General features: G+C 44.4%; 3 protein-coding genes and 1 long non-coding RNA gene across 6 annotated transcripts in view; 2 read left to right on the plus strand and 2 right to left on the minus strand.

Annotated features, from left to right (window-relative positions):
- Nucleotides 1-38,152: 38,152 nt before the first annotated feature.
- On the minus strand, nucleotides 38,153-49,318 carry LOC141143689 (uncharacterized). The gene is made up of 10 exons (XM_073629351.1): nucleotides 48,821-49,318; nucleotides 46,368-46,526; nucleotides 44,885-44,947; nucleotides 44,612-44,680; nucleotides 43,830-44,018; nucleotides 42,232-42,344; nucleotides 41,097-41,138; nucleotides 40,870-40,968; nucleotides 38,804-38,912; nucleotides 38,153-38,644 (listed from the first exon to the last, which is right to left on the minus strand). Exons 1-10 carry the CDS (start codon nucleotides 49,316-49,318, stop codon nucleotides 38,606-38,608), a joined length of 1,380 nt encoding a protein of 459 aa, XP_073485452.1. The 3' UTR covers nucleotides 38,153-38,605.
- Nucleotides 49,319-50,117: 799 nt separating this feature from the next.
- LOC141131635 (uncharacterized) lies at nucleotides 50,118-91,625 on the plus strand. Of its 3 annotated transcripts, XR_012242796.1 has the most exons (7): nucleotides 50,118-50,339; nucleotides 59,107-59,183; nucleotides 60,182-60,351; nucleotides 60,988-61,161; nucleotides 68,905-69,034; nucleotides 70,419-70,845; nucleotides 91,248-91,625. It is a non-coding gene; the product is annotated as an uncharacterized lncRNA (long non-coding RNA). The 3 variants fall into 3 exon arrangements; XR_012242797.1 differs by lacking the exon at nucleotides 91,248-91,625 and having other exon boundaries at nucleotides 60,958-61,161; nucleotides 70,419-75,896; XR_012242795.1 differs by lacking the exon at nucleotides 91,248-91,625 and having other exon boundaries at nucleotides 50,121-50,339; nucleotides 70,419-75,896.
- A 14,470-nt stretch (nucleotides 91,626-106,095) lies between these two features.
- On the minus strand, nucleotides 106,096-118,684 carry LOC141143850 (uncharacterized). The gene is made up of 10 exons (XM_073629360.1): nucleotides 118,187-118,684; nucleotides 115,726-115,884; nucleotides 114,243-114,305; nucleotides 113,969-114,037; nucleotides 113,187-113,375; nucleotides 111,576-111,688; nucleotides 110,448-110,489; nucleotides 110,222-110,320; nucleotides 107,741-108,017; nucleotides 106,096-107,581 (listed from the first exon to the last, which is right to left on the minus strand). The coding sequence occupies exons 1-10, from the start codon at nucleotides 118,682-118,684 to the stop codon at nucleotides 107,543-107,545; spliced, it is 1,548 nt and encodes a 515-aa protein (XP_073485461.1). The 3' UTR covers nucleotides 106,096-107,542.
- Nucleotides 118,685-127,750: 9,066 nt separating this feature from the next.
- The window catches only part of LOC141144008 (ATP synthase subunit alpha, mitochondrial-like), a 75,056-nt gene continuing 58,627 nt past the window's right edge, over nucleotides 127,751-144,179 (plus strand). The window contains exons 1-2 of the mRNA XM_073629388.1: nucleotides 127,751-127,809; nucleotides 127,935-128,011. Of these exons, the coding sequence (XP_073485489.1) occupies nucleotides 127,751-127,809; nucleotides 127,935-128,011 (136 nt within the window). The remainder of the gene's footprint in view (nucleotides 127,810-127,934; nucleotides 128,012-144,179) is intronic.

The following is a 144,179-nucleotide window of genomic DNA, read 5'->3' on the forward strand; positions in this document are numbered from 1 at the left end:
AGCATGTAGATTAACCACTTGCCTGCAGGCCACTTATACCCCCTTTCTGGCCAGGCCAATTTTGAGCTTTCCGTGCTCTCACACTTTGAACTACTCACTCATGCAACACTGTACCGATATGAAATTTTTGTCCTTTTTTTTCACACAGATAGTGCTTTCGTTTGGTGGTATTTAATCACCACTGGGTTTATTTTTTGCGCTATGAATAAAAAAAAGACCAAAAATTTTGTAAAAGAATAAATACTAAAAAAACAAATGTCCAGGCACATAGAAAAAATTCCAAGCAAACAACCAAAAGAATGAATGAAGCTGTGGCCGCTGCTGTCCAAAACTCATAGACCAATGAGATGAAAATATACAATCAGGGGAAAAGACAGCGCTGAACAACAGACATGTACAAAATCCTCAGGTATGAAGCAAAAACTCTTTATTTTATTAAAAGTGAAGGTGATCACCAAGGTTTCTGCAAGTCTCTACATGACCATCTATAGAGTGCTGTAAACCTTGGTGATTACCTTCACTTTTTATAAAATTAAGCGTTTTTGCTTCATACCTGAGGATTTTGTATGTCTGTTCAGCGCTGTCTTTTCCCCTGATTGTCTAAAAAAACAAATGCATTTTCTGTTATAAAGTTCTGTTTTAAAATTTTGCAAATTAGTAATTTTTCTTCATAAATTTTGGACAAAAGTTATACTGCTACACATCTGTAGCACCCTAAAGTTTAGGCAGGTTTGCTCCTAAATTTACCAGGTAGTTGTCTTGGCCAATTGTTAGGGTGAAATAAATTGATCCCTAAGTCTAGAATTGCTGCACTTCTCTCTTCTGTCACTGGGTGGCCGGGTACCTGGTGACATTATATAAGACAAGAAGATGCAAGGACAGATTAGGAGTATATGGGGTGTCTCAGCCAATGGGCAGGGGTTTTCTTAGGCCCCTTAGCCTGCTGGGAGAACCTATATATTTGGGTGGAGTCAGGTGATTGGGGTCCTGTGCCACCTGGACGGCTGTCTCAGTGGACGTGTGTTTGCCTGGGCTGCTAGGCTGGACTTTGGGCCTATCCCGGGAGCATCTGGCTGCTAGGCTGTCTGAGGGCCTATCCAGAAGCAAGAGAGCAGAGTAGGGTTGGGACTGCGGCTTGCAGTCCAACCAGAAGTGACGGTTCTGCCAGCCGGAGATTCTGTTGTGGTCGGAGGTAGAGGGGAAGCTGTCGCCACGAAGGGACGATCCACCTTATTACCAGAGACCACAGTGAGTAGCTGAAGCAAGTACCGGAGCAGAATTCTCACTAACCGAGGACGGTGAAGAATTGGGAAACTTCAGCAGGGACCCAGCCAGTGGGGTGAAGCTTGAGGAGTATCTGGCGTGCCAAGCCAGGGACCCAGCAGGGAAGTGGGGGTAACGCTTGAGGAAGATACTAAGTAAAAATATTGGAAGAGCTCATGGGATTCAGTGGCAGTGAATCAGCAAGTCTAGTTAGAGAGACCGGGAGCTCAGTGGGCTAAGAATCTACAAGAAGTGATTATAGGAGGAGTAAAGGAGTTCATTACAACTTGTGCCAGGAACTGTTATAAGACTGTTGCCATAGGAGACAGCGCTCCTACACATGCACATGTGGTGTCTTGCTGGATGCCTTTCCCTGCATGGCTGTCTAACTGTAAAAGTCTGAGTCCGCCAATTAACATTGCAACTACCTAAGGGTGTCCTGGCTCTAACCCTCTCTCCCACAGTTCTGTTTAACAGAAAATAAATCTCTTTGCATTTAAGAAGTGTCTGGCACCCATTAATCTATCTTGCACTACACCCATCGTGCCTTGTAACCCATTCTACAAAGTAGAATGTCAGCTGTCCCTGTCTCTGGAGGTTCTCATTAGACTAAAGGAGACCTGGGACCTCGCTGCACACCCCCCAAATGACCCCCTTTTTTGAAAGTAGACATTCCAAGGTATTTATTAAGAGGCATTGTGAGTTTTTTGAAGTTGTGATTTTTTTCCCACAATTCTTTGCAAAATGAAGAATGAAGATTTTGTGTAAAAAAAAATTTAAAAAATGTCATATTAACGGGTTATTTCTCTCACATGGCATATGCATACCACAAGTTACACCACAAAACACATTCTGCTACTCCTGAGTATGGCAATACCACATGTGAGACTTTTTCACAGCATGGCCACATAGAGGGGCCCAACTTACAGGGAGCACCATCAGGTGTTCTAGGAGCATAAATTACACATCTAATTTCCTGACAACCATCACACTTTTGAAGGCTCTGGAGCACCAGGACAATGGAAACACCCACAAAATGAACCCATTTTGGAAAGCAAACACCCCAACGTATATTCTATGAGGCATAGTGAGTCTATTGAACATTTAATTTTTTTTTCCACACATTTTTGGAAAATATGGAATGAAAATAACGCATTTTTTTAATGCATTTTGTACACATTTTTACGGCACTGACAGGGCGCTGATGAGGATCCCCTGGTAAGGTGGCACTGATGAGCACTCACTGATGTGCAGTATTGGGCACTCTATTGGCAATGATGTGTAGTATTGGGCACTGTAGTGGCAATGATGAGCACTATAGGGCACACAGGATCGAGCCAACTCAAGCTGCTGCAATGTTTCTCTAATCTCCACACCGATATAGCATGAGAGGAGAGAGAAACACTGCAGCAGCATGAGCTGAATCGGGCATGATCTCGGTTTGTTGACAAAGTGATCGCTCCGTCATTGGACGGAGTGATCACGTGGTAAAGGGCTGCTGCGATTGGCCATTTACCCCAATCCACGGACCCAGCAATCATGGACACTTCCAGATATGCGCCCGACAGTGGTGCATTTAGGTTTTGTGCTGCCCTAGGCCTGACTAAACTTGCGCACCCCCTAATTTAAATATAATCCACCCCTTCCTGTTTAAGACCCACCCTGTCATCTGTAAACGACACCCCTTCCTCTTTAGTTTCCACCTTTTTCTCTTTGAGCCCCACCTCTTCCTCTCTGTACATTAAAAGTGTGTACCAAGTGCAGCCTCATCAATGCAGCTTCACCAGTGCCCATCAGCGCCCATCAATGCAGCTTCACCAGTGCTCATCAATGCAGCTCCACCAGAGCCCATTAGCGCAGCCTCATCAGTACCCAATAAGGGTCTCCAATTGCATTCTAATCATACCAAATGATGCATGCCCCCGGTCGTACTGGGAGGCCGTCATATGAAATCCACACAGAAGGAGAGCCACACCGTCAAGCCATCATTTGACGGTGGGCCTGCGGCAAGTGGATAAATACCACCAAAAGAGAGCTCCATTTGTGTGAAAAAAATGATAAAAATTTCAAGGGTACAGTGCTGCATGACCATGCAATTGTCATTCAAAGTGCGACAGTGCTGGCCCGGGCAGCAAAGGGGTGAAAGTGCCCGCTATTGAAGAGGTTAAAGGCCAAGTTCACCTTTTCATGAAAAGATGAACAGACACCAAATATCCTGGAACACCCCCCCCCCCCCGACCCTGCTGCACATAGTGGCTTTAATGCTAAAAGCTATCGGTGTAATGGATTGTACATAAAATACACAACCCCAGAGTGAGTATTCATCATATTTCTCACAATGGCAAGTGCTCATTGGTCAGCACAACCACACGACCATGCTGACCAATGAGAAGCGCATATGAGGCTTCTTCCTGGAAAGTGTTCCAGAAGAAAGAAGCACTTCTTATTGTCTCATTATGACGGATTCGGACTGCGGGGCTGTTTATTGCAGTCTTAACAGGGCAGTATGGGATATCGCAGCCGCTATATGCAGCGGTGTCTAGAGGAATGTCTGGAATATTTGTAGTTCACCTTTTTAATTTTTTTCTAAAAAAGGCTACCTTAAGTTTTATCTCACTTTAACATTTTAACCAACACTGTATTTTCCTGTGCAAAAAAATCTTGTCTGTAGCAATTATCAGGTTTCTGTTAATTTTCCTAATGCAGATTAGAAAAAATAAACCCAAATCTGGATTTGTTTTCGCTTCCAAAAGCCCCAATTTGCTTGTCTCCAGATTTTTTTTTTTCATTTTTTAAATGGCCTATTTAAATTATGGGTAGCCACCCTACAGTCACATCTTCTGACATTATCTGTGTATCTGTTCTACAAATATGCAGGTTGTAATAATTCAGTGCCAAATTCAGCCTTGTTGGTGGTTTTTCTCCTTGGTGCGTAGCTGCCCTCTAGAGGTGAGTTTGTGGTACTGCGTCTGTCTAAACATTAACCTCCAGACAAATTTCAGTGGTACACAGGGGCGGATCCAGAGTCTAGTCTCGGGAGGGGCACCGCCAGAAAATAAGGTGTACCTGTACGCCATTTTGTGAAATAGCCAGCAAAGGCACGCGTGCTGATTGGCCAGAGGGGGAACCAATCCAGCGGGTCCACGTCCGCCGGCCACCTGCAATCGCTCCACACAGAGATAGAACAGCGGTCTGCTGATGTAAACAAGGCAGATCGCCGTTCTGTCAGAGATGAACAGAGTGATCTTGTGTTCCTGCTAACCAGGAACACAGTTCACTCTGTTCATCTAGTCAGTCCACCCCCACACAGTTAGCAAGCACCCCCTAGGGACACAGTTAACCCTTTGATCACCCCTGATGTTAACCCTTCCCAGCCAGTGTCATTAGTACAGTGACAGTGCATATTTTTAGCACTGGTCCCCAAAAAGTGTCAAAAGTGTCCAATCTGTCCGCCACAATGTTGTAGTCCCGCTAAAAAAAACACTGATCACCGCAATGGAGATGAGCAGGATCTGTTAGCAGGTGCAGCCGGCAGCATCAGATGACAGTGACACACAGTCACTGCTTCTTCCTGTGTTCACGCCGTGCTGTGGAGAAGATGGAGGGAGGAGGTGGGTGGAGCCAACACTCTCATGCAGGGGCGGAGAATGAAGAAGGCTCCGCTATGAATGCTGGGGTTCTCCTCCTCCTCAGCAGCGGCTCCAGCTTCCGATGTGATTGACGTCACTGGTTGCTACACGCCAAGCGGCACAGGCTTTAGCAACTAGTGCAGGGAAGACTAGCCAGCGGCGCAGCTCCACCCACCTCCTCCCTCCAGCGCGGCATAATGGACATAACACAGAGTCTCTCTCCGCGCCGCTGATCAGCTGCTTATAGTGGTGTGAGAGAGACTCGCTCAGGACTGCAGTCACTGATATTTTCGGGGGGAGCAATTCCCCCGTTGCCCCCCCTGGATTCGCCCCTGGCTTGCACAGTATGCAATTGAGCTACTGGCCTGTCCTGCATCCAACGTTCTCTCAGAACGCACATTCAGTGCTGCTGGAGGCTTTGTAACCGATCATAGGGTGCACCTGTCCACCAAATCGGTCGATCGGCTGACCTTCATAAAAATTAATCAGTCTTGGATCACCAGCTACCAAGCACCTGATGCTGATGTAACCGAATAATTTTTTTTTAATGTGAGATCCCTTCAAGACTGCCTATGCTGATGCTAAGTGACTATCCTGTTATGCTGTGTGACTATCCTCTTCCTCCTCAATGTTCATGCTGATAGCTTGTAAGAGCATTTTTGGTTCTGGGCACCGCCACCAGTGCAGTGGCTAAGGCCCCATTTTTCTGCCCCTGTTGGTGTGTAATTACAATTTTTGATGCAATTCTTTGCAGCAGGGCTCATTCCTGCGCTTCAGCTAGAGTATCTGAGAGGGGTTGCAGTGTTGTGGCACCAGTGCCTAAGGCCCAATTTTTCTGCCCCTGTTCAACAGGGACATGTAATTACAATTGTTGATGCAATACTTTGCAGCAGGGCTCATTCCTGCGCTCCAACTAGAGTATCTGTGAGGGGTTGCAGTGTTGTGGAACCAGCACCAGTGCCTTAGGCCCAATTTTTCAGCCCCTGTTAAACAGGGGCATGTAATTACAATTCTTGATCTAATATTTCATAGCGGGGCCCATTCCTGCACCCAAGAGTAAATGTGAGGCCTTACAGTGTTGTGGCAACACCACCACACCGTCCACCACCAAAGGCCCAATTTTTCTGACCCTGTTCAACAGGGGCATGTAATTACTATTCTTGATCTAATATTTCACAGCAGGGCCCGTTCCTGCACCCACCAAGAGTAACTGTAAGGGCTTACAGTGTTGTGGCAACACCAACACCTAAGGCCCAAATATCTGCAGAGTATATAGGGCAGTCCCCTACTTTCAAACATCGAACTTACAAATGACTCCTACTTGCAAACGGAAGGAGACAACAGGAAGTGAGAGGAAATCTACCCCTAGGAAGGAAAATTCTCTCCTGTAAGAGCTCCTTGTTTCACTAAAAACCCCAAATTTTAAAAATCCAATTGTCATTGGGACAGAAAGTGAGGTGAAATCTTCTGAACAGGTGCACAGACAGCAAAACAGGGGTGATAATCCTTCCCTATGTTTTCCAAAAAGTTTAAAAATAGATTTTTTGGCTGGAGCTACACGTAAAAAATGTACCAGTTTAAAATTACAAACAGATTCTACTTAAGAACAAACCTACAGTCCCTGTCTTGTTTGCACTGCCTGTATACTGCTGTTCAGAGTATATAGGGCCTGGGGGCCCCACGCCTTTCCTTTTTTTATTTGGGTGCGGGATTCCCCTTAACATCCATACAAGACCCAAAGGGGCTGGTAATGGGCTGGGGGGGTTCTCTATGATTTTCATCCATATTGCCGGGACCAGACATGACATTAAAGCCGCGAGCAGTTTTAAATGACATTTTTTCCTTTAGAAATGTCATTTTGGGGGGCGCATGCGCGAAGCTCGACATGACGGACGCTTCTCACAAGAGCTCCGCACTCGCCGCTGCATTTCCGGGACCCGCATAGCCGGCTGAACCGTCTTTCCGCCGAATCCTTTTAAGGATCACCTCCTAGGACACCCTAGCATCACCCGGAATGGTGCTAGCGGCAAAAACCTCTGACCAGATCACCAATAGGCTGACACATGAAATACGCGAACTTGGTCAGCGCACAGCAGATTTAGAAACGAGGGTTGATGACATGGAGCTAACCCTGCACGAACAGGCCCAAGAGCAATCAGCCCTCCGTGAGGAAAACGCCATGCTGCTTTCCCGTTTAGAGGATGCCGAAAATCGCTCCCGCAGGTCCAATCTGCGACTCCGCGGTATACCGGAAAGGATTGACAATCTGCAGTCGTTCACCACCGCATTATTCCAGGAACTGTCCACCTCTATACCCACGGAATGCCTGGATTTTGACAGGATCCACAGGGCGCTCACTCGCCGTCAAGCAGATGGGCCACCGCGGGATATTATTGTCAAATTGCATTTCTTTCGTACGAAAGAACAGCTACTTTCAGCAGCCCGCAATAAAGATGCCCTCCATTTCCAGAGCCACACATACCAATTGTTCTCTGATCTAGCACCCCTCACTATTGCTAAACGCCGCGCCATGAAACCGCAACTGCAAATTTTGTTGCAACACCAGCTCAAATATACATGGCGGTTTCCCTTTGCCCTGCAATTCTCATACCAAGGTCATCAGCATTCCTGCACATCGCCAGAATCTCTACAGCGACTCTTGGAAACTCTCCATCTAACCCCCCTGTCTCATCAATCTGAGACTTTGTTACCACGCACGCCAGCCCGCTCAGCCGCCAACCCATACACCGTGACCCCGAAGCGCAATCAACCAGGCCCATCCTCTATCCGGAAGGGAACCCCTACTTGCATACCAGGAGACAGCTGTTGTAGTTGCTGTTTCTCCTTTTCTTTTTTGTTGAAACAATACCATTGTAGTATTGTCAATAAAAATGTCTTTGTATATTTATATGTCATGTGCTCTTCCCATTGTATTGGACACTATTTTCTTACAGGCTATCCTCCAATTTGGTTTAATTATTTTATTTCAAATTGATTTAAATAATTTTTGTTATATTTATATTTTTGGCTCACACGGACGCCAGGGGCACCTGGAGAAGGGGGCGAATAATCAATCGCCCTGTCTCTGGGGGCCCTATAGGTGTCAGTCCCTGATATGGCTATATTGTGGACAATATGAATACATCTACATATCATATGATGTGCCATCTCTATAACGAATGACATTATTATTTATTTATTTTTCTTTTCCCTCTTATAGGCCGGCGCCGGTGGCCCCTTCTCGGAAATCGATTTTTTCATTTTGTTTGGTTTTTGTGTTTTTTTCCTTTTAAGATGGCGATTTCAGCTTCTGCCGTCTTAAGGACGTGCCCTGCTTGATTTAATCTTTGGCGCATGCGCATTGTAGACTCTGATGCAGCGAGCGTCATTCTACGATTGCCTCCGCCCCTTTGCTTGTCCACACGCCCTTCAGGGGTTCCTTACCATATGTCCGCATCCCGGCAGTGACGTCAGATGCCGCCGGGATGGAAGCACTATAAGAATGCTGCATGATGCCGCCATCCCTCTGTCATAGGCTGTCTGTCCTAGGGAGAGATCATATCTCTCCCACCATATGCCTGTTTGAATTTACATTGTTGGTAAGTGTCTCATTTATGGCTCTATATGACTCCCTGATGGGCTACTTACATTAATTCATCTGACTGGGGACTCTTGTTGTGTTCTGTCCTTCAGCTATATCTTTATATATACACATCCATCGAATTTCAGTCTTGCCATCTATGATTGCTGATTATGGATTTTGTTTGGCATGTTGATTCAACATTATTTTCTTCCTTTTTATTTTTGCAATGAGCATTTTTCACCCCTAGCAAAAAGCTTCTTGATTCTATTGAAGGTGATCACTATACAAACAAGGTGTGTAGACTTCATAAATATGTGTCACCGGCGCAAAAAAAATCAATGTGTTTGTCAGAATTGCTGCATTCAAAGAAACCTTTTCCTTAAAGGATAAAGAATAAGTGAATTGAATGGGTGTGAATGCGCTATTCCTATCTTTACACCACTTGTGATAATATGTGATCAAAAATATTAATAGATGAATAACTGTATCATGTAATAATACAATTAACCATCTCCTGCGTGCAAATAGAATACATAAAAAACACAATTCAAATAAATATATATAAACCAATATCCTTCTCTTGTGTTTGAGTTACACAGAAAACCTGTAAAAAACGGTTGAAGACCATGTGCCCCTCCTGTGCATATACACAATATTAGAGTCCCATAAATTCCATAAACCATAAAACCAAAAAACTTAAAAAATCCAAAAAAAGGAAGAGAAATCCTCTTGCAAATGCTGTGACTGTATTGTGCTCTTGTATCTCTTCTTAATTATAAGTGACTTTGTGACCCACCACCACCTTGCAGATTGGCCACTCACCAGATACTGTAAATTGATGTGCCTTTGGTTCATTCATGGGATAACCACTCCACCTTAAAAGCCGCTCCACCTTAAATGCGCTCCACCTTATTACCACTTTTCATCAGCTATGCTATGGTTTTTCCTCATGTAGGATACATAAATAGGCGATCATAGCGTAATATGTTTAAAACATTTATTGAGTAAAAAATAAATCCAGATATCACACTCACATTTCACGCTTCCTGATGACGCATATGATGATGCGAAACGCGTAGAGGCTGCTGGGTAATCTCTCGGAATAAGTGATTGCAAATGTCCGGGCAGCGGGCGGAAACACACACGAGAACAAGAGGTGAGGTGCAAGCCAAACGTGGAGGCCATACACGGACCCGCTTAAAACACTTGTCCTTATCTGCTGGATTTGCTCAGTGCCGGCCTAAAGGCACTTTTAATTGTGAGTGTGATATCTGGATTTATTTTTTACTCAATAAATGTTTTAAACATATTACGCTATGATCGCCTATTTATGTATCCTACATGAGGAAAAACCATAGCATAGCTGATGAAAAGTGGTAATAAGGTGGAGCGCATTTAAGGTGGAGCGGCTTTTAAGGTGGAGTGGTTATCCCATGAATGAACCAAAGGCACATCAATTTACAGTATCTGGTGAGTGGCCAATTTGCAAGGTGGTGGTGGGTCACAAAGTCACTTATAATTAAGAAGAGATACAAGAGCACAATACAGTCACAGCATTTGCAAGAGGATTTCTCTTCCTTTTTTTGGATTTTTTAAGTTTTTTGGTTTTATGGTTTATGGAATTTATGGGACTCTAATATTGTGTATATGCACAGGAGGGGCACATGGTCTTCAACCGTTTTTTACAGGTTTTCTGTGTAACTCAAACACAAGAGAAGGATATTGGTTTATATATATTTATTTGAATTGTGTTTTTTATGTATTCTATTTGCACGCAGGAGATGGTTAATTGTGTAGACTTCATGTCCCCCTCTGTGTATTAATTATCTATGCCGTTCCTCATACATATTTTTTTGTCCTTTCTATTAAGGATATACCATATTCTATGTCCTTCTGTGGCCAATTTGGACGGATGCTTTTATTTGAGAGACCTACGTGATTTCTATGTATTACTCATATTATTCATCAGCAATATTTTTATTCAATACAATTCACATTTAACCTTTGACAGCCTGGTAAGATTATAAAACTTGATCAATTGATGTGACGCTTGATTGATTTTTCTAATTTTCCTGACTTATTTTGTTTGTTATAAGTCCATGTATGATATAGTATCCATGTAAACTCATTTTCATGTTGTGTAAAACTTTTTTATTTATGATATCTCATCCATGTTCTCTTATTTTCTTTAGTACTCCTTAATATATACCAAAATTCCTGAAGAAGCTCCCAATGAGCGAAACATGTAGAGTGGTATTCCGTTCAGTGGTATTTCTCTGATTGCTTGCCTATTTTGAGATGTGGATATTGATATACATATATATTTTTTAAACTATGTTGTGTAAATTATATCAATTGTAATAAAATCTTTTTTATGGATAAATCATACATGTTTATTTACCCTAGCTATTACTAATATACAAGCACCTTAAAAGTCCGGGGGGTTTCTCAACCCCTTTTTCCCCCTTTTTCTTTTTGCATACTATTATTTGTTACCTTGCCCCATACTACACTTCCAAATCTCCTCCAAATCTTGGATAAGTTTGCTCTGGTCTCAGGCTTGGAGGTTAATCAAACCAAATTCAAGGCCCTCAATGTGTCTCTCCCGCAGGCTGAGCTCAACCTCCTTCAAGAGAACTTCTCATTCATATGGTCCACGTCTTCGATACCCTATCTTGGGATTAAATTGACTAATACCCCAACTAACCTCTTCCATGCAAATTATCTTCCAATGTTAACCCATTTGACTTCTCTACTTAACTCCTGGCAACCCCTGTGTGTCTCCTGGCTCGGGCGGGTTGCGGTTGTAAACATGTCTTTATTGCCTAAGCTCTTATATCTCTATAGAGTCCTCCCGGTCGCGGTCCCTCCCTATTTCCATCGTGTCATACAGAATCGAGTCTTTAATATATCTGGAATTCCACGAGACCCAGGGTCTCAAGACCTATTCTACTTCGTAGGAAACTCAGCTGAGGCCTTGGTATACCCAATTTTCTTCATTATTATCATGCAGCCCAACTGGCCCAAGTCACACTCTATCATGCAAAAGCCGAAACGTCGATATGGGTCAGTTTAGAAGCAATAGATCTTCATCCTCTTATAGTGACCAACTTATTATGGCTACCCCCCTCAGCGCGTGGCTCTATAACCAACCCCATAACACAACATTCCCTCAATCTCTGGGACAAACTACGAAACCCTTTTAAATTGATGTCACCGCACTCACCGCTGCTTTCCTTCCTAGATCACCCTCACTTCTATCCGGCCTACTCCGAACCTACCTCATTTCAGGCCTGGTCTCAGGCTGGTCTGAGTCGCATGTATGATCTGTTTAATGGCGACACCATTAAAGCATTTCCAGTCCTACAAGAGCAAGCTCAACTTCCTCATAAGAAATGTTTTCGATATCTTCAAATTGCTCACTTTGCTTAAACAATTATAGGATCTTGCACAGGGCTGGACAATTTAACTATGTTCAAGGCTATATGCGACACAAACTCATACACTCCAGGTACCATCTCTCGCCTCTATACTCAACTCACGTCCCCCCAGTATCTCTCCCTTCATATGCTCTACAGGGGTCCAAAGATCTAGCAATTGACCACAATGCGGAGGACTGGACGAACATATGGACCAACACAAAAAACTCGTCCCAAAATGTTGTCGCATCACAAGCAAATTATAAAGTCCTGATGCAATGGTACCTGGTCCCGGCCAGAATTGCCAGCCGAGTTACCCTCCGAATTGCTTCCGCGGTTGCAGTGAAAGGGGCACACACGCACATATTTGGTGGACTTGTCCGATTGTACAACGCTTCTGGGCGACAATATTTCAGATGGCCACTACATTGCTTCGAGATAAACTAGACCCAGACCCATCGATAGCCTTACTAAATTACATCCCACAGGATTTTACCAGAGCACAACTATGCCTTCTCCTTCAACCCACCACGGCGGCCAAGCAGACAATCGCTAAGGCTTGGAAAACACTGACCCTAAATATAGCTGAAGTGAAAAATAGGGTCACCCAGGCCATGATACATAGTAAGATTGAAGCCACAATCTTAGATAGGATTCCCCAGCATCTCAAAATTTGGCGCCCATGGATAGACTATTTCCTATCCCCTGACTTTGACAAGCACCTCTTAGAACCTTAACTACACCCTGACCCTCGGTTATAATGTTGCTGTGTGACTTGGGCCCGTGCGGACTACCCAACCAACATACCCCCAACTAACCTCTTCTTCTTTCTCCCCTGCTCTCTTTCTTCTAGACTCCCCACCCTTCTCACTAACCCTCCTCCCTTAATTAATGTTTACCTCCGGTAACATATCCTGTACAATATGTTCGGTTGACACTGTGATCGCCTCCATACAGAGTAATACCTGTAACCACTCCTCTTATGTCGAAGGGCACTTCCCTTTCCTTATGATAGCAACTACAACTCTACTGGATTAAGTGGTCTAGCTTAGCTCAATATAACTTGTACCCTCCTCCCCTATATGTTTTCACTATATTGCTTAGTTGAAATGTACTCTGTCAATTGTATTTACACTAACCTAAACTGCATTGTCTGTAACTATTGATTGTTACCAATAAAACTTTTTGAAAAGAGAAATGTCATTTTGAGCAGGGACTGTTGTAAACACGAGCCACTTTACGGGCATACTATAGACACCCCCCAGGCACGATATTTAAAGGAATATTTCACTTTTATTTTTTCACTTTAAGCATCATTAAAATCACTGCTACCGAAAAAACTCCATTTTTAAAACTTTTTTTTGCATTGATACATGTACCCTGGGGCAGGACCCGGGTCCCCAAACCCTATTAAGGACAATAACTTGCATATTAGCCTTTAAAATTCGCACTTTTGATTTCTCACGTTCGAGTCCCATAGGCTTTAACGGGGTTCGAAAGTTCGTGCAAACTTTCGGTCTGTTCGAATGTTCTGATGCGAACTGAACTGGGGGGTGTTCAGCTCATCCCTAGTCATAGGTAGAATCCTTGACTTTCTGCAGATGGGGTTAGAAATAAAGCTGGCCTTGAGTACTTTTCAAAGGACAGGTCTTGACCTTATCGGTATTATTTCAACGACCACTTGCTTCGCATTCTTTGGTTCGTAGCTTTATTCAGGGGGTAACGTGGCTTAATCCTCCGGTTAGGTCACCCCTGAACCCTTAGGACTTGAATTTGGTTCTGTCTGCATTACAAAAACAGCCTTTTTTGAGCCGATACAACATATTCCCTTGGTCCTTTTTGATAAGGAAACTAGTTTTTCTGGTAACCATATCTTCTGCAAGAAGGGTATCAGAGTTGGCTTTCTTTCTTGTAAAGAGCCATATTATTATTCACAAGGATAAGGTAGTATTGCGTCCTCATCCTAACTTTCTACCAAAGGTAGTGTCAGGTTTTTATCTAAACCAGGATATTGTTCTACCTTCATTTTTTCCAGAACCCTGTTCTATGGAAGAAAAATCACTACATTCTCTTGATGTGGTGAGAGCAGTCAAAGTCTACTTAAAGGGACTGCTCAGATTCGGAAAACGGATGTTTTGTTTGTGTTGCCTGAAGGTCCTAAAAGAGGACAGGCAGTATCGAAATCTACTATTTCTAAATGGATTCGACAAGTAATCGTTCAAGTTTATGGTTTAAAAAGGGTAGATTCCACCAGGGCTGTTAGTGCTTCGTGGGCAGTGCATCACCAAGCCTCCATGGCTCAAATCTGCAAGGCCGCAACTTGGTCTTCAATCCATACATTTACCAGATTCTATCAGGTGGATGTAAAAAGGCATGAGGATATCGCCTTTGGGTGTGGTGTGCTGCAGGCAGCAGTATAACTCCTCTAATCTCATGGTGCTCTACTTTTGTCTCCCTCCCCTCAGTTGGCAGTGCTCTGGGACATCCCACATAGTAATTACTATGGCTCTGTGTCCCGTGATGTACGATTAAGAAAATAGATTTTTATAACAGCTTACCTGTAAAATCCTTTTCTTTGAAGTACATCACTGGACACAGAGGTCCCTCCCCTCTTTCTGGTATACACGTGTATTGCTTTGCTACAAAACTGAGGTACTCCCTGTATGGGAGGGGTTATATAGGGAGGCAACTTCCTGTTTAGTGTGTGCCAGTGTCCATCACCTGAAGGTGGCCTATAACCCACATAGTAATTACTATGGCTCTGTGTCCCGTGATGTACTTCAAAGAAAAGGATTTTACAGGTAAGTTGTTATAAAAATCCTATTATTCCATAAAAGAATAAAAACCCCCCTTAACCCTTTTTTTTTTTTTTTTACACAGTGTCATCATATAACTGGTGTGGCGGTATACCGCGGAGTCGCAGATTGGACCTGCGGGAGCGATTTTCCGCATCCTCTATACGGAAAGCAGCATGGCGTTTTCCTCACGGAGGGCTGATTGCTCTTGGGCCTGTTCGCCTGTGGTTAGCTCCATGTCATCAACCCTCGTTTCTAAATCTGCTGTGCACTGACCAAGTTCGCGTATTTCATGTGTCAGCCTATTGGTGATCTGGTCAGAGGTTGTTTTAAGGGCTTTTTGGAGCATTGTCTCCATTAGTTTAAGAAAGTCAGTTTGTGACATACCTGACTGAGGCAGGTTCAGGGAGCCTGCAGACTGTGTCCTCATCTCCACTGTCTGCAGGGTCCGACCTGGCCGGCGAAGCTGCGTGCTGTTTAGCCAGAGCCTGGGCCTTTGCCGCCATTTTTGAAGAGACGCGGGCAAGTGCTTCTTTGATGGGTTTCGGCTTGTTTTTGCCGTGGTGACCCGTTAGCACCATTCCGGGTGATGCTAGGGTGTCCTAGGAGGTGATCCTTAAAAGGATTCGGCGGAAAGACGGTTCAGCCGGCTATGAGGGTCCCGGAAATGCAGCGGGGAGTGCGGAGCTCTTGTGAGAAGCGTCCGCCATGTCGAGCTTCGCGCATGCGCCCCCCAAAATGACATTTCTAAAGGAAAAAAAGTCATTTAAAACTGCTCGCGGCTTTAATGTCATGTCTGGTCCCGGCAATATGGATGAAAATCATAGAGAACCCCCCCCCAGCCCATTACCAGCCCCTTTGGGTCTTGTATGGATGTTAAGGGGAATCCCGCACCCAAATAAAAAAAGGAAAGGCGTGGGGCCCCCAGGCCCTATATACTCTGAACAGCAGTATACAGGCAGTGCAAACAAGACAGGGACTGTAGGTTTGTTCTTAAGTAGAATCTGTTTGTAATTTTAAACTGGTACATTTTTTACGTGTAGCTCCAGCCAAAAAATCTATTTTTAAACTTTTTGGAAAACATAGGGAAGGATTATCACCCCTGTTTTGCTGTCTGTGCACCTGTTCAGAAGATTTCACCTCACTTTCTGTCCCAATGACAATTGGATTTTTAAAATTTGGGATTTTTAGTGAAACAAGGAGCTCTTACAGGAGAGAATTTCCCTTCCTAGCGGTAGATTTCCTCTCACTTCCTGTTGTCTCCTTCCATTTGCAAGTAGGAGTCATTTGTAAGTTCGATGTTTGAAAGTAGGGGCCTGCCCTATATACTCTGCAGATATTTGGTCCTTAGGTGTTGGTGTTGCCACAACACTGTAAGCCCTTACAGTTACTCTTGGTGGGCGCAGGAACGGGCCCTGCTGTGAAATATTAGATCAAGAAAAGTGATTACATGCCCCTGTTGAACAGGGTCAGAAAAATTGGGCCTTTGGTGGTGGACGGTGTGGTGGTGTTGCCACAACACTGTAAGGCCTCACATTTACTCTTGGGTGCAGGAATGGGCCCTGCTATGAAATATTAGATCAAGAATTGTAATTACATGCCCCTGTTTAACAGGGGCTGAAAAATTGGGCATAAGGCACTGGTGCTGGTTCCACAACACTGCAACCCCTCACAGATACTCTAGTTGGAGCGCAGGAATGAGCCCTGCTGCAAAGTATTGCATCAACAATTGTAATTACATGTCCCTGTTGAACAGGGGCAGAAAAATTGGGCCTTAGGCACTGGTGCCACAACACTGCAACCCCTCTCAGATACTCTAGTTGAAGCGCAGGAATGAGCCCTGCTGCAAAGAATTGCATCAAAAATTGTAATTACACACCAACAGGGGCAGAAAAATGGGGCCTTAGCCACTGCACTGGTGGCGGTGCCCAGAACCAAAAATGCTCTTACAAGCTATCAGCATGAACATTGAGGAGGAAGAGGATAGTCACTCAGCATAACAGGATAGTCACTTAGCATCAGCATAGGCAGTCTTGAAGGGATCTCACATTAAAAAAAAAATTATTCGGTTACATCAGCATCAGGTGCTTGGTATCTGGTGATCCAAGACTGATTAATTTTTATGAAGGTCAGCCGATCGACCGATTTGGTGGACAGGTGCACCCTATGATCGGTTACAAAGCCTCCAGCAGCACTGAATGTGCGTTCTGAGAGAACGTTGGATGCAGGACAGGCCAGTAGCTCAATTGCATACTGTGCAAGCCAGGGGCGAATCCAGGGGGGGGCAACGGGGGAATTGCCCCCCCCTCGAAAATATCAGTGACTGCAGTCCCGAGCGAGTCTCTCTCACACCACTATAAGCAGCTGATCAGCAGCGCGGAGAGAGACTCTGTGTTATGTCCATTATGCCGCGCTGGAGGGAGGAGGTGGGTGGAGCTGCGCCGCTGGCTAGTCTTCCCTGCACTGGTTGCTAAAGCCTGTGCCGCTTGGCGTGTAGCAACCAGTGACGACAGTCACATCGGAAGCTGGAGCCGCTGCTGAGGAGGAGGAGAACCCCAGCATTCATAACGGAGCCTTCTTCATTCTCCGTCCCTGCATGAGAGTGTTGGCTCCACCCACCTCCTCCCTCCATCTTCTCCACAGCACGGCGTGAACACAGGAAGAAGCAGTGACTGTGTGTCACTGTCATCTGATGCTGCCGGCTGCACCTGCTAACGGATCCTGCTCATCTCCATTGCGGTGATCAGTGTTTTTTTTAGCGGGACTACAACATTGTGGCGGACAGATCGGACACTTTTGACACTTTTTGGGGAACAGTGCTAAAAATATGCACTGTCACTGTACTAATGACACTGGCTGGGAAGGGTTAACATCAGGGGTGATCAAAGGGTTAACTGTGTCCCTAGGGGGTGCTTGCTAACTGTGTGGGGGGTGGACTGACTAGATGAACAGAGTGAACTGTGTTCCTGGTTAGCAGGAACACAAGATCACTCTGTTCATCTCTGACAGAACGGTGATCTGCCTTGTTTTCATCAGCAGACCGCTGTTCTATCTCTGTGTGGAGCGATTGCAGGTGGCCGGCGGACATCACGTCCGCCGGACCCGCTGGATTGGTTCCCCCTCTGGCCAATCAGCACGCGTGCCTTTGCTGGCTATTTCACAAAATGGCGTACAGGTACACCTTATTTTCTGGCGGTGCCCCTCCCGAGACTAGACTCTGGATCCGCCCCTGTGTACCACTGAAATTTGTCTGGAGGTTAATGTTTAGACAGACGCAGTACCACAGACTCACCTCTAGAGGGCAGCTACGCACCAAGGAGAAAAACCACCAACAAGGCTGAATTTGGCACTGAATTATTACAACCTGCATATTTGTAGAACAGATACACAGATAATGTCAGAAGATGTGACTGTAGGGTGGCTACCCATAATTTAAATAGGCCATTTAAAAAATGAAAAAAAAAATCTGGAGACAAGCAAATTGGGGCTTTTGGAAGCGAAAACAAATCCAGATTTGGGTTTATTTTTTCTAATCTGCATTAGGAAAATTAACAGAAACCTGATAATTGCTACAGACAAGATTTTTTTTGCACAGGAAAATACAGTGTTGGTTAAAATGTTAAAGTTAGATAAAACTTGAGGTAGCCTTTTTTAGAAAAAAATTAAAAAGGTGAACTACAAATATTCCAGACATTCCTCTAGACCCCGCTGCATATAGCGGCTGCGATATCCCATACTGCCCTGTTAAGACTGCAGTAAACAGCCCCGCAGTCCGAATCCATCATAATGAGACAATAAGAAGTGCTTCTTTCTTCTGGAACACTTTCCAGGAAGAAGCCTCATATGTGCTTCTCATTGGTCAGCATGGTCGTGTGGTTGTGCTGACCAATGAGCACTTGCCATTGTGAGCAATATGATGAATACTCACTCTGGGGTTGTGTATTTTATGTACAATCCATTACACCGATAGCTTTTAGCATTAAAGCCACTATGTGCAGCAGGGTCGGGGGGGGGGGGGGTGTTCCAGGATATTTGGTGTCTGTTCATCTTTTCATGAAAAGGTGAACTTGGCCTTTAACCTCTTCAATAGCGGGCACTTTCACCCCTTTGCTGCCCGGGCCAGCACTGTTGCACTTTGAATGACAATTGCGTGGTCATGCAGCACTGTACCCATGAAATTTTTATCATTTTTTTCACACAAATGGAGCTCTCTTGGTGGTATTTATCCACTTGCCTCGGCCCACCGTCAAATGATGGCTTGACGGTGCGGCTCTCGTTCTGTGTGGATGTCATATGACGGCCTCCCAGTACGACCAGGGGCATGCATCATTTGGTATGATTAGAATACAATTGGAGACCCTTATTGGGTACTGATGAGGCTGCGCTAATGGGCTCTGGTGGAGCTGCATTGATGAGCACTGGTGAAGCTGCATTGATGGGCGCTGATGGGCACTGGTGAAGCTGCATTGATGAGGCTGCACTTGGTACACACTTTTAATGTACAGAGAGGAAGAGGTGGGGCTCAAAGAGGAAAAGGTGGAACCTAAAGAGGAAGGGGTGTCGTTTACAGATGACAGGGTGGGTCTTAAACAGGAAGGGGTGGATTATATTTAAATTAGGGGGTGCGCAAGTTTAGTCAGGCCTAGGGCAGCACAAAACCTAAATGCACCACTGTCGGGCGCATATCTGGAAGTGTCCATGATTGCTGGGTCCGTGGATTGGGGTAAATGGCCAATCACAGCAGCCCTTTACCACGTGATCACTCCGTCCAATGACGGAGCGATCACTTTGTCAACAAACCGAGATCATGCCCGATTCAGCTCACGCTGCTGCAGTGTTTCTCTCTCCTCTCATGCTATATCGGTGTGGAGATTAGAGAGAAACACTGCAGCAGCTTGAGTTGGCTCGATCCTGTGTGCCCTATAGTGCTCATCAGTGCCACTACAGTGCCCAATACTACACATCATTGCCAATAGAGTGCCCAATACTGCACATCAGTGAGTGCTCATCAGTGCCTCACCGCTTTCTGGACGGTCGGACTTTAGTGTGACTAGTGTGTGTAGGCAAGACAGCTTGAATGGAATTCTGTCGGAGTAACCTTCGGAGTTTATTCAGACGGCAAAACCGGTCATGTGTACGCGGCACTGGAGAGCCACAGTCCTGTCTGGATAATGTGTGCAGTTTTCAGGCAGACTGAAACCTGGACAGAAGATTCAAAACCCGGACTGTGGGGGTGAATCCCAGACAGGTGGCAGCCCTAGTGCTGGTGGAGTGAGAAAGATTAAGACCCCATACACGCTATTAGATTTTCTTCAGATTTACCAAAACCATATAGTATGAGGTTAAACCTTAAGAGTTTCAATTTGTATGCAGTCAGACAGGCCCTTGCGGTACATGGTTTTGGTAAATCTGAAAACAAAAAATCTGCAGAAAATCTAATGGTTTGTATGGGGTCTAAGACTTTATGCAGAGTCGCATACCATTTTCCTATCATCCCCAGCATTCAGCTAAAGGAGTCACAGTTATAATCAGGGGGGACTGGAAGTCTTGGCCTTACACCGCTCCTGGATTAGATGCTGCAATTGGTACCCAGCTAGAGAAGGTGTGCGTTTCAGAGTTCATCTGCCTCCAACCCCTCAAGCACCCGCTGCATGGCTTGGAGTGGTGAAAATCCCTAGAACACAATTTTCACGTCACTTTAGCAATCGGCAGCAACATACAGTTTGTCTACTTCACCAAATCTGAATCCATTATTTCATGCAGGTTCGCTGTTGACGCACATCAAAGCAGGCTTATATCATAAAGCAAAGAAGCACGCCAAAGCAGCTGTTACCTACAGCAACCAATTGGAAATCACCTTGCACTTTTCTTCCACAAATGTTTAAATCTGATTGGCTGGTGTGTTTTTCTTTATGCTCATTTCTCTTTTCGATGTCTTACCCAGTAAGCCTGCAGGTTCGTTATGAAAGTGGAAAACCTATGTTTTACAATTTGTATTTGTGTGTGTTTGCGGGTAAAGGAACCAATTTAAAAAAATGCCTTAATTATTTTCTTTGTTAAACAGAGTTCTGTATATTGGACTGTAGTTGGCTGCTTCATGGCTTTTGTACATTATAATTTTCCTTGTACAAATGTTCAGGTGACAAATAAAGTTATATGTTGTACGGTGTATTTTTTTCCTCTTAACTGAAAGGGTCACGCATGCTGAGAGGTAAGTTCAGCCGGGAACAATAAAATGCAGAATTTGGGCACTAGTCAGTTCTTTGTAGGACACAGCAGCTGTTTAAAGTGTATGCCCAGGTATTACCCAAATTTACTCCCAAACCTCCCTCTCTCTAGAGCTTGTCCCAACATTCCTTCTTTTTATTCTTTTATTTTGTTCCTCTAGGAAGACACAACTTATTTAAATGGAGAGCGATTAGCTGAAGTCCCGTAGCCCATCAGGCAGGGCTGACAACACTGTCTGAGTATCGTAGCAAAAATGGCTCGGGGGTTGTCACCCAAACAGGAAGTGAGGAGCATGCTGGATTTCTGGCTAATCAACAAGTGCTTCTCTGTACTTTGTGCGTTTTATTGTAGAGCTGTACCTCATTAAAGAAAAAAATCTATATATACTGTTTTTTTTTTTTTTAACCACCCGAACCCAGTTTTGCAACTTTTACATGTGTTAGTAACACATTACATATTATTGCAACTTCTTAGGCTCGGTTCCGCATGTGAATCACACAGGAACTGCACTGAATTTTACAGGAATGGGGTGCAGTGCGCTCTGAGCCCATTAGTTTTGAATGGGCTCAGATCGCACTGCATCACACAAAAGATGTGCATGCAGCAATCTTGCAACCGCATCGCATGGTTGTTTTGTACAATGCAATCCAGTGCCGGAAAATGCACTGCATTTTGCAACGTCGCTAAATTTGCACTGACACCCGCTACGTTTTGAACGCCGGAAACGTGCATGGATTGTGGCTTAGTGTGAACTTAGTCTTATGCCCTGTACACACGGTCGGATTTTCCGACGGAAAATGTGTGATAGGACCTTTTCCATCGGATTTTCCGACACAAAGTTTGAGAGCAGGCTATAAAATTTTCCGACAACAAAATCCGTTGTCGGAATTTCCGATCGTGTGTAGACAAATCCGACGCACAAAGTGCCACGCATGCTCAGAATAAATAAAGAGATGAAAGCTATTGGCTACTGCCCCGTTTATAGTCCCGACGTACGTGTTTTACGACACCACGTTCAGAACGATCGGATTTTCCAACAACTTTGTGTGACCGTGTGTATGCAAGACAAGTTTAAGCCAACATCCGTCGGAAAAAATCCATGGATTTTGTTGTCGGAATGTCCGATCAGTTTCCGACCGTGTGTACGGGGCATTAGGCTGCTTTCATTTTGAGGCACTTTACAGGTGCTATAACCCTTAAAAATAGCACCTGTAAAGAGCCTCTCCTGTCTCTCCAGTGTGAAAGCCCGAGGTGACGGCTCTTTAACATGTGATCATTTGTGTCCAATGATAGGCGTTACCATGTAAACAAATGCCATCGTATCGGCATATCCTTTCCTCAGCACTGTCAGTGCTGATAACCAGGTTTCCTGTAATCGGGGACATTTACATTGATAATCAGGGAACTGGTCATCAGTGCAGCCTCATCAGTACATCCTCATCAGCGCATATCAGTAAAGGAGAAAAATTACTTATTTGCAAAATTTTATAACCGAAACAAAGTTTTTTTTTCCAAATTTTTGGTCTTTTTTTCATTTGCTTAGCAAAAAATAAAAAACCCAGTGGTGATTAAATACCACCAAAAGAAAGCTCTATTTGTCTAAAAAAAAAATTATAAAAATTTCATACAGGTACAGTGCTGTTTGACCATCCAAAGTGCGACTGCACCGAAAGCTGAAAATTGGCTTGGGTAGGAAGGGGATGGCAAGTGCTTAAAAAAGCTTTTTTTTTTTTTTATCTTACCCAAAACACACTGACCTTAATCTTTGTACCTACCCATGACCTTTGACCTTGACTTAGATTAAACCCTGGTCCACGTGTTTTATTTTTTCCCCACTTGTCTTCCAGGAAAGCCCTTGAGAGATGGAGCTCCTCCCATTGCCACAGGAAACACACATCGCGCATACAGTTCAAAAGGCTGTCCCTTAGGACTATGGCCAGTCATTTGTGTTTCCTCTGACGGAGGAGCATGTTGCTGAGGAACCAGGTTTTATTATTTTTTTAGGGAAGACTCTCAGGGGCTGCCTGAAGGGAAGAAGAGACCTTCCAGGGGGACTGGGTCCTATCCAACAAATGGCTCTCTTAGTAGATCCCTACCCACTTTTTTGCCCGGGTACCGTCCAGCTGACCCAGGAGCAGACCCGTTTCCCACCACCTTCCAGTGCCTGATGAGGGTCAGTGGCATGTTGACGGCAGTTTCCCTGGTGACTGAAGGCCTGGCCAGGTGAAGCGGTGGTCTGTTCTCTCTCTGGCCATGCTGGACACCTCTGGGCTAGAGACGCCGTACGCATAATTTCCGGCGGAACTGACGTCATCATCACGCACCGAGACTTTCCGGGCCAGGCTAGGCCTACAAACTCCTGGCCAGCGTCAGCCCTAATCAGACTAACAGCGGGAACTGGAGCAGAGGGGGACCATGGAAGCTAACTTGCAGGACACTCCGGGCGATGCAGGCACCAGAAAAGCACAGATAGGCTGCTGGGCAGACCCTTTTATGTGCTTTTCTTTGGTGGTGGTCGGCAGGGCTGGTCTAGGGAACCCCTAGGTGGTGGATTCCTCACAGTCCTAGAGGAGACGGTCTACTGCTGATGTGCGGCACCCGAGTGTTGATTTGGGGGGCTAGATAGTTAATGCCCCTACTCATTCTGTGTTTCAGGCAAAATAAACCTCCAGGGAGGACAAATCGGACCTGAAGAAATGCCCTAATTGTGACATCAACCGCTTCAGCCCCGGACCATTTGGCTGGGCAAAGACCAGAGCCCTTTTTGCGATTCGGCACTGCATCGCTTTAACTGACAATTGCGCGGTCGTGCGATGTTGCTCCCCAACAAAATTGACGTCCTTTTTTTCCCACAAATAGAGCTTTCTTTTGGTGGTATTTGATCACCTCTGCTGTTTTTATTTTTTGCGCCATAAACTAAAAAAGAGCGACAATTTTGAAAAAAAAACACATTAATTTTTACTTTTTTCTATAATAAATATCCCCAAAAAATTTATTTAAAAAATTTTTTTTCCTCAGTTTCGGCTGATACATATTCTTCTACATATTTTTAATAAGTGTATATTGACTGGTTTGCGCAAAAGTTATAGCATCTACAAAATAGGTGATAGTTTTATGGCATTTTTATTAATATTTTTTTTTTTTACTAGCAATGGCGGCGATCAGCGATTTTTATCGTGACTGCGACATTATGGCGGATACAACAGAACAAAATATTACAGCGCACACATGCAAAAAAGATATTTACCTCCAGCAAGGCTAATTTAAAACACCTTGACTTTTTCAAAAAACATTATCAAAAAATATGGGGATTTGGTCACACCATATTGCTATATGGTGCTAAGCCCACTTACAGCGACAAAGTACCCCATGATTAGTGGGTCCTACGTAGTCCGAAGTGCCAGACGGCGCACATTCAAACAAACCCGTCCTTCTGGATAAGAGAATTACGTCGTCCAGGGGCACTGGTCGACGTAATTCTGAAGTCCTAAGTGGCAGGCGTTCTTATTGATGCAACATTGTAAGTGCGATACTTTGTTTTTAATCTTTCAAATAAACCCAAAGGTTTTTTACACTATTGGAGCTTTTATATTTCTTACATGCCACAGGTATCCATTCATGGGCTTGAGTACCAATGAGGACATTTGGAGGGTAGCAAGCAAGCTTGGTGTGCCTTGGAGTTAAGCTGTGCCTATACTACATGCTTTCCCAGATCCTCTGTAACGGGGGATTGCGGATATCTGGTAAGAAGTGATTCTTTCTATAGAGGTGGTGGATTCAACACAGCTTTTCGTTCATCAGTGATTGAAGATACATTTCATTTGTGGATGGACTTTGTCCCTAAGTTTTGCACAGGTGGATGTCGTATTTTTATAGCTTGTTACACTAAGACTTTTTGCCTTGTTTGGACATTGATTAGTAATTTTTATTTATATTTTTCATTTTTCATTTTAAATGTATTATTTTTTATTAATGGTTTACAAAGTTTTCATTTTTGGTACTTTGAGATTATTGCCTTAATAACCACATTCACACATCTGTTCACTCAGTCTATTATTTATATAGAACTGTGAATGGTTTCAATTTTGATGTGTTTCATTATTATTATACAGGATTTATATAGCGCCAACAGTTTACGCAGCGCTTTACAATATAAAAGGGAGACAATACAGTTATAATCCAATAAAATACAGGAGGATTAAAAGGGCTCTGCTTAGAAGAGCTTACAATCTAATAGGGTGGGGCAGGTGGTACGAAATGTTGTAACTGTGGGAAATGAGCTGATGGAAGTGGTAAAAGATTAGTTAGAGAAGTGATAGGCTTTCCTGAAGAGATGAGTTTTCAGGGATCGCCTGAAGGTAGCAAGAGTAGGGGATAGCTGGACAAGTGGAGGTAGCGAGTTCCAGAGGATGGGAGAGGCTCTGGAGAAATCCTGGAGACGAGCATGAGAGGAGGAGACAAGAGAGCTTGAGAGTAGGAGGTCTTGAAAAGAGCGGAGAGGACGATTTGGGTGATATTTGGAGACAAGATTGGGGACGTAGCTCGGGGCAGAGTTGTGAATGGCTTTGTATGTTGTGGTTAGTATTTTGAATTTAATTCACTGGGTGATTGGGAGCCAGTGTAGGGATTGGAGGAGAGGGTTGGCAGACACTGAGCGGTTGGTAAGGTGGATAGGTCTGGCAGCAGCATTCATGATAGACTGAAGAGGGGATAGCCTATGGAGAGGCAGGCCAATGAGAAGGGAGTTGCAATAGTCAAGGCGAGAGATAACAAGGGAGTGAATAAGGAGCTTGGTGGTTTCATTTGTTAAAAAGGGGCGAATTTTAGAGATGTTACGGAGATGACTTCTACAAACTTTTGTCAACGATTGGATTTGAGGCTGAAATGACAAGTCAGAGTCTAGGATTACACCTAGTACCCTGGCGTGAGGGGAAGGACTGATGGTTGCATTGTTGATTTTGAAGCAAAAGTCATGGAGGGGGCACGGGCGGGGGAAATAATAATAGCTCAGTTTTAGAGAGATTTAGTTTAAGGAAGTGGTGCGACATCCATGCTGATATGTCAGTTAGTAAGTTAGTAATGCGAGAGGAGACAGAAGGAGTGAGGTGAGGAGTAGACAGATAGGTTTGGGTGTCATCAGCGTATAAGTGGTATTGGAAGCCGTGGGCAGTTATCAAGTGACCAAGGGAGGAGGTGTAGATAGAGAAGAGAAGGGGTCCAAGAACAGAGCCTTAGGGGACCCCCACAGAAAGAGGCAATGGAGAGGAGGAGACACAGTTGTAGGTGATGCTGAAGGAGCGCTGTGATAAATAGGCAGAGAACCAGGATAGAGCAGAATCTCGGAGGCCAAGGGAATGTAGTTTATTGAGCAGGAGCGGGTGGTCAACAGTATCAAAGGCCGCAGAGAGGTCAAGTAGTAGGAGTATGGAGAACTGGCTATTGGTTTTAGCAGTTAGTAAATTAGTAATAAGTGAGTTTTAGTAAGGCAGTTTCTGTGGAGTGCTGCGAGCGAAAGCCAGACTGTAAGGGGTCAAGAAGGTTATTTTCACTGAGGTAGGAGCTAAGACGGTTGTAGACTAAGCGTTCTAGAAGTTTAGAGGTGAATGGGAGCAATGAGATGGGTCTTAAATTGTTCAGGTTGGTAGGGTCCAGTGAGGGCTTTTTAAGTATGGGAGTGATCTGCTCATGTTTTAGAGGGGAGGGGAAGGTGCCACTAGAGAGGGAGAGATTGAAGATGTGAGTGAGGGAGCATAGGATAGAAGAATAGGGTGACCGTAGTAGTTGTGAGGGAACAGGATCCAAGGGACAATTGGTTAGGTGGGCATCTGAGAAAAGTTTTGTAACCTCTTCAGTAGTAGCCAATTCAAAAGAGGAGAGTGTTGAATGTGCTGTTAGGCAAGGTATGTTGGGTGGGGAAGATGTACGCACAGTGGAGGTGTCCTCACGAGTTGCATCAATCTTGTCTTTGAAGTGATTGGCAATCTCTTGGGCAGTGAGTGAGTTAGTGGGTAGAGGGGGCGAAGCAGAGAGTTAAAGGTTGAGAAGAGCCGACGGGGACTGGATGACAAGGAATTAATAAGAGAGACAATGTAGGCTTGTTTGGCAGCATGGAGGCATGAATTGTATTTTAGAAGGGCAGATTTATATAGGGTGAAGTCTTGCAGGCATTTGTTTTTACACCACACTCGTTCAAGAGCACGCATTTGGTTTTACGCCACAGTCGTTCAAGAGCACGGCAATGTCTCTTGATATTTCTAGTGTTGTCAGTGTGCCAGGGTTGTAACGGTCGGGGCCTGATTCTGCGTGTGGTTAGAGGAGCAAGTGCATCTAGTGATAATGAGGGTGAACTGTTGTAAACAGAGGTGGCCAGGTCAGGACAGGGGAGAGATTATGTCATATACAGTAGGTGGTCAGTAGCAGAATAGAGAAGAGATTCATGGTTTATATCTGTTTAAACTCACAGATTTAGCGTGGTTCTATTTTCTTTTCATATCTTTTCACTGTTTTAATGTCACACAGGAGAATTGCTGCTTCCATTATATAACAGATTTCATTATTTATAGGTACACATTTTATATCTTAGCGCAGTTTCTTCTCTTTTTTCTACTTGTGATATGAAAACCATCCGGGAAATTCAGACTAATTATGAATCTCCGGTTCTTGAACTTATTCCATCTGACCTGGACATTCACTGTACTGTTCATTTAAGCACAAGAGACTCCATTTTGTTCTCACTGTTGAAATGTGTTCTGTAACCTTCACCTAACACACAGACACATGTCCTACTAAACGCTCTTTACTCCCCCCTCCCTTCTCAATGTTTTATTTTTGCAATTGTTCTATTCGCTAGCTTTTAATAATATATTTCTGTTTGTTCGTTTTTAATAACATCTCACACCACCCCTCTTATCTATGTATAAAATAACATGTAATAATACATTTTGACACGGAATGGACATTTTAAACACAGTGATTGAGTCCTGTGAATCTGTTCCTGCAGCTGCAGTATTAACTTTGTTTTAGAGTCCCAATCAGAAATCAGTCACATCACATCTGATACAAGATCTGATTTCACATGGAGTCCATTTATTCAATAAGAAACCTTCTACAGAAAGAAGACTTCATGGCAACGTTGAATCTAAAAGATGCCTATTTACATATCCCTATAAGGGAAGAATGTCAAAAATTTCTCCGCCTAGCAATTCAGATTGAAGACAAGATTTAGCATTTCCAGCCCAAACAATTGTCTTTTTGGGTTACACCATCCAATCCAGAGAACAGAAGATAGTACTTCCAGAAGAAAAGATACCCCGCTTGAATCAGAAAATGTCTTCCCTCCAATCCAGCCACAATTGAACAGTAAGGGAAGTGATGTCAGCCCTGGGCTTAATGACGGCCTCAATACCTGCCGTATAATGGGCCCGCTTCCACCAAAGGAGCCTACAGGGCTTTCTTCTGGGAGATTTGAGAGACAAAGACCTAGAAGAGGAAATAATTCCCTCCAGGGTGAAACGGTCCCTATGGTGGTGGAAGAACAGGGAGAACCTTCAGAAAGGGTTACACTGAATGCTTGCATACTGACCACAGATGCCAGCAGTTGGGGATGGGGAGCTCATCTCAATAACTTTTGGGCGCAGGGCAGGTGGACCCCGGAAGAGCGAAGATTCTCCTCCAATTGGAGAGAACTGACAGCTATCTCCAAGGAATTCCTAGCCTTTCAGGAACAGATCCGGGGTCATCACCTCCAGATCCACTCTGACAATACAACAGTCATAGCATTTATAAACAAACAAGGGGGTACCAAGAGTCTCCGATTGAAGTTAGTGGCCAAAACTATTTTTCAGTGGACAGAACAGATTCTCAAGTCTATTTCTGCGGTTCATTTGAAGGGAGAGCAGAACGATATGTTTTTTCAGTCGACAAGTCTCAAATCAGGAATGGTCTCTGCACCCAGAGATATTCAACAACATAGTGTCTCATACTGGGGAAACCCAGAAGTGGATTTATTTGCAACCAAAAAGAATGCAAAAATCCCAAGATTCTTTTCACTAAACCCGGGGGATTAGCCCCTGGTGGTGGATGCTCTACAGAACCCCTGGGCTTTCAATCTCTGTTACGCGTTTCCACTCCTCCACCTCATCCCAAGGGTTCTAGCCAAATTTCTCTTGGAAGAGACACAGTTAGTCTTGGTGGGTCTCTTACCCAGGAGAGTGTGTTTTTTAACACTTCTCAAATTAGCAGACCAGCCCCCTTTGAGGTTACCCCTCAGGAAGAACCTTCTCTCGCAAGGACCTCTGGTACATCCGCAAACTTGCCACACTAAAACTAACAACGTGACTACTGAAGCAAAGATCCTAAAGAACAAGAGCCGCAAACCGGCCACTAGAGCTATCTATGGCAAGATCTGGAAAAAGTTTAATGGATGGCTAAGTAGTAGGACACATGCAAGCAGGAACTCAGCAAACATCTTGGAGTTCATTTAAAGTGATTGTAAACCCTCGTATTTTTTTTTTATATAACAAACATGTCATACTTACCTCCACTGTGCAGTTCGTTTTGCACAGAGTGGCCTCGATCCACCTGTTCTATGGTCCCCTGGTGGCAGCTATCAGTTCCTCCCCACATTGGTAAACCCCCTACGAGAAGCGTTCTCCCTGGGGGTTACCATACGGGCGTGCTCCCGAGTCCAGCATTTTGCGACCATAGACACAGAATGCCGACTCGGGCCCCGCTCCTGGCGCCTGCGTCATTGGATTTGATTGACAGCAGCGGGAGCCAATGACTGCTCTGCTGTCAATCTATCCAATCAAGAGCCGAGACAACAAGCAGAGAGGAAGAGCGCGTCTCCACCGAGGGAACGAACAGGCTCAGGTGAGTAAAGTGGTGGGGGGGCTGGACAGTGTCAGAAGTTTTTTCACCTTAATGCATAGGATGCATTAAGGTGAAATACACAAGGGTTTACAACCCCTTTAAGGTGGGATCGATCAAGGGTTGTCGCTTAGTACAATCAAGGTACAGATCACTGCTTTAAGTGTGTACTTAGAAAGATCCTTACAGGAGGTTCTGCAAAGCCATCTCAAAATACAGACCAGTCCAAGGCCACAGACTCCATCATAGGACCTATTGGTAGTTCTCAGAGCCTTTCTTAGGGCATCTTTTAAGCCAATCTCAGAAGCCTCTTTAAGATTACTCACTCTTAAGACTGTGCTATTAATCGCAATCACTTCAGCTAATAGAGTGCGTGAAATGCAAGCGCTCTCCACTAAAAATCCTTTCCTCCAAATCCTTGACGATGGGGTCATCTTAAAAACGGATCCTGGGTTTGTGCCTAAGGTAGCGTCCAAGTTCCATAAATCTCAGGACATCATTCTACCTACCTTTTCTCAAAACGCTTCAAATGAAAAAGAAAAATAATTTCATATGTTGGATGTTAAAAGATGCCTTTTAGTTTATCTAGAAGCTATCAAGCTTTTTAGAATAGCAGATTCGCATTTTGTTTTAGTTTCTGGTAAACGGAGGACTTTTTTTCTGGCGGAATGCGCTGGAACGCCGTTCCGCCACCTATGCCAGACACAGACGTGGAAGCAGGCATGAATGGGAGACGGCATAAGCCAGCGATCGTACATGGTTCCGGCTGCAGCATGCCTGAGACAGTGGAGGGCGGAGTGATATCATCCACACTCCGCCTCTCCCTGCAGACTGAATGCTACTTTCGGCGGCAGTCTCTCTTGGATATATGTGAAGGGAGAGAGAGCAATCGCATGACACATGTAGCCTGACTGCAGAGAAGCTGTGCAGCCTTTCCTGGTAAAGTATTCATGCAGGATGGGGCTTTGTTAATGGTGCTTGGATGTGGGTCTGTGGGTGTCTCTGAGCTGGAAAGGGTTGTCTCTATGCTGGATATGATATGGACCTGTCTCTTTACTGTATATGTAGCTGTCTATTTGCTGGACATGGGGCTGTCTCTTTCCTGGTTATGGGGCTATTTGCTGGATATGTAGCTGTCTCTTTGCTGGATATGTAGCTGTCTCTTTGCTGGATATGTAGCTGTCTCTTTGCTGGATATGGGGCTGTCTATTTGCTGGTTATGGGGCTGTCTATTTGCTGGTTATGGGGCTATTTGCTGGTTATAGGGCTATTTGCTGGTTATGGGGCTGTCTCTGCTGGATATGAGACTGGCTCTACTGGATATGGAGTTGTCTCTCTGCTGGATATGGAGCTGTCTCTTTGCTGGATATGGAGCTGTCTCTTTGCTGGATATGGAGTTGTCGATTTGCTGGTTATGTTGCTGTCTCTGCTGGATATGGAGCTGTCTATTTGCTGGTTATGGGGCTGTCTCTGCTGGATATGGAGTTGTCTCTTTGCTGGATATGGAGCTATTTGCTGGTTATGTGGCTGTCTCTTTGCTGGACATGGGGCTGTCTATTTGCTGGTTATGTTGCTGTCTCTGCTGGATATGGAGCTGTCTATTTGCTGGTTAGGGGCCTGTCTCTTTGCTGGTTATGGGCCTGTCTCTTTGCTGGTTATGGGCCTGTCTCTTTGCTGAATATGTAGCTGTCTCTTTGCTGGATATGGGGCTGTCTCTTTGCTGGATATGGGGCTGTCTATTTGCTGGTTAAGGGGCTGTCTATTTGCTGGTTATGGGCCTGTCTATTTGTTGGTTATGGGCCTGTCTGTTTGCTGGATATGGACCTGTCTCTTTGCTGGATATCGGCCTGTCTCTTTTCTGGTTATGGGCCTTTCTCTTTTTTGGTTATGGGGCCTGTCTTTTTGCAGGATATAGGCCTGTCTCTTTGCTGGTTTTGGGCCTGTCTCTTTGCTGGTTTTGGGCCTGTCTCTTTGCTGGATATAAGCCTGTCTCTTTGCTGGATATGGGCCTGTCTCTTTGCTGGATATGGGCCTGTCTCTTTGCTGGATATGGGCCTGTCTCTTTGCTGGATATGGGCCTGTCTCTTTGCTGGATATGGGCCTGTCTCTTTGCTGGTTATGGGCCTGTCTCTTTGCTGGTTATGGGCCTGTCTCTTTTCTGGATATCGGCCTGTCTTTTTTCTGGTTATGGGCCTTTCTCTTTTTTGGTTATGGGGCCTGTCTTTTTGCAGGATATAGGCCTGTCTCTTTGCTGGTTTTGGGCCTGTCTCTTTGCTGGATATGGGCCTGTCTCTTCGCTGGATATGGGCCTGTCTCTTTGCTGGTTATGGGACTGTCTCTTGAGTGATATGAGGGTGTCTCTCTGCTGGATATGGACCAGTTGAAATAATCTGCAAGTGCCTCTGCATTTACTTTGGTAAGAGCTGGATATTTCTAATGTCTTGTGCATTTTACTACATTGCTTTTTACTAACAAATTTTATAGCCCCCCCAAAGTTTACCTGTTCTCTAAAGGGGCGGAGACAGGTGTGGCCTAGGGGACGGGGGGGTGAGTTTCTCCACCTTTTCTCCAAGGAAAAAAAAGCCCTGGGTAAACATAAGGGTCGGCAGGCCTCTAAAGTTACTTTAGCTAGGTGGATCAGATTGCCTATCACTGAGGGGTACAGAGTTCTAGATAGAGAAACTCCTAAAGGTATTAAAGCACACTCCACAAGGGTTCTTCCATCTTCCTGGGCAGAAAAGGCTGGTGCCACCTCGGAGTAGATTTGCAAGGCGGCTACGTGGTCATGCTTTTCCACCTTTACAAAACACTACCGGCTAGACCTGTTGACCTTGGGGATCCTCTCAAGGGCTGTCCTGGAAGATGACTGGGGAAAACTGGAGTTAGACTTACCTGTAACTCTATTTCCAGTAGTCTTCCAGGACAGCACGATCCCACCCTTTAAGTTAATTGTGAATTAACTTATGTTTTTCATTTCCGTCCTTCGGTTCTTGGTTATGACTGGACATAATCCAGAGGGACCACCTTTTGAATTGTATGGGCAATGTGTTTCCTGTGGTGATGGGAGGAGCTCCATCTCTCAAGGGCTGTCCTGGAAGACTACTGGAAATAGTTACCAGTAAGTCTAACTCCTGTTTTTACACACTTTTTTGTTGTTGTTTACATCTCCTCTAGCAAGGAGAAAAATATACTTTGTATCTTTTCTCCATTCAAGAGGAGAAAGGGTACAGAGAGGAGCTTTCAGCAGGTGTAATAGTCCCCAGTACAGTGTCATTAGTGCAGCCAGCCAGTGTCCCTAATAGCTAGCTACCCCAGAACAGTGTCACTATATCAGTCCATCCAGCCACAGTCTCCTCCACTTTTTTGCCATGGCGAGTGCGCCTGTGGTGAGTCTCCCTTAAATGTCTTTAGGTTCTATAGTTATGCCTTTGCCTGTGGTCCCAAGGTGGAGGAAAAAACTGAACAGGCATGGAAGTCACAAAAGTGTTCCTGATCCCTAGCCACGCCAGTGCCAGTGTCAGCAGACCAGTGTAAGCCAGCAGCAGTGTTACTGATTGCCACCAGACCAGTGCAGCCAGCAGCAATGTTCCTGACCGCCAGCCACGCCAGTGTCACCAGAGCCAGTGCAGCTAGAAACATTATCCCTGATCGCTGCCACATCAGTACAGTGTCACCAGTCTTTTTGGGGATGTCTCTACCAGCTTTGCACATCTAGAGAGTGATACTTTTGCCCATTCTTCTGTGCAAAATAGCTAAAACTCTGTCAGATTGGATGGATTACAAGTGGTGAGTCGGCTATATTTGAGCATTGGGTTGTGCCACATCCAGTGTTATAGAGAACAAAAAAAATCCCCTTGTGGTGGACTTTTAAGGCACAGAGGTTATTGAGGAAAATCTAGTTTGAAAAATATGCGTGTCGGTGGGCGTGGCCCCATTACGGCGCACTACGTCATTTCGGGACCATTTGGGTTCAGAGACCCCAAATTGTGGCTGCAGCTAGGGGGCATCTAGGAACCCTTAACTACCAAGTTTGAAGTTCGGGGGACCTATGGCTGCAAATGGGCACAGTGAGGCATGCAAATGAGCATTGTTGACCCTCTTTTCCACTTACAGTAGCTGTGCATTTCTCACCCTCGTCTTATACTCGGGTCACTAAGTTTTTCCCATTTTTTTTGTGGTAAATTAGGGCCTCGACTTATACTCGGAACGACTTATACTCGAGTATATACGGTATCTATCTATCTATATATATATATATATATATAGAGAGAGAGAGAGAGAGAGAGAGATATCATTTTTTTTTTTCTTCTTTATGTTGTGGTAACTGTGTCCTCTACAATAACTAACATCCTCTGCACACTAGTGTGATTCTTACTCACTCAATTGATTCAACCCCTCTCTTATTACCATAGAAATTAAAAATAAATATTAATTAAAATCAAACTTTAAAATTCATGTATTTATTATTTCTATTTCATGATTGCAGGGTCTGTTTTCCTCTTCTTGGCCCCAGTGGGTTTCCTGGTGTTTTCCCCTCCCCGGGTCTGTGTTGTGTGTGGGGCAGTTTGGTCAGCTCTTTAGGCCAGGCACCCCTCTTTTTGAGGCACGTCATTTGTGTTGGATCTCCGGCTCAAGCAAACTGGGAAAATCTTTTTCTGTACTCATATGTTTTTAATCCGCATGGTCTGAAAAGGGTTGTTATCCCGATATATGTAAGTGAACTTCCCACCATTTCTGCCTGTTGTCTCTACATTCTATGTAAAAAATGTTTCTATTTTATTTATTTATATGATTCTTCTCAAATATCTCACTCTAGAACACTTTATTTTCTTGCCTACCCCTGAGGAAGGAGAGACACATATGTGCTCCGAAACGCGTCGGGTGCAAAAATTTCTTGTTTATTACCTGTATTATATTGTGATGACTGCACTGTCAGTTTGTCTTATTATATTTTTTCTATATGTTTTTTATACAGTACCTACTATATTGAATAAACATTTTTCAAACTAGATTTTCCTCAATAACCTCTGTGCCTTAAAAGTCCACCACAAGGGGATTTTGTTTGTTCTCAGATTGGATGGAGAGCGTCTGTAATCAGCAATTTTCAAGTCTTGCCACAGATTCTCAATTGGATTTAGGTCTGGACTTTGACTGGGCCATTCTAACACATAAATATGCTTTAATCTAATTCCATTGTAGCTCTGGCTGTATGTTTAGGGTCGTTGTCCTGCTGGAAGGTGAACCTCCTCCCCTGTCTCAAGTCTTTTGCAGACTCTAATGCCCTGTACACACAACAGGTTTTGTCGTCGGAATAACCTCTGAAGGTTTTTCTGACGGAATTCCGACGGAATTCCGCTCAAGCTGTCTTGCATACACACGGTCACACCAAATTCCGACTGTCAAGAACGCGGTGACGTACAACATGTACGACGGGACAACACGTATGACCTCTCTTACTTGCTTCAGAGCATGCAGCATTTTTGGTATGTCGGAACAGCATACAGGCGAGCGGTTTTCCTGATAGGAATTTGTTCCGTCGGAAAACTATAGAACATGTTCTCTATCTAAGTCTGTCTGAATTTTTGACGTAAAAAGTCCGATGGGGCATACGCATGGTCGGAAAATACGATGAAAAGCTCCCATCGGACTTTTTCTGTTGGAAATTCCAACCGTGTGTACGGGACATTACAGGTTTTCTTCTAAGATTGCCCTATATTTAGTTCCATCCATCTTCCCATCAACTCTGACCAGCTTTCCTGTTCCTGCTGAAAAAAATCATCCCCACAACAGAATGATCCTACCACCATGTTTCACAGTAGGGATGGTGTGTTCAGGGGGATGTGCAGTGTTAGTTTTCCGCCACACATAGCATTTTGCTTTTAGGCCAAAAAGTTCAATTTTGGTCTCATCTGACCAGACACCTTCTTCCACATGTTTGCTGTGTCCTCCACATGGCTTCTCGCAAACTGCAAACAGGACTTCTCATGGCTTTCTTTAAACAATGGCTTTCTTCTTGCCACTCTTCCATAAAGACCAGATTTGTGGAGTGCACGACTAATAGTTGTCCTGTGGACAGATTCTCCCACCTGAGCTGTGGATCTCTGCAGCTCCTCCAGAGTACCATGGACCTCTTTGCTGCTTCTCTAATTAATGCTCTCCTTGCCCGGCCTGTCAGTTTAGGTGGACGGCCATGTCTTGGTAGGTTTGCTGCTGTGCCATACTCTTTCTATTTTCGGCTTATGGATTGAACAGTGCTCCATGAGATGTTCATAGCTTGGGATATTTTTTTATAACCTAACCTTGCTTTAAACTTCGTCACAATTTTATCCCTGACCTGTCTGGTGTGTTCATTGGCCTTCATGATGCTGTTTGTCCACTAAGGTTATCTAACAAACCTCTGAGGGTGTCACAGAACAGCTGTATTTATACTGAGATGAACTTACACACAGGTGGACTCTATTTACTGGGAATATGCGCATTGCTAATGTGAAACGGTCACTGTATTAACACAGGGGCTGAAAAACAATAGACTATTGATTTCTAATGACTTTTTCGTGACTGAACATCACACATAAATATAGTGTAATAATCATATAGGAATCGTAACCAAACTTAAAGCGGAGTTCCGCCCAAAAATGGAACTTCCGCTTATCGGACTCCTCCCCCAAGGCTTCACTTCCCGATTCCCTTACCGAAGATGGCGGCGCCTCCACCCGAGGCCGAGGGACAGATCGGCTTTGGGTGAGGACATCGCGGGCGCCCTGGACAGGTAAGGGTCCATATTTTAAAAGTCAGCAGCTGCACTATTTGTAGCTGCTGACTTTTAAAAAATTTTTGGCGGAACTCCGCTTTAATGTGTCCATAATTGTGAAGAACAAGTACATAGTCCACAAAGTGAAAAATGAGTGTTGAAGTGGATCCAAATAAAGGGATGAAATCCTTATGGCATCGATACAAATGAAAAAATGGGTGAGTATAGAAGGTAACCGCCAGCAGCTTTGAGAAAGCTTACTGGAACTATCGGACTCAAAAGAGCGTACGCCCTATGAGTCTTCAAGGCTTGTGGTGTAAACACACCAATAGTTTGGAACATCCACGTCTCTAACTTCTAGCCAGAATGGGAGATTATCCCTCCGTCCCTCAGATGGCTTGAAGTAACGGTACTCAGATGTGGCAGATATTGTCAAACTAAAGTGGCTCAAATCTTCCCCATACACTCATACGGTACAGCCAGAAAGGAAACAAATACTCCACATAGTGTAAAACCGTAGGTGTAAAAGGGGGGGGGATTTATTAAAAATCAAATAGACTCACATTTGGAAGCATAGAAAGTGCTTGTAGAAGCAACAGTATGGATAACGCAATGGCTTCAGGAAGGCTTGTCCTTACACGTTTCGTCTAAAGAGACATCATCTGGGGTGATCAATGCTGATGCCATTACGTTATCCATACTGTTACTGCTACTCCTACAAGCGCTTTTTATCCATTCAATGTGAGTGTATTTCATTTTTAATCGCAAGTAGCATGAATGCTTCACGTTGCAGTAACAAACACAGTGCATTCACAGCACACAATAATGTGAATGGGGTCCAACAGTTTTTTTTCATTAGAAAAGGCCTGTCCCCTGTAGGCATGTTTTAGAGAAGAAAAATAAAATACGATATACCTGTGCTCCAATCCAAACAGCTTATACATATACAGGATATAACCCATCAGGTGCTAAAGGAATGTGACCACATGTTAACACTAAAAATTCTGAATGAACCCTCTGCCCACTGCTATACACTTTTTCTGTTAAACTTTGTATACAAGGAGGGATATTTAGTTCACATACATTGCACACTGCAATACATGTTTAAGCCGACCAACTTCGTCAAAGTAATCCCTCTCTGGCCAGTTTTTTTTTGGTTGAACTAGATGGACTTCTGTCTTAATTCAACCTGACTATGAGATTGCACTATGAGATGGGCGATCAGATACTCCCTGGATCAACATTCAGTAGTGCTGATCCAGAAGAAGGCAAAAACCCTATTAAAGCATGGTCCAATTGGCTCCAACAGGGAAAAAATTCCTTCTTGACCCCCTTAGACTACATTTGCACTGGGTATTTTTCCATGTCTGTTCACGCAGTGCACTTTGTGTGCGTCCAGCAACGATCACCACAGATAATCGCTGGCTGCATGAACATCCAGAGGAAGGCAATGTAGGATGCTGTGCTCTCTCAGTAATGTAATGTGCTGTGCTGTGTCTCCCCAGTAATGTAATGTGCTGTGCTGTACCCCCCAATAATGTAAGGTGCAGTGCATTACCCCCCCAGTAATGTACTGCACCGTGCTGTGCCCCCCCTGTCATGTAAGGTGTCCCCCCCAGTATTGTAATGTGCCCCCCAATAATATAAGGTGCAGTGCATTACCCCCCCAGTAATGTACTGCACTGTGCTGTGTGTGCCCCTCCCCCTTCAATGTGATGTACTGTGGTGTACTGTGCTGCGTCCCTCTATGTCCTCTTCCCACGGCGTCCCTCTGTCTTCTTCCCTCAGGGTCCGTCTGTCCTCTTCCCACGGCGTCCCTCTGTCTTCTTCCCTCAGGGTCCGTCTGTCCTCTTCCCACGGCGTCCCTCTGTCTTCTTCCCTCAGGGTCCGTCTGTCCTCTTCCCACGGCGTCCCTCTGTCTTCTTCCCTCAGGGTCCATCTGTCCTCTTCCCACGGCGTCCCTCTGTCTTCTTCCCTCAGGGTCCATCTGTCCTCTTCCCACGGCACCCCTCTGTGCCTCTTCCTACATTGTCCGTCTGTCCTCTTCCCACTATACGACTGTGAGGAAATCACTGCTTGCCTTTGTGTCTAGTTTTTAACACTTCAGGCTGAAAGAGAGATATAAATAAACAAATTAAATATGAGGAAATACAATAGTTAAAAGAACAAATTATTTTGGAATTATGAATAGGTTAAGACTAAATAGGTGACTGTTGAGTCCATCATCAGTCTTTAGTATAACCCTTTCAATCTTTTAGAGTACTTACCAACAAAGTTTTCCTTATAGGAGGAATCGGGGTGCCTGTCCTTATAGGAGGAATCAGGGTGCCCTTTATAACAGCTCCAAAACGCTTCTGCGGGTTGGTGGGAAAAATCCTGTTAGGAAAAGGAGATATGAGTTTAGCTGAGATCAGTTTTCATACGGTACTTTCTTATAGCTGACAGTTTTATAAAACATCACACCCAATACCAATCCATTCCAGTGATAAATATTTAAGTATGTTCAGTGTGACCATACATGACCGGCTCTCGAATCGATTCGGATATCACCTGTCACAATGGGGAAGGGCCAGGCAATGTAGCACTCATTGTGTTATCATTTCCCTGTGTGTTGGACACCAATTGTTCCCCTTTATATGGAGAAATGTAAAGAAATGTCCCACCTCTGTCCATTGGTTGGGTCACAATATACATTTGGCAGGTACTAGCATTTTGCTGGACAGATCTCACCACCTGTCATTTCGGTGTCTTTCTATGGATACCCTTGTGTACCCCCTCATTGCTTCATATGGCTAATATGAGTCGTTTGTGGAATAGAAATGTTGCTTATTACCTGCTCTTAACTCCTCTCATCCAGAGAGTGTTAAGCAGGCTATAGATAAAAAACGAACAATTGCTCAAATAAGAATAAAAATTTCTGTTTGATTTAACATGCATTGGTCCCATCATTGTCTCGGGATTTGTGTAGCAAAATTGCAACATGTTCTGGATTGTTTTCAACAAAGTCTTTTGTTGAGATCGATATCCTCATAGACGTCACACACTTGACAGGCTTCTGCGCATTACATTTTAATTTTTTTTCTCTAACGAGTTTCCTATTATCAATAAGAAAATCGTTTGTTCTGAAAACAATTTCCAACATGTTCGTTCAGTTTTTTTTTTTATGACGGCATAAAAATGACACGAAAATCAAACGATTGGTCTGTTGACCTCAATTTCTGTTTATTTTTCTACTCATCTAAGGCCTACTTTATACTCTGTGGAAATACAGACAGCAATTAAAACCCAATAGGGGTCCTTCTAACCCTTCCACACTTAATCCCACAAGGAAAAGGTTGGGGCTATACGTAGACCTTACCTACCAATATAGTGGGTAATAGGATTATGGAGGGAAACCCTCACAAACTTGGGTTAGATTCAAACCCATAATCCTAATGTGGCAGGCAAGGCTGCTAATCACAATAGTCACACTGGTTGGCACATGTGCTTAGCATTCTTAGTGTATATAAATTGTACCTTCAACCAAAAATAACACTAATGCCGCGTATGCATGACCGGTTTTGCCGTCGGGAGAATTTGCCCAACCATGACAAATTTTGATGATAATTTGATAAATACATTGATTTCCTTTGATCGCCAACTCCTTCTCGTGGCCATAATGCGGTCGTTTTCTTGAAATACCTCAATCAGGAAAATACCACATTATGGCCACAAGATGGTGATGATGATCATAGGAAGTCACTCTATAAAGCAAAATTCAATCAGACTTTGTCACATCTGGGTGAATATCACAAGCAATTTTTTTAATATATAGACCCCAAAGCATTATTCTCCTCCAGCCAATTATGCAACTGAATTTTGTTCAGGGAGCAAGTGCCTTTTTTATGCTGCTCGCCCCCACTCCCTCATTCCATGCCTAGGCGAGGGTACAGTACTCTCGGCCCACCTGCAGCCTCCTGGGATACACATCATATATCCCAGGAAGCTACAGGACCATTCTCCATGCATTCTATGATCTCACACATGTGCAGTATTTAGCCTGCTTTGAGGGATCAGAAAGTGACAGCCGGCTCCCAAATGCAAGATGGTGGCGTGGAAGATCACGGAAGACAGCACTGGGCTCCATGGACTGGTGAGAATGTGTTTCTTTTAAAATCAACAGTTACATTACTCATAGCTGCTGATTTTTAGTGTTCCCAAAGCCAAGTAAAATTCCCCTCTAAGTGGAATAAGTGATCAATCTAATCAATAAGCATTTCTCAGTTGTGTGTAGAAACCGAACTAATGCAGTAGAGGTTTCTTCCCTTTAACCCTTCTTTTTCCTAATACTCACGTTTCGTTATATCTTGCTGGCTTCCCTGCAGTGATCGGTGGCTTTCTTGGTTGTGAAGGAGGACTTGGCAGAGCTGGGAGACATGGTAACACGTTTTTTCTGTTAAAGAAAAACAAAAGTCAGTACAATTGAACAATACGATATAAAAAAAATGTAATAGTAATGTATTTATACTCCTGGCACCGATGTGTCAAGATAAATACATATAGAAAATAACATATACTTACATTGTAGTTGTGTCCACGTTTCGGCTACACGTAAGGCATTTACTAGAAGAGAAAAAAGATTTAGAGGTTAGACATGCTTTTGCTATGATGATACTAATAAGAAACTTAATCCTTTCCTGACTCCTTCCTGGAGGCTCTTTAACCGCTTGCCGACCAGTCGCCGCAGTTGTACTGTGGCAACATGGCTCGGCTGCGCGAATCGCCATTATGTTACGTCGGTAACATAGACGGCCACTAGGGGGCGCGCCCCCCGCTCGACCCCCCCCCCCCCCCCGAGCCGATGCGAGTGCCCATCGGTCTTGATCACCGCTGGACTCCTGTGATCGCTCGGGGCACACGGAGAACCGGGAGCTGTGTGTGTAAACACAGTTTCCAGTTCTCTGAGCAGAGAACTGACAGATCGTCTGTTCATACAGAGTATGAACAGCAATCTGTTAGTTTCCCTGCACAGTCCCCATCCCCCTTCAGTTAGAACACAAACTAGGACACACATTAACCCCTTCACTGCCCCCTAGTTTTAACCCCTTCACTGCCAGTGACATTTTTACAGTAATCAGTGCATTTTTAATCGCACTGATCGCTGTATTAATGCCAATGGTCCCAAAAATGTGTCAAAATTGTCCGACGTGTCCACCATAATGTCGCAGTCACGATATAAATCGCAGATCGCCGCCATTACTAGTAAAAAGAAATTATTAACAAAAATGCCATAAAACTATCCCCTATTTTGTAGACGCTATAACTTTTGCGCAAACCAATCAATATACGCTTATTGTGCTTTTTTTAATATTTCAGTCACAGGGAGAAAGAACTGCTAGACTTTTTATGTAATGTGGTGACTCCAGTAGGAAGGTCTCCCAGCTGGCTGTACCATCCCCCACCCCCGTACAATGGAGTCTCACTCCTACTGCTGTACAAGAAGGAATCTCAGTGCTCCTACTGCATTCTCTAAATGAACAATCCAAGAGGCAGAGTGAGGCCTTCTAATCATGAGCATAGCATTCAGAGGTGGGAATCTGGCTCCCATCTGCTTGGTCTTATGCACAGACATTAGATTTATAGAAACACTCCCACTACTTTTGGTTTACACCAAACCAGAAGTGAGAAAAGCCATCAAGGAAATGGCATCACTTACCTTGTGGAAATAGCAGCTTCATCAACCTCTTTTGGTGGTGGCACCATCAAGTCCTCGATGGTTTTCCTCAACCTCTTCTCCATTGCATAGATGTATTCCTCCATCTTGTCCAGCTGTAGAGTAAATAAGAAAGTGAGAAAGGTTAGAACACAAATACAGGCATATGACTGGTCTTAATAACAAGGGCAGGGCCAAGCTTGACTCTTACAGGAAAAGTCAAGGTTAGCATATACCTTCCACTGTCTATATTTAAGGGTCTACTTATTGTTTCTTGATAATCAATTTACCTGACTTTAGCCTTGCTTTTTCATTTACGCAAGGTATGTATTTCTTAGACTCATTTGCCTAATAGATTTATTTCATATGATAGTCAGCTCCATCTAGTTGACATAATTTGGGGTTTTTCTGAAATACCTAAAATTATTATTCTACATTATGGCTACTAGATGGAGCTGAAATTCATAGGAAATAAACCAATTACCGTATATACTCGAGTATAAGCCGAGTTTTTCAGCACTTTTTTTATGCTGAAAATGCCCCCCTCGGCTTATACTTGAGTCAAGCACTTTTCTGCATCAGAGAATGACGTTTTCCGAACCGAATTTGGGGCCCCTTATTTCAGGGCCACTTGGTGCTAGGAACCCCAAATTTGGTGTGCAAACCCAACGGAACTAGCACTACAACATATCCTAGCACCAAGTGGCCCCGAGATACGGGGCCCCAAAGTCAGTTCAGAAAATGTCAAGCACTTTTCTGCAGCAGAGAATGACATTTTCTGAACGGACTTTGGGGCCCCATATGTCGGGGCCACTTGGTGCTAGGAACCCCAGCTGTAGTGCTAGTTCCACTGGGTTTGCACACCAAATTTGGGGTTCCTAACACCAAGTGGCCCCAAAGTCGGTCAACTGTGTCAATCTGCAGCAATGTCATTTCAGGACCCTTTGGGTCCAGATAACCCACATTTTGGCTGCAGCTAGGGGGCATCTAGGAACCCTTAACTACCAAGTTTGAAGTTCGGGGACCTATGGCTGCAAATGGGCACAGTGAGGCTGCAAATGGGCACAGTGAGGCTGCAAATGGGCATTGTTGACCCTCTTTTCCATTTACAGTAGCTGCGCATTTCTCACCCTAGGCTTATACTCGAGTCAATAAGTTTTCCCAGTTTTTTGTGGTAAAATTAGGTGCCTCGGCTTATATTCGGGCGGCTTATACTCGAGTATATATGGTGGCCAAAATACCCTTTTTTTTTTAAGTAGACCCCTAAGGCTGGATTCACAAATAAGCGAATCCGATGCACTTCAACCAGCATCCGATTCGCATAACGTGAACCAGACCGGCATTCATTGGAGGCAGTTCACATATATGCGGGCCGGTTTGCAGTGCAAATTAAAAAAAGGGTCCTGTGCGTTTTTCAGTCCGGTTCAGGTGCAATTTAAGTTTCAAATCCATGAATGGAAACCGGCCCCCGTATATTTGTGAACCGAGGCTGTAGGTGTAGCAGCCCTAGAGACCTAGGGAGCTGGCCGGTGTTGTAAATAGGCAAGAAATATGTACTGCCCAACTATACTAGCAAATACAAATGCAAACAAGAAACTTACCTTCTTTTCCATGTTTTCCTTGGTCTTTTCTATTTCCTCCTTGTTCTTCTCCAACATGGCGGTCCATTTTTCATCGTGGCCCTTTAAACCTTCTTCAATCTGCTGTTTCATCGTCTGGCAGATTTGCACAGTGAAATTATCAAAGGTTCTTCGATCCAATTTCCCTGCAAGGTCTTGTCTCTCTTTAGTCTATATAGAATAAGAAAAAGAAAAGTTAAGACTGATATGAAGGTGGGGGAGACAAACGGAAACTATGCTAAATCTGCATCCATAGGTGTTTGTGTCAGGCAGATGAATGAATGGTCCAAGGTATTTAGGGTCAGCTAGACATCTAAAACCTTCACAGACCTATCTGGCAAGAAAGAATACTTGATTCTTCTCCTCTGCAGTTTCACTGTCACTTACAGGTCCCTCCCCTCACTCTGTAACTGGACAGAGAAAGGAGAAGCAGCACAATGATCAGCTCATCCCCCTGTCACTCTGCTTTCTCCTCCTATCAGAATGCTCTTTGTGCTGCATCTCCCAGGCAAAACTTTACTGCACAGGGACTGAAAATGGCTTATACCAAGTCAAATTTAGGTATTTACACCACTTGTATTAAAAAAAAAAAAATTACAATGATGTATTATTGATTATAGAACTGTGTTAATGTTTGCCTTTTATATCTGCCTGGATTTCAACTTTAATTAGCATATTCCATGCAGAGATGAAACCGCTCTATAAATATGAATTGTGGTGCAATGATAGAAAAATTTATTAAATATAAGATCAGAATAACTTACATTTCGATCGGTGTGCACTTCCAGAGCCATCATTTTGTCTTCCACGTTTTCCAGCCTCTTGAGAACAGCCTGTCAGGTAGAGAAAGGTGATATTAGTAAGGACAGCATAGGAGAGCACACGGGTGAAAGGGGGATGGCGTATGTGGATGAGTGCGGGAAAAGCGGGTTGCATACGCCAGCAGGATTAGGATAGAAGTACTATAGCAAATTGAGACACAAAGGGTGAGGAAGACATGACAATAAAGAATAAGGGGACACAATATCTTTACTTACATCTCTGAATTGTTGGTTTCTCTCCTCCGCTGACTGCATGCTCTCATCATAGAACTGCTTTTCCTAAAAGATGAAAAAAGAATGTTAGAACACAAAGTTGAAGCCATGATTACCCTCCAATTACTAAGGAACTACAAGCCCACACATCATGTAATGACAAGTGTATCATATTCTGACTGGTCTAGGGCAGGGGTAGGCAACCTCGGCCCTCCAGCTGTGGTGAAACTACAAGTCCCATGAGACATTGCAAGACCCCGACAATCACAGGCATGACTCCTAGAAGCAGAGGCATGATGGGATTTGTAGTTTCACCACAGCTGGAGGGCCGAGGTTGCCTACTCCTGGTCTAGGGTTATCAGTGGTGTACCCCAAGGTTCAGTGCTGGGACCCTTACTTTTTAATATATTTATAAATGATATTGGGTCTGGGATTAAAAGTACCATTTCTGTCTTTGCAGATAACACTAAGCTATGCAGTGGAATAACGTCCTTACAGGATGTCTCCAATTTACAAGCCAACCTCAATGCACTCTTTAAAGCGGAGGTCCGCCTATTTTTTTTTTTTTTTAAAGTCAGCAGCTACAAATACTGCAGCTGCTGACTTTTAAAATAAGGACACTTACCTGTCCAGGGCACCTGCGATGTCGGCACCCGAAGCCGATCTATCTCTCGGCTGTTGGGTGCTGCCGCCGCCATCTTTGGTAAGCGAATCAGGAAGTGAAGCCCTGCGGCTTCACTTCCTGGTTCACTACTGTGCATGCGCGACTCACATTGCGCTATCCCACTGGTCCCTGCTGTCTTCTGGGATCTGTGTGTCTCCCAGAAGACAGAAGGGGGATGGAGAAGGCGCCGGAGATGGCATAGATACCCGTGGGTGGCTCCGGTATCTATGCCTGGAAGTGGGAGCGAAATACCTGTATTAGACAGGAATCTGCTCCCCCCTGAAAGGTGCCAAATGTGACACCGGAGTGGCGGAGGAACCGGAAAAGCGGAAGTTCCATTTTTGGGTGGAACTCCGCTTTAATTGGGCAACTAAGTGGCAAATGAGGTTTAATGTTGATAAATGTAAAGTTATGCACTTGGGGGCTAAGACTATGCATCCATCATACATACTAGGGGGAGTACAACTGGAGGGGATCCATAGTGGAGAAGGATCTGGGGGTTCTGGTAGATCATAAGCTCAACAATAACATGCAATTCCAAGCTGTGGGTTCCAAAGTGAGCAAAGTCCTTTCTTGTATTGAGAGGTATGGACTCCAGAGAGAGAGATATCATTTTGCCCCCCTGTACAAATCATTAGTAAGACCTCATCTGGAATACGCAGTTCAGTTGTGGGAACTACGATATTAAATCAGTCGCAATATGCAAATGAATTGCGCTTTGCGATAATGGATGGAACGGGATTGATAAATGTCCCCTACTGTGTGCAAACTAGCTGTGGGCAATATCTATCTGTCTGCTGGATGTATAATGATCAACCTTACCTTCATCTTTTCCGATTTCAGGCACCTCACTTCTGATTTCAGATCTTGCACCTCCTTTTCTGCAGCTTGGATCCTCTGGAAAGCCTCTATATATTCCGGGGTGTACACGCGTCGTGCAGCGCGTGGTGGACTGGGCGGTTTGATTTCCTGTTTTATTTCCTGAAGGGAGAAGAAAAAAAAAAACAATATATGAGCAAAATCTCTCAAACTGTATTACTTTTTCATTTAAAGTCTGTAATTGGCTGTTTGAGTCTAAATGAAAGAAAAATACTACAAAGATCTGATTTTTGGATCTGGAGAAAAGAAAATGTAAACCTTCACCTTCAGATCTTCTGCTGTATGATTCAACATATCCAAATAAATCTACAAGAGCTGTTTTACTTTGTCAAAACTAAAAGTCCAAGGGGAAAGAGACCCCCTGCCACAGCCCCGCCCCACCCCCGAAAGTTTGACCCCCCCCTCCTCCCTCTGCCTCCGGACCAACTAGAATGCACAGTGCGCTTCATGAATGCAGGGTAGGGATTTCGGCTTCACAGCCAGGTTCCCTTACCAGAAATGGCGGCGGCTGCACCTGACAGCCGATCCGAAGATCGGATGGGGTGCCGATATCGCGGCTCCCTTGAAAGGTAAGTGTCCATATATTAAAGGTTAGCAGCTGCAGTATTTGTTGCTGCTGACTTTTCATTTTTTTCATGGGGGCAACCGGACCACCTCTTCAAGTTCACCTTTGTAAAAAAAATAAAATAAATGCACATCTTTTTGTAGGTTAAAAAAATGTGCATTTAATTTTTTTTTTCTATGAGCCTGCACTTTTTCCACTAGGCACATTAGGCATGTGCCTACAGGTGCCCTTCCTAGAGGCGCGCACATCAGTAGGAGTTGGTTTTTTTTTTAAATTCTGTTATCCCTTTCGCTGCAAGGTTTGTATGTCAAAATGATCTGACACCGAGGGTTTTACACACAATTCAGTGGCTGCAGCCACCAGGATTGTGTATAAAACTGACAGGCAGACTCCTGCTTATTAGGTGGAAGCATTCAGGTGGCTGCGCTGCTGCCCGATTGCTTCCATGCACCCCCCAGACGGTCCCAGGGGTCTCCAGAAAAATAATATAGGGAATAGGGATACTAGTTCTAGAGACCTGGGGATCCCCAAGAGATTCCCATTATTTGAAAGGATTTCCTCTCACTTCCTGATTGGTTATGGGAAAGGAAGTGAAGGTAAATCTCGCCAATGGGACACAGATGGCAAAAAAAAACCTTGCAGGGGCTATAAACCTCCCTTATGCCCCTTTCATGCGGGCGGATCTGTTTTGGCGGACTCCGCTTTGCTCAGCGGTGGATCGATCCGTTGATCCCCGCTGAGCAGGCAGATGACAGGTCCGTCTCCGCTCACTGTGCAGAGACAGACCTGTCAGAGTCCCGCACTCCTCTATGGGGAGATCGGATGAAAACGGACCGCATGTCTGTTTCCTTCCGATCTGCTGGATGGATGGCGAAGGTATCGTCATATGTCTGTTTTGAGCGGATCTTGTCGGATTGGAAGGCAGGCTACTGACATCCGCCTCCCCATAGAAGTCAATGGGTGGCCCCCTCGGATCCGCCTGAAAAAAAACGGACGGGCCGATCGTGTGAAAGGGGCCTTACTCTATCCAAAAGGAAAAAGAAAAAGTTTTGCCTACAATTCTACTTTAAATCTTTTATGCCCCATACACACGATCAGAAATTCCAGCATCTTTGGGGTGGTGTATACAGCTCTCCCAAAACGCCCTGCCCATTGAAATGAATGGGCAGCATTGCCAAAAGCGCCTGCAAAGCTAGATAGAGGTTAAAAGCGTGCCGCTAAAACGACGGTAAAGTAGTTTTAGCGGCGCTTTACCGCTAACGCACCCCTGCCCCAGTGTGGAAGTAGCCCTAGGGCTCGTCTAATTACAACTGCCACCTTTCAGCCATCCAACAAATGATTACATTTTTTAGGGCTTAGCTAAAAATAACGGCTACTTTCCTAAAGATTTTTTTTTTTCCCTTTGCCATATTATTAAAAAAAAAAATAAAATCTGACATTCGTAAGCCTCTACTTTGTAAAATGGAGTCACCCAAAATCTGCCACTTCCGCCCCTCACCGGACAGCCTGGCTGCTTCAGAAAGTGAAGCCCTTAGACATTGCCCATTGCGTGCCAATTAGGAATGGGTGTGTGTGGCAGGGGTGGGACAGAAGGGACAGCTGCCCTGGGCTCAGTAGTTTACTGTAGGGATGGGGGGGCGTCTTCCTTCTGTTACAAGGCTGACATGAGTAGTGATCGCTGCCAGTGATTTTGACAAGCGAGTGACTGCTGGGTATAGGGTCATGAATGGGGGGGGGTAGATTGGCATCTTTGCCCTGGGTGCTGGATGACCTTGTCCCTGGTGTGTGGTAGGACTATGTGCAGAATTAGTTATGCTATCTATGATCTTACCTTCATGATCTGCTCTTTTATTTGTTTCTGCAGCTTTTTAATGTCCACCTGCAACTTTTTTTGTGCATCCAACTCTCGTTGGACGGATGCATTGCACATCTGCATCTTCTGCACCTCCTGCAACAAATCCTTATTCAGCTGCCTCTGAGCCTGAACCTCGGTCTGCAGTTGTGCAATGGTGGCCTGCATGTTCTGCCCCGCCAGCTGCATCTCCTTTTGCTCCTCCAATTGTTGTCGCAGCTCTGCAATTTCAGTCTTCATCTTCTCTGCATCCAGTTCCGTTGAATCGTCCTTTTTAGTCTGTCCTAGTTCAGAAGTAAGGCTTTTGACCTGGTTCTCCAGGTCTGTAAACCTGGACTCCATCGTTACCTTCTCCCCGTCCTGCGTTTGGAGGCTGTCCTCCGTTATTAGTTCATTCAGAATTTTGAACATTTCCAGCTGTTGTTGCTGGTATGTCCTTGTGATAAGTTCATTAACTCTCTCTCTCTTTGTCGTCATTTTTCCAAATGTACTATCTCTCCAATATTCAAAATTCACAGTAATATTCAGTAATAATAAGTGGTCACCTCAAGAACTCTCTCTAAGTGATGTGCACTCTTCGCTTACTAGCTGTGAACTGAGCTCTAGCCTGTCCTGCTGTCCTATAAATCCCAACTGCCACTGTTGCTATGACAACACTAATTGACAGTTGCATCTGCCATCTGATTGGCTGATGGAATATAGAGAGTACAGTTGCATCTGCCATCTCATTGGCTGATGGAATATAGAGAGAGTGTTCAGTTACAGCTGCCATCTGATCAGCGGATGGGATAGAGTGTATCTAAACACACTGGACACATTTTCAGAATTTTTATGTCACAGAAACCGCAATGCTGGTTTTTTAATGTGTTTTTTTTTTTTTTTTTTTTGCATAATTTAGAAATATGGGGGGAATTGCAGCAATGTGAATGCGGATCACTTTAAATCTTTAGATTTAGTGATCACTATGGGGGGGTGTGTTAGGTCCATTTTGTGTGATTTGTAATCAACATTGACTGGGACTAAAATATTTTAATTCACCCGCATGATTATACAGAATATTTTTATTGAATATAAAATTGTAATATTTTTATTACACATTTTTTCCTTTTATACAGCTTAAGATTAGGAGGGGGGAGGGGAGCCAGGCGTTTGTCTCTGTCCTGGTCAGTAAAGTTGGGTGTAAAGAAGACAGCGGTGGGCGGAGATCTTCCGCTGACGGTCCCGCCCCCCCTGCCTGTCAGATTGTCTGTTGTTCTGTTAATAAAGCTGGATGGGAGGAGGCGGGGCGATGGACGGCGTTCTCCGGTGGGCGGGACTGACCTTCTCTTCACAAGTTCGTTTCCGGGCCGCCATCTTCTCAGTCAGTGGGGACAGCCGGACGCTCAGTTAGTCGTGTTCTTCATCACCGCCTCCTCCTCTTCCTCCACCGCCGCGAATCATGCTGACAGTCCGGGTAGCCGCCACCCTCGCCCGCTCTCTGCCCCGGCACGCCGCTGTGGTAAGTGTGAGGGGCGGGAAGTCTCTCCGGTCTCCTCCGCCTGCAGCGGCCTTCTCCTTCCGTGTCCTCCCGCCGAGTCCTCACCTCAGGAGGAGACCGGGGACGGTGCGAGGAGAGCCGGGGAGGAGGGGACCGTCCTGTGAAGGTCAATAGCGGCCTCGTGTCACCGACACACCGCGTGTTACCGGGAGGGGGGAGGGGAGGAATCCCTCTATATACATATATAATGTGTGTTCTCTATAGAAGATTATAGAGATGAGGGGCCTGACACCCTCCAGGTCACCCCCCCCCGCCCCGCCCCTGTACACCCCAATACTACAGGAGACCCCCCCCTCCGTACACCCCAATACTACAGGAGACCCCCCCTCCGTACACCCCAATACTACAGGAGACCCCCCCTCCGTACACCCCAATACTACAGGAGACCCCCCCTCCGTACACCCCAATACTACAGGAGACCCCCCCTCCGTACACCCCAATACTACAGGAGACCCCCCCTCCGTACACCCCAATACTACAGGACACCCCCCCTCCGTACACCCCAATACTACAGGACACCCCCCCTCCGTACACCCCAATACTACAGGACACCCCCCCTCTGTACACCCCAATACTACAGGACACCCCCCCTCTGTACACCCCAATACTACAGGACACCCCCCCTCTGTACACCCCAATACTACAGGACACCCCCCCTCTGTACACCCCAATACTACAGGACACCCCCCCTCTGTACACCCCAATACTACAGGACACCCCCCCTCTGTACACCCCAATACTACAGGACACCCCCCCTCCGTACACCCCAATACTACAGGACACCCCCCCTCCGTACACCCCAATACTACAGGACACCCCCCCTCCGTACACCCCAATACTACAGGACACCCCCCCTCCGTACACCCCAATACTACAGGACACCCCCCCTCCGTACACCCCAATACTACAGGACACCCCCCCTCCGTACACCCCAATACTACAGGACACCCCCCCTCCGTACACCCCAATACTACAGGACACCCCCCCTCCGTACACCCCAATACTACAGGACACCCCCCCTCCGTACACCCCAATACTACAGGACACCCCCCCTCCGTACACCCCAATACTACAGGACACCCCCCCTCCGTACACCCCAATACTACAGGACACCCCCCCTCCGTACACCCCAATACTACAGGACACCCCCCCTCCGTACACCCCAATACTACAGGACACCCCCCCTCCGTACACCCCAATACTACAGGACACCCCCCCTCCGTACACCCCAATACTACAGGACACCCCCCCTCCGTACACCCCAATACTACAGGACACCCCCCCTCCGTACACCCCAATACTACAGGACACCCCCCCTCCGTACACCCCAATACTACAGGACACCCCCCCTCCGTACACCCCAATACTACAGGACACCCCCCCTCCGTACACCCCAATACTACAGGACACCCCCCCTCCGTACACCCCAATACTACAGGACACCCCCCCTCCGTACACCCCAATACTACAGGACACCCCCCCTCCGTACACCCCAATACTACAGGACACCCCCCCTCCGTACACCCCAATACTACAGGACACCCCCCCTCCGTACACCCCAATACTACAGGACACCCCCCCTCCGTACACCCCAATACTACAGGACACCCCCCCTCCGTACACCCCAATACTACAGGACACCCCCCCTCCGTACACCCCAATACTACAGGACACCCCCCCTCCGTACACCCCAATACTACAGGACACCCCCCCTCCGTACACCCCAATACTACAGGACACCCCCCCTCCGTACACCCCAATACTACAGGACACCCCCCCTCCGTACACCCCAATACTACAGGACACCCCCCCTCCGTACACCCCAATACTACAGGACACCCCCCCTCCGTACACCCCAATACTACAGGACACCCCCCCTCCGTACACCCCAATACTACAGGACACCCCCCCTCCGTACACCCCAATACTACAGGACACCCCCCCTCCGTACACCCCAATACTACAGGACACCCCCCCTCCGTACACCCCAATACTACAGGACACCCCCCCTCCGTACACCCCAATACTACAGGACACCCCCCCTCCGTACACCCCAATACTACAGGACACCCCCCCTCCGTACACCCCAATACTACAGGACACCCCCCCTCCGTACACCCCAATACTACAGGACACCCCCCCTCCGTACACCCCAATACTACAGGACACCCCCCCTCCGTACACCCCAATACTACAGGACACCCCCCCTCCGTACACCCCAATACTACAGGACACCCCCCCTCCGTACACCCCAATACTACAGGACACCCCCCCTCCGTACACCCCAATACTACAGGACACCCCCCCTCCGTACACCCCAATACTACAGGACACCCCCCCTCCGTACACCCCAATACTACAGGACACCCCCCCTCCGTACACCCCAATACTACAGGACACCCCCCCTCCGTACACCCCAATACTACAGGACACCCCCCCTCCGTACACCCCAATACTACAGGACACCCCCCCTCCGTACACCCCAATACTACAGGACACCCCCCCTCCGTACACCCCAATACTACAGGACACCCCCCCTCCGTACACCCCAATACTACAGGACACCCCCCCTCCGTACACCCCAATACTACAGGACACCCCCCCTCCGTACACCCCAATACTACAGGACACCCCCCCTCCGTACACCCCAATACTACAGGACACCCCCCCTCCGTACACCCCAATACTACAGGACACCCCCCCTCCGTACACCCCAATACTACAGGACACCCCCCCTCCGTACACCCCAATACTACAGGACACCCCCCCTCCGTACACCCCAATACTACAGGACACCCCCCCTCCGTACACCCCAATACTACAGGACACCCCCCCCTCCGTACACCCCAATACTACAGGACACCCCCCCCTCCGTACACCCCAATACTACAGGACACCCCCCCTCCGTACACCCCAATACTACAGGACACCCCCCCCTCCGTACACCCCAATACTACAGGACACCCCCCCTCCGTACACCCCAATACTACAGGACACCCCCCCCTCCGTACACCCCAATACTACAGGACACCCCCCCTCCGTACACCCCAATACTACAGGACACCCCCCCTCCGTACACCCCAATACTACAGGACACCCCCCCTCCGTACACCCCAATACTACAGGACACCCCCCCTCCGTACACCCCAATACTACAGGACACCCCCCCTCCGTACACCCCAATACTACAGGACACCCCCCCTCCGTACACCCCAATACTACAGGAGACCCCCCCCCTCCGTACACCCCAATACTACAGGAGACCACCCCCCCTCCGTACACCCCAATACTACAGGAGACCACCCCCCCTCCGTACACCCCAATACTACAGGAGACCACCCCCCCTCCGTACACCCCAATACTACAGGAGACCACCCCCCCTCCGTACACCCCAATACTACAGGACACCCCCCCTCCGTACACCCCAATACTACAGGAGACCCCCCCTCCGTACACCCCAATACTACAGGACAGACCCCCCCCTCCGTACACCCCAATACTACAGGACAGACCCCCCCCTCCGTACACCCCAATACTACAGGACAGACCCCCCCCTCCGTACACCCCAATACTACAGGACAGACCCCCCCTCCGTACACCCCAATACTACAGGACAGACCCCCCCCTCCGTACACCCCAATACTACAGGACAGACCCCCCCCCTCCGTACACCCCAATACTACAGGACAGACCCCCCTCCGTACACCCCAATACTACAGGACAGACCCCCCCCCCTCCGTACACCCCACAATCATCTACTAATCATTGACTATATATATATATATATATATATATATATATATATATATATATACACACACACATACATATATTTTTTTTTTATATTCATTGCAGCATTTTTCTTTAATTTTTTATTTAGTTTATTTTAGTATGTGTTTTACATTGATTTGTGCTGCCCCCCAATATTCTACACAGAGATCACCACTTATAATAAATCTCCAGTCCTTCTACACCCGGTATAATTCTTGCTTTTATTTGGCCCCCATCCCTCCCCCATTACAGGGATGTTTTCTATTCCCGATGGACACAGTTTGACACCTTCCACCCCCCCCCCCCCCCAAAAAAAGTTTGAACAGTAGACTGGCCCTTCATTTAGAACAGGGGGGTCAATCTGGGGACCCTCCAGCAATTGTGAAACTACAAGTCCCAGTACAAGGGGAGTAACTGATTGTAACTGTCAGCTTTGCAATGCCTCATGGGACTTGTAGTTTTTGCAGCAGCTGGAGGGGCTGCCAGTTTGAGACCCCTGATCTAGAAAGTGTGTAGAGCTCTTCTCTATACTGACAATATCTGTGCAACCCGAACACTTTACAGATGGTTGGAGTATTTTCCTTCTTTGTAGGTTGTAGGCCTTTCTCTCTCCTTTTTTTTTTTTTTTTTTTTTTTTTTTTTTTTCCTCTCTGGAATATAACACATGGATGTCTGCAGTGAACTTTTTTGCATGCTGATCAGGGGACGTCCTCTACGTTCTGTCATTGCTTCTCTGATTACCCCGGGACACGGCGGGTCATTCAGTTTCCTGTCATGTGTTGAGGGAACAGAGTCCTTGGAGCGATCGATGTGCCCTTGTGTGCTCTGCAGATATACATCATGATGATGTATTCTATATAATATGTATATTCTATTATTAGTACATTATGGTCACATGACACTTTGCTGGTTTATTTTTGGTTTACAATTTTTATTTTTTTATGGAATATGTAGTATGGGCTCAGGCACAGTTTGCAATTTTCATATCCTTTGCTGTGCCACTTATGCAGATACAGGGCATGTCTCTAATGCAATAAAAGCGTTGCTTTGCTGTTTTACAGCGAGACTTCAGTTCCACTTTAATTGGCATCACTTAGAGGAGCTTCAGGCTAAGAAATTAAGTCGGCAGCTACAAATTCTGTAGCTGCTGACTTACTATTAGAACACTTGCCCTGTCCAGGGATCCCACTGTGTCCTCACCCAAGCTAATTCTTGAATCAGTTTTTGGTTGCTGGCGCCGCCATCTTGGGTAAGGGAGACCACTACTGCGCATGCACCAACCGTGCTGAGCTTTCTCAATGGGGTTGGCTGCAGCGAGGGCAGAACTTCCCGGTTGAGTTTTCTGCGGCAAACTCAGCAGGAAGTGGCGCTGGGTACCTGTCAACCAGGTACCCGCTCCTCCATATGTCTGCTGGGGGAGCAGAGAATCTGCTAAGTAGTAATGTAATTTTTTAGTGTGTGCCCCCCCCCACCAACTGATGACCAGTTAACCTTGGCAGGCAGAGCCCCCTACAAGGGATGGCTATTACTATTCCTGGAGGTAAGCTGTGATATTTCATAGGCTGTCCTGAGATTCGTTTTCATATAAAGGGGATACTTGCTAAAACTGGTGCAGCTGTACATAGAAACCAAATCGGCTTCCAGGTATTATTCCCCCCCCCCAAATTCACATCGGTTGTGGTTTGACATGTCAAATGGCAGCCTGTTGCCAGCAACGACACTGTCCCCAATCGGTGCAACGCTGACTTTGCCGCACCGTTTTTTTCCAAAAGTAGTTCCTGCACTACCTTTGGCGATTGCCTCTGAAGTTGCACTGAAATGCGGGTTTGAAATTGTGCGCCTTTCAGGCTTCAGCCGAACTTGGGCTTATGGTCAAAGCTTAATTGAACAAGCTGAAGTTGGAAGCTGATTGGAGCACACAAAATCTGATGCAGCTTTGCTTAGTAAATATCCTCCATAGTGTTTCTCTAAGCAAAGCTTTAGTGTTGGATAGAGGTGGGGGAAGGGCTAGACCCTAGGGCTGGGGGTATTTCTTAAAAAAAAAAAAAACCCCGATTCGAGTGGGTTGTTGTGTCTGAGGGAGCTGCGGGCAGGAGTTTTTGGACGAGGCTTCGGCCTAGTCCGCGGCGTCCGGCCAAAGCCGCGGACTAGGCCGAAGCCGCAGCCTCGCCTAAAAACTCCTGCCTGCAGCTCCTCAGGACTGGCGCAGTGAAAAAAAAAAAAATTTAAAAAATCGATTTGCTTACATTTTGAATCAATTTGACCCCTCAACTCGATTCAAGATTTAAATCTTTTTTTTTTTTTTTTTTTCCCCCAGCCTTACTAGACCCTCGGTCAGGTTTATATTGCTGTCTGTGTCCCCATTAGGAAATGGTTCACCCTCTCTAATTGTACTGTTGACCATTGTCCCAATAAGGCCACTTTCACACTTGTGCGACCTGAAAGTCGTGCAATTTTGCTGCCACTCAAAGCAATTCCTGTGTAATTTTGAGGTCTGTGGACCTAAAGTCGTATTAGTCAGACCAAAATAGTGCAGGGACTTGAAGTCGCACTGATATGAATGGTACTCATTGGCTATCAATGGGGTACGACTTGTCATGTGTTTTTGCAGTCCCAAGTCGCAGGACAAGTCGCACAAGTGGAAACGGCGCCTTAGGCTCCAATTCACACTTGTGTCATGCAACTTTGGGCATGAGACTTGCATGACAAGTCATACCCCATGTTTTCCAATGATAACATTTCATATCTGCATGACTTTTAAGTTGTAACGACTTCAAAGTAGTTCATTCGCTACTTTCGTCCGACTTTAAAGCAACTTGAGGGCCATAGACTTCAATGTTAACCCCTCGGAAGTTGCATGAAAAGTCGTACATGAATGTTATACAATGCAGCTTGTGTGCAGCCGTTGTTCACTATCACTGGTCAAAGCCATAGTCGTATCTAAGTTGCACTCCAAAGTCGGGGCAACTTTGGAGTCATACAAGTGTGAATGGAGCCTTAAGCCTCGTACACACGATCATCAATGGGCTGTTGGCCTAAAATCCGACCGTTAGTACGTCAGACTATTGTTGTCCAACTTAACGCCAACAAATGTTGGATGGCAGGCTAGTAAATTTTCGGCGGACTATGGTCTGTTGTCAGATTTTCCTATCGTCTGCACACAAGTTCGTCACACAAGTTGAACGTACAAACGCGCATGCTCTGAATCAATGCTCACCAAATGGTGGCGCTCAAGAGCTGAAATTCCTCATAGTACGTCACTACGTTGGTGTTTGTTGGCTGGCAGTTGTGTAGTGTTTGTATCAAGAAAAGATCCTGGCACACGCCCTTTGTACAAAAGTCTGACGCTTTGTTGGCCAACAATCTGATCGTGTGTACAAGGCTTAAAGCGGAGGTCTGCTCTCTTTTTTTTTTTTTGCAGCTACAAATACTGCAGCTGCTGACTTTTATAATAAGGACACTTACCTGTCCAGGGCGCCCGCGATGTCGGCACCCGAAGCCAATCTATCACTCGGCTGTCGGGTGCTGCCGCCTTCATCATCAGGAATGGAAGGCTTGTGGCTTCCCTTCCTGGTTCCCTACTGTGCATGCGCGGCTCGCTCTGCACTATCCCACTGGTCCCTGCTGTCTTCTGGGACCTGTGTGTCTCCCAGAAGACAGCGGTGGGGCGAAGAAGGCGCCGGAAGTGGCGTAGATACCTGCGGTTGGCTCGGGTATCTATGCACGGAAGTGGGAGCAAAATACTTGTATTGGACAGACAGGTATCTGCTCCCCCTCCCCCCTGAAAGGTGCCAAATGTGACACCGGAGGGGGGAGGAACCGGAAAAGCGGAAGCTCCATTTTTGAGTGGAGCTCCTCTTTAGGTCCGGGTTCACACCCATCCACTGTGTTAACATGCATTGTATTATATAGCCCATTCATAATGGTCCGGTGACCCTCTTCTGCTCGCAGGTTGAATTGGGGCACAATCAATGACAATGCGATATTGTGAACAGAGCCTTATGTCTGGTACTTGCTGAGCATTTATTTTTTTAATTTACTGGTTGATATCTCCCGACATTCGGCCCGTGTGTACGGGGGCTAAAGAAGTAAATTTCCCCTCGCTTTGCGATTCCTTCACTTCCTGTTGAAAGCAAGAAGGAAATCTCCCCCTCCCCAGTGGGGAGCACCCAGCAAAATATTAACTTGCAATATTCTTTCTGCTTTAAAGCAAAGTTTTTTTTTTTTTTTGTTTTTTTTTGGGGTCTGTTATTTACACATTTTAGGCCCTCAAATTGTACAGGACCTGCTGGTATTGTGCAGTATAGTACATAAAGTGTGAATTTGCTGTTTTCACTTTCCAGCTAATTCAGGATGTTAGCAGGAAGTTGTAATGGTTTTGCTGCTGCAATCTAATTCTCCCTCTGTTTTTTTTTTTTTTTTTTTTTTTTTTTTTTTTCTGACAAAGGATGGTAATGCCAAATTGGATGGTATATGACTCAGTGATGGGGAACCTTGGCACCCCCAGATGTTTTGGAACTACATTTCCCATGATGCTTAAACACACTGCAGAGTGCATGAGCATCATGGGAAATGTAGTTCCAAAACATCTGGGGGTGCCAGTGTTTGCCATCACCATTTACCTTCAGTCCAATCCCTGATACTGGCCAGGGGTCTTTTCAGTGATTTGGTTAGGGAACTGATTGCGATGATACTCTGTTAGTATGTGTCGTAAGCTATGTGTCAAGCCTGTTGGGATGTGTACAATAAGCTGGGCTTTTTCTCAAGCCAGTCATGTTGGAGAATATTATAGAAGGTTGTCTGCTCACACCTTCAAGGACAAAGTTCACAAGGTGACTTGAAGCCTGTCATTGTATCACTTCTCTCTTTCAGCCTGAAGGGCATTAATATTCCTAACTGTTTATATGAAGATATGTAAAACTTATATTATATATTTTTTTTTTTTTTTTTCCATTAGGTCTCCAAAAAATTTTGGTGCAGCTTTTGTAGCAACTAGGAATATCCATGCATCTGGATCATGGCTTCAGAAGAGCGGTAAGTGCTTTTCTCTTGTGTGCAGAAGAGAATTGTTTAATGTGTCGTAATTAATTGGCAATGTTGGACACCTTCCTAGTAACTTGGAGTGTTCACCTTTACACATAATCTGCAACCTTAAAGGTCTCAGGCCCTTGCTGTCCTCCTGTGAAGGTCAGACACGTTCATATCTCCATCTGAATAACAGGCGGGATGACAGCTGAGTTTGGTAGCAGCCTATAAATACAAGCTGATAAACAATTTGTGAGCCTAAAGCTTTTCCTGCATGTTTAGGTATGTGAAAGCATTCTTTTAAAAAAAACTGCATGTAGTTTTTCACTTTCATAGTCAATTTTGAGATCTTGTACTTGAGAGAAGTGTGTGTGTGTGTGTATGTATTTGTATAATTTTTTTTTTTGGCCTAGGTGGATGCAGCATCAGAGCAATGCTGCAGCTGTCCCCTGCCGTCTCTGCTCTGGGAACCGAACACTGCAGATGGCTCGGTTCTCTCCCCTCCCCGAGCGATGCTGCCTGTCAGTCAGCATCTCTCCTGCTCTGTTCCTACACGCTCATTGGAGCTGTAGATGGGCGGGGAGCAGCTCGCTAAGACTGCCATCAGTCAAGGCAGCTGTCAGATCCAGATTTGAGAAGTCAGGATGACGCGGTTCCTCGACTGATGGCAGTGACGTCAGCGGACTTCAGCCCGCTCTCCGCTGAAAACGTGTTGCAGGAGTGCAAAACGAATTGCACTTCCGTGACCCTTAGGAGAAGCCCAGCCAAAGGAGCTCAGGCTGGATTTCTCTTTAAAAAATATATATCCCTTGCAGTGGTAAATGTTAATGGGTGTTGGATTACTAACCTGGATATAATTTTGTCTCACCTGTGAGGATTTTATTGTTTTATGTATTTGTTGTCCAGTTTCTAGATGGTTTGTAGTTTAGATAAGTATCAGATTGTGGCTTAGTTTTTAGACATGTTGGCCTCTTTTGCTTTACTGAAAAGCCGACCATATTCTGCAGGTACAGCTGAGGTATCCTCCATCCTGGAAGAACATATTCTGGGTGCAGACACAACCGCTGAACTGGAAGAGACTGGCCGAGTGCTTTCCATTGGTGATGGTATTGCCCGTGTCTATGGTCTCAGATATGTCCAGGCTGAAGAGATGGTGGAATTCTCCTCGGGGTTGAAGGTACATTTATTTTTTTGTAGGTGGTTGGGGGGCAGCTTGTGTAATTGGTGCCTCTTTGAGGACCAGAAGGGAGAGCTTGGGAAGTACTTTTCACTCCAGATAATTAGTGGGTGACCTCTGGAAATTCAGCCTGTATCAGTGCTGGGACCCATAGCTGCTATCCAAGTGACTTTTTAAAACTGCACTGGGGCAAGAAGTAAAGTGGAAGGAAAGTCATTCTAGACCCCCCCCCCCTAATCTATCTAGCCCTCTAAAGCGGGGGGGATGCTATTGCTCATTTTGTAGACGCTCAGCCAATGGCTCCTGCTGCTGCTGAGCCTCCAATGAGACTGAAGAGAAGAGCTAAGCGTCTGCAGACAGGCACAGCACTGGATGGAGATCTGGCTCGGGTAAGTAACGAGGCGCTGACATGGGAAGGTTTTTTTACTTTAATGTAGAGCATGCATTCAGGTACCAACCTTTTACCTGTACAACCACTTCATCCTATATATAATCTTCTAAATTGAGAATGAGGGATCCTGAGAACCCATTTCCAGTTATCTGTTGTGTGTTGCATTTAGCCAACCCATTGAAATGTTTCTTTTTTGTGTTTTTGTTTTTTTTAAGGCTTCCTGTGAATCTGTATTTTTCCACTAGGGTATGTCCTTGAATTTGGAGCCAGACAATGTTGGTGTTGTGGTGTTCGGTAATGACAACCTCATCAAGGAGGGAGACCTTGTGAAGAGAACTGGCGCCATTGTGGATGTACCTGTTGGTGAGGAGCTGCTGGGTCATGTTGTAGATGCCCTTGGTAACGCCATTGATGGCAAGGTAATCCTATCACATCCGTCTTTAATTCATGTTTACCAGTAATCTAAGGATGTGCCCATTTGGAATTGCAACTTGGGTCAAGTTTGACCTTTCAGAGTGATGGGTTCAGTATACCAAGTTATGCTTGAGTGCCCAAATACACATTTTTATTAATCTGTGGTAGTGTTTATCCAAACAAGTTGGCTGAGCTTTGATACATTTTCTGATCAAATCTTAATCCTATTCTTTACCCCTGACAACTTAGATATTAAATTCTTATGTTGGCCTTGTCCTCTTGGGAATGCAGCCCATCAATCACCTGATGGCAGGTTCTTTGTTTTTGCTTTTCATTTAAAAAAAAAAAAAAAAAAAGCAAGACAAAGCCAGCGACCATGGTAATTGATGAGCCCGCTTCCAAGTTTTTTTGTGTCCAGGTACTCATCAGAGCAACTAAGCTTAGATAGAGTACCAGGCCCTGAGGATGCCTGCTCTGGGGCAAGTGCCTGTTTTAAGATGTAGGCCTGGGAGTATGTAATGTCTTGACTCTTATAAACATTAACTACTTTCTGACGTCATTGTACTGCGGCAGGTCGGCTTGTTCCTCCCACGAATCGTCATCATTGTCGGCTCGGGAAATGTAGTTTGTGGGCGTGCACACCCACTGGCCAGCGGTTGGGGTGGACACTGACTGAATGAGTGACTTGTATAGCGCTACCTATGCAAACTAAATCGCCTTAGGGCGCTTTGCCGCCGGTGTCCATCTACGGTCTAGCGCGGTACTTTACCCCGTAGGGTCCCGACGCGTTTACAAACACATATATTGGCCAATTTTTAGACCGGGTCTAACCTACCAGCATGTCTTTGGAGTGTGGGAGGAAACCGGAGTACCCAGAGGAAACCCACGCAGGCACAGGGAGAACATGCAAACTCCAGGCAGATGGTGTCGTGGTCGGGATTTGAATCAGTGACCCTTTTGCTGCTAGGTGAAAGTGCTACCCACTACACCACTGTGCCTGCCCCTTACCCGCGATCGTTCCATGCAGTGACAGAATGGGGATCTGCCTGTGTAAACAAGGTATATCTCTGTTCTGACAGGGGCGATCACACAGATCCTGTCTTTTCGGATCTGTTTCCCCAGGCAGCCCATCCCCATACAGTTAGAACACATTTAACCCCTTCCCTGCCAGTGTCATAAGTACAATAACGTACATATTTTTAGCACTGATTACTGTTATGTCACAGGTTCCCAAAAAAGTGACAAAGGTGTCCGATCTGTCCACTGCAATGTTGCAGTCCCGCTAAAAATCGCAGCTCACCGCCATTACTAGTAAGATAAATGCCAAAAATCTATTTCCTGTTTTTGTAGATGCTAACTGTTGCGCAAACTGATCAATATATGCTTATTGCGGGGTGTTTTTGAAAAAAAGAAAAGTAGAATTGTATGTATTCTCTCTCGGCCTAAACTGAGGAAGACTTTTTATTTTTTTTTTTTTTTTGGGAAATTTGTTATAGCAAAAAGTTAAAATCGGGGTGTAAATGAATGACACAGGTAGCGGATGGGCTCCGGAGGCTGTATAGAAAGGCCGTATGGAGGGCGGTCTGGGAGGCCAGGATTGAGCACTGGTACCTCGGCTGGGGGCAGCAAGATGGCTGCCGTTCACTGGGCCGGAGCTGCTATTCCACCTACCGGCCGCTGTGGAGGGGTATCAACGGATGCCACAGGTGGTAGATGTGCTCCTGTTAATGTCCTTAAAGGCCGTGTGGAGGTCAGTCTGGGAGGCCAGGATTAAATGTTGGCCCTGTGGCCGGGTGTAGCAAGATGGCTGCCGCTGGGCCGGAGCCGCAGACTGTCTCCCGAGCGGCCTCAGGCACTGTGAATCGCTGCAATATCTGCTCCGATCGGCTCGCCGGCCGTCTGGTGGGCGTTGGGTGCTGTGTGGGGAGCAGGATTGTTGTGCTGGAGGACGGATGGCGAGGATTATGCAGCAGGAGCTCTGTGGCAACACTGATACTAACATTTTATAGGTAGAGTTGATCCAGGGAATATCCGATTACCTCTTGGGGGATCAGGAAGGATTTTTTTTTTTTTTTTTCCCTTGCTGGAACAAATTGGATCATGCTTTGCTGGGGTTTTTGATTTACTGTGGGTATAGGATCGTATCATTTCCTTTTTTCCCTTTTTATTGGTTGAACTGGATGGGCTTGTGTCTTTTTTTTTTTTTTTCAACCAGACTATGTCATCTCCCTGCTTTCCCCTCCTGTCTGCCTGTTTTTGTCAGTACATTTGCGTGCATGACACCTGATTGGCTATCCCTTCCTCTCGCCGTCTGTACAGAGGAATAGGCCGACATCTTATCGGGTTCAAGTTTGTACGCTAGTTCTTTTTAATGTATTTCTTTCTGGTGGGAGTTGAACTTTTATCTCAAAATAGATGGCGGTCTTTCATTTCGTTGCAACAGTTTCTAGTTTGACTTATTATAATTATCGCCAGTCTTTTCAGTACCAAGCATTATAACTCTGTCTTTGTATATCTATAATCTTCCTCAAATCTGCAGATTTTGGAGACTGGAATGCTATAGCGCTGACCTTAATCCCTACTAAAATACAGGCACCTTATCGGCGTTATCAACCCCAAACTATTTAACGTCATGGTGGCATCTGGTGTGCTGAGACATCTTTTGATCATTCGTTAGACAAGACATCCTTGTTTTGTTTTCTGAATTTATTCAAACCTGCTTCAAAAATGGGTGTTTGCTCTTCCCTGTCATATTTAGCAGGGAACTCTTGCTGGAACAGATGACTAGACCTGGAATTTCAAGCACAAGCTTCTTACTACAAAGGACCTTGAGAGATATTTGAGGGGATGCTGATAAGTATTAAGCCTTACCCAGAAAAAACTGAGCTAGAAAGCTGTAATTGCCACACTATTCTACATAGTCCCCCAGGAAGTCAATGCACTTGCGACATCTGTCCTGCAACTTCTTAAGTCCCTGCACATAAAATTCTTCCGACTGCTGGTGTTACCACTCATTTAAAGCATTAGTTGCCTCCGGAACACTCCCAAATCGTTGACCCTTTAGGTGTTTTTTGAGATTGGGGAACAGATGGTGAGAAGCCAGGTCGGGCAAAGAGGGTGGATGGGGCATCGCTTGTAAGCCTAAGGAGTTCCGTTTTGTCACTGTTTCACCTGCAGTGTGTGACGAGGCGTGGTCCTCCCTTTTTTTTTTTTTTTTTTTTTTTGTTCGCTTGTGAAAAGTTTTGGGCTTCTCAAAAGCTTTCTCATTTCTAATTCTCTGTGGATAATGGCATCAACTCTCAAGTGATATTCCCACATATGTAGCAATACATTGGCTGATGTTCGGTGGTCCTCCATGAACATGTCATGGATGGATTTCACATTTGCAGGCACAGAGACAGAAACAGGCCTTCAACTGAGTTTCTCACTTTCGACACCAAAATGGTCATTTGACAACCCAACGTTTAACTGTTGCATATCAAGGTCCACTGTCACCCATAGTTTGTGACATTTCATCATGTATCTGCTTTGCACCTTTCCCTTGGAGAAACAGGAACTTGATTATGGCCCTATGCTCTTCCACATTGTTTTATTTCTGGAGGGGCTGCCATGTTCACTTTGGACCCAAAAAAAGAAGTTAAAATCATAGGTAGTTCATTAGACAAATTGGCAAGTACACCCTGCAATTTACAGCTTCTTAGCTCAATTTATTTCTGGTTAAGGCTCAATAATTATCAGCATCCCCTCGTATGAAACAAATGGGTGAAGTAACTCTCCAGCATCTACCAAAAAAGAACTATCAGTTTTGGTGAACTGACCTTTTAGTGTAGAAAACGTTGATGGAACCGTACATGGGAAATGCCATTAGACCTGTGAGTAAACATTCTGAGGCACATAGATCCATTCATACCAGCTAACCGGCTCACACAGATATACTGCGGCAGAATGGCTCTCCTGGGCGAAATTCCGTGTGTGTGTATATAATGGCTTTGCCCAGGAGAGCCATCAGAGGGCGCGCAAGCGGGGTACCCAATGCACAAGGCCGGTGGGCGCAATAGCCGCCAGCCACGTGCGATCGCGTGCTCGAGAGCCAGCACAGGGATTTGTGTGTGTAAACATGCAAATCCCTGTGCTGTCAGAGGAGAGAAGACAGATTGTGTGTTTCTACAAAGTAGGGACAGCGATCTGTCATCTCTCCTAGTTAATCCCATCCCCACGCAGTTATTACAGTGAGGGAACACACAGTTAACAATTTGATCGCCCCCTAGTGTTAACCCCTTCCCCGCCAGTGACATTTATGCAGTAATCAGTGCATTTTTATAGCACTGATCGCTCTATAAATGTCAATGGTCCCAAAAATGTGTCAAGTCTCTGATCTGTATGTCCCAATTCTGTTAAAAATTGCAGAATACCTCCATTACTAGTAAAAAAATAAATAAAAATGCCATAAATCTTTCCCATAGTTTGTAGACGCTATAACGTTTGTGCAATCCAATCAAACGCTTATTGCGATATTTCATGTTTTTTGTTAAAAAAAAAAAATGTAGAGGAATACATATTGGCCTAAATTGATGAAGGGTGTTTTTTTTTTTTTTTTTTTTTTTTTTTTTATATATTGGGAGGTATTTATTATAGTAAAAAATAAAGAAAATACATTTTTTTTCAAAATTGTCACTTTTTTTGTTTATAGCACAAAAAATAAACCGCAGAGGTGATCAAATACCACCAGAAGAAAGCTCTATTTGTGGGGAATAAAGGACCCCAATTTTGTTTGGGTACAGCATTGCACGACCGCGCATTTGTCAGTTTAAGCGACACAGTGCCATATTGTAAAAAGTGCTCTGGTCAGGAAGGGGGTAAAATATTCCCGGGCTGAATTGGTTAAAGGGGTCCATGTATCTAATTCAGCTAAGTTGCAGAACTGCATTTGAGAACACTCACTAGACACGTTACTAATTGACCATCATCCTTGATGTTGCATTAGCGGACAAGTCCTGCTTGATGGTGAGGCTGTCTCCAGTTTTCAAGGCCAGGGAAAATGGGTAGACATAATGAGAAGCTGTACACAGACATTAGGGTTACAATCATTGCTTTCAATGCATCCTGTTTTACAGTTGGAAATCTCCTGAAGACCCTTTAACCACTTCTTGACACCTTTCAGTTGGAAGCTGTGTAAATGTACCCCTGTAATTTTAGACTGCTCACATATTGATCTAAACCCATTTGTGAGTAGTGTACCCTTCAGACCATTAAGCCATCTAGACTCGCAGCTGTTTGTTACTGTGTACAAGAGACCACCGTATAGACAACCAACTAATGGTCCACTAGAAGCACCATCTTATCTTGTAAACAAATGCCTTTTATGACCAATCCTAGACATTACATCAGAATAAATTCCTAGGATGGCTTATATGTTGTTTAGTAGCCTTGCCCTGCCTCAATCTTTTATTAGGTTTTCTATCTAGCACCAGCCTTGGGGGAGCAAGCCCGGGTCTATCTAGTCAGGTCATGCCTAATGTTTTCAAAGTTCTCCGGTGAATTTCATCGTTGGCATCTCAGCTTTTTATGTATCAAATTGGATTTCACCTGTTGGGCTGAAACAACTAATCGATTAATCGACAACTAATTGATTATGAAATTAATCGATTACTATTTTCATAATCGATTGATCGGACAGTAACATAATGGGGTTAAAAAAAACTATAAAATGAGCCCTTTATAGCACAAAAAGAGCAAATAATTGTTGCTGTAAATATTACTTTCACAGTTCTACAGTAAAAAAATGAACCCCTTACAGTAGTGATTATCTAAAGGGCTAATTTTATTTCTTTTAACCCCATTATATTACTAAACGTCTTAGACGTGCTTCACACCTATGTGTTTTTTGGTGCTTTTTGCAGAAACGCACTACAGTTTATTTACATGGCTTCCTATGGGACACGTTCACATCTATGCTTTTTTCAGCCGCTGCGTATTTTGGAAAGGGTCAGGGACTTTTTTTTTTTTTTTTCCTTAACGCAAACCAGTGCTTTTTTGGTTCAATATACTTAAATGGAGAAGCTGCTAAAAAGCATGTAATGCGTTTTTGCAGCAATTTGTATTTTTAAATTTGCCCAACAACAAATTGTCCAAAAAAATGCAAAAACGCAAATCGCAGCAAAATCACGTGTGCAAAAATCAAAACGCACAGCAAAAAGCACTGCAGAAACGGATCAAAACCAAACTGCATAGGTGTGTACCGAGCCTTATGCTGGCCACACGGATCAATTTTCAGACGAGAATATTCAGACAAAAAAATCTTTGTACATTCGCTGAATGAAAAAAATTGATCTCGGAGTCTGATGATATTTACCAGATTCACCCTCTAATAGTATATCTCTTCTAATAGTATATACAGTATATCTCTTCTAATAGTATATACAGTAGAACTCCTCTAATAGTATATACAGTAGAACTCATCTAATTGTGTGTGTGTGTGTGTATATATAGTATATCTCTTCTAATTGTATATACAGTATATCTCCTCTGTTTTATTCTCAGAGTGGATTAGAGCTTTTGCTCCCTAACCATGAAGTTGGTAATTTATATTTACCACTGCATTAAGATATTTAGGAATACATTTCCTTTTTTTTTTTTTTTTTTTTTTTTTTGAACTTTACATTTTAAACTAAATTATACACCACAGTGTTTTTTTTTTTTTTTTTTTAAGGTTATTAACCGAATAATCAATTAATTGAAACAATCAGCCAACTAATCGATTATGAAAATTTATCGTTAGTTGCAGCCCTACACCTGTTCTATCCACAAGTGTCGTGAGTTGGCGCACTATGTATACAAGTCTGCTATGAGTATAACCGGCTGAAAGACTTCTGAGTTCAAGGTGCCCAGTAAACGGGTTAAAGGGTCCCGAGGTTTAAGTACGGGGAGCACGGATGAGGTTGTGTTATCTCCATCCAAAATCGGGTTAATTTTCGACATCTCCATAGCATGGGTGTTGAGCCTCCCTGCTCTCTGGTACATTTGGGACATAATGGGGAGTTATGCTGACCCCATTGGTGTAGTTGTAACAGGGCCCTAAACACCCGATGTAGGATACATACAGTAGATTAGCCATTACGATGACTCTTATATTTTAATTTTTTTTAGGTTGGTGAATGGTTATCTGCTGCTGAGCTGGCCGAGATTTGATCCATCTATGGGCAGGTTGATTGTACCCAAGTTGATTCATCGATTGACTTGGATACAACCAGAGTGTCAGGTTTCTAGCATGCGATTATTGGCTGTGGCTATAGCCATTAGTAATAATCGCTGTGTTCTGCCAACAGAAAATGCTCCCTGCGCCCCCTCCTGCCAGAGAATGCAATGCTCAGCAGGGAGGGATTCCACCATCAACACTGATTGTGGTTACAGAGAAAGGAAAGAAAATCAATTTCAATGGACAGGGGCACTTTAGGAGCGGTGTATGCACCGCTCCTAAAGTTCCCCAAAGATGCTGCTTGCAGGACTTTTTTTTTAATGTCTCACAAGCGCACTGCTCCAGTGTGAAAGCACTTGGGCTTTCACACTAGAGTGACAGGAGAGGCGATTTGCAGGCGTTATTTTTAGCGCTAAAGCGCCTCAGTGTGAAAGTAGCCTAAGTCTGCAAGCTTCTTTGTTAAGCTTCCAGAATCTCTGTACTGCAATTGAAATAATTTAACCATTGTCTCTGGTTAAAATATTTAGTCTCGGTGTCCTTTTTCTCTCTGCAGGTCATCTGGATCTAGGATTGTCTTCATGTGATAAATTACCCCCTAGTGAGACACAGGATAACGAGGATGAAATAAACATTGACTCTTCGGGCAGCGAGGTGGAGATAGTCGGGGTTCAAGAAAATGCAAGGTATGTCGGTGATTGGGAATCTTTTGGTTTGGAAAGGCTTGGGGGGAAAAAAGGAAACATTGGGGGGAGGGGAACCTTTATTTTTTTTTTTTTTAAAGCCATTTTTGTTTTGCTGGAAAAATTGAAAAAAAAAACGTGTGGAATATGTGTTTACATTGATAACTAAAATATATCTATGACGTGGTATCGAAAATATAACATGAAGACCTTTTTAATAAAAGATTTGAGACTCTACATAGTCTTAAATTATTGCAAGTTCTTTCAGCTGAAGACAAGCAAATCCTGGAATACAGTTCAAGTAACACTGTACTTCTCAATGCAGTTCTCAAACAGGAGAAATATGTATTTCTGCCACTAGGGGGCACTTCAGGTAAACAGCTCTGTTCAGTTTGCTTGTGGGCTACATGTTGTACCTCCTACAGTTGGGTAATTGTTGGGATACAGTAGATGATAGTTTCTGTCCTCTCAGGCCTTCATTGACAGGTAAGAGGGTAAATTTATCTGATAAATTATTTTATCTTTTTTACCTTTTTAAATGGTGCCTATTCATGTTCTCCACCATCATAGGATAAGCTTTACCTATAGTCTGGTCAGTAAATTGTTTACTTTCCTCCTTTCAGAAAAATGAGCAATATACTGTGTGCTTCTGGATCAGTAGTGTCAATAACCGAAAATGCATATTGTGCACTACTTGTGTGCTGGAAAGATCACATGGGTCTGCAGATTCTTACACGATTCAAGGGAGATCCTTCTTTCCTTTTGGATACAAGAGGGATCTCCACTTGAAATGGGTAAGCATCTGCGGACCCATGGGAAATCTTCCTGGCACACAAGAAGTTCATGTACAATGGCTGTCTTGTTTTGGATATTGTTAGGAGTATGTCCTTTAACATACTTTAAAGTATATCTACACCACAACTTTTTTTTTTTTTTTTTTAACTTAAAGCTTTGGATCGAGTAAAGAATAATTTTCTCCTCATTCAGTTTCTCCCTCTTAAGAATGATATCTTACCCTTCCTGTCTTGTAGACACAACAGGAAGTGAGAGGAAATGTTTCCAAAATAAGGGATATCCCCTCCTAGACAGTTGTCACAAAACCAGTGTTCCAATTTAAGATTTTTCCTTTTTTATTTTTCCTTTTCTTCCTACTCTGGTCCACCATAAGGTAAATCTTGTGTGTCTTAAGCAAGCTATTGTAATATTTGCTTTTTCTAATAATGGTCACCAAGACTTTTCTAAACTGCCCCAACAACGAACACAGGTTCAGCCCTATTGTTGCCTTGGGGCTCTTTTAGGCCATGGTAAGTTCACATTATGCACATGTCATTATGCAGTATCTGCAAAATATATATCAGTTGATTATCTTTCTCTTTCTTCCCGCAAGGTTTGTCCACCCCCGGGGCGGAGTTATACAGAGAGTATCGTCATGGAAGCGTGCAGCTGGCTCCCAGTATAACAGCTCCCACCAAACACCATCATGGACAGGGGTGACTCCCCAGCAGAACTGGACTGCCCCTTCAGAAGTAGTTGACCTTACTCTGGACGAAGATTCAAGGCGCAAATATTTACTGTAAAGCCGGGCCCTCCCTGTTTTTGTCCTCATTTCCCCTCTACCTCCAGCACAATCCTTCCATTGAGGTTACACATGCTCTCTTCCAGGAGTCTGGGAATTTTTAGGGTTTGATGACCCATGCATTAACAAGCACATTAGTAATTTTATTTTTTTTTTTTTTTTCATCTAAGCGGCTGGCCAAATCCAATTTTAGATTACTGCCCTCTCTGAATTGCAATACTTGTCCAGAATCATCAAGGTATAAAGCACCTTTCAGTTTTTCCCTTATTGCTAATTTAAATGCTTTGTTAAAAAAATAATAATATATGCATAAGTATTTATACTGTATGATTAGAAATAAACATTTGATAAGGATGCTTCCTCGGCACATCAAGCAAACTCAACCCCCTTGTTTGCTATAGGAGTTTAGTTCAGGGATATATCTATGTATCAAGGTAGCCATTTTTTGACTGATTATGCCACCTTTAATCCTCTGGTGTCAGGTGGAAGGACAGCCAAAATCGGGGGACAAAATGGCTGCTGCTGTTATGTGCAGGAGGTGACGTGTAATGGGACTTTGTCATAACGTTTGGTTAACGCAGAAATTTACTCACCTTCAGTCCAGCGATGTGACGTCCTGGAGCTCCCCGCCGGCCACTGACATCTTTGGACGGCCACCTTCCAGGTCTCCTTTGCCGGCCGCTGTCAATGGCCTGGGCTAAGATGACGCCACTCCGCTGAGTTCTGTCAGCTTTGGCATTGCCGAATTTGTACAATGAGTTGTGTGTGCGCAGTTCACTGTACAGGGGTGGACAGGCAGGTAAGTCATTTTAATGCAGAAGAGACAAAGCATGACCAATCCTGCCTGTTCGCCCATTTTTATTTTTTAGCATAAAGTTCCACTTAAAGCTTTGAGGCAAGCAGTCATTACCTGATTTTGTCTTTCACATACTGTCTTCTCTGACACTGAGGCTGAACCAGTACATGGTGTTACAGCCACAGATCTAGCATGAGGCAGTTGAGTCAGTAATTGGCTGCTTTCATCACAGTCCAGTAACAAGTTTCTGGGCCTTTGAGTCAATTCAAAGGTCATTCCCTTTACAAATAAGGAGGAACTCTGCTTTTGACCCATAATTTTAGTGTCACAGAAAGGTCCCCCCTATCAGGTTTTTGTAAGCCACAATAGGAATCTCATTTAGCTGTCTTGAGGTTGTGTGGTCCTGTCTTAAAGTCTGTCACCGATCTTGGTCTTCTGGTTCAAGAGTTGGCTGCAGGCAGTCTGAAGTTCAGCAGGTGGGGTCAAATTTTGATCTGGACATTCAGTGCCTTAACCACTTGAGCCCCGGACCATTATGCTGCCTAAGGACCAGAGGTCTTTTTCCAATTTGGCACTGTGTCGCTTTAACTGCTAATTGTGCGGTTATGCAATGCTGTACCCAAACGAAATTTGCGTCCTTTTCTTCCCACAAATAGAGCTTTCTTTTGATGGTATTTGATCACCTCTGCAGTTTTTATTTTTTGCGCTATAAACGGAAAAAGACCGAAAATTTTGAAAAAAAATGATATTTTCTACTTTTTGTTATAAAACAAATCCAATAAACTCAATTTTAGTCATACATTTAGGCCAAAATGTATTTGGCCACATGTCTTTGGTAAAAAAAAGTCAATAAGCGTATATTTATTGGTTTGCGCAAAAGTTATAGCGTCTACAAACTAGGGTACATTTTCTGGAATTTACACAGCTTTTAGTTTATGACTGCCTATGTCATTTCTTGAGGTGCTAAAATGGCAGGGCAGTACAAAACCCCCCCAAATGACCCCATTTTGGAAAGTAGACACCCCAAGGAAATTGCTGAGAGGCATGTTGAACCCATTGAATATTTATTTTTTTTTTTTTGTCCCAAGTGATTGAATAATGACAAAAAAAAAAATATTTACAAAAAGTTGTCACTAAATGATATATTGCTCACACAGGCCATGGGCCTATGTGGAATTGCACCCCAAAATACATTTAGCTGCTTCTCCTGAGTATGGGGATACCACATGTGTGGGACTTTTTGGGAGCCTAGCCGCGTACGGGGCCCCGAAAACCAATCACCGCCTTCGGCGTTTTTAAGGGCGTGAATTTTTGATTTTACTCTTCACTGCCTATCACCGTTTCGGAGGCCATGGAATGCCCAGGTGGCACAAAACCCCCCCAAATGACCCCATTTTGGAAAGTAGACACCCCAAGCTATTTGCTGAGAGGCATCTGACCACACTAACAGTTACCTGCTTTGGTAACTGTTAGCATTGGAAACTGCCTGCACCGTAGATGCTACCTTTTTTTTGTCAGATTAGGCCTTAAAGCAGAACTTCAAGAATATATAAAGCAGTTACTCCACTAACCTGTTATGCATTCATTAATAAATGATGAACTGCATTAAACAGAACTAGTATAGGTAAATCATTTTGTATCAGGTTTCTGTAGTCCTTAGCACAGCAAACCAAGAGGAGGAGGGCCAGCACTGCACACCTTTTGAGAATTCATGTTCCCAGTCTTTGCACTCTTAACAGGTTGAACATGCTTGCAGGAGGGGAGAGCAGAGGGGTGTATCCTCCTCTGTGCATGCTTTCTCTATCGTTGTCCAATCCCGCACTGTAGAAGAATCGGTCTCTTTAACCACCTCAATACAGGGCACTTACACCCCCTTCCTGCCCAAGCCATTTTTCAGTTTTCAGCGCTGTCGTACTTTGAATGACAATTGCGCGGTCATGTTACACTGCACCCTAATTAAATTTTTATCATTTTTTTCCCCACAAATAGAGCTTTCTTTTGGTGGTATTTGATCACCTCTGCGGTTTTTATTGCTTGCGCTATAAACAAAAGAAGAGGGACAATTTTGATAAAACACAATATTTTTTACTTTTTGCTATAATAAATATCCAATTATTTACTTATTTTTTTTAACAAATTTTTTCCTCAGTTTAGGCCGATATGTATTCTTCTACTTATTTTTGGTTAAAAAAAATTGCGATAAGCGTATATTGATTGGTTTGCGCAAAAGTTATAGCATCTACAAAATAGGGGATAGATTTATAGCATTTTTATTATTTATTTTTTACTAGTAATGGCGGCGATCTGCAATTTTTATTGTGACTGCGATATTGCGGCGGACACATCGGACACTTTTGACACATTTTTGGGACCATTCACATTTATACAGCGATCAATGCTATAAAATTGCATTGATTACTGTGTAAATGTGACTGGCAGGGAAGGGGTTAACACTAAGGGGCGCTCGAGGGGTTAATGTATGACCTAAGGAGGTGATTCTAACTGTGGGGGGTGAGGACTGACTGGAGGATGTGACCGATCGCTGTCCCTATGTACAAGGGACACACCATCGGTCTCCTCTCTGACAGGATGTGGATCTGTGTTTACATGCACAGATCCACGCTCCTGCTCTGTTACCCGGCAATCGCGGGTGCCCGGCGGACATCGCGGGCACGCGCACCGGGTCCCGAGCGACGCAGCGGGCATGCGCCCCCTAGTGGCTCGGGAGGGTGAGGACGTCATATGACGTCCTCCCAGAACAACAGAAGCCTCGTCCCGCCGTCATATGACGGTGGGCGGTGGCTTAGTGGTTAATGCCTTTGGGGGAGGGGATATAATAACTCTCATAGAGCCCTGTTATATCTGCTGTGATATCAGTTTTAATTCGCAGTTGCACTGTAGCTGAAGATTGCTATAGACTTTGGAAGATAAGAGTGTGCAGGAAAAGCCATATTGCTGCTGGAATCTTGGCAGCATCCCACTTTTTAAAGGCTGAAATCACTTTATGGGCATTTGAAGGCCCCCCCTTCACACTATGGACAGGCAGTAGTGCCAATTGTCTTCACTGTTACATAACGGCCTTTATTTAGTTACGTGGTGCAAAAAGCAGAATGACAGATTAATTTTGATTGAAGGGTTACAGAACATTTACGGTTTGCATCATTTAATAAAGACCCAAGGCTTGTATCCAAAGAAACAAAGACAAAGTTGGCTTTTCTGTTGTCCAAGTTCCATTTTCTTGTACTCTGTCAACTGTCATACTTGCTTTCAAAGTATTTTAAAAGGCGAGTCCCTTTCAAAGATAATGCACTGCTTGGAGGACTCAACTTACCTCTTCAAGAGGCCACTCTTGTTTTGAAGGCAGTGAAAAGTAGTGGTCATTTTACATACTCTGTCTCTTAGTGTTGGTGGGCTTGGAGTTAGAAAGGTCGTTGGGCTTCCTCATCTTGGTGGCCCCGGTTTCGGTGGTGATGCCTTGTTTTAGTAGATTATCTGAGCGTGTGGGGCAGAGAATAAAAGGACAAGCTGGTCTTTATAGCCATAAGTGATCCTAAGGCTCAGTCCACACTGCTGTGACCTGAAAGTGCGACTTCAGCGTGATTTTGAAGCAACTTCAGGGAATGCCTGTGCAATCTTCCTGTAATGTCGGATCTTAGTCACATCAAATAAGATAAGGATCCGACTTCGAGGCGACTTCTATTAGTCTATGGGCACAAGTTGGATAGAGGTCACCTTGAAGTACAGGAACTTTTTCTAAAGTCGGAGCGACTTCAGTAGTGCTAATTAAGACAGCTCTTTTTGACTAATGTGGGATGTCACATGACTTGGGGTCTCAAGTCAGATCCTAAGTCGTGGAAGTGTGAACCGAGCCTTAGCAGAATGGTTAAACTCTAATTCTCTCCCTGTAATCTGCTGGATTTCTTGAACAGCCAGGTGGCCAAGACCAGAATCTGCTTTTGTGTGGCCCATCCTAGCATACGGTTTTGTAGGTGATGCATACCTTTTAGAACAGACATGTTGAACTAGAATAGAATAGAATCACAGATTGTTCGGGGTACCTTCATAAAAAGCCAGGCTTCCCTAATTAGAAAACTGTAATATTTGTGGATTAGAATGCCAGGAATCTAGTATACTAAAAAATACCATATTTGCCGGCGTATAAGGCGACTGGGCGTTTAAGATGACCCCCTATTTTTCCAGTGGAAACATAGGTTTTGGGCTATACTTGCCTTATAAGACTACCCCCCCCCTTTCTGAGGCAACACCATTTAAAAAAAAAAAAAAACATTAAACACAAAGCAAGAATGCCAGCTACTCATCCGCCATGCTGTCATATGTCATACAGTAAATCAAACATTAATAACAGACAGAGATCACTTGAATGCCACACCTCTGGAAAGTAGAATTTTCACTAACCAAACCTATGCCACTTTTGGGTTACATTCTATGCTAATTGTCCACCAAAATTCATTTAATAAATGTATTAAAATTCACTAGTAATACAACCACCCCCTGTCCTATGTCCCAGATTCACCTGTTCCTCTTGGCTGCCTGGGACCTCAAATGTAAGCAGGATGTATAGTAGTGGGAGATCAGTGAATGGATTTACCCTGTGAAGTATGGTGAGTAATGTATTCTTTTAATGAATACAAAGCCTGCTTGGATTGGCAGAGGCTGTAGCATCATCAGCCAGTGTGTGTGTGTGTGTGTGTGTCTCTCTCTCTCTCTCTCTCTCTCAGCTAATCTGAGCAGGCTACTGTATGTAGCCTGCTCAGATTGGCAGAGGTTGTTACTTCAATCTGAGCAGGCTCTGTATTCATAAATAGAATACATTGCTCGCTGGGATTGGGTCAGCGGTGAATACTGCATGTGGCTGAAGCCACATACAGTATTACCGGGCATCCAGGGGCTGACATCCATCGGGCAGCATTCTATACCCAGTGTATAAGACGACCCCCGATTTTTGGGCATTTTAAAAAAAAAAGTTTGTAAAAGGTCGTCTTATAAGCCGGAAAATACGGTAATTGTATATATATATATATATTATGTAATATACAATTAGTAGATTCGAGAACTGCATCTTGCAACATTTGAATTCTAGTAAATGTAATAAACATTTTATGGAGCACATAAAAGCAGAACTGTGTACCATAGCTTTAAAGGGGTTTTAAAGGTTTGTTTAAAAAAAAAAAATTGTAATACTTGCCTTCTCTGTGCAAGGGTTTTGCACATAGTGGCCCTGGTCCTCCTCTTCTGGGGTCCCCCAGCCTTGCTCCTGGCTCCTTCTCGAGTGCCCCCACGGAGTGTTGCTTTCCATGGGGGCACTCATGCAGGTGCGCTCCCAAGTCCTGCTGCTGCGTTCATTGACATAGACGGCAGGACACTGCTCCACCCCCTGTGTCACTGGATTTGGTTGACAGCAGCGGGAGCCAATGGCTCCTGCTTCTATCAATCTGTTCAGTGAGTAGCCGAGACAGTGGCTGGAGCTGCTGTGCTCGTTCCCGTCACTGAAACGATCGGGTTCAGGTAAGTGAAAGTGGGGCTCTGGGGGGGCTGCTGCACTACAGAAGGTTTTTACACCTTAATACATAGAACGCCTTAAGGTGAAAAGCCTTAAGGGTTTACAACCCCTTTTAATGACATTTTTGGTTCTCGATATTAATGTCAAAGTACACCTGTCAGTTGTTTTAAAAGCCTGCATTAATGGCCCTCATAGACAGCTCAAATTTCAGCTTTTCAGCACACCAAAGCGAAAAATCCTTGGATTTTCCCTGTCTACTCTAACAGCGTAAATAGAGGGATCTTCACTATATTCAGGCAGCAATGGCACCTGCGGCTGCTGTCAGTGACTATACCCGGCTCAGTCAAACCAGAAGGTGATTGGAGGGCCACCCAGAAATCGAATTTCAAAAGATTTAGCAGGGTTTGGCTGAAATTCAAGCCATCTATGGGAGGCCTTAAAGTTATTTTAAAAGTTATTTATAGCGGTTATAGGATATAATTGGCTAATCACCTTCTCAATGGCACACACAGACATTTGACTTCCAACTGTGATTATTTTGATTAGCTCAACATGAAAATATCCTGGAGCATTTCAGTCTCTGGTAGTGCAACTGAAGAAAACAATTAACTGTGGGTGGCAAGGCACGGTCAGAAGATGGATACAAACACATTTTAAAGGCTTTATCAATGCCTAAAATCACAATGAAGTCTATTATTAAGAAGTGGAATTGATTTGTTACAACACAGACCCACCCTGGATCAGGATGTTGCTCCAAACTGGATGAAAGAGCTAGGAGGAAACTGGTCAGAGGCTACCAGGAGGCCTACAGCAACTCTGAAGCAGTTGCAGGCATTTATGACAGAGTGGTCATTGTGTGCATGTGACAACAATATCACAAATTCTCCACAACTGTGGCTTTTATGGGAGGGTTGCAAGAAAAAAAGCCACTCCTCTAAGAAAGGCCACATGCAGTCGTGTATATGTGTTGGTATTCCACGCTAAGGACAGGCTCTTAACCGAACTGCAGCCCCCCCAAAAAAGAAAGCACAGAGGTGCAATCCAAATGCTGTAATCTCTGAGAAAATAGGGGATTGGCGCTGTTCGCTGACAAAATATTAAATAAACAAACTCACCACAGGGGAAAAGGATGCACTACAGATCAAACGAATGATTGGATTGCTAATTATGAAACCACTCCCATTAGATTCACTTTGCAACATGGACAGAAACAAACCCACAGGGATTTCTTCAGAATAACAAAAGCGCAAAAAATAAAAAACGCAGCAGTGATTAACTACCACCAAAAGAAAGTTTGTGTGAAAAAAAGGACAAACATTTTCATATAGGTGTCTTTAAAGGAGACGTGTTGATTGACATCAGCATTGGACCCACCATAGACCATCTCTATTCAGCGCAGAAAAATTTCAGAGATATCATCCTTCTCAAGCCTACTGAGCAAAGTATTCTAGAAGTGAAAAAACAGATGAACAGCCGGAGTGTTTGGTTACATGCCTCTACATTTGCTACAGAAATGGCAGGAAATAGCTTGAGGGGGACACTGACCACTTGGATCATCGGACCTAAGCCTACATGCCTATTACCCCTGCAGGGGTTGGGCGTTCCGGTGAGTGGGGACACTTGAGGGGGCTCCACACAGGATGGTACATATATTGTTTCTGAACTGACACACCAGGAACCAATTGAAGATATACCAGATTTGGTAGTACATCACTTTTGAGTGATTAATATTGTGTCTTTTCAGGGCACAATTCACTTACACGTTTTATTAATTGTCTTCTTGGATTTTGTGTCATTTTTGTACACCAGATTGATCACTCATTATATTTATTTTTTATTTATATATATTTTTTTTACACATGTTTTACTCTGAGCAGTTTGCACACATATTGATATTTTTAGTGTGGATATTTATCCATACACACTGAAGTATATTTTGTTCCATTGTGTTTGATTCATTCACTTAGATCTGTAGCGCATCCTTTTCCCCTGTGGTGAGAGTTTGTTTATTTAATATTTTATCAGTGAACAGCGCCAATCCCCTATTTTCTCAGAGATCACATGCAGTCGTGACTGAGCTTTGCCAAAACACACCTTGAAGATTCTGAGGCCACATGGAAAAAGGTGTTCTGGTCAGATTGAATTATTTGGCCTTAACACCAAGCGATATGTCTGGCGGAAATCCAGTACAGCTAACCATTCAAATGGTGATTCCTACAGTAGAGCAAGTTGGCAATATCCTGTTATGGGGGTGTTTCTCTGCAGCAGGGACTGGAGCACTTCTCAGGATAGAAGGAAAAATAAATTGCGATAAACATCAAATTCTTGAGGAAAATCTGCTGCCCTCTGCCAGAAAGTTGTCAATGAGAAGAACCTTCCAACATAATGACCCAAAGCACACAGCAAAAATGACCACACCGTGGTTGAAGGAGAAAAAGGTGAATGCCCTTGCATGGCCTAGTCAGAGCACAGACATAAACCCCATTGAAATGACTTGAACACTGCAGTCCACTAACAGTCACCATCAAATTTAGCTAAACTTGAGCAGTTCTGCCAAGAAGAGTGGGCAAAATTTTGCAACGTCTAGATGTGCAAAGTTGATAGGTAAGTATTTAGGGGGGCTGAGTACAAAAGGTTTTTTGCAGAGAATGCATTAAGGTAAAAAAAAGAATAAACCATCAGCCTTTATAGCCACTTTTAAGTTACAAAATGAAACCAAGATCAAAGCACTACTGAGGAATTTTTGGCTAACAAATAGATACAGCGGCTATGTAGAGTTTCCTCTTAGATGGAACTTTTACGTTTAAAATGGCTGACAAGCTCACTTTATATTGATTTATACTAAAAAAATTTTTTGCTTTCCACAGCGCGGCAGTTTGAGTAGTAAGAACCCTGAAGAAGGCATAAGTGGCTGAATTCTTACTGGCACAGGGTACAAACACAAACCCAATTCTCTGCTGCTTCATGAGGTGGTCCACCTCGCTTCTGAATGCTTTCCCAGTAGGAAAGGGATGGCAGGCAGGGTAAGGAAGTCATAGGGTGGGCATCATTTGGTAGGATAAGCAAGTTGTGCAGTGTTTGGTGCAAAGCACGATGTAAATGAAAGCGTAGTTGACACAATTGTGTCTCCATACCTCCCCCCCACCCTTGGGTTTGAATCAAACATGCACTAAAGCCCCACTTTTAACACCAGTCTGAATAACAAATTAGAGACCCTCAGATTCTACTGGGCACAAAGTCCCTTAAACCTATACTATTTTATCCTTCACGGCAGCTCTGCCTTGTACCTTCAACTTAAATTTTGAGGAGCCTCAACAGCCTATAAAATGATTGAGCAATAACATTTACTTTTGCATAATACTTTTATTTCCACTCCCCTGACCATGCCCACTGGATCATACATGTTTAACAGGCCATGTTAAGACTGTGCAAATACATTTTCTATATTGGGGCAGCAGTAGTCCAATTTCAACTTTTTACAGCACTCACTTCTGTAAAAAGTAGGTTTCACAAATCTCTATCCCTCCCATCTGCTTAAGATATTGAGGCATAGGTTCAAGAATCTGAGTCCAGGCATTTCATTGATCAAGGAAAACTAATACGACGTGTGACAGTCATCTGCACAGCCAATACTTGTTGCTGCCCCATAGTTTGTACCTAATGGAGGAAGCCATATTGTATATTGAGAAATGTTAAACATGTAATCACTTGGAAACAGTTGTATTTTGGCTGCATTCTTAAAAAAAAAAAAATTATGAATGACATTATAGTTAAGGGAGAAGTTCACATGAAAAGTGAATTTTGATCTGAAAACACAACTTGGCTTATTTTTGTTTGTGGGGTCTGGGGAGGGGCAGTTCTAGCCATATATTTTACATGTCAACCACTTCCTCTCCTTAAAGCCCATAAGGGCCCACTTATTAAGTTTGAGCTTCAAGGCTTTGGTGACTACAAAATGACACAAATTTACAGTAGTCTTTATACACACTGTCTTTGGCAGATTTTTTTGAGCTCAGTAAATTACCATTTCTGAACGTTTTGCTCCAGAACCTTTAGCAAGCTTTATTCATCAGTCAGTAGCTGCTTTCTGTATGACCACCTATAGATTGTCGGGGTCTATCTACTACCCCCAGCAGAGACCAATACTTTTTACCTCCTGAGTGTGGAGCTTCCTGTGGTAAAAGCAGTAATCAAAGAAATACAGGGGTTGGATAAAATTATGGAAACAAGTATGGTATAAGAACTAAATCGTTACCAAAGCTGGCGTTGGTCGCCCTTTGACATCCAAGATGGCCTAAATTCTCCTGGAAATTGACAAATATAAGTCTTGGATGGTTGATAATGGAATCTAATACCACTGTCCTTTCGGTCAGTTGACCATGTTGACCGCGCTTATGCACATCAGATGACGTTTTCCCGGAAACTGTATATGCCGTCCTTTGATACTGCACCTCACGACACCATAAATAAATTGGCAACTTCAGTCAGAGGTACCAGCTATGCGAACACCAACAATTTGCCCTCTTTGAAGCTCAAAGCTCGATATGACTCTGTATTAGCAGTGCATGCAGTGAATGGCAAAAGTGAGGCTTCTCACCTGTTAGCTAGGGGTTTCATCACTTTTTACACCTAATCATGTAATGTTTCTATATTTTTGTCCAACCCCTTTAATTTCCTCAATATGCTCTACGTGGCTAAAACGTGGGCAACTCAACCACTACCCTTATCCAGTATGAGCTTGTTGGATATTCCATTCCAAAACCTTGGGCACTACTATGGAGTCGCCCTTCTACCCCTACAGCTATAACAGCCTCCAGTTTTACACAAGTATTTGGAGTGTGTCTGTGGGAATTTGTAACCTTTGTAGTCAAAAAAGCCATTGGTGAGGTCAGGTACAGATTTTGGATGGAAGACCTTGGCTCATGGTTCCAATTTATCCCAAAGGTGCTCAGTAGGGTTGAGGTCAGGGCTTTGTATGAGCTACTTAAAGTTCCTCTTCGTCAGACTGGTCAGATTCTGTCTTTATGGGCCTGGTTCTGTACACCTGAACTCAATACCAAGGAGGGATCTCCACACATTTTTCAGCTTATATTCCTCCCCGCACAGCTCAGAATAGAATACACCACTCCAAATGTGCTATGAATTTGTTGATTCTTGGCATGCTTGGAATGGTATATGGCAGGGATAAATAAATTTTAGATGCCTGGCTTAGTTTAGGTTACTATGCTGTATGTGTTTATGCCTTGTTGGCTTATAGCTGCCCTAGTCAGTGTTCTAAATAATAAAGCCTGTGCAGTTGAAGCAGAAACTTCCTGAACAACGAGAACCACTTATGAGGCCTCTGTTGAGCAGTTAAAGTGGAACTTTACCCATAACAACTTGCTAAAAAAATAATATTCTTGAACAAGGAACATACATTCCAAATGAATAATTTTGCTACCGTAGTTGTGTGCTGTAAATTGCTTCCAGCATTGCTTCTGTTTCTGCATACTGGAGGCAGCCATTTTGCTAAAGCTCAGAACCCCAGCAGTAAATCATAAAGTAGAACTAAACCCATCGATTTTACGATTTCAAAAAAGTTACATTCCTGGAATGTCGGGATTGCTAACACACATTTGCTTGTGTCCTCAACCAAACTGTCAAACTATCAAATGGCTGGTGTCATAACTGATCACATGTGCGGCATCATGGCAGTTGCCAATCAAACAGAAGCAGCTTACTTGGCTGTAAAGGATAGGAGGGTTTATTTCTGCTTTAGGCTGGGTTCACACTGCTGCGGTGGCAGACATCGCATGTGATTCGCAGCGCACTGCTGTTCACATCACATGCGATGTCTGTGCTGTGCGATATCAGCCATACAGATAGTATGGCTGATATCGCACCGCATTCGGTCCAAACTCGCACAGGACCCTTTTTTTTGTTCGGACCAAAATCGGATCGCATGGGTGTTCACACCTATGCGATCCGAAAATGTCCGATTTGTCAGTTCGCATTGCGATATGCGGGCTAAACTGGGGGTGTCATTAACATTGTATGACACTCCCCAGCAGTTCGCATATGGCAGTGTGAACTGCCGTGCGAGCTGGTGCGATGCGGGAACCCGCAGTAAATTCGCTGCGTTCCCGCACCGCAGCAGTGTGAACCCAGCCTAAAGGCTGTCAGCAGATTGGCCTCTACAAACTCGGCAATGCCTAAAAATAGAGAGCAACCAAGCATGTGCAGAGCAGGGTGCAGACCGTGTGTTACTGGATTTTATATAGTATACTCACTTGTTTTAATGTTTTACATAGATATACCTGCAAAAGGGGCCAGCCTGAAGTCATCTAGCAGTATTCATTTTCTGAGTAAAGTTCCACTTTAATACAATGGCCAAATAAAGATAAATCCACAGACCTTTTTTAGGTCCTTTTTGTGGCCGTTATTGGTAAAATCGTCACCCAGTCATACTTTTGGATGGCAGTTTGTTGTCTGGCATATCAGACACCAACCGACCAACTACTCAAAAGGAGAGATTGGTTGGGCACTTTTTTAAAAAGCATTTTGTTTACTATTTTGCCTAACATAGGTTGGCACTGCTTCTCTCCTCATGTGAAGCCCCCCCCCCATTCCTTCATTTGGTTTATCATGCATGAGTGTTTGTGCCCAAGTTGTAGCCTGAATGATTTGAGAATGGTAAGAGTGCACCTTCAGGGCTGTCACAAAGCAGCAGAATATTTCAGGTGCAGTGATGTTGGGAACTCTGTAAGTCCTAGGTCTTTCCAACATTGGTCTCCTCTCCTATTGCATGTTCAAGTTTTTTTTTTTCTACAGCATTAGAAACAGACTGGTGGGCAGCAGGAAGAAGTAGTGTGGTAGTGTATTCTGGATCACCCTCTCTCCTAGTGTCACATGAGACTTAGAAGGGGGATGTGTGCAAATGCAGAACAATAGACCATCCCACTTTAAATAATTCAGCTTGGAAATCAGGGGGCTTCACCAAGAACTGAGTATATTTGTTAGGGAGTTTTTCTCCAGAAACCAGACCTCTAAATACCGTCAACCTAGCCAACGTACGTCTATCATTTCACTGCTTACACTAGAAGCAAATGCTTCCTATACATAGTTAAATGCAGATAACCGGACAATTTCTGTGACTTTCAAGTAATACTGAATGGGTTTACTTACATCACTGTCAAACCTTTCGGCTCAGGTGCTCCATCACAAAACAAGACAGTCAAACGTTTATTTTTTTTTTTTTGGTTGAGCATATGTAGATACAGGATCATTTGACAGTGTCTAACTAGGCTTCCTACTATTTGTGCACTGTTTTATTTTTTCAGATGATTATCTATTTTAGTCTGTTGCTGTTTTAATTTTATTTAAAACACTACTTTGTATTCCTTTTAACCGATTTTTATGTTGGTCAAACTAGCTAACGCAATCACTGGATGTATGTGGGTGTTTAGAGACGTAATGACATGCCTAGCTTTATTTTTTTTTTTTTTTCCCCCTTCCACTTTCTTTTTTTTTAATATTTTCTTTTTCTTCTGAAAAATTTGAACTTTAAGCCATTGTTTGGTTTAAAGGCTAATGCACTTGACGGCTGTTGAGATACTAAAGTGTATGTTTTTCCTGCTCACTAAGCTTTTTTGAATAAGGGCAAAGAATGGTTGGTGTACACATGGTAGTATTGGCTCCATGTGGATTTTTCTATAGCTAGCTTTGGACACCGTTCACGCTTGTGCAACTTGTCATGCATTTTTGGACACCCCATGGTACCCCATGTTTTCCCATGATAACCATTCATATATGTGCGACTTAAAGTTGCAGCGACGTCAAAGTAGTTCATGCACTACTTTGGTCTGACTTTCATGCACTACTTTGGTCTGACTTTCATGCAACTTGAGGGCCATAGACTTCAATGTTATTTCTCAAAAGTTGCATGAAAGTCGTACCTGAATGTTATACAATGCAACAGTTGTGCAGCAGTTGTTTATTATCACTAGTCAAAGACAAATTCGTATCAAAGTTGCACTCTGGAGTCGAACAAGTGTGAATGGAGCCTTAAGGTTCTTTAATGCTCCGATTTTGCAAAGGAGGAATCTGAATGTATGTTCAAGGTCAACAGAAGCTGAATGTTATGTTACATATGTGGCGAGTTATGCTGGCCACATATGTATTAATCCCACATGCTTTCGATAGAATCATCCAAGGGTTGATCATATTGGATTGTCTAAAGTTCCATTCATTTCTGCTAATCTTTCCAGTATCATTTTGGGTAATTTTGACTCAAAGCCAGAAGATTGCGTCAATTTCACTCGAACAAACTAATTTATTTACACATGGAACTCTTGTTGTCACAGCATAGTTAATGTTAGATCAATGTGGGGAAGTTTTACTGTTTCTGTACTCTTTGCCACATTTCATCAATAATACGGTTAGAAACAGATTTCAGAAAGAAAATGGGATGCATATACAGCCAAAATAACCAACAGTTCTACCTTCAGACACAATGATGAATTAAGCCCAGCATGCACTAACCCATAGCAACCTATCAGAAACTCTTTTCCACTGTTAATGGATCGTAAAATTGGAGAAAGTCCTAGGAAATAGGTAACCAACATGCCTGGCATGTAGACCACCTGAGGACCTAAAGTGACACTTTTTTTACTTTGCCTATTCAGGGAAAACAAGGTGTACATATAAAGCCCACCAACCCGCTCCTCGTCTCAAGCAAATTACGCCACTCCATCTGTTGCACTCAGTGCAGTAGATCTAGTGTTCCCGACTATGGGGGGCATTTAAACTTATCCATAATGCAATACTAAGGCAATGGCCTGTCTATGTATGAAGCATTTTTTTAAAATCCATATAGACTTTTTTTTTACAGGTCTGAATGCTGCCTATTGTAATCTGGGCCCATGCACACTGTGTAAGAATCAGCAAACTTGCATTTCATTTAGATCCAAAAAAAAAATCCTGCATCTGAAGTCCTGCATAATAACATGCATCACAAATGTTCAGAGGGACATTAGGCAGCAGAAGCCATCTGTCTCCTGCCACCAGAAGGATGCCAGATTGTAGAAACTTCCTGTGTCTTAGCAATGGAAGGATGCTAGGTGGTAGAAGCTGCCTGTCTTGTAGCAATGGAAAGATGCTAGGTGGTAGAAGCGGCTTTTCTTCTAGCAACAGAAAGATGCTAGAAGCCACCTGCGTCCTAGCAACAAAAGGATGTTGGATGGTGGATGTCGCCTGCATCCGAGCAGCAGAACAACATTATGCAGCAGAAACAGAAGGCAATTTACGTTGTATGAACATTAACGCTGCTCAAACGTTAAGTGTGTACAGCAAACCCAACACTTTTTACGCAGGATCCTGTGTACTAGTTGTGTTTACTAAATTGTACCAAGGTTTTTTTTAAAACAAATTTAAGGAAGGAATAAAACCCCTGTCAGGTTTTAAATTGCAGTCTGTATTCTTTGGGGAGATTCCGACTCTGGCCAATGAAATGAATAAACGCCCAAGTGCCGAAACGCTTTTGCAAAAACGCAGCTTGATGCTTTTTTTACGCTGCTTTTTTTCTGCCGGGAGAAAGGCCTATAGGAGAGCTGGGCAAATGCTCAGTGTGCATGAGGCCATAGATTTATGGGTCCATTCATAAAGTAGAGGTAAAGCCGCAGTTGGGTAAAATAATGCACGATTATAAAGCAAAGTGTTATGTGACATTCAGAGTTCTCTCTGCTGCATTAAGCAAAGAGGACTTCATAAGGTATGGCAGGCTCCTCCTAATCTTTTCATGCTTTAAAAAAGGGGTCTCCAAACTGCAGCCCATGGGTCAAATTTTGTCCCCCACAGGATTTTATGCGGCCCTCTGATTTAAGGGGGGGGACCCTGATGTAAGAGGGTGCTTTAAATGAGACCTCTGATGTAAGGGGAACCCCACTAAGACCATTATGGAATAGGGACTCTTATGTAAGGGGGACCCCACTTGGATGCTGATGTAAGTGGGAACTCTGTTGGGCTCAAGTTTATTTGTAATTTCTTTGCTTTGTTTTCCTGAAGTTTTTTTCGGCCTGCCAAAAATAACATATACGATATGGCCGGTCCCTGTAATGAAAAGTTTGAAGGCCCTCTGTAAAAAGGCTTTGGGGGAAAAAAACCCTTTAAAACAGCATTACTCCACTGTAGGAACCATAAAATGCTCCAACTTCTTCAGTTGCTCCCTTTTCAATCGGGTTGATAAAAGGGAAAAGGTAGTGTCCAAAAACAAAATGCCCCCACACATGATTTTATATCAATTCCTACATATTACCAAATCATTCACATCATCAATCGTTTGTGGAACCTTTCAAATATTTTTGGTTTAGGTTGCAGTACTTTTGTCAAGCCTTGACAAAGCAGTCCTTGAAATGTGCTTCCATGATTGCTGTTTGCAGTAAATATGAGTCTTACTTGGAGTGCTGGCCCTTTCTTCATGCTAAGTCTCTTGTGGCACCACCACTGGCCCGTGCACCTTGGAGGTTTTGAGGCAAGGGGTTTTGCATGCGGGATGGATATATCTTTCATTAGTCAAGTTAGTAGAGGTGGGAGCAGGGCACTGAATGCGACTATTTAATCAGTAGGTAAGAGGTCTTTAGTTGAGCCAAGCTTTTGCAGTTCTCTACAAAGTAGGGGTCCCCTCAGAAATTGGAGTCAACCAACCGGAGAAATCTATGTAAAGCTAGGAGCAACAAACGCGTTTTACGAGTCCAAAAAGTGTTTTATTGGTTCAGCAAGGATAACAAAAGGCAGCCAACGCTTTTCAAAATCAATAGTCCCCTTAATCAGGGCTTTAAGTAAATTACATAATTTCTGTTGGACACAATGCTAAGCTCCTGGGTATCTCAGTCAAGGCCAGGAGGATAAACAGTAGTGGGTGCAACACATATGTCGATACTGCTCTGCTGTTTGAAAGACACTTACTCACTGTTTACTCTCCTGACTTTGAGATACCCAGGAGCTGGGCTTTGTGTTTAATACAGGCAGTGATAATTTCTTAAAGCCCTGATGAAGAGGGGTTTTTGCCCCCAAAATGCATTGGATGCTTTTTGTTAACCTGTGGTCACTTGCTGAACCAATAGTATGCTTTTTTTGGCCTTTCAACACTTTTGGCGTACCTTCTGGCTCAACTATACATTTTTCATTAGTCTCACATCCCTGTCTCTCCAGGTTAGCTTGTATCCTGTGGTTGCTTATATGGAAATGGTTGCTGACACTAGGCTTTATGTAATATGAAAAAGAGAAAAGGGGAGGTGGTAGAATGCCTATAGCAATCCCCCAGATAATAGATTGTCTAACCTGCTTGTCGAAATCTGGTCGCCACCTTTTCCGAGGGGGAAATAAATGCTGACCTTACTATTCCTTTAGTGACATGTTCCAGATTTACTGGTCAGGCTGGTGAGATGCCAAACAGAAGGCAACCCTAATGAGAGACTCATGGAAGCTGGTGGATGTAGGCAACATGCTTTCCTCTCACCATTCCCCCAGTAGGCGTCATTGTCATGTCTGAGGGAAACAACTTATCGGATGATATTCTTTCTGCAATGATGAATTATAGGGTAGTCTGGGATCTGTTGGGTTACTGTGGATACCTTAAGTCGGCCATAGACTAATCGAAATTCAACCCATTCAGCAGGAAGCAGCCAAATTCCAATCTATGGGCAGGCTGTTTGTACTACAGTTGATCTATCAATTGGCTTCAGTACAACCAGCCTGTTGGATTTTGTTCGTTCGATCGCTGCTGCTGGCTATAGCTGGCAGCAGTGATCATTGTACAAGCGGTCCCCTAGTTACAAACATCTGACTTACAAATGACTCCTACTTACAAACGGAGGGAGACAACAGGAAGTGAGAGGAAATCTACCCCTAGGAAGGGAAATTCACTCCTGTAAGAGTTATTATGGGAAAAAGGTACCTTCATTGATGCTTTTATCACCAAGGCTTGCTTCCACAAAATCCAATAGTCATTGGGACAGAAAGTGAGGTTAAATCTCCTGAGCAGGGGCACAGACAGCAAAACAAACCTTACAGGGGTAAGGTAGCACCCTTCCCTATGCTATCCAAAAAGCTCAATCCTTTTTTGGCTGGAGCTAAACTTAAAAAATGTACCTGTTCCAACTTACAAACAGATTCGACTTAAGAACAAACCTACAGACCCGATCTTGTTTGTAACACGGGGACCACCTGTATTCTGACAGCGGGAGGTTTCGCTGCCATCACTGACTGTTAATGGGGGACTTGAGAAATTTCCTTTCCTTCAACCTGTAGTGAAGGGAAGGAAATTGCATAATGTATACCCAACCTTAGACAGCACAGAGTCCTTCTTAAGACATTTTGTTAAATGAGGCCTATGGACTTTTTTGATAAAGCAAACACACAGCGCAACTGCAATAACCAAAAACTTACAGTAGCCAATCAAACCCGTTTACTGCAGGCTAAGTCAGTAAAAGACATTCTGTTTGGTTGCAATGGATTTCTGCCGTTTCCATTTTAGTTTGTGCAATCTGCTTTAATATTACCATCTATACATGGCTGGGTATGAACTGAATGGATTTGTCACGTAAACATTGTTGCCTGTAAATCTTGCATTCCAATTGTATGATTGTACAGTGCACCTAGGATTTCCTGAAACCATGTCATGTGTTGGATTGTCCCCAGAAAACGAATAGAGGAGATATTTTCCAATAGGTGACTAATTCTGGTGACCTGGGGTATCCCAAGGGATTCCCTTATATTGCAGGGATTTCCTCTCACTTCCTGTTTAGGCTATGGGACAGGAACTGAGGGGAAATCTCCCTACTGGGAAACAGATGGCAAAAAATTATTCGATAGTCCCCTCTTACTCTATCCAATATGTAAAAAAGTTTTGCAGATCATGTCTTTTTGAAGGTTTACATAAACCACCCTTTCACTTCATATCTCGGTAGATCCAAGAGTCACCATGCACATTACAACTAGTGGTGCGCCGAAATGAAAATTCAGAATGCACGTGGCCGAAACCGGAATGGACAGTTTTTTAAAATATATTTGTATTATATTTGACTTTTTGATTAATATCATAAATTTAAATGCACTGGCCTTGCAGTGTTAAAAGCTTGCTAGCTGCATTTTTAGTTTAAAAAAAAAAACGCACCTCCTTATTGAAAATGCAACAAAAAACACACCCGTGTTGCGTTTTTCACTCACATGACCTATGAAACATGGCAAACGTTTTTCGGCGGCCATTATAGCCACTTTTTTTTTTTCTTTTTAACCCTATTTTTGGCGGCCAATGTATCTGTGCATTCCTAAGTTACAACCTGACCATGCAGTCTTTGTACAATCAACTTATAGATGTACCAAAACCTATGTCAGCTATCCTATCAATTCATATCTAATCAGGCAGAAACTTGCTCTACAGATCTAAAGCAGATTTTACAGTCTGATTTGTACCCCGTGTGGTGAACTTGAACTGTAATGTGCATGACAGTGCAGAAATTGTACAATCGGATTGTACAATGTGGAGCCAGCTTAAGTCTTTGTCTTATTGAATGAGCTAGTGTGCTGCGGATAAGTACACCATTTTGCAGTGACAAATCAGAATGCGTGGGCATCGGAAGTCGTGTGGTGTCATTGTTCCTAATATTACTTTGTGTCTTCCTTATTTTCTTTGTTTTTGTTAGTTACTCACCAGCCCCCCCTAATTATTTCAGGATTTTTGCGGGTGCGAATCTCACCGGTCTGGTGATCATTCGAGCCCCTCTTGGTTCTGAAGTGGTTACATACACAATGGATTCTTTGTCATAACGCAAAGTGCAGAAACCCATCACAGCCAATCAGAATTCGTTTTTTATTATTCTGCCGAAGCTCTAAGCTTCTAATATCTGATTGGCTGTAATGGTTTACAGTACTCCACTGCTGTTTGCGCTATGCTAAATTACGTGGTTTTTTATTTTTTTTGGTCTTTTTTATTTTTTTTGTTTTTTTTATCTCTTACTCCATTTCCATCTAGTTTTTGGTCTTCTGGGGCAGGGAGGGGAAGAAATAAGAGTGTTATTATAAATACATATATTTTTTGGTGCAAGACGAGACCTTCTGTTTTTGAAAACACCTGTAGAATAAAAGTTACAACTATTTTAAGACCGAATAAAATAGAGTGAATTATTTAAACAATGTTGCCTGTGCTTTATTGAAAATCTGACCCTTCTCTACAATGCTGTGACCTGACATGTCTGGGTTGCATCGAGTTTTGTCTTCCAGGATGTTGTGGTTTTAAAGAGAATGTCACTAATTTAATTTTTTTTCTTTTTCATTTGTGGTTTGACAGTTATTGGATGCCAGATGCCAGATTCCTAAAGCTGAACTCCATCCTTCCCTTCAGTCTTGCACTGTTGTACAGGCTCCTCTCCTGTATTGAAATTGCTTACACGGTTCACACTGCAAGCCACTCACAATGTGCACTAGAAGGTGCAGCAAGTCAAATAGGGTTGGCCTCATTTCCTCCCCATCCTGACTGTCCCTGGCCCGCCCCATTCACTCATTGGATTCCAGTTTTTTCAATTTTATAGTCTCAGCATCTAATGTGGGCAGTACTGGTCTGCATGCAAATGCATCTAGCCTAGTAATGTCAAGCAAACCCCCTACTATCAAGTCATTTCGATATTTGCATAACTCCTCCTAAGAGCCAGCCCACTGCTTGCATCAGGACTAAAGCTGGCCATAAATGGTTCAAGTCTCTACTGGTTCAGCAGGAACCGGCCGAGATTAGATCCATCTATGGGCAGGCTGATTGTACCCAAGTCCATCCATCAGTCAACTTGGGTACAACCTGAATGTCCTATTTCTAGCATGCTATTAGCTGCTAGCAATAATAATTGTGTTCTCCTGGCAGGTACGGCTCCCCCAATCCCCCCCGCCCAACCCGGGAGAACACAATAGCTGCACGGGAGGCATTCCACCATCAACGCTGACCGTGTTGATGGGCAATCAATCGTTTTCTTTCCTGCAACCCCAGGGGGAAAAAAAATTGCATAATCTATGGCCTGCCTAAGGGCTCTTAAAAGCAGTACTAGCTGGTTGGAGGCGTCAGCAGAGTGCTGTATATACAATTCTTGTAAACTTCACAGCACCCTGATGGCCCTTCCCATAAGCTATTATCTGTAGACATTGTTAAAAAAAATATATAGTATGACGCTGTCAATTAAAGTGATTCCAATATATAAAGTGCAATCCTGTGTCCTTATTATATGCATCAAATGTATCCCTGTGTCTTCACAGTAGGTGTAATGGTTGGTAAACTTAATTTGATCAAACATAACTAATTGTATAAATGTAAAAGCAAAAAAAAAAAAATTTTTAAGTGACTTCAGTGCGTAAACAATCAAAGATCCATGTGTGTCGGGCCTAGACATCGGGAGATTATCACAATCCTTAAACAGTGTTTTATAGTGCCAAAAAGAAAAAAATGTAGATCAAACCAATGGATTAATAAATAATCATTGACATTCAAATACATAAAATTAGTGATTCTGGTACATAAGTTCCTTGTGTCTCAAGGTTGGACACCTAATAATCAAATATCAGAAAGGAAAGTACATGTTCATAAATATACTCCTTATATAAAAAGGTCCTTTTCTGTGAAGTTGTGTTCTTTCCCTTCACTGATTCTAGTTTGTGACCGATACCGTTTTTTTCACACTTTGAACTACTCAGTCATGCAACACTGTACCGATATGAAATTTTTGTCCTTTTTTTTCACACAGATAGTGCTTTCGTTTGGTGGTATTTAATCACCACTGGGTTTATTTTTTGCGCTATAAATAAAAAAAAAAGACCAAAAATTTTGTAAAAGAATAAATTCTTAAAAACAAATGTCCAGGCGCATAGAAAAAATTCCAAGCAAACAACCGAAAGAATGAATGAAGCTGTGGCCGCTGCTGTCCAAAACTCATAGACCAATGAGATGAAAATATACAATCAGGGGAAAAGACAGCGCTGAACAACAGACGTACAAAATCCTCAGGTATGAAGCAAAAACTCTTTATTTTATAAAAAGTGAAGGTGATCACCAAGGTTTCTGCAAGTCTCTACATGACCATCTATAGAGTGCTGTAAACCTTAGTGATTACCTTCACTTTTTATAAAATTAAGAGTTTTTGCTTCATACCTGAGGATTTTGTATATGTCTGTTCAGCGCTGTCTTTTCCCCTGATTGTCTAAAAAAACAAATGCATTTTCTGTTATAAAGTTCTGTTTTAAAATTTTGCAAATTAGTAATTTTTCTTCATAAATTTTGGACAAAAGTTATACTGCTACACATCTGTAGCACCCTAAAGTTTAGGCAGGTTTGCTCCCAAATTTACCAGGTAGTTGCCTTGGCCAATTGTTAGGGTGAAATAAATTGATCCCTAAGTCTAGAATTGCTGCACTTCTCTCTTCTGTCACTGGGTGGCCGGGTACCTGGTGACATTATATAAGACAAGAAGATGCAAGGACAGATTAGGAGTTTATGGGGTGTCTCAGCCAATGGGCAGGGGTTTTCTTAGGCCCCTTAGCCTGCTGGGAGAACCTATATATTTGGGTGGAGTCAGGTGATTGGGGTCCTGTGCCACCTGGACGGCTGTCTCAGTGGACGTGTGTTTGCCTGGGCTGCTAGGCTGGACTTTGGGCCTATCCCGGGAGCATCTGGCTGCTAGGCTGTCTGAGGGCCTATCCAGAAGCAAGAGAGCAGAGTAGGGTTGGGACTGCGGCTTGCAGTCCAACCAGAAGTGACGAATTGGGAAACTTCAGCAGGGACCCAGCCAGTGGGGTGAAGCTTGAGGAGTATCTGGCGTGCCAAGCCAGGGACCCAGCAGGGAAGTGGGGGTAACGCTTGAGGAAGATACTAAGTAAGAATATTGGAAGAGCTCATGGGATTCAGTGGCAGTGAATCTCTTTGCATTCAAGAAGTGTCTGGCACCCATTAATCTATCTTGCACTACACCCATCGTGCCTTGTAACCCATTCTACAAAGTAGAATGTCAGCTGTCCCTGTCTCTGGAGGTTCTCATTAGACTAAAGGAGACCTGGGACCTCGCTGCACATCTTTGGTAAACATAACCCAAATAAGTGTATATTGGTCTTTGTAAAAGTTATAGGGTCTACAAGCACTAGTGCCAATCATTGAAAATTGATCACACTTGATCTACTGACAGCCTATCTCATTTCTTGAAACGCTAACAAGCCAGGACAGTACAAACACTCCCCAAATGACCCCCTTTTTTGAAAGTAGACATTCCAAGGTATTTATTAAGAGGCATTGTGAGTTTTTTGAAGTTGTGATTTTTTTCCCACAATTCTTTGCAAAATGAAGAATGAAGATTTTGTGTAAAAAAAAAAAAAAAAAATTGTCATATTAACGGGTTATTTCTCTCACATGGCATATGCATACCACAAGTTACACCACAAAACACATTCTGCTACTCCTGAGTATGGCAATACCACATGTCAGACTTTTTCACAGCATGGCCACATAGAGAGGCCCAACATACAGGGAGCACCATCAGGTGTTCTAGGAGCATAAATTACACATCTAATTTCCTGACTACCTATCACACTTTTGAAGGCTCTGGAGCACCAGGACAATGGAAACACCCACAAAATGAACCCATTTTGGAAAGCAAACACCCCAACGTATATTCTATGAGGCATAGTGAGTCTATTGAACATTTAATTTTTTTTCCACACATTTTTGGAAAATGTGGAATGAAAATAACGCTTTTTTTTAATGCATTTTGTACACATTTTTACGGCACTGACAGGGCGCTGATGAGGATCCCCTGGTAAGGTGGCACTGATGAGCACTCACTGATGTGCAGTATTGGGCACTCTATTGGCAATGATGTGTAGTATTGGGCACTGTAGTGGCACTGATGAGCACTATAGGGCACACAGGATCGAGCCAACTCAAGCTGCTGCAGTGTTTCTAATCTCCACACCGATATAGCATGAGAGGAGAGAGAAACACTGCAGCAGCGTGAGCTGAATCGGGCATAATCTCGGTTTGTTGACAAAGTGACCGCTCCGTCATTGGACGGAGTGATCATGTGGTAAAGGGCTGCTGTGATTGGCCATTTACCCCAATCCACGGACCCAGCAATCATGGACACTTCCAGATATGCGCCCGACAGTGGTGCATTTAGGTTTTGTGCTGCCCTAGGCCTGACTAAACTTGCGCACCCCCTAATTTAAATATAATCCACCCCTTCCTGCTTAAGACCCACCCTGTCATCTGTAAACGACATCCCTTTCTCTTTAGGTTCCACCAAAAGTGTGTACCAAGTGCAGCCTCATCAGTGCCCATCAATGCAGCTTCACCAGTGCCCATCAGCGCCCATCAATGCAGCTTCACCAGTGCTCATCAATGCAGCTCCACCAGAGCCCATTAGCGCAGCCTCATCAGTACCCAATAAGGGTCTCCAATTGCATTCTAATCATACCAAATGATGCATGCCCCCGGTCGTACTGGGAGGCCGTCATATGACATCCACACAGAACGAGAGCCGCACCGTCAAGCCATCATTTGACGGTGGGCGGCGGCAAGTGGATAAATACCACCAAAAGAGAGCTCCATTTGTGTGAAAAAAATGATAAAAATTTCATGGTTACAGTGCTGCATGACTGCGCAATTGTCATTCAAAGTGCGACAGTGCTGGCCCGGGCAGCAAAGGGGTGAAAGTGCCCGCTATTGAAGAGGTTAAAGGCCAAGTTCACCTTTTCATGAAAAGATGAACAGACACCAAATATCCTGGAACACCCCCCCCCCGACCCTGCTGCACATAGTGGCTTTAATGCTAAAAGCTATCGGTGTAATGGATTGTACATAAAATACACAACCCCAGAGTGAGTATTCATCATATTGCTCACAATGGCAAGTGCTCATTGGTCAGCACAACCACACGACCATGCTGACCAATGAGAAGCGCATATGAGGCTTCTTCCTGGAAAGTGTTCCAGAAGAAAGAAGCACTTCTTATTGGTCTCATTATGACGGATTCGGACTGCGGGGCTGTTTATTGCAGTCTTAACAGGGCAGTATGGGATATCGCAGCCGCCATGTGCAGCGGGGTCTAGAGGAATGTCTGGAATATTTGTAGTTCACCTTTTTAATTTTTTTCTAAAAAAGGCTACCTCAAGTTTTATCTCACTTTAACATTTTAACCAACACTGTATTTTCCTGTGCAAAAAAATCTTGTCTGTAGCAATTATCAGGTTTCTGTTAATTTTCCTAATGCAGATTAGAAAAAATAAACCCAAATCTGGATTTGTTTTCGCTTCCAAAAGCCCCAATTTGCTTGTCTCCAGATTTTTTTTTTCATTTTTTAAATGGCCTATTTAATTCTGGGTAGCCACCCTACAGTCACATCTTCTGACATTATCTGTGTATCTGTTCTACAAATATGCAGGTTGTAATAATTCAGTGCCAAATTGAGCCTTGTTGGTGTTTTTTCTCCTTGGTGCGTAGCTGCCCTCTAGAGGTGAGTTTGTGGTACTGCGGCTGTCTAAACATTAACCTCCAGACAAATTTCAGTGGTACACAGGGGCGGATCCAGAGTCTAGTCTCGGGAGGGGCACTGCCAGAAAATAAGGTGTACCTGTACGCCATTTTGTGAAATAGCCAGCAAAGGCACGCATGCTGATTGGCCAGAGGGGGAGCCAATCCAGCGGGTCCAGCGGAAGTGATGTCCGCTGGCCACCTGCAATCTCTCCACACAGGGATAGAACAGCGGTCTGCTGATGTAAACAAGGCAGATCGCCGTTCTGTCAGAGATGAACAGAGTGATCTTGTGTTCCTGCTAACCAGGAACACAGATCACTCTGTTCATCTAGTCAGTCCACCCCCCACACAGTTAGCAAGCACCCCCTAGGGACACAGTTAACCTTTTGATCACCCCTGATGTTAACCCTTCCCAGCCAGTGTCATTAGTACAGTGACAGTGCATATTTTTAGCACTGGTCCCCAAAAAGTGTCAAAAGTGTCCGATCTGTCCGCCACAATGTTGTAGTCCTGCTAAAAAAAAATCACTGATCACCGCCATTACTAGTAAAAAATAAATAAAAATGCCGTAAATCTATCCCCTATTTTCTAGATGCGATTATTTTTGTGCAAACCAAGCAATATACACTTATTGGGATTTTTTTTTACCAAAAATATGTAGCAGAATTCATATTGGTCTAAATTGAGGAAGACATTTTTTTCATAGCAAAAAGTAAAAAATATTGCTTTTTTTTCGAAATTGTCAGTTTGTTTATATCGCAAAAAATAAAATCTCACCAAAAGAAAGTGCTATTAGTGGAAAAAAAAGGACAACAATTTTACTTGGGTACAGCGTTGCACGACACGCAATTGTCAGATAGTTACAGTAACGCAGCACAGTATCACAAAAAATGGCCTGTTCATGGGCGGTAAAACTTTCCGGAGCTGAAGGGGTTTAGATTGAACAAAACTCAAAGGGCAGCATTTGTTTTTCATAAATAATGGCAGTATGGCACACAAGATTTTACACATTTGCTAATTCTTTTACTCACTTTTATATAATATTTTGGTGCTCTGGTCACTGGTGGGGGGGGCTCCCATGCAGGAGCAATGGAGATGAGCAGGATCCGTTAGCAGGTGCAGTCGGCAGCATCAGATGACAGTGACACACAGTCACTGCTTCTTCCTGTGTTCACGCCGTGCTGTAGGGAAGATGGAGGGAGGAGGTGGGTGGAGCCAACACTCTCATGCAGGGGCGGAGAATGAAGAAGGCTCCGCTATGAATGCTGGGGTTCTCCTCCTCCTCAGCAGCGGCTCCAGCTTCTGATGTGACTGACGTCACTGGTTGCTACACGCCAAGCGGCACAGGCGTTCGCAACCAGTGCAGGAAAGACTAGCCAGCACCGCAGCTCCACCCACCTCCTCCCTCCAGCGCGGCATAATGGACATAACACAAAGTCTCTCTCTGCGCCGCTGATCAGCTGCTTATACTGGTGTGAGAGAGAAACTTGGTCGGGACTGCAGTCACTGATATTTTCGGGGGGGGGGGGAATTGCCCCGTTGCCCCCCCCAGGATCCGCCCCTGGCTTGCACAGTATGCAATTGAGCTACTGGCCTGTCCTGCATCCAACGTTCTCTCAGAACACACATTCAGTGCTGCTGGAGGCTTTGTAACCGATCAAAGGGTGCACCTGTCCACCAAATCGGTCGATCGGCTGACCTTCATAAAAATTAATCAGTCTTGGATCTCCAGCTACCAAGCACCTGATGCTGATGTAACCGAATAATTTTTTTTTAATGTGAGATCCCTTCAAGACTGCCTATGCTGATGCTGAGTGACTATCCTGTTATGCTGAGTGACTATCCTCTTCCTCCTCAATGTTCATGCTGATAGCTTGTAAGAACATTTTTGGTTCTGGGCACTGCCACCAGTGCAGTGGCTAAGGACCCATTTTTCTGCCCCTGTTGGCGTGTAATTACAATTTTTGATGCAATACTTTGCAGCAGGGCTCATTCCTGCGCTCCAACTAGAGTATCTGTGAGGGGTTGCAGTGTTGTGCCACCAGTGCCTAAGGCCCAATTTTTCAGCCCCTGTTTAACAGGGGCTTGTAATTACAATTTTTGATGCAATACTTTGCAGCAGGGCTCATTCCTGCGCTCCAACTATAGCATCTGTGAGGGTTTGCAGTGTTGTGGCAATTTTTCTGCCCCTGTTTAACGGGGGCGTGTAATTACAATTTTCGATGCAATACTTTGCAGCAGGGCTCATTCCTGCGCTCCAACTATAGCATCTGTGAGGGGTTGCAGTGTTGTGGCACCAGTGCCTAAGGCCCAATTTTTCTGCCCCTGTTCAACAGGGACATGTAATTACAATTGTATATGCAATACTTTGCAGCAGGGCTCATTCCTGCGCTCCAACTAGAGTATCTGTGAGGGGTTGCAGTGTTGTGGAACCAGCACCAGTGCCTTAGGCCCAATTTTTCAGCCCCTGTTTAACAGGGGCATGTAGTTACAATTCTTGATCTAATATTTCATAGCAGGGCCCATTCCTGCACCCAAGAGTAACTGTGAGGCCTTACAGTATTGTGGCAACACCACCACACTGTCCACCACCAAAGGCTCAATTTTTCTGACCCTATTCAACAGGGGCATGTAATTACTATTCTTGATCTAATATTTCACAGCAGGGTCCGTTCCTGCACCCACCAAGAGTAACTGTAAGGGCTTACAGTGTTGTGGCAGGCCCCTACTTTCAAACATCCTACTTACAAATGACTCCTACTTGCAAACGGAAGGAGACAACAGGAAGTGAGAGGAAATCTACCCCTAGGAAGGGAAATTCTCTCCTGTAAGAGTTCATTATTTCACTAAAAACCCCAAATTTTAAAAATCCAATTGTTATTGGGACAGAAAGTGAGGTGAAATCTTCTGAACAGGTGCACAGACAGCAAAACAGGGGTGATAATCCTTCCCTATGTTTTCCAAAAAGTTTAAAAACAGATTTTTTGGCTGGAGCTACACGTAAAAAATGTACCAGTTTAAAATTACAAACAGATTCTACTTAAGAACAAACCTACATTCCCTGTCTTGTTTGCACTGCCTGTATACTGCTGTTCAGAGTATATAGGGCCTGGGGGCCCCACGCCTTTCCTTTTTTTATTTGGGTGCAGGGTTCCCCTTAATATCCATACCAGACCAAAGGGGCTGGTAATGGGCTGGGGGGGTTCTCTACGATTTTCATCCATATTGCCAGGACTAGACATGACATTAAAGCCACAAGCAGTTTTAAATGACTTTTTGTTCCTTTAGAAATGTAATTTTGGGGGGCGCATGTGCGAAGCTCGACATGACGGAGCTTCTCACAAGAGCTCCGCACTCCCCGCTGCATTTTTGTGAGCCGCATAGCCGGCTGAACCGTCTTTCTACCTAATCCTTTTAAGGATCACCTCCTAGAACACCCTAGCATCACCCGGAATGGTGCTTACGGGTCACCGCGGCAAAAACAAGCTGAAACCTATCGAAGAAGCACTTGCCTGCGCCTCTTCCAAAATGGCGGCAAAGGCCCAGGCTCTGGCTAAACAGCACGCAGCTTCGCCGGCCAGGTTGAACCCTGCAGACAGTGGAGAAGAGGACACAGTCTGCAGGCTCCCTGAACCTGCCTCAGTCAGGTATGTCACAAACTGACTTTCTTAAACTAATGGAGACGATGCTCCAAAAAGCCCTTAAAACAACCTCTGACCAGATCACCAATAGGCTGACACATGAAATACGCGAACTTGGTCAGTGCACAGCAGATTTAGAAACGAGGGTTGATGACATGGAGCTAACCACAGGGGAACAGGCCCAAGAGCAATCAGCCCTCCGTGAGGAAAACGCCATGCTGCTTTCCGTATAGAGGATGCGGAAAATCGCTCCCGCAGGTCCAATCTGCGACTCCGCGGTATACCGAAAACGATTGACAATCTGCAGTCGTTCACCACCGCATTATTCCAGGAACTGTACCCACGGAACGCCTCGATTTTGACAGGATCCATAGGGCGCTCACTCGCCGTCAAGCAGATGGGCCACTGCGGGATATTATCGTCAAATTGCATTTCTTTCGTACGAAGTTTGCTCTGGTCTCAGGCTTGGAGGTTAATCAAACCAAATCCAAGGCCCTCAATGTGTCTCTCCCGCAGGCTGAGCTCAACCTCCTTCAAGAGAACTTCCCATTCATATGGTCCACGTCTTCGATACCCTATCTTGGGATTAAATTTACTAATACCCCAACTAACCTCTTCCATGTAAATTATCTTCCAATGTTAACCCATTTGACTTCTCTACTTAACTCCTGGCAACCCCTGTGTGTCTCCTGGCTCGGGCGGGTTGCGGTTGTAAACATGTCTTTATTGCCTAAGCTCTTATACCGCTATAGAGTCCTCCCGGTCGGGGTCCCTCCCTACTTCCATCGGGTCATACAGAATCGAGTCTTTAAGTATATCTGGAATTCCATGAGACCCAGGGTCTCAAGACCTATTCTACTTCGTAGCAAACTCAGCGGAGGCCTTGGTATACCCAATTTTCTTCATTATTATCATGCAGCCCAACTGGCCCAAGTCACACTCTATCATGCAAAAGCCGAAACGCCGATATGGGTCAGTTTAGAAGCAATAGATCTTCATCCTCTTATAGTGACCAACTTACTATGGCTACCCCCCTCAGCACGTGGATCTATAACCAACCCCATAACACAACATTCCCTCAAACTCTGGGACAAACTACGAAACCCTTTTAAATTGATGTCACCGCACTCACCGCTGCTTTCCTTCCTAGGTCACCCTCACTTCTATCCGGCCTACTCCGAACCTACCTCATTTCAGGCCTGGTCACAGGCTGGTCTGAGTCGCATGTATGATCTGTTTAATGGCGACACCATTAAAGCATTTCCAGTGCTACAAGAGCAAGCTCAACTTCCTCATAAGGAATGGTTTTGATATCTTCAAATTGCTCACTTTGCTCAATTATAGGATCTTGCACAGGGCTGGACAATTTAACTATGTTCGAGGCTATATGCGACACAAACCCATACACTCCAGGTATCATCTCTCACCTCTATACTCAACTCACGTGCCCCCCAGTATCTCTCCCTTCATATGCTCTACAGTGGTCCAAGGATCTAGCAATTGACCACAATACTGAGGACTGGACGAACATATGGACCAACACAAAAAACTTGTCCCAAAATGTTGTTGCATCAGAAGCAAATTATAAAGTCCTGATGCAATGGTACCTGGTCCCGGCCAGAATTGCTAAGTACCAGCCGAGTTACCCTCCAAATTGCTTCCGCGGTTGCAGTGAAAGGGGCACACACGCACATATTTGGTGGACTTGTCCGATTGTACAACGCTTCTGGGCAACAATATTTCAAATGGCCACTACATTGCTTCGAGATAAACTAGACCCAGACCCATCGATAGCCTTACTAAATTACATCCCACAGGATTTTACCAGAGCACAACTACGCCTTCTCCTTCAACTCACCACGGCGGTCAAGCAGTCAATCGCTAAGGCTTGGAAAACACCGACCCTAAATATAGCTGAAGTGAAAAATAGGGTCACCCAGGCCATGATGCATAGCAAGATTGAAGCCACAATTTTAGATAGGATTCCCCAGCATCTCAAAATTTGGTGCGCATGGATAGACTATTTCCTATCCCCTGACTTTGACAAGCACCTCTTAGAACCCTAACTACACTCTGACCCTCGGTTATAATGTTGCTGTGTGACTTGGGCCCGTGCGGACCACCCGACCAACATACCCCCAACTAACCCCTTCTTCTTTCTCCCCTGCTCTCTTTCTTCTAGACTCCCCACCCTTCTCACTAACCCTCCTCCCTTAATTAATGTTTACCTAATACCTGTAACCACTCCTCTTATGTTGAAGGGCACTTCCCCTTCCTTATGATAGCAACTACAACTCTACTGGATTAAGTGGTCTAGCTTAGCTCAATCTAACTTGTACTCTCCTCCCCTATATGTTTTCACTATATTACTTAATTGAAATATACTCTGTCAATTGTATTTACACTAACCTAAACTGCATTGTCTGTAACTATTGATTGTTACCAATAAAACTTTTTGAAAAGAAAAATGTCATTTTGAGCAGGGACTGTTGTAAACACGCGTCACTTTACAGGCATACTATAGACACCCCCCAGGCACGATATTTAAAGGAATATTTCTCTTTTATTTTTTCACTTTAAGCATCATTAAAATCACTGCTACCGAAAAAACAGACGTTTTTAAAACTTTTTTTTGCATTGATACATGTACACTGGGGCAGGACCCGGGTCCCCAAACCCTATTAAGGACAATAACTTGCATATTAGCCTTTAAAATTCGCACTTTTGATTTCTCACGTTCGAGTCCCATAGACTTTAACAGGGTTCGAAAGTTCGTGCAAACTTTCGGTCCGTTCGAATGTTCTGATGCAAACTGAACCGGGGCGTGTTCAGCTCATCCCTAGTCATAGGTAGAATCCTTGACTTTCTGCAGATGGGGTTAGAAATAAAGCTGGCCTTGAGTACTTTCGACCTTATCGGTATTATTTCAACGACTACTTGCTTCGCATTCTTTGGTTCGTAGCTTTATTCAGGGGGTAACGTGGCTTAATCCTCCGATTAGGTCACCCCTGAACCCTTGGGACTTGAATTTGGTTCTGTCTGCATTACAAAAACAGCCTTTTTTGAGCCGATACAACATATTCCCTTGGTCCTTTTTGATAAGGAAACTAGTTTTTCTGGTAACCATATCTTCTGCAAGAAGGGTATCAGAGTTGGCTGCTCTTTCTTGTAAAGAGCCATATTATTATTCACAAGGATAAGGTAGTATTGCGTCCTCATCCTAACTTTCTACCAAAGGTAGTGTCAGGTTTTTATCTAAATCAGGATATTGTTCTACCTTCATTTTTTCTAGAACCCTGTTCTATGGAAGAAAAATCACTACATTCTCCTGATGTGGTGAGAGCAGTCAAAGTCTACTTAAAGGGACTGCTCAGATTCGGAAAACGGATGTTTTGTTTGTGTTGCCTGAAGGTCCTAAAAGAGGACAGGCAGCATCGAAATCTACTATTTCTAAATGGATACGACAAGTAATCGTTCAAGTTTATGGTTTAAAAAGGGTAGATTCCACCAGGGCTGTTAGTGCTTCGTGGGCAGTGCATCACCAAGCCTCCATGGCTCAAATCTGCAAGGCCGCAACTTGGTCTTTAATCCATACATATACCAGATTCTATCAGGTGGATGTAAAAAGGCATGAGGATATCGCCTTTGGGCGTGGTGTGCTGCAGGCAGCAGTATAACTCCTCTAATCTCATGGTGCTGTACTTTTGTTGTGTCTCCCTCCCCTCAGTTGGCATTGCTCTGGGACATCCCACATAGTAATTACTATGGCTCTGTGTCCCGTGATGTACGATTAAGAAAATAGATTTTTATAACAGCTTACCTGTAAAATCCTTTTCTTTGAAGTACATCACTGGACACAGAGGTCCCTCCCCTCTTTCTGGTATACACGTGTATTACTTTGCTACAAAACTGAGGTACTCCCTGTATGGGAGGGGTTATATAGGGAGGCAACTTCCTGTTTAGTGTATGCCAGTGTCCATCACCTGAAGGTGGCCTATAACCCACATAGTAATTACTATGGCTCTGTGTCCTGTGATGTACTTCAAAGAAAAGGATTTTACAGGTAAGCTGTTATAAAAATCCTATTTTTGCAGATTCTAACAAGTTTTCTTCTAAGATTGCCTTCTATTTGGCTCCATCAATCTTCCCATCAACTCTGACCAACTTCCCTGTCCCTGCTGAAGAAAAGTATCCCCACAACAGAATGATCCTACCACCATGTTTCACAGTGTGGATGGTGTGTTCGTTTTCCACCACACATAGTATTTGGCTTTTAGGCCAAAAAGTTCAATTTTGGTCTCTTCTGACCAGAGCACCTTCTTTCACATGTTTGCTGTGTCCCCTACATGGCTTCTCACAAACTGCAAACAGGACTTCTTATGGCTTTCTTTAAACAATGGCTTTCTTCTTGCCACTCTTCCATAAAGGCCAGATTTGTGGAGTGCACGACTAATAGTTGTCCTGTGGACAGATTCTCCCATCTGAGCTGTGGATCTCTGCAGCTCCTCCAGAGTTACCATGGGCCTCTTGGCTGCTTCTCTGAATAATGCTCTCCTTGCCCGGCCTGTCAGTTTAGGTGGACGGCCATGTCTTGGTAGGTTTGCTGTTGTGCCATACGCTTTCCATTTCGGCTAATTGATTGAACAGTGCTCATAGCATGTTCATAGCTTGGGATATTTTTTTATAACCTAACCCTGCTTTAAACTTCTTCACAACTTTATCTCTGACCGGTCTGGTGTGTTCATTGGCCTTCATGATGCTGTTTGTTCACTAAGGTTCTCTAACAAACCTCTGAGGGTTTCTCAGAACAGCTGTATTTATACTGAGATTAACTTACACACAGGTGGACTCTATTTACTGGGAATATGTGCAGCGTTAATGTGAAACAGTCACTGTATAAACAGAGGAACTGAAAACCAATAGACTATTGATTTCTAATGACTTGTGCGTGACTTTACATCACACATGAATATAGTGTAATAATCATATAGGAATCGTAACCAAACTTAAAGCGGAGTTCCACCCAAAAATGGAACTTCCGCTGATCGGACTCCTCCCCCAAGGCTTCACTTCCCGATTCCCTTACCGAAGATGGCGGCGCCTCCACCCGAGGGCTGAGGGACAGATTGGCTTCGGGTAAGGACATCGAAAGGCACCCTGGACAGGTAAGTGTCCATATTTTAAAAGTCAGCAGCTGCAGTATTTGTAGCTGCTGACTTTAAAAAAAATTTTGGCGGAACGCCGCTTTAATGTGTTCATAATTGTGAAAAACAAGTACATAGTCCACAAAGTGAAAAATAAGTGAAGTGATCCAAATAAAGGGATGAAATCCTTATGGCATCGATACAAATGGAAAAGTGGGTGAGTATAGAAGGTAACCGCCACAATTTTTGAGAAAGCTTACCAGAACTATCGGACTCAAAAGTGCGTACGCCCTATAAGTCTTCAAGGCCTTTGGTGTAAACACACCAATAGATTGGAACATCCACGTCTCTAACTTATGGCCAGAATGAGAGATTATCCCTCCGTCCCTCGGATGGCTTGAAGTAACAGTACTCAGATGTGGCAGATATTCTCAAACTAAAGTGGCCCAAATCTTCTTCATACACTCATACGGTACAGCCAGAAAGGAAACAAATACTCCACATAGTGTAAAACCATAGGTGTAAGGGGGGGGGAGTTATTAAAAATTAAATACACTAACATTTGGATGGATAAAAAGCGCTTGTAGAAGTAACAGTATGGGTAACGCAATGGCTTCAGCAAGGCTCGTCCCGGTGCGTTTTGTCTAAAGAGACATCATCTGGGGTGATCAATGCTGATGCCATTACGTTATCCATACTATTACTGCTACTCCTACAAGCGCTTTTTATCCATCCAAATGTAAGTGTATTTCATTTTTAATAAATCGCAAGTAGCATGAATCCCTCACGTTGCAGTAGCACACACAGTGCATTCAGAGCACACAAGAATGTGAATGGGGCCCAACACTTTGTTTTAATTAGAAAAGGCCTGTCCCCTGTAGGCATGTTTTAGAGAAGAAAAATAAAATACGATATACCTGTGCTCCAATCCAAACAGCTTATACATATACAGGATATAACCCATCAGGTGCTAAAGGAATGTTAACACTAAAAATTCTAAATGAACCCTCTGCACACTGCTATACACTTTTTCTGTTAAATTTTGTATAAAAGGAGGGATATTTAGTTCACATACATTGCACACTGCAATACATGTTTAAGCTGGCCAACTTCGTCAAAGTAATCCCTCTCTGGCCAGTTTTTTTTTTTTTTTTTTGGCTGAACTAGATGGACTTTTGTCTTAATTCAACCTGACTGACTATGAGATTGCACTATGAGATGGGCGATCAGATACTCCCTGGATCAACTTTCAGTAGTGCTGATCCAGAAGAAGGCAAAAACCCTATTAAAGCATGGTCCAATTGGCTCCAACAGGGAAAAAATTCCTTCTTGACCCCCTTAGACTACATTTGCACTGGGTATTTTTCCATGTCTGTTCACGCAGTGCACTTTGTGTGCGTCCAGCAACGATCACCACAGATAATCGCTGGCTGCATGAACATCCAGAGGAAGGCAATGTAGGATGCTGTGCTTTCTCAGTAATGTAATGTAATGTAATGTGCTCTGCTGTGCCCCTCCAGTAATGTAATGTGCTGTGCTGTACCCCCCAGTAATGTAAGGTGCAGTGCATTACCCCCCAGTAATGTACTGCACCATGCTGTGCCCCCTAGTAATGTAAGGTGTCCCCCCAGTAATGTAATGTGCCCCCCCAATAATGTAAGGTGCAGTGCATTACCCCCCCAGTAATGTACTGCACTTTGCTGTGTTCCCCCCAGTAATGTAATGTTCTGTGTAATGTACTGTGTAATGTAATGTGTTCTGCTGTGCCCACCAAGTGGTGTACTGTGCTGCGTCCCTCTCTGTCCTCTTCCCACGGTGTACCTCCGTCCTCTTCCCTCAAGGTCCCTCTGTGTCTCCTCCCACAGTGTCCCTCTGTGCCTCTTCCTACGTTGTCCGTCTGTCCTCTTCCCACGACGTCCCTCCGTGCCTCTTCCTACGTTGTCCGTCTATCCTCTTCCCATGACGTCCCTCCGTGCCTCTTCCTACGTTGTCCGTCTGTCCTCTTCCCACGACGTCCCTCCGTGCCTCTTCCTACGTTGTCCGTCTATCCTCTTCCCATGACGTCCCTCCGTGCCTCTTCCTACGTTGTCCGTCTATCCTCTTCCCATGACGTCCCTCCGTGCCTCTTCCTACGTTGTCCGTCTGTCCTCTTCCCACGACGTCCCTCCGTGCCTCTTCCTACGTTGTCCGTCTGTCCTCTTCCCACGACGTCCCTCCATGCCTCTTCCTACGTTGTCCGTCTGTCCTCTTCCCACTATACACAGTACCATTCCCACACACTGGTTGAACGACTGTGAGGAAATCACTGCTTTCTTTTATGTCTACTTTTTAACACTTCAGGCTGAAAGAGAGATATAAATAAACAAATGAAATATGAGGAACTACAATAGTTAAAAGAACAAATTATTTTGGAATTATGAATAGGTTAAGACTAAATAGGTGACTGTTGAGTCCATCATCAGTCTTTAGTATAACCCTTTCAATCTTTTAGAGTACTTACCAGCAAAGCTTTCCCTATAGGAGGAATCGGGGTGCCTGTCCTTATAGGAGGAGTCGGTGTGCCTGTCCTTATAGGAGGAGTCGATGTGCCTGTCCTTATAGGAGGAGTCGATGTGCCTGTCCTTATAGGAGGAGTCGGTGTGCCTGTCCTTATAGGAGGAGTCGGTGTGCCTGTCCTTATAGGAGGAGTCGGTGTGCCTGTCCTTATAGGAGGAGTCGGTGTGCCCTTTGTAAGAGCGCCAAAACGCTTCTGCAGGTTGGTGATGGTAGAAAAAATCCTGTTAGGAAAAGGAGATATGAGTTTAGCTGAGATCAGTTTTCATACGGTACTTTCTTATAGCTGACAGTTTTATAAAACATCACACCCAATACCAATCCATTCCAGTGATAAATATCTAAGTATGTTCAGTGTGACCATACATGACCGGCTCTCGAATCGATTCGGATATCACCTGTCACAATGGGGAAGGGCCAGGCAATGTAGCACTCATTGTGTTTCATTTCCCTGGGTGTTGGACACCAATTGTTCCCCTTTATATGGAGAAATGTAAAGAAATGTCCCACCTCTGTCCATTGGTTGGGTCACAATATACATTTGGCAGGTACTAGCATTTTGCTGGACAGATATCTCACCACCTGTGATTTCGGTGTCTTTCTATGGATACCCTTGTGTACCCCCTCATTGCTTCGTATGGCTAATATGAGTTGTTTAGAAATGTTGCTTATTACCTGCCCTTAACTTCTCTCATCCAGAGAGTGTTAAGCAGGCCATATATAAGTAGAAAAACGAACGATTGTTCAAATAAAAATAAAAATTTCTGTTCGATTTAAAATGCATTGGTCCCATCATTGTCTCTGGATTTGTGTAGCAAAATTGCAACATGTTCTGGATTGTTTTCAACAAAGTCTTTTGTTGAGATCGATATCCTCATAGACGTCACACACTTGACAGGCTTCTGCGCATTACATTTACTTTTTTTTTTTCTCCCTATTAACAATAAGCAAATCGTTTGTTCGATCCTTCTAACCCTTCCACATTTAATCCACTGAGAAAAAAGTTTGGGGCTATACATAGACCTTACCTACCAATATAGTGGGTAATAGGATTATGGAGGGAAACCCTCACAAACTTGGGTTAGATTCAACCCCATAATCCTAATGCGGCAGGCAAGGCTGCTAATCACAATAGTCACACTGGTTGGCACAGGTGCTTAGCATTCTTAGTGTATATAAATTGTACCTTCAACCAAAAATAACACTAATGCCGCGTACGCATGACCGGTTTTGCCATCTGAATAAACTCCGAAGGTTTCTCCGACGGAATTCCATTCAAGCGGTCTTGCCTACACACGGTCAAACCAAAGACTGACCAAAGTCCAGCCGCCCAGAATGCGGTGACGTACAACACTTACAATGGGACTAGAAAAAGGAAGTGCAATAGCCAGTAGCCAATAGCTTCCGTCTTGTACTTCAGAGCATGCGTCGTTTTTGGTCCGTCGGAACAGCATACAGACGATCGGTTTTCCCGATAGGAACTGGTTTTGTCGGAAATATTTAGAACATGTTCCATTTCTAGGTCCATCAGAATTTTCAAAAAAAAAGTCCGATCAGGCCTACACACGATCGGAATAGACGATGAAAAGCTTCCGTCTGACTTTTTCTGTCTGACATTCCGCTCGTGTATATGCGGCTTTAGTGGTCTATTTATTTAAAATATTTTGATGGCCGAATATCATGAGACAAATTTTGATTGTAATTTGCTAAATACATTGATTTCCTTTGATCGCTAACTCCTTCTCGTGGCCATAATGCAGTCGTTTTCTTGAAATACCTCAATCAGGAAAATACCACATTGTGGCCACAAGATGGTGATGATGATCATAGGAAGTCACTCTATAAAGAAAAATTCAATCAGACTTTGTCACATCTGGGTGAATATCACAAGCAATTTTTTTATAGATAGACCCCAAAGCATTATTCTCCTCCAGCCAATTATGCAACTGTATTTTGTTCAGGGAGCAAGTGCCTTTTTTATGCTGCTCGCCCCCACTCCCTCATTCCATGCCTAGGCGAGGGTACAGTACTCTCGGCCCACCTGCAGCCTCCTGGGATACACATCATACATCCCAGGAAGCTACAGGACCATTCTCCATGCATTCTATGGTCTCACACATGTGCAGTATTTAGCCTGCTGTGAGGGATCAGAAAGTGACAGCCGGCTCCCAAATGCAAGATGGTGGCGTGGAAGATCACGGAAGACAGCACTGGGCTCCATGGACTGGTGAGAATGTGTTTCTTTTAAAATCAACAGTTACATTACTCATAGCTGCTGATTTTTAGTGTTCCCAAAGCCAAGTAAAATTCCCCTCTAAGTGGAATAAGTGATCAATCTAATCAATAAGCATTTCTCAGTTGTGTGTAGAAACTGAACTAATGCAGTAGAGGTTTCTTCACTTTAACCCTTCTTTTTCCTAATACTTACGTTTTGTTATATCTTGCTGGCTTCTCTGCAATGATCGGTGGCTTTCTTGGTTGTGAAGGAGGACTTGGCAGAGCTGGGAGACATGGTAACACGTTTTTTCTGTTAAAGAAAAACAAAAGTCAGTACAATTGAACAATACGATATAAAAAAATGTAATAGTAATGTATTTATACTCCTGGCACCGATGTGTCAAGATAAATACATATAGAAAATAACATATACTTACATTGTAGTTGTGTCCACGTTTCGGCTACACGTAAGGCATTTACTAGAAGAGAAAAAAGATTTAGAGGTTAGACATGCTTTTGCTATGATGATACTAATAAGAAACTTAATCCTTTCCCGACTCCTTCCTGGAGGCTCTTTAACCGCTTGCTGACCAGCCGCCACAGTTGTACTGCGGCAACATGGCTCGGCTGCGCGAATCGCCATTATGTTACGTCGGTAACATAGACGGCCACTAGGGGGCGCACCCCCTGCTCGACCCCCCCGTAGCCGATGCGAGTGCCCGTCGGTCTTGATCACCGCTGGACTCCTGCGATCGCTCGGGGCACATGGAGAACCGGGAGCTGTGTGTGTAAACACAGTTTCCAGTTCTCTGAGTAGAGAACTGACAGATCGTCTGTTCATACAGAGTATGAACAGCGATCTGTTAGTTTCCCTGCGCAGTCCTCATCCCCCTTCAGTTAGAACACAAACTAGGACACACATTAACCCTTCACTGCCCCCTAGTTTTAACCCCTTCACTGCCAGTGACATTTTTACAGTAATCAGTGCATTTTTAATCGCACTGATCGCTGTATTAATGCCAATGGTCCCAAAAATGTGTCAAAATTGTCCGACGTGTCCGCCATAATGTCGCAATCACGATATAAATCGCAGATCGCCACCATTACTAGTAAAAAAGAAATTATTAACAAAAATGCCATAAAACTATTTCCTATTTTGTAAGCGCTATAACTTTTCCGCAAACCAATCAATATACGCTTATTGTGCTTTTTTTTAATATTTCAGTCACAGGGAGAAAGAACTGCTAGACTTTTTATGTAATGTGGTGACTCCAGTAGGAAGGTCTCCCAGCTGGCTGTACCATCCCCCACCCCCGTACAATGGAGTCTCACTCCTACTGCTGTACAAGAAGGAATCTTGGTGCTCCTACTGCATTCTCTAAATGAACAATCCAAGAGGCAGAGTGAGGCCTTCTAATCATGAGCATAGCATTCAGAGGTGGGAATCTGGCTCCCATCTGCTTGGTCTTATGCACAGACATTAGATTTATAGAAACACTCCCACTACTTTTGGTTTACACCAAACCAGAAGAGAGAAAAGCCATCAAGGAAATGGCATCACTTACTATGTGGAAGCAGCAGCTTCATCCACCTCTTTTGGTGGTGGCACCATCAACTCCTCGATGGTTTTCCTCAACCTCTTCTCCGTTGCAGTGATGTATTCCTCCATCTTGTCCAGCTGTAGAGTAAATAAGAAAGTGAGAAAGGTTAGAACACAAATACAGGCATATGACTGGTCTTAATAACAAGGGCAAGGCCAAGCTTGACTCTTACAGGAAAAGTCAAGGTTAGCATATACCTTCCACTGTCTATATTTAAGGGTCTACTTATTGTTTCTTGATAATCAATTTACCTGACGTTAGCCTTGCTTTTTCATTTACGCAAGGTATGTATTTCTTAGACTCATTTGCCTAATAGATTTATTTCATATGATAGTCAGCTCCATCTAGTTGACATAATTTGGGGTTTTTCTGAAATACCTAAAATTATTATTCTACATTATGGCCACTAGATGGAGCTGAAATTCATAGGAAATAAACCAATTACCGTCTATACTCGAGTATAAGCCGAGTTTTTCAGCACTTTTTTTATGCTGAAAATGCCCCCCTCGGCTTATACTTGAGTCAAGCACTTTTCTGCATCAGAGAATGACGTTTTCCGAACCGAATTTGGGGCCCCTTATTTCGGGGCCACTTGGTGCTAGGAACCCCAAATTTGGTGTGCAAACCCAACGGAACTAGCACTACAACATATCCTAGCACCAAGTGGCCCCGAGATACGGGGCCCCAAAGTCGGTTCAGAAAATGTCAAGCACTTTTCTGCAGCAGAGAATGACATTTTCCGAACGGACTTTGGGGCCCCATATGTCGGGGCCACTTGGTGCTAGGAACCCCAGCTGTAGTGCTAGTTCCACTGGGTTTGCACACCAAATTTGGGGTTCCTAACACCAAGTGGCCCCAAAGTCGGTCAACTGTGTCAATCTGCAGCAATGTCATTTCAGGACCCTTTGGGTCCAGATAACCCACATTTTGGCTGCAGCTAGGGGGCATCTAGGAACCCTTAACTACCAAGTTTGAAGTTCGGGGACCTATGGCTGCAAATGGGCACAGTGAGGCATGCAAATGGGCACAGTGAGGCTGCAAATGGGCATTGTTGACCCTCTTTTCCACTTACAGTAGCTGCGCATTTCTCACCCTAGGCTTATACTCGACTCAATAAGTTTTCCCAGTTTTTTGTGGTAAAATTAGGTGCCTCGGCTTATATTCGGGCGGCTTATACTCGAGTATATATGGTAGCCAAAATACCCTTTTTTTTTTTTTTTTTTTTTTAAGTAGACCCCTAAGGCTGGATTCACAAATAAGCGAATCCGATGCACTTCAACCAGCATCCGATTCGCATAACGTGAACCAGACCGGCATTCAATGGAGGCAGTTCACATATATGCGGGCCGGTTTGCAGTGCAAATTAAAAAAGGGGTCCTGTGCGTTTTTCAGTCCGGTTCAGGTGCAATTTAAGTTTCAAATCCATGAATGGAAACCGGCCCCCGTATATTTGTGAACCGAGGCTGTAGGTGTAGCAGCCCTAGAGAACTAGGGAGCTGGCCGGTGTTGTAAATAGGCAAAAAATATGTACTGCCCAACTATACTAGCAGATACAAATGCAAACAAGAAACTTACCTTCTTTTCCATGTTTTCCTTGGTCTTTTCTACTTCCTCCTTGTTCTTCTGCAACATGGCGGTCCATTTTTCATCCTGGCCCTTTAAACCTTCTTCAATCTGCTGCTTCATCGTCTGGCAGATTTGCACAGTGAAATTATCAAAGGTTCTTCGATCCAATTTCCCTGCAAGGTCTTGTCTCTCTTTAGTCTATATAGAATAAGAAAAAGAAAAGTTAAGACTGATATGAAGGTGGGGGAGACAAACGGAAACTATGCTAAATCTGCATCCATAGGTGGTTGTGTCAGGGAGATGAATGAATGGTCCAAGGTATTTAGGGTCAGCTAGACATCTAAAACCTTCACAGACCTTTCTGGCAAGAAAGAATACTTGATTCTTCTCCTCTGCAGTTTCACTGTCACTTACAGGTCCCTCCCCTCACTCTGTAACTGGACAGAGAAAGGAGAAGCAGCACAATGATCAGCTCATCCCCCTGTCACTCTGCTTTCTCCTCCTATCAGAATGCTCTTTGTGCTGCATCTCCCAGGCTAAACTTTACTGCATAGGGACTGAAAATGGCTTATACCAAGTCAAATTTAGGTATTTACACCACTTGTATTTAAAAAAAAAAAATTACAATGATGTATTATTGATTATAGAACTGTGTTAATGTTTGCCTTTTATATCTGCCTGGATTTCAACTTTAATTAGCATATTCCATGCAGAGATGAAACCGCTCTATAAATATGAATTGTGGTGCAATGATAGAAAAATTTATTAAATATAAGATCAGAATAACTTACATTTCGATCGGTGTGCACTTCCAGAGCCATCATTTTGTCTTCCACGTTTTCCAGCCTCTTGAGAACAGCCTGTCAGGTAGAGAAAGGTGATATTAGTAAGGACAGCATAGGAGAGCACACGGGTGAAAGGGGGGATGGCGTATGTGGATGAGTGCGGGAAAAGCGGGTTGCATACGCCAGCAGGATTAGGATAGAAGTACTATAGCAAATTGAGACACAAAGGGTGAGGAAGACATGACAATAAAGAATAAGGGGACACAATATCTTTACTTACATCTCTGAATTGTTGGTTTCTCTCCTCCGCTGACTGCATGCTCTCATCATAGAACTGCTTTTCCTAAAAGATGAAAAAAGAATGTTAGAACACAAAGTTGAAGCCATGATTACCCTCCAATTACTAAGGAACTACAAGCCCACACATCATGTAATGACAAGTGTATCATATTCTGACTGGTCTAGGGCAGGGGTAGGCAACCTCGGCCCTCCAGCTGTGGTGAAACTACAAGTCCCATGAGACATTGCAAGACCCCGACAATCACAGGCATGACTCCTAGAAGCAGAGGCATGATGGGATTTGTAGTTTCACCACAGCTGGAGGGCCGAGGTTGCCTACTCCTGGTCTAGGGTTATCAGTGGTGTACCCCAAGGTTCAGTGCTGGGACCCTTACTTTTTAATATATTTATAAATGATATTGGGTCTGGGATTAAAAGTACCATTTCTGTCTTTGCAGATAACACTAAGCTATGCAGTGGAATAACGTCCTTACAGGATGTCTCCAATTTACAAGCCAACCTCAATGCACTCTTTAAAGCGGAGGTCCGCCTATTTTTTTTTTTTTTTAAAGTCAGCAGCTACAAATACTGCAGCTGCTGACTTTTAAAATAAGGACACTTACCTGTCCAGGGCACCTGCGATGTCGGCACCCGAAGCCGATCTATCTCTCGGCTGTTGGGTGCTGCCGCCGCCATCTTTGGTAAGCGAATCAGGAAGTGAAGCCCTGCGGCTTCACTTCCTGGTTCACTACTGTGCATGCGCGACTCACATTGCGCTATCCCACTGGTCCCTGCTGTCTTCTGGGATCTGTGTGTCTCCCAGAAGACAGAAGGGGGATGGAGAAGGCGCCGGAGATGGCATAGATACCCGTGGGTGGCTCCGGTATCTATGCCTGGAAGTGGGAGCGAAATACCTGTATTAGACAGGAATCTGCTCCCCCCTGAAAGGTGCCAAATGTGACACCGGAGTGGCGGAGGAACCGGAAAAGCGGAAGTTCCATTTTTGGGTGGAACTCCGCTTTAATTGGGCAACTAAGTGGCAAATGAGGTTTAATGTTGATAAATGTAAAGTTATGCACTTGGGGGCTAAGACTATGCATCCATCATACATACTAGGGGGAGTACAACTGGAGGGGATCCATAGTGGAGAAGGATCTGGGGGTTCTGGTAGATCATAAGCTCAACAATAACATGCAATTCCAAGCTGTGGGTTCCAAAGTGAGCAAAGTCCTTTCTTGTATTGAGAGGTATGGACTCCAGAGAGAGAGATATCATTTTGCCCCCCTGTACAAATCATTAGTAAGACCTCATCTGGAATACGCAGTTCAGTTGTGGGAACTACGATATTAAATCAGTCGCAATATGCAAATGAATTGCGCTTTGCGATAATGGATGGAACGGGATTGATAAATGTCCCCTACTGTGTGCAAACTAGCTGTGGGCAATATCTATCTGTCTGCTGGATGTATAATGATCAACCTTACCTTCATCTTTTCCGATTTCAGGCACCTCACTTCTGATTTCAGATCTTGCACCTCCTTTTCTGCAGCTTGGATCCTCTGGAAAGCCTCTATATATTCCGGGGTGTACACGCGTCGTGCAGCGCGTGGTGGACTGGGCGGTTTGATTTCCTGTTTTATTTCCTGAAGGGAGAAGAAAAAAAAAAACAATATATGAGCAAAATCTCTCAAACTGTATTACTTTTTTCATTTAAAGTCTGTGGTCTGTAATTGGCTGTTTGAGTCTAAATGAAAGAAAAATACTACAAAGATCTGATTTTTGGATCTGGAGAAAAGAAAATGTAAACCTTCACCTTCAGATCTTCTGCTGTATGATTCAACATATCCAAATAAATCTACAAGAGCTGTTTTACTTTGTCAAAACTAAAAGTCCAAGGGGAAAGAGACCCCCTGCCACAGCCCCGCCCCACCCCCGAAAGTTTGACCCCCCCCTCCTCCCTCTGCCTCCGGACCAACTAGAATGCACAGTGCGCTTCATGAATGCAGGGTAGGGATTTCGGCTTCACAGCCAGGTTCCCTTACCAGAAATGGCGGCGGCTGCACCTGACAGCCGATCCGAAGATCGGATGGGGTGCCGATATCGCGGCTCCCTTGAAAGGTAAGTGTCCATATATTAAAGGTTAGCAGCTGCAGTATTTGTTGCTGCTGACTTTTCATTTTTTTCATGGGGGCAACCGGACCACCTCTTCAAGTTCACCTTTGTAAAAAAAATAAAATAAATGCACATCTTTTTGTAGGTTAAAAAAATGTGCATTTAATTTTTTTTTTCTATGAGCCTGCACTTTTTCCACTAGGCACATTAGGCATGTGCCTACAGGTGCCCTTCCTAGAGGCGCGCACATCAGTAGGAGTTGGTTTTTTTTTTAAATTCTGTTATCCCTTTCGCTGCAAGGTTTGTATGTCAAAATGATCTGACACCGAGGGTTTTACACACAATTCAGTGGCTGCAGCCACCAGGATTGTGTATAAAACTGACAGGCAGACTCCTGCTTATTAGGTGGAAGCATTCAGGTGGCTGCGCTGCTGCCCGATTGCTTCCATGCACCCCCCAGACGGTCCCAGGGGTCTCCAGAAAAATAATATAGGGAATAGGGATACTAGTTCTAGAGACCTGGGGATCCCCAAGAGATTCCCATTATTTGAAAGGATTTCCTCTCACTTCCTGATTGGTTATGGGAAAGGAAGTGAAGGTAAATCTCGCCAATGGGACACAGATGGCAAAAAAAAACCTTGCAGGGGCTATAAACCTCCCTTATGCCCCTTTCATGCGGGCGGATCTGTTTTGGCGGACTCCGCTTTGCTCAGCGGTGGATCGATCCGTTGATCCCCGCTGAGCAGGCAGATGACAGGTCCGTCTCCGCTCACTGTGCAGAGACAGACCTGTCAGAGTCCCGCACTCCTCTATGGGGAGATCGGATGAAAACGGACCGCATGTCTGTTTCCTTCCGATCTGCTGGATGGATGGCGAAGGTATCGTCATATGTCTGTTTTGAGCGGATCTTGTCGGATTGGAAGGCAGGCTACTGACATCCGCCTCCCCATAGAAGTCAATGGGTGGCCCCCTCGGATCCGCCTGAAAAAAAACGGACGGGCCGATCGTGTGAAAGGGGCCTTACTCTATCCAAAAGGAAAAAGAAAAAGTTTTGCCTACAATTCTACTTTAAATCTTTTATGCCCCATACACACGATCAGAAATTCCAGCATCTTTGGGGTGGTGTATACAGCTCTCCCAAAACGCCCTGCCCATTGAAATGAATGGGCAGCATTGCCAAAAGCGCCTGCAAAGCTAGATAGAGGTTAAAAGCGTGCCGCTAAAACGACGGTAAAGTAGTTTTAGCGGCGCTTTACCGCTAACGCACCCCTGCCCCAGTGTGGAAGTAGCCCTAGGGCTCGTCTAATTACAACTGCCACCTTTCAGCCATCCAACAAATGATTACATTTTTTAGGGCTTAGCTAAAAATAACGGCTACTTTCCTAAAGATTTTTTTTTTTCCCTTTGCCATATTATTAAAAAAAAAAATAAAATCTGACATTCGTAAGCCTCTACTTTGTAAAATGGAGTCACCCAAAATCTGCCACTTCCGCCCCTCACCGGACAGCCTGGCTGCTTCAGAAAGTGAAGCCCTTAGACATTGCCCATTGCGTGCCAATTAGGAATGGGTGTGTGTGGCAGGGGTGGGACAGAAGGGACAGCTGCCCTGGGCTCAGTAGTTTACTGTAGGGATGGGGGGGCGTCTTCCTTCTGTTACAAGGCTGACATGAGTAGTGATCGCTGCCAGTGATTTTGACAAGCGAGTGACTGCTGGGTATAGGGTCATGAATGGGGGGGGGTAGATTGGCATCTTTGCCCTGGGTGCTGGATGACCTTGTCCCTGGTGTGTGGTAGGACTATGTGCAGAATTAGTTATGCTATCTATGATCTTACCTTCATGATCTGCTCTTTTATTTGTTTCTGCAGCTTTTTAATGTCCACCTGCAACTTTTTTTGTGCATCCAACTCTCGTTGGACGGATGCATTGCACATCTGCATCTTCTGCACCTCCTGCAACAAATCCTTATTCAGCTGCCTCTGAGCCTGAACCTCGGTCTGCAGTTGTGCAATGGTGGCCTGCATGTTCTGCCCCGCCAGCTGCATCTCCTTTTGCTCCTCCAATTGTTGTCGCAGCTCTGCAATTTCAGTCTTCATCTTCTCTGCATCCAGTTCCGTTGAATCGTCCTTTTTAGTCTGTCCTAGTTCAGAAGTAAGGCTTTTGACCTGGTTCTCCAGGTCTGTAAACCTGGACTCCATCGTTACCTTCTCCCCGTCCTGCGTTTGGAGGCTGTCCTCCGTTATTAGTTCATTCAGAATTTTGAACATTTCCAGCTGTTGTTGCTGGTATGTCCTTGTGATAAGTTCATTAACTCTCTCTCTCTTTGTCGTCATTTTTCCAAATGTACTATCTCTCCAATATTCAAAATTCACAGTAATATTCAGTAATAATAAGTGGTCACCTCAAGAACTCTCTCTAAGTGATGTGCACTCTTCGCTTACTAGCTGTGAACTGAGCTCTAGCCTGTCCTGCTGTCCTATAAATCCCAACTGCCACTGTTGCTATGACAACACTAATTGACAGTTGCATCTGCCATCTGATTGGCTGATGGAATATAGAGAGTACAGTTGCATCTGCCATCTCATTGGCTGATGGAATATAGAGAGAGTGTTCAGTTACAGCTGCCATCTGATCAGCGGATGGGATAGAGTGTATCTAAACACACTGGACACATTTTCAGAATTTTTATGTCACAGAAACCGCAATGCTGGTTTTTTAATGTGTTTTTTTTTTTTTTTTTTTTTGCATAATTTAGAAATATGGGGGGAATTGCAGCAATGTGAATGCGGATCACTTTAAATCTTTAGATTTAGTGATCACTATGGGGGGGTGTGTTAGGTCCATTTTGTGTGATTTGTAATCAACATTGACTGGGACTAAAATATTTTAATTCACCCGCATGATTATACAGAATATTTTTATTGAATATAAAATTGTAATATTTTTATTACACATTTTTTCCTTTTATACAGCTTAAGATTAGGAGGGGGGAGGGGAGCCAGGCGTTTGTCTCTGTCCTGGTCAGTAAAGTTGGGTGTAAAGAAGACAGCGGTGGGCGGAGATCTTCCGCTGACGGTCCCGCCCCCCCTGCCTGTGAGATTGTCTGTTGTTCTGTTAATAAAGCTGGATGGGAGGAGGCGGGGCGATGGACGGCGTTCTCCGGTGGGCGGGACTGACCTTCTCTTCACAAGTTCGTTTCCGGGCCGCCATCTTCTCAGTCAGTGGGGACAGCCGGACGCTCAGTTAGTCGTGTTCTTCATCACCGCCTCCTCCTCTTCCTCCACCGCCGGGAATCATGCTGACAGTCCGGGTAGCCGCCACCCTCGCCCGCTCTCTGCCCCGGCACGCCGCTGTGGTAAGTGTGAGGGGCGGGAAGTCTCTCCGGTCTCCTCCGCCTGCAGCGGCCTTCTCCTTCCGTGTCCTCCCGCCGAGTCCTCACCTCAGGAGGAGACCGGGGACGGTGCGAGGAGAGCCGGGGAGGAGGGGACCGTCCTGTGAAGGTCAATAGCGGCCTCGTGTCACCGACACACCGCGTGTTACCGGGAGGGGGGAGGGGAGGAATCCCTCTATATACATATATAATGTGTGTTCTCTATAGAAGATTATAGAGATGAGGGGCCTGACACCCTCCAGGTCACCCCCCCCCGCCCCGCCCCTGTACACCCCAATACTACAGGAGACCCCCCCCTCCGTACACCCCAATACTACAGGAGACCCCCCCTCCGTACACCCCAATACTACAGGAGACCCCCCCTCCGTACACCCCAATACTACAGGAGACCCCCCCTCCGTACACCCCAATACTACAGGAGACCCCCCCTCCGTACACCCCAATACTACAGGACACCCCCCCTCCGTACACCCCAATACTACAGGACACCCCCCCTCCGTACACCCCAATACTACAGGACACCCCCCCTCTGTACACCCCAATACTACAGGACACCCCCCCTCTGTACACCCCAATACTACAGGACACCCCCCCTCTGTACACCCCAATACTACAGGACACCCCCCCTCTGTACACCCCAATACTACAGGACACCCCCCCTCTGTACACCCCAATACTACAGGACACCCCCCCTCTGTACACCCCAATACTACAGGACACCCCCCCTCTGTACACCCCAATACTACAGGACACCCCCCCTCTGTACACCCCAATACTACAGGACACCCCCCCTCTGTACACCCCAATACTACAGGACACCCCCCCTCCGTACACCCCAATACTACAGGACACCCCCCCTCCGTACACCCCAATACTACAGGACACCCCCCCTCCGTACACCCCAATACTACAGGACACCCCCCCTCCGTACACCCCAATACTACAGGACACCCCCCCTCCGTACACCCCAATACTACAGGACACCCCCCCTCCGTACACCCCAATACTACAGGACACCCCCCCTCCGTACACCCCAATACTACAGGACACCCCCCCTCCGTACACCCCAATACTACAGGACACCCCCCCTCCGTACACCCCAATACTACAGGACACCCCCCCTCCGTACACCCCAATACTACAGGACACCCCCCCTCCGTACACCCCAATACTACAGGACACCCCCCCTCCGTACACCCCAATACTACAGGACACCCCCCCTCCGTACACCCCAATACTACAGGACACCCCCCCTCCGTACACCCCAATACTACAGGACACCCCCCCTCCGTACACCCCAATACTACAGGACACCCCCCCTCCGTACACCCCAATACTACAGGACACCCCCCCTCCGTACACCCCAATACTACAGGACACCCCCCCTCCGTACACCCCAATACTACAGGACACCCCCCCTCCGTACACCCCAATACTACAGGACACCCCCCCTCCGTACACCCCAATACTACAGGACACCCCCCCTCCGTACACCCCAATACTACAGGACACCCCCCCTCCGTACACCCCAATACTACAGGACACCCCCCCTCCGTACACCCCAATACTACAGGACACCCCCCCTCCGTACACCCCAATACTACAGGACACCCCCCCTCCGTACACCCCAATACTACAGGACACCCCCCCTCCGTACACCCCAATACTACAGGACACCCCCCCTCCGTACACCCCAATACTACAGGACACCCCCCCTCCGTACACCCCAATACTACAGGACACCCCCCCTCCGTACACCCCAATACTACAGGACACCCCCCCTCCGTACACCCCAATACTACAGGACACCCCCCCTCCGTACACCCCAATACTACAGGACACCCCCCCCTCCGTACACCCCAATACTACAGGACACCCCCCCTCCGTACACCCCAATACTACAGGACACCCCCCCTCCGTACACCCCAATACTACAGGACACCCCCCCCTCCGTACACCCCAATACTACAGGACACCCCCCCTCCGTACACCCCAATACTACAGGACACCCCCCCTCCGTACACCCCAATACTACAGGACACCCCCCCCTCCGTACACCCCAATACTACAGGACAACCCCCCCTCCGTACACCCCAATACTACAGGACACCCCCCCTCCGTACACCCCAATACTACAGGACACCCCCCCTCCGTACACCCCAATACTACAGGACACCCCCCCTCCGTACACCCCAATACTACAGGACACCCCCCCTCCGTACACCCCAATACTACAGGACACCCCCCCCTCCGTACACCCCAATACTACAGGACACCCCCCCTCCGTACACCCCAATACTACAGGACACCCCCCCTCCGTACACCCCAATACTACAGGACACCCCCCCCTCCGTACACCCCAATACTACAGGACACCCCCCCTCCGTACACCCCAATACTACAGGACACCCCCCCCTCCGTACACCCCAATACTACAGGACACCCCCCCTCCGTACACCCCAATACTACAGGACACCCCCCCCTCCGTACACCCCAATACTACAGGACACCCCCCCTCCGTACACCCCAATACTACAGGACACCCCCCCCTCCGTACACCCCAATACTACAGGACACCCCCCCTCCGTACACCCCAATACTACAGGACACCCCCCCCTCCGTACACCCCAATACTACAGGACACCCCCCCTCCGTACACCCCAATACTACAGGAGACCCCCCCCCCTCCGTACACCCCAATACTACAGGAGACCACCCCCCCTCCGTACACCCCAATACTACAGGAGACCACCCCCCCTCCGTACACCCCAATACTACAGGAGACCACCCCCCTCCGTACACCCCAATACTACAGGAGACCCACCCCCCCTCCGTACACCCCAATACTACAGGACACCCCCCTCCGTACACCCCAATACTACAGGACACCCCCCCTCCGTACACCCCAATACTACAGGACAGACCCCCCCCCCCCTCCGTACACCCCAATACTACAGGACAGACCCCCCCTCCGTACACCCCAATACTACAGGACAGACCCCCCCTCCGTACACCCCAATACTACAGGACAGACCCCCCCCCTCCGTACACCCCAATACTACAGGACAGACCCCCCCCTCCGTACACCCCAATACTACAGGACAGACCCCCCCCCTCCGTACACCCCAATACTACAGGACAGACCCCCCTCCGTACACCCCAATACTACAGGACAGACCCCCCCCCTCCGTACACCCCATCCGTACACCCCACAATCATCTACTAATCATTGACTATATATATATATATATATATATATATATATATATATATATATACACACACACATACATATATTTTTTTTTTATATTCATTGCAGCATTTTTCTTTAATTTTTTATTTAGTTTATTTTAGTATGTGTTTTACATTGATTTGTGCTGCCCCCCAATATTCTACACAGAGATCACCACTTATAATAAATCTCCAGTCCTTCTACACCCGGTATAATTCTTGCTTTTATTTGGCCCCCATCCCTCCCCCATTACAGGGATGTTTTCTATTCCCGATGGACACAGTTTGACACCTTCCACCCCCCCCCCCCCCCAAAAAAAGTTTGAACAGTAGACTGGCCCTTCATTTAGAACAGGGGGGTCAATCTGGGGACCCTCCAGCAATTGTGAAACTACAAGTCCCAGTACAAGGGGAGTAACTGATTGTAACTGTCAGCTTTGCAATGCCTCATGGGACTTGTAGTTTTTGCAGCAGCTGGAGGGGCTGCCAGTTTGAGACCCCTGATCTAGAAAGTGTGTAGAGCTCTTCTCTATACTGACAATATCTGTGCAACCCGAACACTTTACAGATGGTTGGAGTATTTTCCTTCTTTGTAGGTTGTAGGCCTTTCTCTCTCCTTTTTTTTTTTTTTTTTTTTTTTTTTTTTTTTCCTCTCTGGAATATAACACATGGATGTCTGCAGTGAACTTTTTTGCATGCTGATCAGGGGACGTCCTCTACGTTCTGTCATTGCTTCTCTGATTACCCCGGGACACGGCGGGTCATTCAGTTTCCTGTCATGTGTTGAGGGAACAGAGTCCTTGGAGCGATCGATGTGCCCTTGTGTGCTCTGCAGATATACATCATGATGATGTATTCTATATAATATGTATATTCTATTATTAGTACATTATGGTCACATGACACTTTGCTGGTTTATTTTTGGTTTACAATTTTTATTTTTTTATGGAATATGTAGTATGGGCTCAGGCACAGTTTGCAATTTTCATATCCTTTGCTGTGCCACTTATGCAGATACAGGGCATGTCTCTAATGCAATAAAAGCGTTGCTTTGCTGTTTTACAGCGAGACTTCAGTTCCACTTTAATTGGCATCACTTAGAGGAGCTTCAGGCTAAGAAATTAAGTCGGCAGCTACAAATTCTGTAGCTGCTGACTTACTATTAGAACACTTGCCCTGTCCAGGGATCCCACTGTGTCCTCACCCAAGCTAATTCTTGAATCAGTTTTTGGTTGCTGGCGCCGCCATCTTGGGTAAGGGAGACCACTACTGCGCATGCACCAACCGTGCTGAGCTTTCTCAATGGGGTTGGCTGCAGCGAGGGCAGAACTTCCCGGTTGAGTTTTCTGCGGCAAACTCAGCAGGAAGTGGCGCTGGGTACCTGTCAACCAGGTACCCGCTCCTCCATATGTCTGCTGGGGGAGCAGAGAATCTGCTAAGTAGTAATGTAATTTTTTAGTGTGTGCCCCCCCCCACCAACTGATGACCAGTTAACCTTGGCAGGCAGAGCCCCCTACAAGGGATGGCTATTACTATTCCTGGAGGTAAGCTGTGATATTTCATAGGCTGTCCTGAGATTCGTTTTCATATAAAGGGGATACTTGCTAAAACTGGTGCAGCTGTACATAGAAACCAAATCGGCTTCCAGGTATTATTCCCCCCCCCCAAATTCACATCGGTTGTGGTTTGACATGTCAAATGGCAGCCTGTTGCCAGCAACGACACTGTCCCCAATCGGTGCAACGCTGACTTTGCCGCACCGTTTTTTTCCAAAAGTAGTTCCTGCACTACCTTTGGCGATTGCCTCTGAAGTTGCACTGAAATGCGGGTTTGAAATTGTGCGCCTTTCAGGCTTCAGCCGAACTTGGGCTTATGGTCAAAGCTTAATTGAACAAGCTGAAGTTGGAAGCTGATTGGAGCACACAAAATCTGATGCAGCTTTGCTTAGTAAATATCCTCCATAGTGTTTCTCTAAGCAAAGCTTTAGTGTTGGATAGAGGTGGGGGAAGGGCTAGACCCTAGGGCTGGGGGTATTTCTTAAAAAAAAAAAAAACCCCGATTCGAGTGGGTTGTTGTGTCTGAGGGAGCTGCGGGCAGGAGTTTTTGGACGAGGCTTCGGCCTAGTCCGCGGCGTCCGGCCAAAGCCGCGGACTAGGCCGAAGCCGCAGCCTCGCCTAAAAACTCCTGCCTGCAGCTCCTCAGGACTGGCGCAGTGAAAAAAAAAAAAATTTAAAAAATCGATTTGCTTACATTTTGAATCAATTTGACCCCTCAACTCGATTCAAGATTTAAATCTTTTTTTTTTTTTTTTTTTCCCCCAGCCTTACTAGACCCTCGGTCAGGTTTATATTGCTGTCTGTGTCCCCATTAGGAAATGGTTCACCCTCTCTAATTGTACTGTTGACCATTGTCCCAATAAGGCCACTTTCACACTTGTGCGACCTGAAAGTCGTGCAATTTTGCTGCCACTCAAAGCAATTCCTGTGTAATTTTGAGGTCTGTGGACCTAAAGTCGTATTAGTCAGACCAAAATAGTGCAGGGACTTGAAGTCGCACTGATATGAATGGTACTCATTGGCTATCAATGGGGTACGACTTGTCATGTGTTTTTGCAGTCCCAAGTCGCAGGACAAGTCGCACAAGTGGAAACGGCGCCTTAGGCTCCAATTCACACTTGTGTCATGCAACTTTGGGCATGAGACTTGCATGACAAGTCATACCCCATGTTTTCCAATGATAACATTTCATATCTGCATGACTTTTAAGTTGTAACGACTTCAAAGTAGTTCATTCGCTACTTTCGTCCGACTTTAAAGCAACTTGAGGGCCATAGACTTCAATGTTAACCCCTCGGAAGTTGCATGAAAAGTCGTACATGAATGTTATACAATGCAGCTTGTGTGCAGCCGTTGTTCACTATCACTGGTCAAAGCCATAGTCGTATCTAAGTTGCACTCCAAAGTCGGGGCAACTTTGGAGTCATACAAGTGTGAATGGAGCCTTAAGCCTCGTACACACGATCATCAATGGGCTGTTGGCCTAAAATCCGACCGTTAGTACGTCAGACTATTGTTGTCCAACTTAACGCCAACAAATGTTGGATGGCAGGCTAGTAAATTTTCGGCGGACTATGGTCTGTTGTCAGATTTTCCTATCGTCTGCACACAAGTTCGTCACACAAGTTGAACGTACAAACGCGCATGCTCTGAATCAATGCTCACCAAATGGTGGCGCTCAAGAGCTGAAATTCCTCATAGTACGTCACTACGTTGGTGTTTGTTGGCTGGCAGTTGTGTAGTGTTTGTATCAAGAAAAGATCCTGGCACACGCCCTTTGTACAAAAGTCTGACGCTTTGTTGGCCAACAATCTGATCGTGTGTACAAGGCTTAAAGCGGAGGTCTGCTCTCTTTTTTTTTTTTTGCAGCTACAAATACTGCAGCTGCTGACTTTTATAATAAGGACACTTACCTGTCCAGGGCGCCCGCGATGTCGGCACCCGAAGCCAATCTATCACTCGGCTGTCGGGTGCTGCCGCCTTCATCATCAGGAATGGAAGGCTTGTGGCTTCCCTTCCTGGTTCCCTACTGTGCATGCGCGGCTCGCTCTGCACTATCCCACTGGTCCCTGCTGTCTTCTGGGACCTGTGTGTCTCCCAGAAGACAGCGGTGGGGCGAAGAAGGCGCCGGAAGTGGCGTAGATACCTGCGGTTGGCTCGGGTATCTATGCACGGAAGTGGGAGCAAAATACTTGTATTGGACAGACAGGTATCTGCTCCCCCTCCCCCCTGAAAGGTGCCAAATGTGACACCGGAGGGGGGAGGAACCGGAAAAGCGGAAGCTCCATTTTTGAGTGGAGCTCCTCTTTAGGTCCGGGTTCACACCCATCCACTGTGTTAACATGCATTGTATTATATAGCCCATTCATAATGGTCCGGTGACCCTCTTCTGCTCGCAGGTTGAATTGGGGCACAATCAATGACAATGCGATATTGTGAACAGAGCCTTATGTCTGGTACTTGCTGAGCATTTATTTTTTTAATTTACTGGTTGATATCTCCCGACATTCGGCCCGTGTGTACGGGGGCTAAAGAAGTAAATTTCCCCTCGCTTTGCGATTCCTTCACTTCCTGTTGAAAGCAAGAAGGAAATCTCCCCCTCCCCAGTGGGGAGCACCCAGCAAAATATTAACTTGCAATATTCTTTCTGCTTTAAAGCAAAGTTTTTTTTTTTTTTTGTTTTTTTTTGGGGTCTGTTATTTACACATTTTAGGCCCTCAAATTGTACAGGACCTGCTGGTATTGTGCAGTATAGTACATAAAGTGTGAATTTGCTGTTTTCACTTTCCAGCTAATTCAGGATGTTAGCAGGAAGTTGTAATGGTTTTGCTGCTGCAATCTAATTCTCCCTCTGTTTTTTTTTTTTTTTTTTTTTTTTTTTTTTTTCTGACAAAGGATGGTAATGCCAAATTGGATGGTATATGACTCAGTGATGGGGAACCTTGGCACCCCCAGATGTTTTGGAACTACATTTCCCATGATGCTTAAACACACTGCAGAGTGCATGAGCATCATGGGAAATGTAGTTCCAAAACATCTGGGGGTGCCAGTGTTTGCCATCACCATTTACCTTCAGTCCAATCCCTGATACTGGCCAGGGGTCTTTTCAGTGATTTGGTTAGGGAACTGATTGCGATGATACTCTGTTAGTATGTGTCGTAAGCTATGTGTCAAGCCTGTTGGGATGTGTACAATAAGCTGGGCTTTTTCTCAAGCCAGTCATGTTGGAGAATATTATAGAAGGTTGTCTGCTCACACCTTCAAGGACAAAGTTCACAAGGTGACTTGAAGCCTGTCATTGTATCACTTCTCTCTTTCAGCCTGAAGGGCATTAATATTCCTAACTGTTTATATGAAGATATGTAAAACTTATATTATATATTTTTTTTTTTTTTTTTCCATTAGGTCTCCAAAAAATTTTGGTGCAGCTTTTGTAGCAACTAGGAATATCCATGCATCTGGATCATGGCTTCAGAAGAGCGGTAAGTGCTTTTCTCTTGTGTGCAGAAGAGAATTGTTTAATGTGTCGTAATTAATTGGCAATGTTGGACACCTTCCTAGTAACTTGGAGTGTTCACCTTTACACATAATCTGCAACCTTAAAGGTCTCAGGCCCTTGCTGTCCTCCTGTGAAGGTCAGACACGTTCATATCTCCATCTGAATAACAGGCGGGATGACAGCTGAGTTTGGTAGCAGCCTATAAATACAAGCTGATAAACAATTTGTGAGCCTAAAGCTTTTCCTGCATGTTTAGGTATGTGAAAGCATTCTTTTAAAAAAAACTGCATGTAGTTTTTCACTTTCATAGTCAATTTTGAGATCTTGTACTTGAGAGAAGTGTGTGTGTGTGTGTATGTATTTGTATAATTTTTTTTTTTGGCCTAGGTGGATGCAGCATCAGAGCAATGCTGCAGCTGTCCCCTGCCGTCTCTGCTCTGGGAACCGAACACTGCAGATGGCTCGGTTCTCTCCCCTCCCCGAGCGATGCTGCCTGTCAGTCAGCATCTCTCCTGCTCTGTTCCTACACGCTCATTGGAGCTGTAGATGGGCGGGGAGCAGCTCGCTAAGACTGCCATCAGTCAAGGCAGCTGTCAGATCCAGATTTGAGAAGTCAGGATGACGCGGTTCCTCGACTGATGGCAGTGACGTCAGCGGACTTCAGCCCGCTCTCCGCTGAAAACGTGTTGCAGGAGTGCAAAACGAATTGCACTTCCGTGACCCTTAGGAGAAGCCCAGCCAAAGGAGCTCAGGCTGGATTTCTCTTTAAAAAATATATATCCCTTGCAGTGGTAAATGTTAATGGGTGTTGGATTACTAACCTGGATATAATTTTGTCTCACCTGTGAGGATTTTATTGTTTTATGTATTTGTTGTCCAGTTTCTAGATGGTTTGTAGTTTAGATAAGTATCAGATTGTGGCTTAGTTTTTAGACATGTTGGCCTCTTTTGCTTTACTGAAAAGCCGACCATATTCTGCAGGTACAGCTGAGGTATCCTCCATCCTGGAAGAACATATTCTGGGTGCAGACACAACCGCTGAACTGGAAGAGACTGGCCGAGTGCTTTCCATTGGTGATGGTATTGCCCGTGTCTATGGTCTCAGATATGTCCAGGCTGAAGAGATGGTGGAATTCTCCTCGGGGTTGAAGGTACATTTATTTTTTTGTAGGTGGTTGGGGGGCAGCTTGTGTAATTGGTGCCTCTTTGAGGACCAGAAGGGAGAGCTTGGGAAGTACTTTTCACTCCAGATAATTAGTGGGTGACCTCTGGAAATTCAGCCTGTATCAGTGCTGGGACCCATAGCTGCTATCCAAGTGACTTTTTAAAACTGCACTGGGGCAAGAAGTAAAGTGGAAGGAAAGTCATTCTAGACCCCCCCCCCCTAATCTATCTAGCCCTCTAAAGCGGGGGGGATGCTATTGCTCATTTTGTAGACGCTCAGCCAATGGCTCCTGCTGCTGCTGAGCCTCCAATGAGACTGAAGAGAAGAGCTAAGCGTCTGCAGACAGGCACAGCACTGGATGGAGATCTGGCTCGGGTAAGTAACGAGGCGCTGACATGGGAAGGTTTTTTTACTTTAATGTAGAGCATGCATTCAGGTACCAACCTTTTACCTGTACAACCACTTCATCCTATATATAATCTTCTAAATTGAGAATGAGGGATCCTGAGAACCCATTTCCAGTTATCTGTTGTGTGTTGCATTTAGCCAACCCATTGAAATGTTTCTTTTTTGTGTTTTTGTTTTTTTTAAGGCTTCCTGTGAATCTGTATTTTTCCACTAGGGTATGTCCTTGAATTTGGAGCCAGACAATGTTGGTGTTGTGGTGTTCGGTAATGACAACCTCATCAAGGAGGGAGACCTTGTGAAGAGAACTGGCGCCATTGTGGATGTACCTGTTGGTGAGGAGCTGCTGGGTCATGTTGTAGATGCCCTTGGTAACGCCATTGATGGCAAGGTAATCCTATCACATCCGTCTTTAATTCATGTTTACCAGTAATCTAAGGATGTGCCCATTTGGAATTGCAACTTGGGTCAAGTTTGACCTTTCAGAGTGATGGGTTCAGTATACCAAGTTATGCTTGAGTGCCCAAATACACATTTTTATTAATCTGTGGTAGTGTTTATCCAAACAAGTTGGCTGAGCTTTGATACATTTTCTGATCAAATCTTAATCCTATTCTTTACCCCTGACAACTTAGATATTAAATTCTTATGTTGGCCTTGTCCTCTTGGGAATGCAGCCCATCAATCACCTGATGGCAGGTTCTTTGTTTTTGCTTTTCATTTAAAAAAAAAAAAAAAAAAAGCAAGACAAAGCCAGCGACCATGGTAATTGATGAGCCCGCTTCCAAGTTTTTTTGTGTCCAGGTACTCATCAGAGCAACTAAGCTTAGATAGAGTACCAGGCCCTGAGGATGCCTGCTCTGGGGCAAGTGCCTGTTTTAAGATGTAGGCCTGGGAGTATGTAATGTCTTGACTCTTATAAACATTAACTACTTTCTGACGTCATTGTACTGCGGCAGGTCGGCTTGTTCCTCCCACGAATCGTCATCATTGTCGGCTCGGGAAATGTAGTTTGTGGGCGTGCACACCCACTGGCCAGCGGTTGGGGTGGACACTGACTGAATGAGTGACTTGTATAGCGCTACCTATGCAAACTAAATCGCCTTAGGGCGCTTTGCCGCCGGTGTCCATCTACGGTCTAGCGCGGTACTTTACCCCGTAGGGTCCCGACGCGTTTACAAACACATATATTGGCCAATTTTTAGACCGGGTCTAACCTACCAGCATGTCTTTGGAGTGTGGGAGGAAACCGGAGTACCCAGAGGAAACCCACGCAGGCACAGGGAGAACATGCAAACTCCAGGCAGATGGTGTCGTGGTCGGGATTTGAATCAGTGACCCTTTTGCTGCTAGGTGAAAGTGCTACCCACTACACCACTGTGCCTGCCCCTTACCCGCGATCGTTCCATGCAGTGACAGAATGGGGATCTGCCTGTGTAAACAAGGTATATCTCTGTTCTGACAGGGGCGATCACACAGATCCTGTCTTTTCGGATCTGTTTCCCCAGGCAGCCCATCCCCATACAGTTAGAACACATTTAACCCCTTCCCTGCCAGTGTCATAAGTACAATAACGTACATATTTTTAGCACTGATTACTGTTATGTCACAGGTTCCCAAAAAAGTGACAAAGGTGTCCGATCTGTCCACTGCAATGTTGCAGTCCCGCTAAAAATCGCAGCTCACCGCCATTACTAGTAAGATAAATGCCAAAAATCTATTTCCTGTTTTTGTAGATGCTAACTGTTGCGCAAACTGATCAATATATGCTTATTGCGGGGTGTTTTTGAAAAAAAGAAAAGTAGAATTGTATGTATTCTCTCTCGGCCTAAACTGAGGAAGACTTTTTATTTTTTTTTTTTTTTTGGGAAATTTGTTATAGCAAAAAGTTAAAATCGGGGTGTAAATGAATGACACAGGTAGCGGATGGGCTCCGGAGGCTGTATAGAAAGGCCGTATGGAGGGCGGTCTGGGAGGCCAGGATTGAGCACTGGTACCTCGGCTGGGGGCAGCAAGATGGCTGCCGTTCACTGGGCCGGAGCTGCTATTCCACCTACCGGCCGCTGTGGAGGGGTATCAACGGATGCCACAGGTGGTAGATGTGCTCCTGTTAATGTCCTTAAAGGCCGTGTGGAGGTCAGTCTGGGAGGCCAGGATTAAATGTTGGCCCTGTGGCCGGGTGTAGCAAGATGGCTGCCGCTGGGCCGGAGCCGCAGACTGTCTCCCGAGCGGCCTCAGGCACTGTGAATCGCTGCAATATCTGCTCCGATCGGCTCGCCGGCCGTCTGGTGGGCGTTGGGTGCTGTGTGGGGAGCAGGATTGTTGTGCTGGAGGACGGATGGCGAGGATTATGCAGCAGGAGCTCTGTGGCAACACTGATACTAACATTTTATAGGTAGAGTTGATCCAGGGAATATCCGATTACCTCTTGGGGGATCAGGAAGGATTTTTTTTTTTTTTTTTCCCTTGCTGGAACAAATTGGATCATGCTTTGCTGGGGTTTTTGATTTACTGTGGGTATAGGATCGTATCATTTCCTTTTTTCCCTTTTTATTGGTTGAACTGGATGGGCTTGTGTCTTTTTTTTTTTTTTTCAACCAGACTATGTCATCTCCCTGCTTTCCCCTCCTGTCTGCCTGTTTTTGTCAGTACATTTGCGTGCATGACACCTGATTGGCTATCCCTTCCTCTCGCCGTCTGTACAGAGGAATAGGCCGACATCTTATCGGGTTCAAGTTTGTACGCTAGTTCTTTTTAATGTATTTCTTTCTGGTGGGAGTTGAACTTTTATCTCAAAATAGATGGCGGTCTTTCATTTCGTTGCAACAGTTTCTAGTTTGACTTATTATAATTATCGCCAGTCTTTTCAGTACCAAGCATTATAACTCTGTCTTTGTATATCTATAATCTTCCTCAAATCTGCAGATTTTGGAGACTGGAATGCTATAGCGCTGACCTTAATCCCTACTAAAATACAGGCACCTTATCGGCGTTATCAACCCCAAACTATTTAACGTCATGGTGGCATCTGGTGTGCTGAGACATCTTTTGATCATTCGTTAGACAAGACATCCTTGTTTTGTTTTCTGAATTTATTCAAACCTGCTTCAAAAATGGGTGTTTGCTCTTCCCTGTCATATTTAGCAGGGAACTCTTGCTGGAACAGATGACTAGACCTGGAATTTCAAGCACAAGCTTCTTACTACAAAGGACCTTGAGAGATATTTGAGGGGATGCTGATAAGTATTAAGCCTTACCCAGAAAAAACTGAGCTAGAAAGCTGTAATTGCCACACTATTCTACATAGTCCCCCAGGAAGTCAATGCACTTGCGACATCTGTCCTGCAACTTCTTAAGTCCCTGCACATAAAATTCTTCCGACTGCTGGTGTTACCACTCATTTAAAGCATTAGTTGCCTCCGGAACACTCCCAAATCGTTGACCCTTTAGGTGTTTTTTGAGATTGGGGAACAGATGGTGAGAAGCCAGGTCGGGCAAAGAGGGTGGATGGGGCATCGCTTGTAAGCCTAAGGAGTTCCGTTTTGTCACTGTTTCACCTGCAGTGTGTGACGAGGCGTGGTCCTCCCTTTTTTTTTTTTTTTTTTTTTTTGTTCGCTTGTGAAAAGTTTTGGGCTTCTCAAAAGCTTTCTCATTTCTAATTCTCTGTGGATAATGGCATCAACTCTCAAGTGATATTCCCACATATGTAGCAATACATTGGCTGATGTTCGGTGGTCCTCCATGAACATGTCATGGATGGATTTCACATTTGCAGGCACAGAGACAGAAACAGGCCTTCAACTGAGTTTCTCACTTTCGACACCAAAATGGTCATTTGACAACCCAACGTTTAACTGTTGCATATCAAGGTCCACTGTCACCCATAGTTTGTGACATTTCATCATGTATCTGCTTTGCACCTTTCCCTTGGAGAAACAGGAACTTGATTATGGCCCTATGCTCTTCCACATTGTTTTATTTCTGGAGGGGCTGCCATGTTCACTTTGGACCCAAAAAAAGAAGTTAAAATCATAGGTAGTTCATTAGACAAATTGGCAAGTACACCCTGCAATTTACAGCTTCTTAGCTCAATTTATTTCTGGTTAAGGCTCAATAATTATCAGCATCCCCTCGTATGAAACAAATGGGTGAAGTAACTCTCCAGCATCTACCAAAAAAGAACTATCAGTTTTGGTGAACTGACCTTTTAGTGTAGAAAACGTTGATGGAACCGTACATGGGAAATGCCATTAGACCTGTGAGTAAACATTCTGAGGCACATAGATCCATTCATACCAGCTAACCGGCTCACACAGATATACTGCGGCAGAATGGCTCTCCTGGGCGAAATTCCGTGTGTGTGTATATAATGGCTTTGCCCAGGAGAGCCATCAGAGGGCGCGCAAGCGGGGTACCCAATGCACAAGGCCGGTGGGCGCAATAGCCGCCAGCCACGTGCGATCGCGTGCTCGAGAGCCAGCACAGGGATTTGTGTGTGTAAACATGCAAATCCCTGTGCTGTCAGAGGAGAGAAGACAGATTGTGTGTTTCTACAAAGTAGGGACAGCGATCTGTCATCTCTCCTAGTTAATCCCATCCCCACGCAGTTATTACAGTGAGGGAACACACAGTTAACAATTTGATCGCCCCCTAGTGTTAACCCCTTCCCCGCCAGTGACATTTATGCAGTAATCAGTGCATTTTTATAGCACTGATCGCTCTATAAATGTCAATGGTCCCAAAAATGTGTCAAGTCTCTGATCTGTATGTCCCAATTCTGTTAAAAATTGCAGAATACCTCCATTACTAGTAAAAAAATAAATAAAAATGCCATAAATCTTTCCCATAGTTTGTAGACGCTATAACGTTTGTGCAATCCAATCAAACGCTTATTGCGATATTTCATGTTTTTTGTTAAAAAAAAAAAATGTAGAGGAATACATATTGGCCTAAATTGATGAAGGGTGTTTTTTTTTTTTTTTTTTTTTTTTTTTTTATATATTGGGAGGTATTTATTATAGTAAAAAATAAAGAAAATACATTTTTTTTCAAAATTGTCACTTTTTTTGTTTATAGCACAAAAAATAAACCGCAGAGGTGATCAAATACCACCAGAAGAAAGCTCTATTTGTGGGGAATAAAGGACCCCAATTTTGTTTGGGTACAGCATTGCACGACCGCGCATTTGTCAGTTTAAGCGACACAGTGCCATATTGTAAAAAGTGCTCTGGTCAGGAAGGGGGTAAAATATTCCCGGGCTGAATTGGTTAAAGGGGTCCATGTATCTAATTCAGCTAAGTTGCAGAACTGCATTTGAGAACACTCACTAGACACGTTACTAATTGACCATCATCCTTGATGTTGCATTAGCGGACAAGTCCTGCTTGATGGTGAGGCTGTCTCCAGTTTTCAAGGCCAGGGAAAATGGGTAGACATAATGAGAAGCTGTACACAGACATTAGGGTTACAATCATTGCTTTCAATGCATCCTGTTTTACAGTTGGAAATCTCCTGAAGACCCTTTAACCACTTCTTGACACCTTTCAGTTGGAAGCTGTGTAAATGTACCCCTGTAATTTTAGACTGCTCACATATTGATCTAAACCCATTTGTGAGTAGTGTACCCTTCAGACCATTAAGCCATCTAGACTCGCAGCTGTTTGTTACTGTGTACAAGAGACCACCGTATAGACAACCAACTAATGGTCCACTAGAAGCACCATCTTATCTTGTAAACAAATGCCTTTTATGACCAATCCTAGACATTACATCAGAATAAATTCCTAGGATGGCTTATATGTTGTTTAGTAGCCTTGCCCTGCCTCAATCTTTTATTAGGTTTTCTATCTAGCACCAGCCTTGGGGGAGCAAGCCCGGGTCTATCTAGTCAGGTCATGCCTAATGTTTTCAAAGTTCTCCGGTGAATTTCATCGTTGGCATCTCAGCTTTTTATGTATCAAATTGGATTTCACCTGTTGGGCTGAAACAACTAATCGATTAATCGACAACTAATTGATTATGAAATTAATCGATTACTATTTTCATAATCGATTGATCGGACAGTAACATAATGGGGTTAAAAAAAACTATAAAATGAGCCCTTTATAGCACAAAAAGAGCAAATAATTGTTGCTGTAAATATTACTTTCACAGTTCTACAGTAAAAAAATGAACCCCTTACAGTAGTGATTATCTAAAGGGCTAATTTTATTTCTTTTAACCCCATTATATTACTAAACGTCTTAGACGTGCTTCACACCTATGTGTTTTTTGGTGCTTTTTGCAGAAACGCACTACAGTTTATTTACATGGCTTCCTATGGGACACGTTCACATCTATGCTTTTTTCAGCCGCTGCGTATTTTGGAAAGGGTCAGGGACTTTTTTTTTTTTTTTTCCTTAACGCAAACCAGTGCTTTTTTGGTTCAATATACTTAAATGGAGAAGCTGCTAAAAAGCATGTAATGCGTTTTTGCAGCAATTTGTATTTTTAAATTTGCCCAACAACAAATTGTCCAAAAAAATGCAAAAACGCAAATCGCAGCAAAATCACGTGTGCAAAAATCAAAACGCACAGCAAAAAGCACTGCAGAAACGGATCAAAACCAAACTGCATAGGTGTGTACCGAGCCTTATGCTGGCCACACGGATCAATTTTCAGACGAGAATATTCAGACAAAAAAATCTTTGTACATTCGCTGAATGAAAAAAATTGATCTCGGAGTCTGATGATATTTACCAGATTCACCCTCTAATAGTATATCTCTTCTAATAGTATATACAGTATATCTCTTCTAATAGTATATACAGTAGAACTCCTCTAATAGTATATACAGTAGAACTCATCTAATTGTGTGTGTGTGTGTGTGTATATATAGTATATCTCTTCTAATTGTATATACAGTATATCTCCTCTGTTTTATTCTCAGAGTGGATTAGAGCTTTTGCTCCCTAACCATGAAGTTGGTAATTTATATTTACCACTGCATTAAGATATTTAGGAATACATTTCCTTTTTTTTTTTTTTTTTTTTTTTTTTGAACTTTACATTTTAAACTAAATTATACACCACAGTGTTTTTTTTTTTTTTTTTTTAAGGTTATTAACCGAATAATCAATTAATTGAAACAATCAGCCAACTAATCGATTATGAAAATTTATCGTTAGTTGCAGCCCTACACCTGTTCTATCCACAAGTGTCGTGAGTTGGCGCACTATGTATACAAGTCTGCTATGAGTATAACCGGCTGAAAGACTTCTGAGTTCAAGGTGCCCAGTAAACGGGTTAAAGGGTCCCGAGGTTTAAGTACGGGGAGCACGGATGAGGTTGTGTTATCTCCATCCAAAATCGGGTTAATTTTCGACATCTCCATAGCATGGGTGTTGAGCCTCCCTGCTCTCTGGTACATTTGGGACATAATGGGGAGTTATGCTGACCCCATTGGTGTAGTTGTAACAGGGCCCTAAACACCCGATGTAGGATACATACAGTAGATTAGCCATTACGATGACTCTTATATTTTAATTTTTTTTAGGTTGGTGAATGGTTATCTGCTGCTGAGCTGGCCGAGATTTGATCCATCTATGGGCAGGTTGATTGTACCCAAGTTGATTCATCGATTGACTTGGATACAACCAGAGTGTCAGGTTTCTAGCATGCGATTATTGGCTGTGGCTATAGCCATTAGTAATAATCGCTGTGTTCTGCCAACAGAAAATGCTCCCTGCGCCCCCTCCTGCCAGAGAATGCAATGCTCAGCAGGGAGGGATTCCACCATCAACACTGATTGTGGTTACAGAGAAAGGAAAGAAAATCAATTTCAATGGACAGGGGCACTTTAGGAGCGGTGTATGCACCGCTCCTAAAGTTCCCCAAAGATGCTGCTTGCAGGACTTTTTTTTTAATGTCTCACAAGCGCACTGCTCCAGTGTGAAAGCACTTGGGCTTTCACACTAGAGTGACAGGAGAGGCGATTTGCAGGCGTTATTTTTAGCGCTAAAGCGCCTCAGTGTGAAAGTAGCCTAAGTCTGCAAGCTTCTTTGTTAAGCTTCCAGAATCTCTGTACTGCAATTGAAATAATTTAACCATTGTCTCTGGTTAAAATATTTAGTCTCGGTGTCCTTTTTCTCTCTGCAGGTCATCTGGATCTAGGATTGTCTTCATGTGATAAATTACCCCCTAGTGAGACACAGGATAACGAGGATGAAATAAACATTGACTCTTCGGGCAGCGAGGTGGAGATAGTCGGGGTTCAAGAAAATGCAAGGTATGTCGGTGATTGGGAATCTTTTGGTTTGGAAAGGCTTGGGGGGAAAAAAGGAAACATTGGGGGGAGGGGAACCTTTATTTTTTTTTTTTTTAAAGCCATTTTTGTTTTGCTGGAAAAATTGAAAAAAAAAACGTGTGGAATATGTGTTTACATTGATAACTAAAATATATCTATGACGTGGTATCGAAAATATAACATGAAGACCTTTTTAATAAAAGATTTGAGACTCTACATAGTCTTAAATTATTGCAAGTTCTTTCAGCTGAAGACAAGCAAATCCTGGAATACAGTTCAAGTAACACTGTACTTCTCAATGCAGTTCTCAAACAGGAGAAATATGTATTTCTGCCACTAGGGGGCACTTCAGGTAAACAGCTCTGTTCAGTTTGCTTGTGGGCTACATGTTGTACCTCCTACAGTTGGGTAATTGTTGGGATACAGTAGATGATAGTTTCTGTCCTCTCAGGCCTTCATTGACAGGTAAGAGGGTAAATTTATCTGATAAATTATTTTATCTTTTTTACCTTTTTAAATGGTGCCTATTCATGTTCTCCACCATCATAGGATAAGCTTTACCTATAGTCTGGTCAGTAAATTGTTTACTTTCCTCCTTTCAGAAAAATGAGCAATATACTGTGTGCTTCTGGATCAGTAGTGTCAATAACCGAAAATGCATATTGTGCACTACTTGTGTGCTGGAAAGATCACATGGGTCTGCAGATTCTTACACGATTCAAGGGAGATCCTTCTTTCCTTTTGGATACAAGAGGGATCTCCACTTGAAATGGGTAAGCATCTGCGGACCCATGGGAAATCTTCCTGGCACACAAGAAGTTCATGTACAATGGCTGTCTTGTTTTGGATATTGTTAGGAGTATGTCCTTTAACATACTTTAAAGTATATCTACACCACAACTTTTTTTTTTTTTTTTTTAACTTAAAGCTTTGGATCGAGTAAAGAATAATTTTCTCCTCATTCAGTTTCTCCCTCTTAAGAATGATATCTTACCCTTCCTGTCTTGTAGACACAACAGGAAGTGAGAGGAAATGTTTCCAAAATAAGGGATATCCCCTCCTAGACAGTTGTCACAAAACCAGTGTTCCAATTTAAGATTTTTCCTTTTTTATTTTTCCTTTTCTTCCTACTCTGGTCCACCATAAGGTAAATCTTGTGTGTCTTAAGCAAGCTATTGTAATATTTGCTTTTTCTAATAATGGTCACCAAGACTTTTCTAAACTGCCCCAACAACGAACACAGGTTCAGCCCTATTGTTGCCTTGGGGCTCTTTTAGGCCATGGTAAGTTCACATTATGCACATGTCATTATGCAGTATCTGCAAAATATATATCAGTTGATTATCTTTCTCTTTCTTCCCGCAAGGTTTGTCCACCCCCGGGGCGGAGTTATACAGAGAGTATCGTCATGGAAGCGTGCAGCTGGCTCCCAGTATAACAGCTCCCACCAAACACCATCATGGACAGGGGTGACTCCCCAGCAGAACTGGACTGCCCCTTCAGAAGTAGTTGACCTTACTCTGGACGAAGATTCAAGGCGCAAATATTTACTGTAAAGCCGGGCCCTCCCTGTTTTTGTCCTCATTTCCCCTCTACCTCCAGCACAATCCTTCCATTGAGGTTACACATGCTCTCTTCCAGGAGTCTGGGAATTTTTAGGGTTTGATGACCCATGCATTAACAAGCACATTAGTAATTTTATTTTTTTTTTTTTTTTCATCTAAGCGGCTGGCCAAATCCAATTTTAGATTACTGCCCTCTCTGAATTGCAATACTTGTCCAGAATCATCAAGGTATAAAGCACCTTTCAGTTTTTCCCTTATTGCTAATTTAAATGCTTTGTTAAAAAAATAATAATATATGCATAAGTATTTATACTGTATGATTAGAAATAAACATTTGATAAGGATGCTTCCTCGGCACATCAAGCAAACTCAACCCCCTTGTTTGCTATAGGAGTTTAGTTCAGGGATATATCTATGTATCAAGGTAGCCATTTTTTGACTGATTATGCCACCTTTAATCCTCTGGTGTCAGGTGGAAGGACAGCCAAAATCGGGGGACAAAATGGCTGCTGCTGTTATGTGCAGGAGGTGACGTGTAATGGGACTTTGTCATAACGTTTGGTTAACGCAGAAATTTACTCACCTTCAGTCCAGCGATGTGACGTCCTGGAGCTCCCCGCCGGCCACTGACATCTTTGGACGGCCACCTTCCAGGTCTCCTTTGCCGGCCGCTGTCAATGGCCTGGGCTAAGATGACGCCACTCCGCTGAGTTCTGTCAGCTTTGGCATTGCCGAATTTGTACAATGAGTTGTGTGTGCGCAGTTCACTGTACAGGGGTGGACAGGCAGGTAAGTCATTTTAATGCAGAAGAGACAAAGCATGACCAATCCTGCCTGTTCGCCCATTTTTATTTTTTAGCATAAAGTTCCACTTAAAGCTTTGAGGCAAGCAGTCATTACCTGATTTTGTCTTTCACATACTGTCTTCTCTGACACTGAGGCTGAACCAGTACATGGTGTTACAGCCACAGATCTAGCATGAGGCAGTTGAGTCAGTAATTGGCTGCTTTCATCACAGTCCAGTAACAAGTTTCTGGGCCTTTGAGTCAATTCAAAGGTCATTCCCTTTACAAATAAGGAGGAACTCTGCTTTTGACCCATAATTTTAGTGTCACAGAAAGGTCCCCCCTATCAGGTTTTTGTAAGCCACAATAGGAATCTCATTTAGCTGTCTTGAGGTTGTGTGGTCCTGTCTTAAAGTCTGTCACCGATCTTGGTCTTCTGGTTCAAGAGTTGGCTGCAGGCAGTCTGAAGTTCAGCAGGTGGGGTCAAATTTTGATCTGGACATTCAGTGCCTTAACCACTTGAGCCCCGGACCATTATGCTGCCTAAGGACCAGAGGTCTTTTTCCAATTTGGCACTGTGTCGCTTTAACTGCTAATTGTGCGGTTATGCAATGCTGTACCCAAACGAAATTTGCGTCCTTTTCTTCCCACAAATAGAGCTTTCTTTTGATGGTATTTGATCACCTCTGCAGTTTTTATTTTTTGCGCTATAAACGGAAAAAGACCGAAAATTTTGAAAAAAAATGATATTTTCTACTTTTTGTTATAAAACAAATCCAATAAACTCAATTTTAGTCATACATTTAGGCCAAAATGTATTTGGCCACATGTCTTTGGTAAAAAAAAGTCAATAAGCGTATATTTATTGGTTTGCGCAAAAGTTATAGCGTCTACAAACTAGGGTACATTTTCTGGAATTTACACAGCTTTTAGTTTATGACTGCCTATGTCATTTCTTGAGGTGCTAAAATGGCAGGGCAGTACAAAACCCCCCCAAATGACCCCATTTTGGAAAGTAGACACCCCAAGGAAATTGCTGAGAGGCATGTTGAACCCATTGAATATTTATTTTTTTTTTTTTGTCCCAAGTGATTGAATAATGACAAAAAAAAAAATATTTACAAAAAGTTGTCACTAAATGATATATTGCTCACACAGGCCATGGGCCTATGTGGAATTGCACCCCAAAATACATTTAGCTGCTTCTCCTGAGTATGGGGATACCACATGTGTGGGACTTTTTGGGAGCCTAGCCGCGTACGGGGCCCCGAAAACCAATCACCGCCTTCGGCGTTTTTAAGGGCGTGAATTTTTGATTTTACTCTTCACTGCCTATCACCGTTTCGGAGGCCATGGAATGCCCAGGTGGCACAAAACCCCCCCAAATGACCCCATTTTGGAAAGTAGACACCCCAAGCTATTTGCTGAGAGGCATCTGACCACACTAACAGTTACCTGCTTTGGTAACTGTTAGCATTGGAAACTGCCTGCACCGTAGATGCTACCTTTTTTTTTGTCAGATTAGGCCTTAAAGCAGAACTTCAAGAATATATAAAGCAGTTACTCCACTAACCTGTTATGCATTCATTAATAAATGATGAACTGCATTAAACAGAACTAGTATAGGTAAATCATTTTGTATCAGGTTTCTGTAGTCCTTAGCACAGCAAACCAAGAGGAGGAGGGCCAGCACTGCACACCTTTTGAGAATTCATGTTCCCAGTCTTTGCACTCTTAACAGGTTGAACATGCTTGCAGGAGGGGAGAGCAGAGGGGTGTATCCTCCTCTGTGCATGCTTTCTCTATCGTTGTCCAATCCCGCACTGTAGAAGAATCGGTCTCTTTAACCACCTCAATACAGGGCACTTACACCCCCTTCCTGCCCAAGCCATTTTTCAGTTTTCAGCGCTGTCGTACTTTGAATGACAATTGCGCGGTCATGTTACACTGCACCCTAATTAAATTTTTATCATTTTTTTCCCCACAAATAGAGCTTTCTTTTGGTGGTATTTGATCACCTCTGCGGTTTTTATTGCTTGCGCTATAAACAAAAGAAGAGGGACAATTTTGATAAAACACAATATTTTTTACTTTTTGCTATAATAAATATCCAATTATTTACTTATTTTTTTTAACAAATTTTTTCCTCAGTTTAGGCCGATATGTATTCTTCTACTTATTTTTGGTTAAAAAAAATTGCGATAAGCGTATATTGATTGGTTTGCGCAAAAGTTATAGCATCTACAAAATAGGGGATAGATTTATAGCATTTTTATTATTTATTTTTTACTAGTAATGGCGGCGATCTGCAATTTTTATTGTGACTGCGATATTGCGGCGGACACATCGGACACTTTTGACACATTTTTGGGACCATTCACATTTATACAGCGATCAATGCTATAAAATTGCATTGATTACTGTGTAAATGTGACTGGCAGGGAAGGGGTTAACACTAAGGGGCGCTCGAGGGGTTAATGTATGACCTAAGGAGGTGATTCTAACTGTGGGGGGTGAGGACTGACTGGAGGATGTGACCGATCGCTGTCCCTATGTACAAGGGACACACCATCGGTCTCCTCTCTGACAGGATGTGGATCTGTGTTTACATGCACAGATCCACGCTCCTGCTCTGTTACCCGGCAATCGCGGGTGCCCGGCGGACATCGCGGGCACGCGCACCGGGTCCCGAGCGACGCAGCGGGCATGCGCCCCCTAGTGGCTCGGGAGGGTGAGGACGTCATATGACGTCCTCCCAGAACAACAGAAGCCTCGTCCCGCCGTCATATGACGGTGGGCGGTGGCTTAGTGGTTAATGCCTTTGGGGGAGGGGATATAATAACTCTCATAGAGCCCTGTTATATCTGCTGTGATATCAGTTTTAATTCGCAGTTGCACTGTAGCTGAAGATTGCTATAGACTTTGGAAGATAAGAGTGTGCAGGAAAAGCCATATTGCTGCTGGAATCTTGGCAGCATCCCACTTTTTAAAGGCTGAAATCACTTTATGGGCATTTGAAGGCCCCCCCTTCACACTATGGACAGGCAGTAGTGCCAATTGTCTTCACTGTTACATAACGGCCTTTATTTAGTTACGTGGTGCAAAAAGCAGAATGACAGATTAATTTTGATTGAAGGGTTACAGAACATTTACGGTTTGCATCATTTAATAAAGACCCAAGGCTTGTATCCAAAGAAACAAAGACAAAGTTGGCTTTTTTGTTGTCCAAGTTCCATTTTCTTGTACTCTGTCAACTGTCATACTTGCTTTCAAAGTATTTTAAAAGGCGAGTCCCTTTCAAAGATAATGCACTGCTTGGAGGACTCAACTTACCTCTTCAAGAGGCCACTCTTGTTTTGAAGGCAGTGAAAAGTAGTGGTCATTTTACATACTCTGTCTCTTAGTGTTGGTGGGCTTGGAGTTAGAAAGGTCGTTGGGCTTCCTCATCTTGGTGGCCCCGGTTTCGGTGGTGATGCCTTGTTTTAGTAGATTATCTGAGCGTGTGGGGCAGAGAATAAAAGGACAAGCTGGTCTTTATAGCCATAAGTGATCCTAAGGCTCAGTCCACACTGCTGTGACCTGAAAGTGCGACTTCAGCGTGATTTTGAAGCAACTTCAGGGAATGCCTGTGCAATCTTCCTGTAATGTCGGATCTTAGTCACATCAAATAAGATAAGGATCCGACTTCGAGGCGACTTCTATTAGTCTATGGGCACAAGTTGGATAGAGGTCACCTTGAAGTACAGGAACTTTTTCTAAAGTCGGAGCGACTTCAGTAGTGCTAATTAAGACAGCTCTTTTTGACTAATGTGGGATGTCACATGACTTGGGGTCTCAAGTCAGATCCTAAGTCGTGGAAGTGTGAACCGAGCCTTAGCAGAATGGTTAAACTCTAATTCTCTCCCTGTAATCTGCTGGATTTCTTGAACAGCCAGGTGGCCAAGACC

This window comes from Aquarana catesbeiana, linkage group LG01, assembly GCF_042186555.1.
Source record: "Aquarana catesbeiana isolate 2022-GZ linkage group LG01, ASM4218655v1, whole genome shotgun sequence".
In the NCBI taxonomy this organism is placed as follows: domain Eukaryota; kingdom Metazoa; phylum Chordata; class Amphibia; order Anura; family Ranidae; genus Aquarana; species Aquarana catesbeiana.

What these genes read in the sequence shown, in the direction of transcription:
- LOC141143689 (XM_073629351.1), bottom strand. Translation starts at nt 49,318, where the DNA reads ATGACGACAAAGAGAGAGAGAGTTAATGAACTTATCACAAGGACATAC. An exon ending in AGGAAAACATGGAAAAGAAG is followed by an intron (nt 42,345 to 43,829) that starts GTAAGTTTCTTG and finishes TTTACTCTACAG; the next exon opens with CTGGACAAGATGGAGGAATA. An exon ending in GAAGCTGCTATTTCCACAAG is followed by an intron (nt 41,139 to 42,231) that starts GTAAGTGATGCC and finishes TTTCTCTTCTAG; the next exon opens with TAAATGCCTTACGTGTAGCC.
- LOC141143850 (XM_073629360.1), bottom strand. Translation starts at nt 118,684, where the DNA reads ATGACGACAAAGAGAGAGAGAGTTAATGAACTTATCACAAGGACATAC. An exon ending in TAAAAGAGCAGATCATGAAG is followed by an intron (nt 115,885 to 118,186) that starts GTAAGATCATAG and finishes TTCTCCCTTCAG; the next exon opens with GAAATAAAACAGGAAATCAA. An exon ending in CTATAGGGAAAGCTTTGCTG is followed by an intron (nt 107,582 to 107,740) that starts GTAAGTACTCTA and finishes TCTCTCTTTCAG; the next exon opens with CCTGAAGTGTTAAAAAGTAG.